This window comes from Agelaius phoeniceus, chromosome 2, assembly GCF_051311805.1.
Source record: "Agelaius phoeniceus isolate bAgePho1 chromosome 2, bAgePho1.hap1, whole genome shotgun sequence".
NCBI lineage: Eukaryota > Metazoa > Chordata > Aves > Passeriformes > Icteridae > Agelaius > Agelaius phoeniceus.
Window position 1 is genome coordinate 112,400,417 of NC_135266.1, and position 144,179 is coordinate 112,544,595.

General features: G+C 41.1%; 2 protein-coding genes across 5 annotated transcripts in view; one reads left to right on the plus strand and one right to left on the minus strand.

Annotated features, from left to right (window-relative positions):
* Positions 1-7,991: 7,991 nt before the first annotated feature.
* HTR1F (5-hydroxytryptamine receptor 1F) lies at positions 7,992-111,385 on the plus strand. 3 transcript variants are annotated; one of them, XM_077174545.1, is made up of 4 exons: positions 7,992-8,352; positions 56,520-56,620; positions 62,289-62,462; positions 107,392-111,385. In XM_077174545.1, exon 4 carries the CDS (start codon positions 107,430-107,432, stop codon positions 108,531-108,533), a length of 1,104 nt encoding a protein of 367 aa, XP_077030660.1. In that variant the 5' UTR covers positions 7,992-8,352; positions 56,520-56,620; positions 62,289-62,462; positions 107,392-107,429; the 3' UTR covers positions 108,534-111,385. The 3 variants fall into 3 exon arrangements, with proteins under 3 accessions (XP_077030660.1, XP_077030659.1, XP_077030658.1); XM_077174544.1 differs by lacking the exon at positions 62,289-62,462 and adding an exon at positions 100,294-100,431; XM_077174543.1 differs by lacking the exon at positions 62,289-62,462 and having other exon boundaries at positions 7,995-8,352.
* A 15,011-nt stretch (positions 111,386-126,396) lies between these two features.
* Positions 126,397-144,179, minus strand: part of LOC129117649 (cell surface glycoprotein CD200 receptor 2-like) — a 23,621-nt gene continuing 5,838 nt past the window's right edge. Inside the window, exons 4-11 of one of the 2 annotated variants that reach the window (XM_077174546.1) lie at positions 143,619-144,027; positions 142,947-143,055; positions 137,744-137,825; positions 136,693-137,001; positions 135,607-135,855; positions 134,485-134,580; positions 133,662-133,708; positions 126,397-132,406 (exon numbers count right to left, since the gene is read on the minus strand). In XM_077174546.1, coding sequence (XP_077030661.1) covers positions 132,272-132,406; positions 133,662-133,708; positions 134,485-134,580; positions 135,607-135,855; positions 136,693-137,001; positions 137,744-137,804 — 897 coding nt within the window. In that variant the 5' untranslated portion in view covers positions 137,805-137,825; positions 142,947-143,055; positions 143,619-144,027 and the 3' untranslated portion in view covers positions 126,397-132,271. Of the gene's footprint in view, positions 132,407-133,661; positions 133,709-134,484; positions 134,581-135,606; positions 135,856-136,692; positions 137,002-137,743; positions 137,826-142,946; positions 143,056-143,618; positions 144,036-144,179 lie in introns of those variants that run through there. The other variant, XM_077174547.1, reaches the window with a different exon arrangement.

The window sequence follows — 144,179 nt, forward strand, 5'->3', positions numbered from 1 at the left end:
GCCAGAAACTTCCTCAATCTTCTTGTGTTTGGTGAAAGGCAACTATCCCTAGAAGTTTTCCCTCCATTTTAAATAACTGGAATGCTGGATGTAGGGAATGACCATGAACTTTACCGCCTCAGATCTTGGGGTGGTCTCATCCAACATGCAGCCAATCAATATAAAGAAACTCATCTGAATTTCAAAATAATATGTTTTTCAGAGATGGAGGACAACATATAGATAGATGAATGGAGGAGGGTCCTAGAGTATGATTTACATTTTTACAAGTCAAGAAACTGAGGGGAAAAAACCCTGATCTTACAGATTTCAAGAGGTGTAGCTTGGTGGCAAAGCTGCTTTTTAGAAAACAGAGACTTTTAAAATCTCAAACACATTCATTCAATAGTCTTCACTCAAAGCAAATGCACCAAGCTTTTGCACAAAAGAAGATGAACAATCAGCCAGCTATACACTATTCACTAATGATGCAAGAAGCTATTTCAGAGAGTGAATCTTTAAAAGCAAACACTGTCATGGAAAGATGCATTTATTTAGAAGTCATTAGAATATTTGTCTCATCAATTCTTCCATTTTCTCACCTGAGCTCAGTCTGTTCAAGAGCAACACAGTCAAGCTGTTTAATAATGGAAAATTCAAAACCTTTGCAATAAATATGTCCCTAGGCTATTTATTTTTCAATGCAATTTTCAAAATATTAATCAAAGCAGCAGAAAACAAAAAAGACTCAGAGATACCTGAGCAAATCTAATAATTTTAACTTATATTAAATGTTTTCTCTCTGAGTGAGCTATTTATTTTTAGTCAATCAGAACCAACCATACACAAGGATGGTGCCCCCATGTTCAGTATATACATATAAATACACACACACACACACACTTATATATATTATATATATATATATATATCCTCTTTAAGAGAAGAAGTAGAAGCTATTTAATGCCAAACTGGGTTGGAAATTTTTTAATATCTTTCTAGGTGTGGTGGGGTGACACCAGGTCCCATGGAAGCTGGTCTATCATTCCTTTCTCAGCTGGAAAACAGAGAGAGGTCAATATAAGAAAAGGGAGAGATCACTCACCAGCAAAACTGATTTGACTTGGGGAAATGGCTTTATTACCCACCAAAGTCTTTTTTCTCAGGCTCAACTTCACTCACAATTTTCTCTCCCTCCTCCCCACCAGCAGCACAGGGGTAGAGGGAGAGGTGGCTGTGCTCAGTTCCCCACAGTCTTATCTCAGGCATCCACTAACAAAGTCACATTTAAATATCAGGCTCCACTGTGGGATCCTCCATGGGCTGCAGGGGAACCTCAGGGGCCCTTGTTTTCCACTGACCTGGGTGTCTGCAGGACTGTTTCTTCCCTTCTCACCTCTCTCTCCAGCCACAGGTTGTTGTGCAGGTTTTCCTCCTCCTCCTCAAATCCCAGAGGCTGTTCCACCATCCCTGAAGGGCTTGGCCTTGGCCAGCAGTGAGTCTGTCTTGGAGCCACCTGGCATGAGATCTGCTGGACACAGAGGCAGCTTCACACAGATGCCACCCCTGCAGACCCCCACCAGAAAAACCTGGTCATGCAAATGCAATATACTGAATCAAGAAAGGGAAGAGAAGGGGAGAAAAATTTTTTAAAATAAGAAGTCCTGAAGTCTTTGTGGCAGTCAGCACTTGGTTGAAGCAAACAGTGGCAAATACTGATCTAGCTGTGCAAAAAGTCATGTTGGTGTCATTCGGTTAAAATCATGACAAATGTCCATGAAAAGTGTAAAAAAAAAGGTTAGAGCAAGAGATGCTAGATTTGAAAGCACAGAAATAAATGCATGCACACCATTTAGCCATTAACCTTGGAAGGCTTGCTTTATTACTCCTCTGCTGTTTGGCTGTCTTTTTCTGAATCTTCTCCAGCATAGATCCGAAGTTCATTTTGAATAAGGTTATGTAGAAACCTCCTTTGTCATTCCTGATGACTGATATGGATGACTTTTTCTTTACTGAAAAAAACAGATCTAAGTACTCTTAACATTTGCATTGTTAGACCTGCTTTTTTTTACATCAGGTGGAGGCAGGTATTCCCTTCAGCAAGTTTTTATTAGTTTTAAAACTGTCTTGAATATGACAAAGATTCTCATTCTCAGTGAAAGTGACTGAGCCCCACAGACTTCAGTAAATCTTCAACAAATCTGAATCAGAACAAAATCAGCCCAGTAACTGGTCAGCACCCTGGGGCAGAGACCAGAGTGCTTCTTATCAAAATGATTCTGGTAACTCATTGGAGGGAATGAAGTTTGGGTTTTCTACACAGGAGTCTGAACAAAATGCTTCTAAACTATCCAAAGGGAAGGCGTGGAGTAACATCAGAATGTGTTAGGGGTTTTTTTACCTCTTCATCAAATCATAGAATTTTAATGGGCCTAATGATGTGCTGTAAGGGCACTATTACTGTAGCTGTCAGGATATTGTACACCGTTTTTCTCCGTAATTAGCAATTTTCCCTGTTGCTGGTCAAACTCCTCCTTTTCCAGTGGGATGTTGCCATGATACCAGGCTCTGTGTGTTTGTGTGTGTGTGTGTGTGTGTGTGTGCATGTGTGCAAACATGATCACAGCAGCTGACAGAACAGCAGTACCCAGCCAAGTGGAAAATACAATTTTCAGGAGACAAAAAACATGCATTCCCAGAGACAGCAATCTGTCTAAATAAGTCATCTGTTAAATATAGTTAGCCAGTAATGGAGCAGTGAAAATGATCAAGGTTTCTACTGGCTCCCATCTAAAGTTCTTCTATGTTCTTTGTTATAATTAAAAATAGATTTCATAAAATTATAGAATCATTAAGGATAGAAAAGACCTCTAAGGTCATTGAGTCCAACCTTGGACCAAACACCACCATGTCAACTCAGAGCTGTCATATCCACCTACCTCTTAAGCAGTTATCACTTTGGATATAAATTGTTTTTCATAGAATCTGAACTTTAGAAATATATGAAATATGGACAACATCCTCACTTTTGAAAGACTGAGGAAAGTACAGGGATTTTGGCAGCTTCTGTAGTTCTGTACATGAATATACACTCTGGTATATGCTGGCATGAAGAAAGCCACTGAAATCCCAGTGGAGAACTGGAATGGAAGATACTAAATCTAAGAAAGAGGTAATAAACTCCTTGCTGACATAATAAATTAGGATATAAGCATTCTTGTCCTCCCTCTCAGCTGAGTGTCAAATCCAGTTTCCACATTCTGAAAACTCAAATGAATTTTTCTGGTGACAGTAAGACCCATGCTTTTGTTCTGAGTGATTTCTCACTGCATTCTGCTTTTCCTGCCCATTGTGAGGCAACATTCATGCTTTTTAAAATTCCAGTCTTTTTCTTCAGTCTCCAGGTGCTGGGCATCTCCTTTCCCACCATCTGACATAATAGGTGTGGCATTTCCTTTTTTTTATTCCAAGAGGCAGCCTAAGCTTCTCCAGTTTTCTTCAAGAGTAACACACCATGCCTTGCCCCATAGCCCCTGCTAAATGTTCTGGAGGGCTCCCTTGAGCTTAATGCCTTGGCCCCTGTGATGAGAGCAGGTTTGAATACATGGAGTGTAAATGTTATTTACAGGGAACAAACATCTTCACGTTTTTCCCTCCTTAGGTGGATAGCAATGAGACACACACACACACACATTTCATTAAGCAGAAATGATCATCTGTTTTCCTAAGCAGCAATCTTCATTCTCGCTTCATAATCGGCCTTTAAGTGAACTAAGAGTGTTTTAATTAAAGGATGCAAACAAATGGTCTGACTTTGAGAGATGCTGAGCACCTGGTATTGCAAACTGCAGATGGTTTGTCCCTGCTCCCCTGACCTGCTCCTCTGACCCTCGTTATGGGCACACCACAGCACATGATGGCTGTGCAGAGTCAACTCTCACCTCTCTAGACATCATACTGTAAATAACAACATCATAACCCCTGTCATCTAACTGAAGCTAACCTGGCATCTGCATGGCACAGTTTATCCCAAATGTGTAGGTATTTATGGTAAAGTAGAAAAGGCAAAACTGTGAGGGATCAAGCTCTAGGTCATCCTGGGACTCGGCAACAGCTACAAAAGATGGCTCTGATGCAAAACTGTTCAGGCAGCTCCTTTTCATCTATCCTGTCCATGAAGCCATTGAGACCCCTCACACTGCTCTGAGGGGGGTTTGTCCTAGGGCTGAGGCTGCCCCAAATCTCTGTGTCACACTGATTTGGCCTCCCTTCACCCCAACATGAGCTACTCAGGATATGCACAACAGACAGATATGCTCTGAAAGGAAAGCAAAAGTGTAGAGGGATTTAAAAGCAGGGGGAAATGGTCAGCTAGATGTCTTCTAAGAGCACAGCAGTAAAAATCAAAAAAGGATGTGCATCCCCTGCAGTGCTGAGTTATTGCCCTAATAAATGCCGCTGCCAAGGAGGAGCTTCTTGCACAAGACAGTGTGGCCCCAGAGACTAAACAGCCACTTTTATACTTGCCTTTCATAAACCCAGTGGGAGGAAATTTTTCTGACAGCAGTATCTGCCACATTAATTTCTTTCATCAGTTCAAGCTGTTTTATCTTCTGTTTGGTGTCTTTGGTTGTATCCACACAAATGTGTTCAGGGCCTCTTCTCCACTCCCCAGAAAGCAAAAGCAACCAGGGGGCATCTGATGGTGTCACAACTGCAAAAACCTCACTAAAACTTTCCTTTGTCCCTCTGTCACAGCTGGTATTGGCAGAGGTAAGGAGGTAATATGAGAAGTAAAGAGGAAGAACAGGAGGGAAAAAACTCCAGCATCCCAATCAGATTAACCTCCAGAGCTGCAGTTACAACCCAAGAAGAGAGGAAAGGTGTCTGCAAGCAAACTTCAGCAACCTGATCCATGTCAGTGAATGGGAAAGGATGAAGAAGCAGAAGACAATCAAAGCTTCTTAACATTCCTGGAAAGAAACATCTCAGGAAGGAAAAGAGCCTGCAAAGGGATGCCATACAGGAAATACAAATTATCCACCTGATTTATTGCACAAAAGGAATTTAAATGTGATGGAAACCCCCAAAAGTTTCAGATGTATCAAGTCTACACTGTCAAGAAGGGAGGAGAGTTTACAAATGATGGTGCTTACAAAAAAGCTCTAGTCCTTCTTTTACTACATAACCATGTGAGGCAGGGTTTGAGAAAGAAGAAAGCAACCTGGGCTTTACAGCTGGATACTGGAATTTCAAACAAGGTGTTAAACTGAGGGTTTCCTGCCCTGCTCTTCTCCAATAGCAGCTTAGAGACCAACCACCATATAATTTTTAAATTTTATTTGTATTCATCATTCAAACAATCCACTATTACCATTTTAGTGTCATTGTGTCTTAGAGCCTGAGTCCAGGATCAAGACTTTAAGGCAGCAAAAAGGCAAAAAGGGCAAAAAACTGCCTCATAAAATAAAGGATGTGTGGACATTCTTATAAAACCTGAATGCAGCCGTTTTCAGTTCAATTACCCATTCTTTGTTTGGTTTTTGTTTTTTTTTTTCTTTTTAATTTCATGCAGGGGAGTAAATAACTTTATCTAAACTAACCCAAATATCACTTAAGCTAAGTAAAACTTTCCCACCACTTCTTGACTTTCAGTTTGACAAATTTTTTGAAAGAAGTTTAAAATAATCAAGTACTTTTCCCTAAGTCCCATGGCTATGTGTGCAGTAGAGTGCCTTGCTGGAGTGATGGAGTAGATACCAAAAGCAGAAATGTGCTCAAAAACCACCTGTAGACACTCTTTTAAAAGAGATCCCTCAAGGTGGTTAGATACAAAAGCATGGGAAGTATTTCAAACCTGCATTGCCTAAGTCTCAGCCAGATGAGAGGGTGTTCCAGGACAAGGATCTCCCTCTATTTGCCCAGGTCTTGTACTCTTTTCCTAAGTACCCACTGCCAGCCCTCCTCGGGGAGAAAACAACAGACTCAGAAAGAATTTCTGCCTGCCCCAGAATGACCATTCCTGTGTAAAAGACAATGACAAAAAAAAAAAGGCTCAGAAAAATAAGCTTTAAATTGCTACCTGATATGATCAGAACAGAAAAGCCCCTTGCTACCATCAAATCTGTTTCTGTGAGGCACAGCAGCTGAACAAGATGTCACCACATTGAGCAGGACTCAATCTGAGGATGAGCCACAGTTTGAAACCAAAACAACACACAAAATAACAATGAGCAAACTCTCAGCAAACGCCACAGGAAGCAAGATGTCCTAAGGAGATATTTGAAGGAGATGGAGAGACTACTTGCTCTCACTGTGAAGTCCAATGCCCTTGCATACTGTTTTGGGAATTACTAGAGAGTTTCTGCCACCATCAATGTCATTCAGGAAGTTTTCCCTAGGAGAAATGTATTTTAAAGGTTTACAGACACAGCAAAAAAAAATATATAATACACTAAATTGTCAGTTCCAGAGAGGCACTTTCACATTCCTGCTGGACTGAGTGTAATGGCATCAGTCTAACAGCAGATGCAGACTACAGTGCAGAGATTAATCATAAACGGTTGACTCTTACTGGTCAGCACCAATAGACAGAGCAGAAATGTTTTGCTATTATTTCTGCCATTTCTAAGGTCACTTGTGGTATAATACATTAATTCAAACAGTAGCCAGTGATGCATGCAGCTGAGAGAGGAGATTGTAGTCGCTATTGCCAAAACTTGCAAAAGGAAAAACAGTGTTCAGCTCATACAAAACTGGAACTTTAATAGTCTGCAGAAGACAGGTCCTAAGCAGCAAGTTCAGCACCTGGCAGGCACCAAATGATCCAGGGAAACTGCATCTAATTAGACTGATGAAGTTACAACGTGGCTGTGTGATGCAGGTAGTTTATAGATCTTCTGTCTTTAAAGGCTTTGCTTTTCTTAGTAAACAACATTAGAAATTACCCTCTAGTACTTAAAAATCTTTTAAGCTTTTGTGGAATAAATATTTGCAATGGGATGTAGGGGTTGGTTTCACTGAAACACATTTTGGGTTTGCTTCAGAAACAAAACCTCCTATAAATAGAGGTCCAAGCAAACAATAAACATCCTGAGCTAAAGGAAAGGGCACTGAATAGCACTCTGGATTACTTGGCACCAGGGTAAAACGTGCACTATGGAACGCAACTGCGAACCGCATGCAAAGGGGAGCTCAAAGCACTGCCTGCCAACAGGTTGTGTGTGTGGCACTAAGCCCTCGCCGACGTAGGGCTGGAAACAGCCACTGAGAGGTGCTGAGCGCCGAGCAGAGGGGGACAGAAGGCACCGAGTGGGTGTGCGAGCGCTGGTGGGTGCTGAAGGGCTGGGGCTCAGGTCACAACTCCCAGGCGTGTCTGAGCTCCTCGGCAAGCTATCGCCCACTCCAGGTCCTGCTGGTCCAAGTACACAACTCTGACAGCTGCGCTGTTTCTCTGCAGAAGAGCTGAGCACACGCTCGTCCACCTCTGCACCACTTCACACTCACCCTGGCACCCCTTCCTCACAGCCCGGCCGTAACATCTCGGAGCGGATGAACAGCCTCACCCACGAACCCGCACTTGCGAAGACCCCAAATCCTAAACAAGCCGGGTGCTTGAAACAGACCTCCCCTACATCCCCGCTCCAGGCAGCACCCTTTCCACCCAATTTAGGCTACACCACGGCCCCCCCACTCGGGAGGACTCGTGTGGCCCCTCCCAGCCCTGGAGCCGCGGAGGCGGCACAAGCGCGGGGTGCGCGGTCAGCATCGCACCGGGGATGCAGGTGGGCGCATCCCGGGAGCCGCGGGCGGAGCACGCCGGGCATCATCCCGCGGGGCATCATCCCGCCGGGCATCATCCCGCCGGGCATCATCCCGCCCGGCATCAATCCCGCCCGGCATCATCCCGCCGGGCATCATCCCGCCGGGCATCAATCCCGCCCGGCATCATCCCGCCCGGGCATCATCCCGCCGGGCATCAATCCCGCCCGGCATCATCCCGCCGGGCATCATCCCGCCGGGCATCATCCCGCCGGTTCAGCCCCGGCACCGCCCGCCCCCCGGCTCCCGCAAGTTGCGAGCAGCGCGGAGCCGCCGCGGCCGCAGCGCCGGGCAGGGAGCGCTCGGGGCGGCGCCGGAGCTTTTCCTGCCGGCCGCCGCTTCCCCGCCCCTCCCCGCCTTCTCTCGTTTCATTTTTGGCGGGGGCAGCGCCGGCTGCGGAGGGAAAGGATTCGCTCTCCGCGCTCCGGGACCGGCGCCTGCCGCGGTGCGGATGCGTATGGAGGAATCCTCGTGAAAACAGCGCCCGACGTTTCCCTCCCCCCCAAAAAAAACCCAAACCCAAACAAACCACCCACTTGGATAATTAAAACGGTAAATCTAGCTAACTTTTCATTATCTTGCTTGCTGTGTGCTTATATATGTAGATATTTGTTATTTATCTGGCTTCATTTCGTCATCCTTTGGTTTTTGTTAATTATCTGATCTTGTGCTGCTGGAGAACTTGAAATATTGGGGTTCAGAACAGAGGAGGACTCTGTTTCTGCTTTTTCCTAAAGTTGTACTGAGGAATGAAAACGTTCCTAGTTCATACTAGCCTTGTGAGTATGTTTACTTGCTTTACCAGCCTGAACATAGATGAGATTTCCTGTGGCAGCATCCTCTTGAGTTTGCTTTTCCTTTAATTTTTGCCAATAATACAGCAAAGATGTGTGTATGTTGCACACATGCAGTCCTGTAGGCTGATAGATTTTGTATGCTGGCATTCACAGCTGAGATTCCAGCTAGGCTTTGAATGTCTTTAGTTTATGATGTTAACAAGTGAACTGTCTTCTGTTTTCATCCTAATTCAACTTGTGGATTCTGCCAAGAGATCATTTGAACTGAATCAAGTCGTGTTTCTTAGCCTTTTAATTATTTAGTTGCCTTTTCAGAGATAGAAGCATGCTCTCGTTTGTACAGGTCACACAATTTGTACAGCTTCATAATCCACAGGGCTTTTGTTTGAGAGGATATTCATTTTATACAGTCCCTGTGTTGGTTGGATGCTTTATGAGACTGGGCAACCCCAGGCTTTCTGCACATTATGAAAACCAACTTTAGGAAATTAAATATCTTTGTTAGATATTATAATTCCATAGATGCTTATGCTTGCTACTATAAGCTATTCTTCTTTTTGGACTATTAATCCAGCAGATATTTACCTGAGGAAAATTAAAATTGAGAGGTTAGTTTAAAAAAAAAATCAATGTATACATGGAGAAAAGACTGTCTTACTCTAATCAAACATGAGAAAATGAGAGCATCAGTTGCATAGTTGATGAAAATTACTGACCTGAACTTTGCTGTAAAATTTGGGCTAAACTTCTAAGTCTGACTTGGGAAAAACTTAGCTCAGGGTAGACTCTGTTGCTCTTTATTGATTTTGTTTCTTTCCTTTCTGAGAAGTCAATCACATATTAATCTGCCTACCCATACATGCATGAGCATATTCACCTGCACAGGCAAACACCTGATACTGTCCAAGTGCAGGACTTGAGAGTTGAGGGTTTGAGCCACAGAAGACTACAAACAATGCAGGGGAAAGGAAAAAGGAAGGAGGGATTCACAATATTTGCTGTTGGGCACATATTTTAGGGACCTTGCCTTGGAAATGAGTCTCAGTAGTCAAAGAAGAGAGGCAGGACCTCACATGGACTTGGCACAGATTCTGCTCTGAACTGCTGCCTGCTGTGATTACATCTGTATTTAAATTAATCTTCTAAAAACTTGTGTTCATCCATCATTTATCTTGTTAGAGTTAAAAATGGGATAAAACATGCATTTGCTGTTAATTTGGTCTGCTAAATTCTAAGATCTGTTGACCCAAGAGACAAGTACTTTGCTTAGGGGTTGAAAAAATTATTTTTGTTTATGATCATACAACTTGCTGCGTGCTGATGCTGCATGCTCACTTCTTGCAGTGTTGCATGAAACAGGAATATGGAATTAGGAGTCATTTTTTTCTCAGATATAGGACTTCAAGGGGTTAAGTGATTGGTCAGAAGCAGTGCTCAGAGCATTAGGAACTCCAAGGATTATTACTTTCTGAACACTTGGAAAGGTACAGGTTGCTTTAAGGTACAGTAAGTAAACTGCTCTTGGTACCTCAGCCTCCTCACAGTTACCATTCACACCTTCTCTCTTTGGTGGAATTTCTGCAAAGTTCAGATTTCCACCAATCCTCTCATATATAGCCGTGAGTTTCTTCTTTTTGATTGTGGAGACTGAAGCACCTGAAATGTTAAAGGAGAGAAAAAGGTAATCAGCTCCAAGTTATTGTGAAAAGTTAATACAATATCTAAAACAGGATTTCTGACTTAGCTAAAAGTCTTCTTTTTTAAGAGGAGATTAATCAAGCCTTTGTTTTGGAGTATTATTATTATTATTATTATTATTATTATTATTATTATTATTATTATTGTTATTGTTATTGTTATTCCCAGAAGTTTTGGACTCTACAGCTGTCACAGTCCTCAGTGACCTCAGTGAAACCTGCAAATAAGCAAGTTTCCTTGTATACTTCCTCCTCCTTCCTTCCCTGAGAGCTCCAAATTGCCTGTTTTTTCATCCAGGCAGCAAATGAAAGAGCTGACAGAATTCAGTCAGGCAGGAGGCACCCACTGCATGCAGAATCTGACTCCTCAGTACTGAGATTCCTCTTGAGCTGGGGGTACAGGACAGCTCTCATGTCATTTTGTACTAATTCCACATTTGAGAGTGACAAACCACTATTCTAGTGTTTGAGAGAGCATAAGTGATTAAAATTCAGATATTTTTAATGACTTACTGATGCACAGCTGTTAAAAGCAACAAATGAATTTACTTGATCTGAGAGAATAACACCTTTTTGCCCCAGTTTTCTCTAAGGTATTTGCTGGGGAAAAGCCTTATATGCTGCCAGTTTCAGTGTTTGGCCCTGCTATTAACCCCTCTCCCAGAAACGGGGTAAAAAAGGCACAGCTTCAAAATGCATGAAAAACTCACTTTAAGACAGCTTTAGCAGTTGAAATCAGTTTTTATACCTTTGTCTTTTAAATGACTAATCTCTATCTGTGGGTGTCCATTTAACCTGTGATACAACTTTAGAAACTGCTGGAGGCAATTTGTACTATAGGATCTGAAGTGATTAACATTGGGTACACATATACATAAAGCATTTCAGTATTTGATGGGTTGCATCTCTTGGCTTTGGATGCCTTTCTCTTTTTTTTTTTTTTTGATGTCACATTCTCATCTACAGGGTAATTTATAAGCACAAGCAAAGGTTACAGACTCCCTAATTCAAGCTTCAACTGTTATGGCATTTTTATACAAATGCTCATTTTCTTTGTCATACCATTTAGTAAAAAGGATCAGTGTGCTCCATTATCCTGCAACTATTGCGTGAAAAAAAAAGTGGTTCTATCAAAATTGTGTCCCCTGGTTGTATTTTTTTTTTGTAAACTAATTATATATTTCAGACATAATGTTGCCCTCTGCTATTACATTCTGTTTCCAAATGTAATAAAGTTGGAGAAGTTTCAATGCATGAAAAAAACAAATATTTTTTCCATAGGCATTTGATGTCCATGGCTGGAGATCTGCTCCTGGCAGAGGAACAAGTCCTTCTGCCTGTACAATTCATATTTTAATTAAAACCAGTGCACATTTTAGAAAATATTGGGAATGTATATTATATATATTGAATTTAAAGTGTTATTTTCTTGATGATTCATGTTATAAATTAATGCTGGAGTAAGAGAATGGAATTGGAGGTCATTTCCTCCACATTCTCTTTAGGACCTCGGTTCTGCACTTACCAGAGAAAGAAAAGCACATGGGAGTACAGTGAAATATGCAGACCTAGACGTCCTAAGAATTGACTAAACACTTTTGAGTTTGCCTTGCCTGCAGTAGGAGTGTGTCACATGGTAATTTGGGAAGCTTGCTTGGAAATGGAAGAGTTATGAAACTGGGTTTGCCTCCTACAGGTGCACATCCCCGTGTGTGCATTTGCCACAGGGGAGAGGGCAAAAGCCCAAAATTAAAAGCAGGATGGCTAATTTTAAACTGCCTTGCTCTGCCATGAAGCATCAGCTGCTCAGCACTACAAAAAGTCCAACCTAAGGACTCCCACATCACTGGCTCCTCTGCAAAATGGGAGGATTGGAAAAGCTCTATCAGTATATGAGAAAAGTAGCCTTGTTGACTATGCTTAAGTATTGTTTCTTCGTGCCAAAATGCAAGATGAGCTTTGAGGTGCAAAGAGGAGCCAAGGTGATTTAGCTGCCTACTTGCATAAATAATTAGGTGTCTGTGCTTACATATGTACACAAACACACAGAACAGTTCCATGGATGCCAATACAAAACCCATGTAAATGAACAAAAGGTTGTGGTGAAATGTGAAGCAATATTGGGACGTTGACCTGCTGGAGCAATGGGAAAGGAAAGCAGAAATGAAAACTAGGAATCACAAGAAATATCTGATCCACTACATAGATTTTAGACATGGGTGAGAAGGCTTGGAACTGGCTAGCTCACCCAGAAATGTTTATGCAGTAATGAGAGGAGATTATAATTTGATGGAATTCTGCCAAAGGGTACTTTGTACCTATTGAAGTGTGGTTTCATTTGGCAGCTTCTCCTGACTTGGGGAGAACTTCCAAACTCTGCTGCTGTAAGTCACAGTCAAAAATATGACGATGTTAGAACACTTTGACCTTCAAAATAGAATTTGAGAGTATTCAATTACTGTACCTGTAACTTAGTCGTGTCTGCAATAACAATTACAGGCAAAACGACAAGAGTCAGCATCCCCTTCCCCCTTCTTCACAGTAGTGGAAATAAAAGTTCATTTTAGTCAAGTTATATTCCTTTTCCGTTCTTCCTAGAACTGTCTGTAGTTGGTTCCTACAGCAGCTCTGAGTGATCAGAGCAGGACAGTTGGCTTGGGTCTTCTCATGGACTGGAATGCCAAATGTTCCTGCTTATTGTTCCCTCCCTCTGACAGGGGACACGCTGTTCAGTGAATCACTCTTATGGCCAGCAGCAGAACATGACTTCAGCATCACCTTGCATCTTCTGTCCTCCCATTCCTGCTGTTTTGCTTGCCTCACAGCAATTAGGTGTCAGGCAGCCCATCCATCCTCATCCTCCACTGTTGAGTTTCCTGGGTTTTAACTTGCTGGAGTGCTGCTGATTGCACTCACGTGGAAGCACTGCCCTGCCTGGAAAACTTCTGTGTGGGCAGCAATAACTCTTTGGGTTGTTGTTTTTGCCTGAATCCAGACCCTGCTGTGCATGACACTTACTGGAGGGTGGCTGTAATACATCAAAACAAGCATTTTCCAGTTTTAAGTGCAGATGATTTATTTGTAATATAACCACATTAGCGAGTCTCTAGATGGCCATAATTTGGGCCATAATTGGATCTTTCACTGTATAAGAGTGATCCTTCCTCTAGGAGGAAAGAAACACATGAAACTCATTCTTTTTTTTTTTTTTTTTACCTAGCACTGTTGATTTGATAGCATTAAATCCATCCAGTTTATTTGTATTAAGCCTAAGATTACCTCTAAATTTAATAGGGAGGGTGGGGTGAAGTCGCTATCAATACTCATTTTCCTGTCCTTAGCTTTGTGCTAGATTATAAAAGATCAGCCTGGCTTGGAGAAACCACTGCAGTAGGCAGTGGTGGAGCCCACGGAGTACAAGTTTGTCACCTCACTGCGATGACTGTGGCTCACTGAGTCACTGATGAGAAGGGGGTGCTCTGAAACCAGCAGAGACAACTGAAACAGGGAGGTCTGTCATCAAAATATCATCCTTGAGAGAGATTTTAGGCCATGGTTTATTGGTAACTCGACCACTAAAGGATGTAGGCTAACTTGGACCTCATCAGTATCACTTAGAGATGCAGCCCAGTCAGTTTTCAGAGTCTCTTCCTCTAATTTGTGTTATAATAAATCCTGGTAAATACAGCACAAGCTTTTAACAGTGCCGCAGACACAAAGCAATAAGTGTGTGTTGGGTGAAAATACTAGGAGTATGTACCATTGTCTGGAAAGCTTTAATCAAAAATAGCTCATTATAATAACTATTGTCAAGTTATAAACCTTACACCACTTGTGATTGTTCAGGAGACTCTCCTGGGTACCCTGAAGTGTGTTAATTAATAGTTTAATAAAAAATAGTGTTTAATTATTCATTAACAGTTGAGCTGAGGGAATAACCTCTAAGGCTGGTAAGCGTGCAGGTGATGAAAGGTTGGGGAGGAACGCAAATGGATGGAACAACTGAGTTAGAATTAAAGGCTGTCTTAAAAATGCAGCTGAATAGAACCAGTATCAGGGATGCTCTTGGGCAGGAACAATCAAGAGTGCAAATTTAACAGGGGAAATGACAGGCTGGGCAGAGCTGACACTCCTGCAATATCACAGAGCTGATTCATGTCCTGATGATGTCACTGGTGACTCCTTTTAGAAAAACTGCTACATGGCTATCCACATCCTGAACCTGGGCATTTGGAGAACAGGGAGAGCAGGGCTGCTCTGCAAGGGGGACATGGGCTGGGAGCTCAGGTGACCCCAGCACAGGCACTCCTCACTGAGGGGACACAGCCAAGCACAGGCAGGCAGAGCCAGGTGCCCATAATGGGGCCAGTGACAACCCCAGATCAGTGGGGGAATAAACCAGGGGAGCAGCCAGGAGCAAAAAATGACAGACATTATTTAGTGACACAGAAAAAAATTCAAATGTACCAGAGAAAACAAGCAAATAATAAAATTATCCTCTCAAGAGGAAAGTCAAACTTTAGAAGTCTAATAGCATTTTGGTCTCTGTAAAAGATGCATTTAAGGCTGTTGATTTCCTTCCTAGGGAAATGACTTCCATTCTGTCCTAACACTTGTATCTACATAAACAATCTTCTGTATTGGGCTTGCCCAACATAATGGCATCATTACCATCTCTTCCACACAAAGAATTTTTACATTAGGGTCATAAATCAAGCTGCTTCTCACTCTGCCTTTTACTGAAGGCTTTTAATTTTTTTCATCCACTCTAGTCTTACTCTTCTCAAAGACTGTACTGCAGGTCTCATTATGAAATTACCTGAAGACTGACAGTTGCCAGTGGCAAAAAGGGCCCCTGCTGTTTTGTAAAAGGCAAAATGTGTTTCTTTGCATCTAGACCAAAGCCTTGTGTGATTACGGGGTTTTGACTTTTTTGTTTAATTAATATTTTAGGATGTTTACATCTAGAATAAACAACCATTTACTATAAATAATAAGGATCTGTGTCTACACTGTCACTTCTCTGATTTGCTGTTAAGTCCCTATCTCCTGATCATCAAAGCTGTATCAGTTTGAGTTTGTTTGGACCCTGTTATGCAGAAAACCAATCAGTTCCTTTCAAGACAAAAGCCAGATGTGGATTTAGAGGTGATTTGTTGAGAAGACCATTTCAAATAAGCACAATAGCCAAGACCATAACCAGATTGGGATCTTTCTGTGCTGCACAGTGTTTTCCAGCACACTTCCAGCAGTTCTACTCTCAAGGGCTCACAAACCTTCATGCCATGTCCAAGGGTGTGCAATTTATTCCCCTTTTGATATTAGGCTATCAAACTACCAATCCACTGATTGAGCCCTCATGTCACTTTAGGTTTTTTGAACCATAAAATCTCTGAAAAACCGTAATGATGTCTTTCAGCCACATGGCCCTATGTTAGAGGCCACAGAGTGTGGGTACAGCTGTTTGCTCACACTGCTCTAGATGGAGTTAACAGGAATATTGTGGGCACCAGCCCCACTTCAGCTAGGGAGCAGGCAACTCTCAGCAAGAGAGTCATCTTTTTCTGTTCGTTTCAGAGATTCGTAATTCAGGATTAGGTTTTTTGTTTGCATTTCAGATTTTGTCAATGGCCTAGAGACACCCTAAGATTTCTCCTTGGGAAAAGCAGATCAGGCTCTCCTCAGCCCAGGGCAAGGCAGTTTCCACTGGACAGATGACAAAATGAAACAGCAAGATGAGGAGCCCAGGATGCATCCTGGGCTTTTGGCACAAAAGTCAGTGGTGCTTTGAACTCTCTGTAAAGACAAATCTGACCTAGAAAATACCTGTATTTGGATGCAGCTGCCAAAGAAAGACAGGTAAAGAGGGCATTAAGTGAGAAGCCTGCCTGTGACTGTCTGTAGTGGCAGCCAGCCCCTGTAAGTGTTGGACCCTCCAGATCTCCTTGTAACAGCAAAGAATAGGAGCCTAACAAATGCTATCACTTTTCCAGAACACAATTTGCTCTTTGGTGAGGCAGCTACACAGTCTCTCTTGAACAACAGCCTGGGCTGTGTGTGTACAAGGTATTGGGACACAATGTGCTGTTCACGCTGGAATTCCAAATGCCCTGTAGTCACCCAAAAGCCAGGAGTGTCATCTGCACTTAGATATGTGATCTTTAATCAGCAACAACAGCACTGAGTGTATATCTTGTTTTTAAGATGACCTATGAAGCTGTCAGCTGTAGCTGCTTGACCTATAACAGATAATGCCATCAGGAGGAACAAGCACTAAAATGAAAAATAGCTTTCCTTGCTTTGCCTGACATTCATCTGACACTCCTAAGGGCTGGAGCTGGGCAGCACAACTGCACACAGAGTGCAAGTTCACTCTGAAGGTGCACCTTAATCACCTCTTTCTAGTGGGCTTATGTTTCTTCTCTCAATTCTCAGGTAAGCAGTCAAGTCTGCTGCTCATTAGTCCTATCCTTGATCTTGTGCTGAAATTATTTATTGGCTCCCCTGGTAGTTTCTTAGACTAATGGCACTGATTTCTTGTTATATACAGCTACACGTAAGAAATCAGCAAACCACGTTTTGTCATTTCAATCTACAAAATCTCCCAAACAGAACAAAGAAAAGAGATGCCTAGATGCACTGAAACGTCATCTGGGTTTTAGTATTAACAAGCTAAATTCAAAAAAGGTACCAGAAAAGTGTGAAAAGTATTATTTAGGAAAACCAGGCATTAGATTTACAGTGAGATTCTTTGGGGTTTTTTAGATATTATCCTTCAGAAGCAGCTGCTGTCTCAATGGCACACATCACTGGTTACATGAAAGATTTCTGTTGAAAGCATGACATCTAATTTCAGAAAAGCAGTCATTAATTTCTAGCTTCAAAAGTCTGTGAAGTGTGTCAATCACTAATGACAATTAACAAAAAAGCTCAATGTAGCAATAACTTAATCTCTAAAAAAGAAGGGAGGATAAAACATGTCTTGGACATTTGCAGATTTACTTGGTTAAACTAGAGAGTTTTTGTCAACACATTTTGCCTTCAGCTTCAAAATGTTTCTTGTCTTGTGTTATGAAGAGCTAAAGAACCACTGTAACTGGTAGAGGAAATAAGAATTTTAGTGGACCATATATCCACCAAGATAATGCCATTTAAAGAAGTAAATTTTTTGTAGGTACACTCAATTTTTTTTTTTTTTTTGCCAGAACAAACCTTAACCAAACATTGTTGAGCACAGCTTTAGGGTTTTTTTAACAATCCTGATACCAGCAGCAAAGGAAGATAGTTGCAACAGGATGGCAGTATTTCTGTCTCCCTAATAGTTCAGTAATTGGAAAGCACAGTCCAGACATAACTTCTTGCTCTTTGGGGGTTTTTCATCTTGCAACCCTTTTAACCTCACCAAGGACCACTGTCACAGTCTCCTGCTCCTTGTGCTCATTACAGGCTGTTCTCAAACAGGCTTGGAGCCACAGAGCAGCAGCAAGAAGAGCTCTCTAACCAGCTTTTATGGCAGTCCTGGAGACACAGATGCTCTGGTTCAAAGCCCTTTTATCTCCATTTAAGAGGAGGGCCTGAAATGGGCTGAAGTTAGTGCTGTGAGGGGCAGTGGGAAGCAAGCAGAGCTTTGTGTTCCAAGGTGTGCAGGTGCCCACACTTTGAACTGCTTTGTCCATCCCCAGCACAGGCAGAGCTGACCTCTGCTGGAATCAAAGAGTATAGAAAGGAATTCAAGGATTTGATTTATATCCACATGAAGAGAGAAACACATTTTTGGCAAAATCTTCATTCCTTTTCAATATGCTTTTGCAGAAAATCCCATGAAATTCTTCCTTGTCAAGGGCTGTTTGTGAAGGCTGGTGGGTGCAGCTCATGATAAATGGGAAAACAGCACCCCAGAAGCACGGGGTCTGTGTTGCATCCACTTGCAAGAATGGGCTGGGTCTGCTTGATTTGGACATATCCTGAGGCAAGGATGGAGAAGGAGGAGGATGGTTCCTGATTCTCTTTGGAAAATGCTTTCCACTGCAGACCCTCAGAAATGCTTCTTTAAAGCATCATGTGGTCTGCACTACTGCAGTATCACCTGGGTTTTACTGAATGCCCATCCCACTGCACTCTGGGAGGTTGGAAATGTGACAGTTCCTTCCATTTCACTGATTCAGAAGGAGAGGCAGACCCCTGCCCAAGGATGATATAGGGGATCAGGGAGTTGGCCTCTCATCTCCCCAGATAACATAGCAGAGATGCTGCCTGACTTCTTGGGTGTGTGGTGAGGATAAACTGGTGACCCTCTGCAGTTACCAGGGCCATTGCAACACACCCAATCAGCTCAGAACAGTCAAAACCTTTTTTAGAAATTGCTCATCTCTGCTCCATCAGAAAAGTTACATGACAAAGCTCTGTATGAAATACTGGAAAGACAGATTTGGCCTGAATTTATCTGCAAAGATATAGAATTAAAATGGACTTAAATGCAGAAAGATGACAAAGCAACCATTTTTCTGACCTGAAGGCACCAGTCTGCTGAAATCTGACTTCCATATATCAAAGAAGTATGTAACCAAGAAAGAAGGGAACAGTACATGTATCTTCACTTCTCTCATAAATCTGGGAGGTACCTTGGTGGAAGTGGCACAGAAATCTGGATTGAAATTCAATGCAACAGCATAGAACCAAAGTTAAAGTCTCAGACAGAGAGATGTGCCGAAAATACATATGGGATGAAGCACCATTTACATAGGAAAGAGCACTGGAAACTGCAGGAGCTGCTTGAATTCATCAGAACTTACTTCACATAGAAGTATAATTCTGACTTTTTTTATTGCCAGTTCTTTTCATAAAAGCTGCACTTTCTTTAGTTGTGACCAACTAGTTTCTTCCCTTAACTGTTACTGAGGGAGCTACTTATGCAATGACATAATTTAGTGATGCCTTTTCTGCATCTTAATGTGTAGTACACCTGTGACTAAATGATTTTTACTTTCTCATTTTTTATTGAGACAATATTGTGCAGACTTCTTTGGCAGGAACCTGACATAAAGCTCTGTCTGTGCAGCCCAAACACATTTACTTTCTGGAAACTCATCCATTTAATCTAGAGAAGCATAGATCATTTGAAGAATGATAAAATTACATGGTCAGCCTGAAAATTAAGCCATTTATATGAAGAAGTTTGCTCTTATGCAGCTGTAGATATGAGTCACTGACCTAAAAAGCTAAGGCATTGCAGAGATATTAAGAAAATAAAAATAAAGAATTCAATAAGTTGGTGAAGTAATAAAAGAAGACAGGAAATAAAAGACTTGTTTGTTCCAACTGAAACAAAAATCTTCTTTTTGTGGTAATGAGAACAAATCATACCCCTCATGTTTCCTGTTACAAATCTTCTGGCCCAACACCTGTCAAAGGCAATTGCTGGATGTTCTACCCTTTAAAGAGCTGTAGCAATCAATGATCAAGGAGTATTGCTCTTGCTTTCAGTAAAGAAGACTTCGTCACTCCTTTCTTCAGACTCTTCCTGCCTGCAATTGCTGCCAGCTCAGAAAGAGCTGAATTGGAACAAGGAGATATCCAGGAGGGGTAGAAAGGTCCTTGTGGGCAGAATTGTTCTCCTTCTCAGACACAGCCACCTCCCAGCCAGGAAAGAGAAAGGAGTATTGGTTGAGAGTAGAGAAGGGAAAAGAAAGGGTAAACAATACCTTTCTTTCTTTGCATCCTCATCTACCTCTAAAACCTATCCCGAAAGTGAGAATCACCCTTTCTTCTGTCTCTGTGGCGGAGGGAACTACAGGAATCAGTTCTCACCTCTCATTTGGTGCCTTTGAGAAAGAACTGTGACACTCTGAGCTCTCAGGCAAGAGCCTCATCTCCAGCATCTCCAGGGGAGCAGCTCATACATTGCAATAAACTGGCTTGGAGTCAATTCAATTTAGATCAAAATGATGATAACGCCTTAAAGGAGCTAAAGAGGAGATTGGAAAGATGTTTCTGCTTTCTGGAAGTTTATCCAGCTAGCTACTCTTATCCCTTAGGTTTGTTTGCAAATTTAGGTTCCAAGTTACTTCTAAGTGCCCCTTGCTCAAGTCACAATGTTTTTTGTGTGTGTAAGTGCTTGTCTCTTTTTTTACCCCTTTTTAGCTGAGTGATTGCAGAGGCCAGTGGCAAGTAGAAGGGTCCCTATCAGAGCAAAGGTAACAACTTCACAAATAAATTGTGAAGATAGAAATATTCCTAGTGCAGTCTCTGCTTTTCAGATTTAGATTCTCTGTGTCAGGGAGGAGGCTGTACCACAGACCGTGCCATGGGGCTCTGTGTCTGATTACAGAAGTAAATCCTTATTTAAACAGGTTTTTCTGCTGTCAGCTTGCTGCCTCTCAGACACAGGTACATCACCACCATCCCTTTATGCTCTTTGTCATAAAGGGACTTATGAATGTGCTCCATGCCAGCATCTGCAAGTGGCTGCAGGGTTCATGTTCCTTAGCAAGAGGCGGGAGCTGTGCTGGACTCGGGGTCTGTTCCTGCTTGTGTGGAGTAGGGATACAGGAAAGTCATTTCTGAGGCAGAGGAATTATTCCTGGATTGCAAAAGTCCAGCAAGTCTGAGCCAGGAATTCCAGTACAAGATGTAATCTGATTGCAAATATACATATTAATATACATAACAAATATGATCCTAAAGAAGCTGCTAAATCAAAATGCAATAGGATAAACACAGATGATGAGAAAAAGATGGAATAATTATAAGTCAGAGACTGAAATTTAAGTTCTGCTATATCATCTACCTGTTTTTCCCTCATACCACCCCAGCATTCTTGCTAGACCTTTCTGAATCACACTTGTGATATATTGTCAGTTCAGCAGCAGCAGCAGAGCTGGGAATAAGGCACCATCATTAAATCCTCACAGAGACTGTAACTGAATAAATCAAATTATGTAAGTAGTTAATTTTCATAATTTGAAATTACTTGTCTTTTATGCAGTCAGAATCAATCTAGGCTATTAGCACCTACTTTGGAGTATTTTTGGACATAGTTTATGAATGCTCTAAGGGAAGGCAGCAAGCCATTTTTGTAAGCAGGTTTGTAAAACCAAGTCTTGCACTGGGTTATACTCAAAAGTCATTTCAAAAGTGATGGCATAATGGTCAGTTCTGGGAAGCCTGATAGGCCAAAGCACAGTCAGAAAAGTGCAAGCAAGAATCAGAGAGCTGGTTTGAGAAGGGAAGAAGGGCAGAGAGCACATGGAAGAGCTTTCCACCCTGCAGAGAGCCCGAGGCTGCCCCTTCCCACAGCTCTCAGAGTCACTTCCAGCCCACAGCTCAGAGGGTTTGGGTTTAACTTCATCCTCTGCCAAATTGCGTGACCTTGGTGTCACCATTTAGTCTCCCTGCATCTCACTGTCCTGATTCATAAAGCAAGGTGAGGAGCATTCCCCTGATTACCAAAGAACTGGGAATAAAGTCTACATTGAACAGTAAAAGGCGTTTGAGCTCTGTGAGGATGTGCCATTGCTTACACTGACAGATCCTCCTGTGAGGAGCTTCCCTGCAGCTTCCAGTCAGGCTTACTCAGTCTGTTCTCTTGGTATGGGAACAGGCAGAATAGCTGCAAATAAGTTTTAAGCAGGACATGCAGTTCTGGAGGCCTCCACATGAAAGACATGCCTCTGATTTTCTCTATAGCCAGCCCTAAGTTTAAAGGATGAGAATTTGCAAATGGTGGTTTGGTCTTACAGCTCTCCCCTCCCACCAAGCTGACAGAAGGCTTTCACAGCTGGTTCTGCAGACCTTCACAAGACCTTTCTGTCTTCTCTGCAAGCAGCAATGGCAACTGAGCATTGATTTTCAATGGGGCTTTTCATCACTGAAATGCTGACACTTTAATTATCAGGAGGCCCTGCACAGTTTGGAATTAGAAAACAATTACAAGTACTTATACATGGAGCTTAGTACAGCAACTCCCAAAAAGTTATCTGAGCAGTGACTCTTTTAAAGCTTGCTTGCCGTAGTTTTTGTTCTCACAAAAGTTTTCAGTCCTTCTGTTCCCTCACACAGACTCTCTAATGTCTAATAATATATTGAACACATGCTGTGGCCTTTCCATTAACAGGGGCTTGCCTTGTATCTGCTTGTTTTCATCAAAGGCAAAGGGACTCTTGATCTCTCTGTAAGTTTAGTTGAAACTGGGCAATGAGTTCAAAAGGAGCTCATGGGGACTGACAATGGCACAATCTTGTAACTGTTATTTCCCAAGGAAACTGGATTAAAAGGAAGTATCTGACTAAGTGGTAGGCTAAGTCAAACCTTCCTTTCTGTCAGTTAAAAAAAAAAAAAAGTGAGAAAACATATTTTTACACAATGTTTACTAGCTGAGTTTCAGTCAGAGGGAAACTTAACTCCCCAAATGTTTGGGTTTTTTTCTCATAAGTGGGTTTAGAAGAAGGGCAGATTTATGTTTTTAGACATAAGTAGAAAAAATTACTCTTTTTAAGTTCCCTCTTTTATTAATTACAGGCAATTTGCTGTATCAGGGGTTTCCATGGCATGGTGTCTCCTTTGAAATAATTGCAAAATAATTCTCTCTTTAAGGTTGTTTTGAGCAACATGATGGAAGTCTCCCATAGCCTGGTTTCCTACTGGAATTTTTATCCTTCTTGATTATAGGCTGTGTTCCCATGACAATTCCTGACATGCATCCCAGAATTAGCTCCTAACACGTTCCAGCCTGATGGTACATTGAGCCCACTCAGTGCTCTGCAAACTACATGTACGCTCTAGGCTCTGAATATGTGGGGAGAGGAAGGTCTCTGATTTGGGTGTTAAGGCTATGGGATTTAAAGATGGGAGAAGGGATGGACAGAAGGTAGTGGAAGAAGTGCCCAGGTTTATTCCTCTTTTCCTTTTTTCTTTTTTTTTTAAATAGAAATGCCTCATGTCTGCAGGCTAAGAAGGGTATGTAAGAGTAGTAAGTATAAACTTTTGGTGAAATGGAACACTTGCTTGAAAATGACATCACTTTAACTTCAGAGTCAGCTGACAGGGAAAGCAGTTCTGTGTTTTGAGTTAACTTTCCTGCAGCTTTGCTTCACTGAGCCCTCAGTTTAGCTGCAAGCTCCCTGTTTCCATGGGGTGCCCCTGTGACACTCCCACTTTAAACACTGCAGCGTTCCAGCTGCAGAACTACACACCTTCCTGGAGATCTCCTCTTAGTCCAAACCTGAGGAATCCTAGTAAAGACCTTCTCAAAAGGAACAGCTCTGTGCTCATTCCTACCTGCCAGAGCAGTGCCAGCGCTGATGGTACCATCCAGCAGTGCCAAGAAGAGAACACTTGGATACTCCCCACTGCAAGAGAAGTCAAGGTCCCTTGACAAAAAAGGCTCCCAGTAGGTGCTGGTTTGGCTCCAAATGGCACTGATGGATGATTAGGAAGATCACCACTGCATTCCCATCTTTTGTGGACAGCATTAATGTTCCTCAGCCAAGGCACAAGGAATTCCAGCCAGGACTCCTGATGGATCTTCATGGACATCTAGCACTGCTACCAGGACACGTTCAACCACTACAGCTACTGAGAGAGCTGCTCACTGACTCTTTTCCACCAGCACTTACAGCTCACACATTAAAGCTGTTCTGAGGCTTTCTGGATGTTTTTGCCCCCAGCCTGTTCTCAAGAAGCTGTCCAGACTGGAGAAGCAAAACTCTTCAACATGTTTCCATCTGAGAACAGCCTACCATCTCACCATCTGTCGCAACAGCACTTTCTAACATTTTCTTCTCCCTCTTGGTTCTTCTTATGCCTCTTCAGAGTTTGCCCTCTGGCATTCTCCAAATGGCACAGCAGCATTCAGCAGTGTTGGGACACTTGCATTTGTGGAGTATCAAAAAGGCTCCTCCCTGCCAGATTTTTCTTGCTCGGTATGATGGTACCAGGAGGGTTAAAAAAAACCCCAAAGCTTATAATAATGCAAGCATGGTTACCAAGATATTAGGAATAGGAGAAAATTCAGTTGAGATTGTAATTTGCTTTACAGCTTGAATGATGCTCTGAGCCTTCAGCTGCCTTTAACTTCTACAAGATACATTACCCAAACTAAGATATGTAAAGATGCCTACAGATTTTAAGATACTCAGTTTGCATTAATCACAGTCTCACACTATTAATAATTTGAATTCAGAAAAAAATAGTGCAAAATTCTAATTTTTTGTTATGCAATTTGCTCAGACCTTCAGATGACCTAAACCCAAATTTCAAGGATAATACATTCAAATGCAAGAGTGTCTCTCTGAGGGGTCACCTAAAACAGTGACATTGACCTCTCATCCTCACAGAACCTCAGTGAGAAGCTCCCCACAGAATTATTGCTGTCTACTGCACCAGCTGCCATCGCCATCTCAACAAAACCCTTTCTGTTCCTTGGTGACAAACCTCCTGATCAGATCTGTCCCACACCTCAGGGGCAGCCCATAGAGTTGCACCAGGAGGTTACTACTGATTTCTTCAAATCTCATCCATTTTCCAACAAGTCAAAGCCATACAGGCACCCTCCCAGTCCCTGTGCCAGTGCTGGTCTCCAGGCTGAGCCCAGGAGGAGACATTGGAGGGGAATTCCAGGAGTGAGGGAAAAACATTGCATTAGTGTTGCTATGGAGATGAAAATTAGCACAATAACTATTGTGTTCTGTTTCAAAGCTTCCCAGTCTTCAGTTTTAACTCCTTCCCCTACTCTACCACTGTTTCAGTTCTGTCCCAGCAACATTCCAGCACACCTGACAGATTTCTGGGCCAGGAACTAGAAAGGGAATGGCAGAACACATAAGAACCTGAAGTCTGGACAGGGACCAGAAAAGAAGGAGAAAAAAAGTGAGAGAAGGCCTTGTAGAAGGAGAGAGAATAAAATAAAATCAGGGAAAAGAGAAAACAAATAAGAAAGGGAAAAAAAATGTAAGAGGCAGGGATATGGAAAAATTGCTTTTGAAGATAGTGCAGAAACAGAATTGGAAAATACTTTGGTACCATATGGTCACCCTCTACCATTCCATAATGAAGTCCTGCCCCTCACAGAGAGCAATGCACAGGCTGTGCACACTCAGCAGTGAATACTGAGATCTCTTCCTTTCAGGATGCAACAGCCTCTCATTTTTCTTCAGCACTGAGAGGAAAACCAAAGCTTCTAGGAAGGAAATATAACATCATGCTTTCTTCTCAGAGAAAGAGCAAAAGCTGGAATTAATTTGAAAATTTGAAAGTTTTCCACATCCACGTGGTTGCACTGAATGAGGTGGTTGTGCCATTTCTGATAGGGTTTATGTTTCAGTTCCCTAAAGCTTGCACTTCTTTTGGATGAGTTATTGTTGACCCAAGTTCAATCCTTTCCATAAAATCACTTGAGCTGTAAAAGTAATGCCCTGCCCTTCTTTAGAAACACTGGAAAAGCATTCAGGCAGGGTAATAAAGATTCAGTGGAGCTTGTAGATGAAAATTAGGAAGATGAGGCACTTATGATCAACTAGGCTTCACAACTACCCACGAGGGCACTAGAGGCAGCATCACCAGCCGTGTAAAGTGTCTCTGAACACACCTTTCACCCATGGAAAATGTTGTCTTCTTCCTGCCACAGCCCTTGTGCAAAACCCAGAGAACAAGCCTAGCTCTGTTACCTCTGGCTCTGCAGCAAGCACTGCCTTTGTACTTCCAGCCTTGCAAAATCTCATTCCTTTGCAGCCACTGAGGGTACAAGCTGGAAATTCTGCACAACCACCAAGAGACACCACAAACCAGTGGATGAGCAGAGGATAGAATGTGTCTCCCAGGAGAACAGCAGCATACCTGGTCCTTGCCAACCAAGGGGGTTGCAAAAAGGGTCCAAAACGTGGCTGATAGATATTCACACTCATACCATTGTTATATACCCTCATCCCACATCACATCCATTCCTAAAAATGAATACTAAGCCCAGAAACTGAGCTGGACTCAGTCCATTAGGTGCAGGCAGAGCTTACAAAAGCTACCCCTTAGACTTTATCCTCCTTTGTCCAGACTGACAAAGCCACTGATTGTTGTGGCCACCCATCTGTGCCGTGGCACACCCAGAGACAGCACAGGGATCTCACTGCACCACCTTCCTTCCCTGCTGGCAAACAACTGGAAAATGGGCATGGTTTGCAAAAGACACATGAATGATACAGAAGATTTTTGAGTTTATGTTGGTCTCCAGTCCCAGCATTCCCAGATCTTCTTATGTGGTTTCTCACCACCTTTTGAGGGGAAAAAAACACCCACAATAAATTTTTCCCAGCCCTTCAATAGGAGAGAGACTAACCAATCATGGGACTAACTTTTTTGGGGTGCTGTGGTGTCAAAGATGCACTGCAGCACAGATTTAAAAGGGTAGTGAGGAATGACCAATCTTGGCCATTAGTTGCTGTGCAAAAATTTTCAAATAAAACCATAATTTCTTGCCTTCAAAAGCAGGGAGATGAATGTTTTCCCTTCCAGAGTTTAAAGAGGAGGAAAAACCTTCACTAATTTATTGATTTATAAGGTATATTTTGGAAGCTCGACCAAGTCCAAAAGCAGAATAGGGATCAGTGAGACTCTCAGTCCAACTATAATTCTACTGTCACTATCTCATTTCTGTCTCCTTTCCCTCCTCCAGCCTTGCAAAGGAAATAGCTTCAGACTAAAAGTCCTAGATCTGTTACTTCTGAAGGCTCGTTCCCTTGCTTTCTTGTGAAGAGCTGTAGAAATGCCTTTCTGAGAAAACCTCAAACCAGACACCAAACAGAGACAGAAAAAACACTCTTTTAAGCTCAGAAAGTTAAGGAAAAAGCTGTTGTGAATCGAGACTTTCGATTAAAGTTTCTCCAGTCAACAAAACATCAGACTTCTTCTTCTTGAAAGATTATCTTATATAACAAATTATCAGTTTAAACTTGAAACTCACATGTAGTATAGAATGGCTGAAGTCTGAAAATACTGGAGGAATCGTGGAGCTGGGTGAGTATGCTACTAATTACCCCTTTCCCTGAAAGTAATTTCATTTTCTTTTTGTGAATATAATACATAAAACTGTGACAAATAACTAAGATCTTCCTAATTGAGGAAGTATCAGGAGAGGGAGAAGCAGCAGGGTATGGATTTTGTTCACATGCCAAAAGCATGGTATATGAAATGTCATTGTGAAGAGTCTTGCTTGGCAGCTGGTTAGTTGGGGGAGATATTTATCTGCTTAACTCTCTAGCAGTGCTGAAAGTTTTAAGTGCAATTCAAAATCATCTTTCTACCATGTTTCCCTCTCACACTTTTGCAAGACAGGGTGATGAAATCCTCTATTTTGTGAACTTTAAAGAAAGACAAGAGATTACCAAGAGATTTTTTTTTTAGCTTCTGTACCCTAATCTTCCTGGTTTTCTAAGAAGGTTTGTCTTTAGAATTATTTACTTATCTTTATCTCTGGAATTTTATCTACCACACAGAGAATGCAATTTTTTAACAGAGTACATGCTCATATTTCTATTCAGGTGTCACTTCATAGATAAAATACTTGTATGAATGCCTAAATTAATTATAAGTCACACTGAAATAACCCAAACACCCAAACTATAAACACAGTTTTGGAAAATGCTATCTTAGGCTGGGGCCATACGGTCTTAATCTAGATATTCCCATCCTGATGATGTTACTGAGAGAGGACTGGTTTTGCAAGGATGATTAATCTTGTTTTCCCTATAACATCAAGAATGCTACTAGCCAGTTTATCTAAGTTTGTGCAGTGTTGTTATTAGCATCATCTCACAAATAGAACTTAGCCTGACATATCAGTGACTTGGGCATCATCCATATTAACAAATCCTTCTTACACGAGATTTATTCTACAATTTCTATTTTTGAAGCCTTGAAAACAAGACGGTCAGTGTTAAGGTATGGGGAACTTTCCCACCTTTAGCGAGGGGCTGGACTGGATGAGTTGGAATGTCATGAAATAGCTCAGATGGGTCACAGTGATGGTCAGGTCCATGCAAAGCCATGCCTGGATCTTTGAACAATATCAGTGATATCTTTGCCCAGCATCTGGGAAGAATGATGAGGAGGACTCCATTGATATCAAAAGGCTAATTAATTACTTTATTATACTGTATTATTCTATACTATATTACACTACATCTGAACTGAATCTGCACAAGCACTCAACTGCCTAGAATCTTGTGACTGGTTGCTGACAGTCTGCACACACACTTGGCCCTGATAGGCCAAGGAAACAAAACCCCACCACTTCGGGTAAACAATCTCCATATTGCATTCTACTCTGGTACAAAACAGGAACAGCAAATAGATAAGAATTGTTATGATCATTCTTTTCTCTGCTTCTATCACTGCTTCTCGCAGGTTCAGAGAATGTGAATCCCACAGAAGAAATGCCTGGGTGAAAAGCAGTAGAGCTTCTCAGGGTGCTTCCATCCCACCTGTACCAGTGAATCCCACAGGAGACACACACTGCCTCCCTGGGCTCTGGTTCTAATGCCACCTGATGGTGTCTGAAAATGTCTCAGCTGATTTCAGAACAGGAATCCAGGCTGAGCTCTATCAGTTTGACTCCTGAATGGGCACAGTCGTGCCACATGGTCCAGCAGAGAGCTGCTGGATGGTGATGCTGCTCTCTCTCCTCCAAGGAGTGCAGTGCACTTGGGGGAAGCAGAGCTAAGCTTTGCTCTTTTTCACATAATGGCACGTGTTGGTGGGGCCTCTCCACTGCCATGTAAAAATCATGAATGTTGCACCGAGCTGTGCTTTGATTGCGGTGTTTTTCAAGCCCATTTTCGCTTTCCCTTATGCTCAGCCTTTCCAGCTTTGATCACAATGCAGCACAGCTGAAGGCACCTGAGAAACATTGCTAGGCAACAGATGCTGCAAAGGACAGCTTCCCCTCCCCTCACACCAAGGTGGCAAGAGACCCTACAGTGCTCCAAGTTGCCTATCACAAAATATTCAAGGCAAAAGCTGCTTAGTTTTATGAAGGCAGTCAGTTGAAGCAAGAAATTACTCCAAAAGTAGGAGCTGAAAACAAACTGCAGTAGGAAAAAAGAGGCAATTCAAGGAAATTCAAGAGAAACATGATGGGAGACAACAAAAGGCAACCTTAATAAGGAGTTATTAGATGTGTGGGAGCAGGTGGAGAATATGAGGAATGAAATTAGCTAAACACACGTACAAAACAGAGTTGAAAACTTCTGCGTTAGCATAAATATATCTAAGCCTAATGCACTGTTCTTGTTATAAAAGTTGATTTATTGCTGAAATTCTGGCTAGTGTTCATTTTACACCACCATATCAAAAAATATGTCTTTCTTGAGGAAACCAATACTACTGTTGTATTTTTCTTCTGAATAACCAGAGTACTTCATATTCATTTTTGCTCAGTCCATAAATGTCATCCATGGAGTAAATAGAAAAGTTTCATTTTGTCACCATTTAGGAGTGAATATAGAAGCTGCATAAAGCCACGTAAATCTTTATAGATCACAAATGAGTATTTCACCCAGAATATAGCTTGAAAGCCACATACAAACAGAAAATGGTACATACTAAGCAATGCTAAGTAAGCAAAGGGAATGTTGCATCTGTCTAATGAGAGTTTCCTTTAGGACAGCAAAAACAAGCTGCTAGAATAACCTGACCTGGAAGCTGTGAGGCACAGTGCAGTACCACATTTAGGAAATGTATTTTTCCATTGTTGGAATCTTTGATTGCTCTTTTAAATGTGTAAATAGGCTTGCCCAGTAGGATGAACAGTGGCAACAAAAACAGATGTTGGGTATGAAGAACCAACAAGAAAGTACTGAGCATCAAATTAAGCTGTGTGTTAGAAATTAACAAATGCAGACTTACAGTGAAAATTAGACTTTGCAAAGGATACTAAAGTAAACTGAGGGGAATGGAGTTACTATGCAGGAAGGACAGAGATTAAAGATAATCTGGGTACAACCCAAAAACTGGGTAAATACTCTGTGCCTCATTTCAATCAGAGGAAATGATGCTGAACATGGAACAAGAGGCAGAATGGCTAATAGGAATCAGGTTAGGAAAAAATCGCTAAGGAGCTTATTTGGTCTTTTGAGACCAAATAATCATCACAGCAGAATTCTGAAAGAACAGGATGAAAAATAGCAGGTAGAGCAAATACTTTGAATAATTCTGCTGTGTCAATCCATTCTTAAGTGACCATACAACTGCAAAGAGGTTGCTGAGTTTGCCAAAGTAACAGCCTTGGCAGATAAGCATTCTGTCAACAAACACATAGTTAAAGTAAAAATCAGAAAATGGAAAATAATATTTTAGCTGAAGGGTAATGTTGCTAAGAAAGCAAACACAACATGAAGTTAGAAGAACATATCCCACCTTCAGTGCAATTAGGTTGGGTTTGGGGAACGGTTTTCTAAGGGTAATTGGCACAGAAGTATTTCAAAATGGAGATTGATGAGTTTGGTTAATTAATTTAGAGATGAATTTGCCTGAGGTGGGTAGAAGACAGACCATTCCTAGACCAGAAACAAACAGGTCTTTTCTTTCTGTTCTCTCAGAAGGCAAAGGTTTCTGTTGAATGTGCTGGCATGGCACAGACTGAGTTCTTCCAGTTGTTCTTGGAGAGGAGGGAGGAAATGGAAAAATAAAGCCCTGCCTGCTGTAGCAGGAGTTGAAATCCCTGCATGGCTCACCCTCCACTCATGGAATTGACTCTACCCACACTGCCCAGATGAGAGACACACTTAGGGAAAAGCAACCAACTATTTTCCCTCCATCAATTACTTCTTAACTTTAACAGAGTTTATGTAGTTTGTAAATCCTAAACCAAATTATTGACTGTGTTGAAATATGAGAATAGAATGGAAGGCACAAGTATCTTTATATAATTACTGTTATGCTTTGCAAGTTTCAAGTAAATGGGATATTCCCTCCAAGGGCTTAACCAAACTTGGGTGTGTTTTGTTTGTGAACTCTTCAGCCAGGTCTCTCTGCCACTGACACATCACTTTGATAAGTCCCTTTTTATTTGCTTTGACACACCCAGTTAAAATATCTGACTCATTTCACAAATGCACTTTAAGGTTTCTTTTTAAAAAGCTTTGCAATAGTCCAAAAGAAAGAGGGTTCTGCAAATAAAGAATAAAGTTGACTATTCAATTTTTGGAAAACAGGAGCAGTGCTAATTAGCCTGCGGCAGTCTGATGGTGAAATTCCCCATGCCCTACCAGGCAAGGTCACTGGAGCTGTGCCTGCATGTTGGCACAACCTTTTAATGCATATACGCATTTAAAATAATTATTTTGCATGTCAAGCCGTATCTTCCTCTTCTAAGTTCATTTCCACTCTGTAATGGATGGCTTGAAATCCAATTTAATTCATTTTCTTGATGCAATTTTCTACCATGTCTACTATTTTCATTGCATATTACATCTTTACTACTTCTGAATGCATCTTATTAAGTAATAATTGCAAATATATATACATATACACACCACAAATTTCAATTCTATAATTTCTCCTTTCAGTCAACTCTAATGTTTGTCATTTCTGAAAGCTTAAAAAAAAAAATCTGTTGAATAAGTAGGCACTTCAATTGTTCTTCAGACTCACTGCACAAATACATTTCATAGCTAACTTGTATTTATTTATCCCTAAAACCAATTCCATTTTCTATTGAATCTTCTTAATGTGGGTTGGGGTTTTTTTGCCTTTATAACAATTGATACACAGTTACGGAATTCAATTGGATCACACTTTTTTTTCAAAGCTGGAAATGAAATTTTCCAGCATCTCTTTTCTCATCCTCAGAGCATCAATTTGATGTAGTTGAAACACTGCAACAAACCAGAGAATGAAACAAGAGAACAGGGTGCTGTGGGAAGGTCCAGAGAATCTGCTCTCCTTCTAGCCCTGAAGCATGAAGGGATCTGGAGGGATGCTGGGACATTGTTACCCTTGAATCCACATGGAGGAGGGTGCAGGATTTTAGGCAAGGGTGTGTTTTTAGTTTTGCAACCCTCATATGAAGTTCCCCCTGCTTATGCAAGACCACTTCTTTGAAAAGTTTCAACTTTAGGAAGAAAATTCAGCTTTTAAATAAAGCTAACAACAACAAAAATACCCCAGTCTGTCTTAAATCTGGCTACCTCACAGACACTACATTTCATAGACCCTTCCATTAAAGCTGGTTTTTTCTCCAATTTTGTTTCACAGAAGGGACAGGCTGTTTATCAACACCTTTTTCATGATGCATTTAAAGTTGTTCTGTACCCAGCTTTTCCATTCTAAACAGATTTAACTTGATCACAATGAAACCTTCAGGAGAGGGTGGTGGTGCTTTCTACTTCCATTTAAATGATGGTTCTGTCTGAAAAGTGGTCACACAAGCAGTAGGCAGGAACTTTATAAGTTGTTGTCTGTCAGTTATTTCCATGTAAAATATACATTATCTGCAAGTTAAATTTGGTTTGGTTTCCCCAATCTGTCAGTGCTACCAACTCAAGCTGACAATCAAGCAAAGTCCTTCTCATGCATAATTAGCTTTAATGAGGAATCCTCTGGCCCAGTTGTTTCACTGACACTTGAGCATTGTTTCTTGCCAGTATTTTTTTGCACAGGCAGCACAGACCAGAACTCCCAAACAATGCCAGTGACATACAAGAAAATGTTGAACCTGGTTTACTGTCAGCACATCTCCTGTGCTGGGCTTGCACACCAAAGAAAATAGTTAAAACATCAGTTTGAAAGGCAAGCAAGTAGCTGTGCCTTTGAATACACATAAATAACATACTGAGTGGGTGGAAATTTTACATCGAAGTGGGAGATGTTAGATAAAGTCTCTTCTCAGAGCAGCTTTTGAAATACCTGGGACTGAATGCTACTTTCACATTCATCTTGCTCTGCCCTTTGCTGAACACTTGTAGCACCTCCTCTTTACCCAACCCCGTGGAAGAAATTTCTAGGACAAGTAAGTTTTCAGAGTTGGAAAAAGACAGACAATTAATTTAGCTTTCTTCTTTGAGAAACAGTGTAAATTCTAGTGCTTAAACTTCTCACTTTTGCTTTCATCCGCTGTTGGCCTTAGAAGGTTTGAAAGTTCTATATGCATTGTGCAGAGGTAACAGCATGGCCTGAGCACAGGTAGAGTGTTCTTTATCTGACACAATAAGCAGTTATTTTAAACTGGAAGCAAGAAACTGATAATTGTTACCTAAAGAATGAAAACCGTGTTTCATAAAACACACTTTACCACACAATATTTGTCTTATCCAACCCAGCAGGCTAGATGTTGATTTTCACTTGGAACAAAGGTCAGGAATCCCTGCCAGTGAGAGGTCACTATTAAAGCCCTCATGAGCAGGAGTGAGGTGATCTCTCTATGCTTTTCCCTTGTTCATACAGGGTAACATACACTGGTTCCTGCTAACAGTATTTACTTTTATTGCTATCTGCTTTTCACAGTAATTTATGGAATCACATTGCACACCACTCCTCTAGTAGCTAGGAAACACCCATAAAGTCTGCTCTGACAAAAGACCACTGTGCCACACACAGTATCTGTGAGACATTTATGCTGTACCCACTCACATCCAGAAGTCAGCCAGTCCCTCATGCCTAAGTGATTTCAGTGGCAGATGAAACTGCCTTCCCTACTTCTCCAGATGCATGAATTTTTCAGCTTATTGCTTTTTTTGGAGGAAAGGGGATCAAAGTGAAGATGATGATAAATCTCTCTAATTCCATCCATATCAACATCTTCAGACATAAAGATGAAGAGCTTTAAGTATGTTTGCACAAAGATTCTTTCAGCATTATACTGATCTGCAAGAAGTGATATATGTACTGGTGTCAGTGCTGCAGAACTTTATAAATACACTCAAAGATGAAATTGTCAGTTAGGAGCAAATAATCCTAACATTTGCTGACACAGTCAACAGAGGACTGTTTAAAATGGACAGATTGTTATTTACAGCTGTGCCAAATGGGACAGTTTGAAATATATTTAACTGTTCTTTAGTTAACATTTAAAATATATTCCTCAACATCCTCAAATAATTTTAAGTTGCCAAGATTTTTATTTGAGTAAAATTTACCTGCAAATATTTTTACATTCCTGCTGTCAACTACAATTATATGTCCCTGTAAATAACAGACAAACTGTCTACAGAAAACTCTTACTGGAGCTCACAGAGTAGAAGCACTAAATATTAATAAATACATCAATTTCATACAAAATGAGTGAACTTTGTGGGAAACTTACGTGTTAATTTACAGTAACACATTATTTTAACATGACATTTATCCTGCACTTTGCATTGGTGGGGAATTAGTGCCATCTGTGTATCTAGCTCACAGATAAATGGTTAATAACTAAACCATTAGGGAAGGACCACTGAGGTGGTGCTGTTTTGATTCAGTGTTATTTTCATATTTTTGAGACCCTACATCTTTCTGCTCTTCCAGCCTTTTGCAATATCCTCTGAGGAATGTAAAATTGCTTTACCAAAAGATTTTAGCAGAGGGGCTGGAGTGATGGGGCAGAAACTATGGCCTGCAGTGCTGGACACAGCTTTGTGGCTTGAAACTAAAGGAAGTGTTAGCTTTTCTATAAAACCAGAAGTAATCAGTAAAATACAGTGGTAGCATTCTCATCAGACTCCAGTGAGGCATTACACAGCCAGTTCATGTCTGATCAGCAAGCTATACTGTTTTACAAGCTTTTAGAAATTTTGCTAACAGTGTTTGTGTACAGGACATGTACCTGCTGAATATACCTGGAATGTATCAGTGTGAGCCGCCTTTTTTTTTTTTTCCCTCCAAAATATGTATGTAGGCTAAAGCACCTGAACTCCACAATTACCTCCCATTGCTCCCTGGAAATGATGCATCTCAGATCTCCAGTAAGATCTCTGGGGACATCACAACTTCAGACTTTGGCTTGTCTGCTAAGACTTCTGGCAGCACTATCAATTATTTCAAGAGATGCAGCCCAGGATCCACTGAAACCCGGGAGAAGTTAATTTTACATACACTGAAACAGCCATTGTTAGCTTGGGCTGGATTTGGAGCATCAGCCTGAAGAAGCAGCTTTAACAATTCCCAATTCCCTAACAGCCCAGGGAAAAGAAGAAGAAAAAAAGGCACAGATAAAGGAGATAATACAGGAAATCAGTTTGCCTTCCCTCTGGTACTCCAAGGCGTAATTTTTTTGCAGTTTCAGAATGCCAAAATCATGTCAAGAGGGGGTTTGGGATATCATGCTGAGGGGTGGAACAAGGACAAAGGGTTTCTGGGGTGGTGCCTGGACTGCCTCAAGCACAGGGGCCAGACCCAGATCCAACCCCATCCTTTCTAACCCCACAAAACCACAAGACAACTCTCTTCCCTCTGGCAGGGTTTTCTTTGCTCCTCCTGGCCTCAAAGAGGAGAGAAAATGGTTTTTGTTTTTAGATGCACATAACGCTTCACTACCGTGCATCAATGTGCATAAATAGAAGCCTAAAGTTTTCATTTTGATGCACGCCAGTAGCTCATGTTTCTCTCATGGCATTGCCTCAAGCATGAATTTTAGCACAGGTGCCGAATAGAATCTTTGAATTTGCATTGGTATTTTAAGCACTATGTGTTCCCTTCAGAATTCTTATTGCATTTTGGATGCATGTCTAAGAAAACCCAGCGTGAACTTGATCTAACCTTTTATTTGTACAAGCGGTTTGGACAGTCACTATTTTATTAACTGTTAAATCATTTAGCCAGTGCATTGTTTCTGCTATTATGTACTTGAAACACAAATTACAAGATTCTTGTAAGGGTAAACTAATATTTATTCCCTTTTGGTTTACCACAGGGGTCAATGGGGGTGGCACAGTTACACACCTATGGCTACCAAAAGTGGTTCTGGTGGGTTTGCCTTTTAGGGTGGGGGTTTTTGCTTCTTTTTCTTAATATTGTGAAAATTAAAGTAGCCTCTATCACTCAGGAAAAATGTGGAATCAGAAAACCCAGTAGACCAGCTGGAGAAATTTAAGAAGAATATTTCTTTATTTTCCAGCTACAGTAGCTCTAATGGCAGTGGTTGAATTCATTCGGCTATTGAATCAATAGCCAAATGAAATCTACTGTTCTGGTCCTTTTTTCACTCTTCAATAGATGAGCAGGGAAAAGGAAGAATAGGGAACAAAAAGTTTAAAAAAGAACCCCTCAGAGACCTAAAATATGAGCTTAAGTTCTCTTGTTCTCATTTTAAAATTGAATTTGCAAGATGATTAATGCAGAGCTGTTTAGTTATGGCAATTTCAGATTTGGCACAGTCCTTTTGTGTACTGTTCACAGATCAGGAAAGGTCTACATCCAGTTTCCAAAATTCTCACTTGAGACATTAACTAAATAACATAGACTCTCTATTGTAGTTTAGCACACACCCTCAAAAGAGATGTACTATTAGGGAACAGATCTTTTCCGGGACTCTGGGAATTGCAGCCAGTAACAGCCAGGGCAGGGATCTAGGACAGTTACAGCCCCCCTAGAAAACTTCATTCATGGTGGCTCCTGCCTGTGGTGAGGAGCTGCTGCTGAGCACAGGGCTGTAGGCTCTGCTCAGAGCTCTGAACTGACCCAAAAGTAGAAAGAACCTCAGGTATTTGACTGCTGCAGGAGGTTTCAAAGTAGAGACTTGCAAAAAATATGAGCTACCTAGCATCTCCTCAGGCAGGTGGACTCTGGACTACATGTTTAAGTAGAAAAGAACTCCCTTGCCCCCATTTCCTCAGTAGAAAAAAAATCCTAGCTTAGTAGGAGAGATTTGCCAAGTGGTATTGCTGATGCACTTTAAAGCACACTGGATTTATCACAGCCAATTTTCAGTCCAGCCAGATATTCATACAAAAGATAGTCATGCAGCAACCATATATTTTCTATAAATCTATTTTTTTAATGAAGTTACATCAATTGGTGCCATTGAGACAAGATTTTCGTATGCAATTTAGAAACCTATCCAGGCAGGTCATCCCACACTCTCCTAATAAAGTGAAAAAGACAAAATCCTCTCATCTGTTTCAGACATTTTACTTTCAGATGTAAAGCACTGCCCCCTAGAAAGAGTATTGAACATTAAGAAAATGCAAAAAAAAACCCCAAAACCCTCGTAATTTATAGATCTTTGCATTACATGCATCCAAAGAAGAACAACAGAGCTGGAGAAGGCTTTAGGGCACAAGGGTTTTGAGGAGCAGCTGAGGGAGCTGGGGGTGTTTATCCTGGAGAACAGAAGGCTCAGGGGGAGCCTTATCACTCTCTGCAACTCCCTGAAAGGAGGGTGCAGCCAGGTGGGGGTTGGTCTTTTCTCCCAGGTAACAAGTGACAGGACAAGAGGAAGCAGCCTCAAGTTGTGCCAGGGGAGGCTTAGATTGGATATCGGGAAAAAATTTCTTAATGGAAAAAGTTGTCAAGCCCTGGAACAGGCTGCCCACAGAAGCGGTGGAGTCACCATCCCTGGAGGTGTTTAAAAGATGTGCAGATGTGGTGCTTAGGGACATAGTCTAGTGGGGAACAGGGCAATGCTGGGTTAATGCTTGGACTCAAGGGTCTTTTCAAGTCTAAATACTTCTATGTGTCTACATTTAAGGAAATTTCTGTCTTCCCTGAAAGTTTTAAGTCTGCTGGAGAACTAAATTTCCATTAAAAGAGGGAACCGCATCGCTTCTTTTAAATGGATGGATTAAGGTTATATAAAAATCATAAATGCTCCTCTCAGAATTGTGTCACTGGAATGCTGTGTTAATTTCCTCAAGTAAAGGGACTCTCTTACAGTAAAAATATTCTCAGTCACAGGCTGAGCTAGTTCAGTATACTTAAAGTAGAATCAGGATTTTATGAACATTTACTCCTCCTAAATAAAATTATTATAAAAATAATCAAGCCAAAAAGTTCATTTCATGGAAGCATAATACGAGAGAAGAACACTACACTGAGCATAAAGGATGTCTGGCTGATCTGAAAAACTTTTAATTTCACCACATATTCTCTTCCAGATGTAATGATACCTCACCCTTGCCACTGTCTGGAATTGTTTTAGCTTCTAGCATTACAAGATTAATTAGTTATTCATCAACTGAGATGGATATATGACACCCTTCAAGATTATATTGCCACTATTGTGGCTTTTAAATAAATTTCTGACATTTGATATTTGTTAGAACTCATCTCTTAATTGCTTAACTTCCTTGTTATAGCCCAAATTTTCTTTACTTACATTACTCCTTCAATAACTCCTACAAAACATTCTTGACACACCAAACCATCCTTGCACAGTATTTCTGCTCACTATAAGCATTTTATTTCAGCACTTAGTTATTAATTTTCTATGCAGCTATTTATTCTCTAGCTTTTCATGCATTGGAATTTGTAAAGCTCTGGTAAAACTCTTACATTTTCAGATAAACTTTCCTTCACAAGGAAGGAAAGTTTCCTACTCCTTGTCTAGTACAGAGAGCTGCCCACCTCCTTCTATTAGCAATGCATCTGAGTGCACATGCTCCAGTGGCAAAAAATGTTGTTTAGTTGGTGCTATTTTCAGCCATCAAAATACGTTGCAAACATTGTCTTTGGACACTGCAAGGATCAGATTTTGGAGTATCATTAGTGCCTTTAACTACAAGAAATACTGAAGAGAACAGATTTTCTGAAGGAGCACAAGGTTGTGATTAGAACACACTTCTCTCTGTCTTCAGGCTGTTTGAATCTCTTTTTTCCCTGACAAGCTGTGCTTTGGTGACACACATCAGACGTAGTAACAATCCTTTTCTAATGCATTTTGAAAATATGTAGGTACTGAAAACACGTTGGTGTAGAATGGGGCTGTTCAGCTTTTATGTGTCTCATCAGGGAGAGAAGAACATAATCTGCTCTTCCCTCCATCTTCCCATGCCTCCTCCATCCCACATTCTTTTCAGCATCCCTCACAGCTCAATATTCTCTGAGGAGTGACTTGTGTTTAGTCCCTACAAGCACATCAGATGTAGACTTGTGGGAGTCATGGAATATAATTTTTTGCAATCTGTCACTATTAGGGAATAGAACAGTGACTTTTTGATTTTTATAGTCCACTTTTCACATAGTGAATAACTTCAGACTTTTGCAATTAAATGTGCCTTTTTTGATCGTGCCATTTGTACGTTTACCTGCTTCTTCCCCATAACTGAACATTACCTGATAAATAGTCTGGTTACAGGCAGGAGATCAGAGCAAGGTCTGCAATGTTTCACTACAAAGCTGTAGGGAAAACTTCCAGATCATCCTCTAGTATGGCAGCTTGGAGTGGTGTTTTTAACACTGACTTCGTTTTTGAAAACACCTACTCTAAAGAAAAATCAGGGATGAAATTGTTTACACTATCAGAATCTCTTCACTTTACAGTATTTCTATTATATTCAAATTCTTGTTTGCTTTGGCTCTTGCACATACTAAATGCATAAAAGCTTCGTAAGTCTGAGTATTGTGTCCAACTTAATTATGTTTGTTCTGCCTTTTTATTTATGACTTTAATCCAAAAGAGTGGATTTGGCAACCAAACCCTTTTCAGGGTTTGTCTTGCTGTTGTAACCATGATCACCAACCTGCATGGGGCACATTTTAGGCTTTATATGAGTCTCAGGAAAGTTTGGAGGTTTTAGTTGATCAATGAGTGAGATTTATGCTTTTATCCTTAAATATGACCTTACAGAATGCTGCCCAACATGACTGGAGCTCTCGGGTTTCTATGCCAAGAGGCAATAGCTTATTCTCACAAAAAAAAAAAAAAAAAAAAAAAGAAAAAAAAAAAAAGGAAAATATTTTACAGCTTAGGAGACAGAATTGTTGTTTGATCCCTAATCACTCTTTGAATTTCCATAGAGATTATGTCAAAGAGATGGCTAAAAGGAGTGGAGTTGGTGTGATACAGGTGTGGAAGTTAATGACATCGGAAAACACTTTCGGCAAGCTAATTTTGGAAGAGAGACTGTTTTAAAAGATTTCACTGAAATACTATTTGGACTAGTTTTCTGGCAATTTACATTCTGTAAAAAGTAATGTTAGAATGGGTACAGAGGAAGAACAGAAAGATTATTAAAGGAATGGAAAAGTTACAAGAGCTTGGACAGTTTTGTCATGTCAAAGTTGAGAGGGGGCAAACAGGAAAATAAAATGTGTTTCAAAGACATCAGTAAAAATTCAAGTAAATATGAACTCGTAAAGCATCAGATAGGACTGGAAGCTGGGCAGGAAAATAAAAATGGCTTTCATGCTTATCAGCATGAAACTCTGGATCAATCTTCCAGACAAAGCAGTTGGGATGAGGAACTCTCTTTTAAAACATGGTTCAATCACGTTATGCAGGGATTTATAAACCTAAGAACTGCAGACTGAAAAACAAATCTGTACTACAGGCTCTTGAGTTATTGTTGCAGCAGTACGGCCAAAACAATTACTATTAAAAAAAAAAAAAATTACACCTATATTGTATTAGGCCTCTGCATCAGAATTTCTTTTGTTTACCTGCCAAGAGCAAGAAAATTCTTTCCATCTTTGACACATTATTTGTTTTCCAAGTTTTCTTTCTTCCTGCACCAAATCCTCTGAGATTAAGTCTAGGGTGTCTTTCAGCATTCAGCTTAACTGCCCCAAGGTTGGCCCCATTGACTGGCTGCAGCTCAAAACAGGCTGTGAGGAGCACGTGCCAGTTTCCCTGCCAAAATTCATTTCCCAGGTCTAGGGGCAGCAACTCCCCTGCACTTCCCTCAGGCTAAGCCAAATCATTTCAGCACCAGCTGAGAAAAGGAAAAAACTGAGCCAAAAAAAAATTTTTAAAAAAATTTTAAAAAACAGTTCACTACCTTTAACAAGAGAGAGAATCTTTTGGAGCTCTGGACAATTCTTGTATCATGTCACCCACTATTGCAAGTACTTAGGTTTTTACAATATTTTGTTTGTCCATGGCTGCTGCCATTTTACCACATATGGCCTGTCTTGCTAACAGCATTATCAAGCAATTTGCTCCTGGACTGTTTGCAAACATGCAAAGTAGATGTTTTGCAGACCTTCTAAATCAGACACCTGTGGTCAAACAGCCTGTGCATGCAGGAGGCTGGCACAGGTTTCCAAACCATTAATAGCATCTGAAAGAAACTTAATCCTGTACAACAAATAATTGTAGATGCGGAATGTATGTTTATGTAAGTGCTCTGAAACAGCAGTTGAGCTCTTCTGAAGTTGATAGTATTTACATCAGGCCAGGAGCACTTTTCAAGCTCTGTTTGAAACTAATTGGCAGCACGCCCTATATAACTTACTCTGAGAATTAGGTTGCTAAAACACAGTAATAAGCATCAATTTCCTAATACTCTTCCAGCTCAGCATCTAATTTTAACACCTCCCCCTTGACCAGCAGCTCTGGCTGCCAATAAATTCCTGAGACCTTTTCCTACTTATGAAAATGCATTCAAGTACTCACTGCACAGAGAGCTCAGCAAACTTCTTCCCCTCATTGATGGCTCTGACTGGCCTTGGCCTCTCCCCAGCTTCATTTTGAAACTTCATCTTCCCCAGGTGGCCTCCAAAAACCACCTGGCCCCAGCCAGTCCTGTGACCTCCCCTCCCAGCCTATTCCATGACCTTTCTCTGCCCTTACCCACAGGGCCCGGTTGGATTCAGCTGGGGCTGATCTGCCCCCACCACCCTCCTTACCTGAGTCAACCATGTAGAGCAGGAGGGAATGCACTCAGCAGACAATTTTATCATGCTGCTAATAATTGGAATTGTTTTAACTGAACAAAACATGCTGCAAAATGAGTAGGCAGTAATGGTAACTATTATCACTTGCACTATTCATGTGCAGTGACAAGGCAGTATGACCTAACTGCAGCTTTCCTGTAGTTCAGCTATTATAGACATCACAGCTGTGATTTCCAAGAATGGTCTTGGCAGTTTGGACACGCTGCTGCCAAAAATAATAAGTGAATTGCAAGTTCAGTGTCGCAGCCAGCTTTAAACATTAATTCATCCTCTGATTTTGTTTACTAAGATCTAAGATCTCTGCTTTACTTTTCTGTAATCACAGTCTTCACTAAAAGAGGATCTTGGGGATGTATGCAGGAGGATTCCTTCTCAAAATAGGGAGATCAAAAATTAAATCACTCTGCCATATAAATGGAGGAGCAAATTCTACATAAAAGCAGAATTAGTTTGCTGATTGAAGGCAAACAAAGAAAAAAAAAAGAAAACAGCTAAATCCCTTTTTTAATAATGGGTGTTCATTACAGCTTTCAAAAGTGTGATCTCCTCTAGCCACACATCATGGTTTAAAAAACGTGATGAAACTCCCCAGGTGTGGGAGTTACAATGTAGATTGTCAAGGAAAACAATATATAAACAGATACCAATCAAAACAGAGAAAGGGAATCTATTTAATCATTTACATAGGGCTGCAGTACCTTATGATTTTTCCCAAACATCATTCACTGTAATATCAGAGATTAGTTTTCTCCATAGAATAGTACTTTTAGAGGCAATCATCTACCAATTAGTATTAATTAAGATGATAAAAGATGAAGTATTGTATAGGAAGCAACTCTCTAGGGTGAGAAACATTAAAGCATCTGTCTGCTTAATGGGTTGAATCCTGTCTGAGCACTCAAGCCCACCCTTCTATCTTGCATCCTGCATTCAACCTGGTTCTTTTCCTGCTTCCCAGGAGTTTAGAAATGGAGACTGAAACACTCATTTCAGACACGACACTGCAAGAATTTGGACCATGTTGCACAATGGCTCTCCTATTTCCAAGTGTTGCAGTTTACTTTTAAATTAAAGATTGAAAAATATGTTCAAGCTAGGGAATCTGTGGGAAGTTGTGAGCTAGGTACATCTATTGATAGGTTCTTCAGGTCAGAAATGTTCTTTCCCCTTCCAGCAGCCCCATCCTGGAGATCAGGGTGGTCCCTGAACGCTGCAAGTGTGTCCTTGGTGCACTTGTTATCAGGGGAAAACAAAAAACGGAGGGAAACTGGAAAAAGAAACCAGAAAACCTACAGACTATAACTGATGATAACAATAGGGAAGGAGATTAAACAGGATCTTTGGTAGGGGAATTTGGGCCACCATCAGCCCTGGAGATAACATCCAGTAAGCAACAAAGAGCTGACAACAAATGTCACAGCCCTGAACCAGGGCAGCCAAGCCCCTCGAAGGGAGAGGTGACAGAGGGTGCTGATGCCCTCAGTGTGGAGAGAGAGGTCAGGGACAGGAGAGCAGGGTTCAGGAGAAAGGCACTTCTCATATATACATCTGCTGGAGGAATGGGGTGAAAAGATAGATCAGTTTATTTGTAGAAGATTCTAGTGTCAAACCCTCTAATTTGGATGGAGAACATCAGCCAGCAGGTTGGACTGCATGCTGGGCAGAAAGCAAGGAGGAAGATAAAAAGGGGAAAATAACAAAAAGAAGCAGCAGCTAATGGAATCAATTTCTGAAAACAAGCCTAAAGAGTTAGAGATGCATGTCCCTGCCATGCAGAGGTCTAAGTGTGTGTAGGAGGAGAGTGGGGGGTGGGAGTTCATGCAGGCAGAATCTGACATTCAGTACTGACTCTGTCTATTGTCTAAAGTTGCTGAAACCCCCTCCTAAAGAAAGCATGCTTTTACTGTTCTAACAATTTCTTCACTTCAAACACTGAACAAAAGAAATTCAGAAGAAACTTTTAAAAATCATGATGGAAGAAAACACACAATTAAAGGTGACTGTTAAAAGCAGGTATCACCTGAGCTTATTTTTGTTTTCTAAATCCAAGAAATAGTGTGAAGTCAGACTATAAAAGAGAGAAAGAGCTCGTTGCTAGAAGGTCATTTAAACAAGGAGCTTCTTAAGAGATGTGTACATAAAGTGTATTATGTAATAGCAGTCACTCAGCAGGGTGTCAGAGACCTACTCTCTTAACAGCTATCCCTCCAGACTCTACCAATACCTGAAACACTGCAAAACACTTATTTATGCTTTTGTATTTTATAGTGATCACAAAGAAAAGCCTTCCCTGGTTTCTAAGTGTTAGGAAACAAATCCTACCCAGTTTTGTGAGGCGATCTCTCCTGCAGATGCTGTTGTGAACCCGCAGAGCAGAGTCACAAATTCTGGCCTTTATTTGCAGCCATGTAATCTCGCTGCTCCCTGAAGAGAAAACAACACATGCAATGGAGATCAAAAACACTTAATGGCAGAGACCCAGATCCCTAGAGACAAACTAACAGCAGAATAAATGCTCTGAGTCATGAAATAGCCAAAAGGACAACTACTGACATGAGGTAAAGCTGAAGTCTGACAGAGTTTGGGCTTTTTGGCATTAGCAAAGAGGTTAAACAGTCAAAAGAAATCTTGTTAAACACCTGTTCCTTGCATTTCCTGCTGTTGCATCCAAATGTTATTTAAATTCTGTTCTTTCCTTAATTAGTTTTCAGGTTACAATATCGTGTCACCCTCACAGTCAGTATCCTGCTTCTCCCTTTATTCAACCCTTTTATTGAGATCCGGAGACTCTTGGTGTCTCAGTCCTTCACTCATATGCAAATATGTACATAGATATAGATACATCTAGTACCCTGTTAGGCATTTTCTTCATGATCTACAGTAGCTGATACTTTTTTAACATGCTATTCCTGTGCTTGAGAATGATGAAGACCAATATCCAGAAATTTTAAGACACACAATATAAAAATATTTACTTTAAATGCTCAGAACAAAAGTACTCTTAAAAAAAAAATCAGCTGTGTCCTGTTTTCTGCTAACAAGCAGGAGAAAAAGAGGTGAGAAAGGTGCACTGACCTCTGGATGCTGAAATGGGCCAGGTCACTTAATCAGGCATCAAATAATTTAGTGTGAACATACAGGAGAGCTGTAGCTTTCAGTTTTTCCTTCAGTTTTTGAGAGGGCACGGGTAAAGTCAGGGTGTACCCAGAAGATGAGGAGGAGGACAGGGATGAAGAGAGAAGCCTTTGGAAAATGCCTTTGGCTTTTGCCTCTTCCCTCCCCTTTCCTTCTTCCACTTACGTTTGTTCTCACTCTGAGCAGCCTCCCTTCAAACTCCACTCCTGCTGTCAGCATCCAGCATTCACCCTCCTTGGACCTACTCTCCTCTCAATCTTTCTGGCACATCTGGAGCCACCAGCTCCATATTATCCTTCCCTTAACCTGCCGAGCAAATATGTTAGGAAGGAAAAATAAACATAATTTTGAATTCTCATTGCCAAGCTCCTTAAATATAATCTTTGCCTGAAATGCAGCCTTCACCACAGTTCAGTAACACCTTCCTCTTTCAAAAGCATCCATATGCTAGTGGGTTTTGTCAGCAGAAGTCATCAAGGTCCTGCACTAACCAGCAGTAAATCTTAGTCTTCAGATCAGCATCAGCTGTAGGCATTCACTATGTACGCATTACAAATTGTATGCTCCAGGGCTGGAACCCTACATATTCCATTTGGCTGCCCCAGAAGTGCAGTCTCCATGTGCAGGGAGTCACTCTCCTCCTTCCTATTTCCCCTAAAACAGCCAGAGCAGCAAAGGTGACCTTTCTCCCCATTCTACCACTATCCTTCCCTCTGACTCACCTTCCCAAATCTTGGCCAGACCAGACCCTCATCCTTGGGATCAGAGATTTCAACTGTGGCTCCACCACTGGCACACCTTGACCACATTCTGTCTCAGCTGTTACGATCCCCACTATAAACCAGGTATTAATCACTGCAGAGACCTTTCCCACAGCAGAAATCCTATCTGCTCAACTAGCCACCTGGGTCCTGTGGTATTTAGGAGTAAATCCAATTGCTTAGGCTCTTTGAGCACAAATAATAAACCCAATACCAGCATTAACCACATCCATGCAGACCATGGCTAGTTATGAGCCATTTGCCTGATCTCCAGCATTGCTCATCCAGACTTTTCTTCTGTGGATCCTCCAGACCCTGAAGGTTATGGTTATGCTGAGGGCTAGCAAAACCCCCCTTTCTTGCCCAGCACTGTTCCATTGCTGTGCCCTCTTTCCTGTGTCTCTTGCCCTGGCAAAGTAGTTGAGAACAAGCCCAGTAAGGCAGAAGAGAATCTTGGCTCGAGTCACTCCTTCCCAGGCAAAGAAGAGCAGCCATGGGTGCATTTTTCCAAGCCTACTTTGTGTTGCAGCCCCAACAAGCAGATCAAATACTGCCAGAGATGGAGATGGCAGCAGTTGCTAGGAGCAGTTTTGAGGCAGTCAGTCTCCACAGGAGCCACCCTGGGGCAAGTGCCAGACCTCCTCTGCATCACATGAAGTGAGATACAACAGCGACTATCAGCTGACACATCTCTGTAAACACACAGCCAGGTGTTCTCTTGAGTCTTGACAGGTGCCACATTGGCTAAGAGAGGCTTCAAACAACCCTGGGATCTTTCCTGTTTCAGTCTCCTCACTTAGAAGATTTGATATTTTAAGACTATTTTCCTCCCAGCTAGCTGAGCTTGCAGCTCTGCCTTAACTCTCCAGTAAAGATAATGAGACATTTGGTTAGACCTCACCACTTCTGGCTGAGGTTGTACCTTGATTCCAACATTGGAAACTATTTTAAGAGGTGGGAGAAGGACTTTTAGGAAAGGGAAGCATTACTCATGATTGAAAAGTAAGCAGTTCTGTCTTCAGAAGCCAAGGGGGAGGATATGAGCCTGAGGTTTAGGACAGGAAAATAATGAGATGAGACACTTATCTGCCTTTTCATTATACATCCAGCTTTCTTAAAGATGTTTTTTTCTCTGAGGGAATCTGAATAGGAAACTCTGAGATGTTCTGCACATTTCCTCCTTTACATCATGGCTTCTGTCTGAATTTTTGCAGCATCAAATTTTGGCTTCAAACTCTTGAAGTGTCCATGAACAATAGTGGAAAATTTATGGTGGAGCAAGCACAATAGAATTCTCATAAGAATATAAAAGAAAATATTCTATTACTCCCCAAAAAAATGTTCTGTGTGCACTTCAATATTTTCAATATAAAACTGATTATCTAATCTTCTGTATGAACACTGTGCACTTAAAATCAATAGCACTTTCCATTTAAAACATTCGGATTTTGAAGACTGATCTTTCTTCTACCTGTACATTCCTGTCATTTGCAATGCAAAGGGATGCTGAGGACAAGGAAAAATTTGTCTTCTGTTTGCTGGCACGGAGTGAAAGATCCAGTTTCAAGAATGGTTAGTTACAGTAGCTTTGCCTACCTTTATCCACTCCACTGCACACCTCATTCCAGCCTCTTGTCCTTCTCTGACCTCTCCTTCCTTACTCTCTGTCCTTGCCCCTGGCAGGGGGGTTGGAACTCAATGGTCTTTGAGGGAACCCAAGCCATTCTAGGATTCTACTGAATGTCCTATTCATTAGTAGGACAGGCAGGAAATGTCATGCCATTGGTATTTGTCTGCTTTGAAGAACATCTACCACTCCTTGACAGATTGTGTGGATTTTTCCATTAAGAAAGGAATAGATTTACTCACTTCTTTAAAAAAGTGCTTTCACCTATTGTTGCTACCTACAGCTTCTTCAAGGCAGGTACTTAAATACTAAGAAGTTTTAGGTCCTAAAAGTTTCTAACAAGCTGAAAACACTTCTGCAGGTCTTGTACTCCGTATCTCCCCCGCTCCCTTCCCTTTCCCTATTGTTAGATGCTTGGTTTCTCAGAAGTGCTATACATGGTGAATAGATGAGCTGTATCTTGAAAATTCCCAACTTTTCTGTAATATACATCTTCTCCAGAGAACTGGCAAGCCTAAAAAGTTGAGCTGCAAGTACGTCAGCCTGAACCGAAGAGGCGCAGATTGAAGGCAGTGACTCACTAGCTCACGATGGAGTGGCTTTGTGCACTCAGCTTTTTCCCACATTAAACGGTTCTAGGAGAAAAAGTTGGGGGGCTGGAGGCTATTTTGGGGTTTTTGCTTATGTGTAGACTTCTGCTCCATTTTTGCCTCTGTTTTTGTACAAAATGAAGTAAACCTAGTAAACCTTTTTCACAAAAAAAACATATTTAATAAACTCCTTAGTCTGTCATCCATATTTACTTGGAATTTGCCAATATAGGCTCAAGTGTGCAAGATACCCCCACCAACTCCACGAAGGAAAAAAGAAAATTTCTGTAGAGAGAGTGATCTGACAAATGTGTGCATTTATTTAAGCCTGCAGAAACTGGATGAGGTACAAGTGACCATCCTTAACATTGAAAACTTATCTGGTTTCTGATCCATAGTGAAAGAGAGCACTGGCAAATTTCAAATCTTTCCACAGAGAATGGACAACAGATAGTGCAGCTATCTCAGCAACTGGAGCAAATGAAAAATAAAGTGGTTTCACTCACAGTAAAAGTCGAGCCATTAAGAATTTGCAGCCTGTAGCTGGAGAGGGGTGAATGAATGCTTTTGTCTCAGAATAAATAATAGCAGCAATGGTCTGTGACTTACACTGGAATACAGTAATTACCATGCTGGATCACAGGGTACCTCACCTTTAATCAAAAACAGGTGGAACACTAAACTGGCCACCCTGGGCTGGAAAAGGACAAGGAAGAGAAGGGCATTTTCTACATTTGGTACTAGAAACTGAACTCTCAGGTTTTGAGCCCTACACATCATTTTAAAGCTAAACCCTGCTGTGAAGCATGGGCACTTTTAATGCATAGAGAGATACAGTTTAGTACACAATTTGGCAAAAGATTTTGGAGAGCTTGTCCCTGAAAATGTTGTAGAAAAATCTAGAAATCTTTACCTAAATCTGTGGTCTCTCTACTTGATAATTTTTTTTATTCCAAATGTAAAAGAAAGCTGGCTGTTTCTCCCTCCACTGTCTTTTAAAGAGAAATGCAATTACTTTTGAGCAACTTTCAGGTACAAAGCCAAAATAAAGAGTGCACAGCCTTTTCAAAATTCCCTTATTTCTATGGCATTAAAAATTTATTTCTTCATAAAAGAAGTCCTACTTTTTTCTCATTTAATTACAAACCTCTCTACAATGTTCTCAAATACATCAACAGAAAACACTCTACGTGCAGAAAGTTAGAAGTGATTTATAACTACATATTAAAATGATTGCTTGAGATGTAATCTCAGCCAGGCTGCCAGTGAATTTTCCTAAACAGATCCAGCTTTTGGATATGGCTTAAAGATTGGAGTGCTGAAACAAAATGTAATTTAGCAGAATGGAGAGCAATTCTTTGACTGCACATTACCATTAAACACATCTGTTTCAAAAGGTACCTCTGGCAGCAGCATCCTTTGGAGCTGCATTCATCAGGGCCTCACAAACAAATATTGTGTAAAAGTTGAGATTCTTAAATTGAATTTAATTGAAAGCAGCAGTGAAGGATAATATAAACATTTATGTTAGCTCTACAGACCTTCTCTGGAAGAAAAATATAAACAAGTACCTTTAGCAGCCCCCTGCTGTATCCATCACCATTTCTGTGTTTCACAGCTCTTCTCCAAAAACTCTTCCAGCAGCAGCACCTGCATCAGGAAGAAAGGAGTTAGTCTCAACAAGTTTCTGTAAGCCATCATGATATCCAGAACCCCAAACTCTGAGTAAAGATGAAGCCACACCAAAGTTGTCTGTCTCCAAAGGGTTGCCAAGCCACTGATAAAGCTTATGGCAAGATTTCCTTTCATTTTCCAAGAACTTTGTCTCCCTTAAGTCTTGCATCACCAATAGTTATACTTTAAAAGAGAGTGACTGTTTCAGGAAAGTTTGAGCCATATGATAACTTTGCTAAAAGAATGTTAGACAGGACTGAGGGGCTGCCTGCTCTAGAGACGTGACCTTTTGGGATGTAAGACATTTGTCTGTGAAACAGACAGCACACAGCCTGTTGTACCAGTCCAGAAACAACATACACATTTTTTTAATCCCATACTTAGTCCTCTGTCTGTTAATCCCTGTTTTTCCTCACTAGAAGTGCTCTGATTGAGTGATTAAGTGACAAGAAAATGAGCCCATTTTAGCAACAGAGATTTTGCAAAAAGATACTGGTGAGCGTCATAAACTTAGATGATCAAGAACCAGCAGGTTACATCAACAAGTCTATTAATGCAGATAAAAATGTTATTTGCCTTTAATTCTGAGAAGACTGAGATATTTCATTATTTTCTTAAGTAAATCACAGATTGTTCTCCAAATCACTTTGTAAAAGACATTTTTAGTGCCAAAATGAGAGCCCAAAATTTGTCATGGGAGAGACAGAGATGTGGAATTGTGGTTATAACTATGTTGGCAGAGAAGGAGGTAGTTTTACTGCATATTTCTTTATTAATCAAAATAAACACTTTCTCCTTGAAAGTGAAGTTCAGGCTTTATTTTCAGTCTTAATCCAGAAATCATCCTTTTCAGATTCCTAATCTGTCAAAGCTTGACAGACAAGTCCTGAAAATTGTGACAAAACTCTGTGGTTTCTATTACAAGTCTGAAGATAATTCATATCACTCTGGCTCATCTTTACCACTTTTTGGAACTCTTGAGTCACTTTTGACCTTGTTGCAAGGCCTGAAGAATGTAGCATTTTTTTTTTAAGTAGAAGAAGGGGTATTTTCATTAAATTTCCTCTATTGACTCATTGAGGAATGATCCATACTGAAGGGTGTGAAGCAACTCTGACTACTTGGCCTTCCTTCTTGTGTCTTATCTCCTCAGACTTCAACCTTTCAAAGAATCCTAGGCCTAGAGTAAAATGTCCTTCCAAGTAGTTCACAGCCCTAGATGGGAATTTACAGGTTCTTTATGATCCATTTCCACAAGAAAAAGTTCTCTCGGTCATGGTTAATCAATGCCTGGGAGCCTAAATGGTTATAAATATTGTATCCATTACTTGGATTTATGTTTCATAATTGATTCATCCCCAAGCAAAAGAGAGGGGAACACATGCTGGCATAATTCTGTTGTAATTCCACTTAAGTTATGTAATTCTTTAACCTTATTAGCCAAACTGGTACTGGTTTGACATTAAGCAGTGGGAATGCTCACAGATGGTGAGGGCTTGCTTAGCCACTGCTACTTCCACACTTGTGTGATGTGTGTGAGGATACAGTGACTCAGTTTACAGTTTAATACAAACAACAAAAAAATCTGTTGAGGAGAAAGAAACAATCCCACAAGTGTAATCTGGCGCTTTTTTTTTTCCTTTTTTTTGAGTTAAAAGCGATTCCTCTTTGCAACTTCACATTCCCTTGTGCATTTTAAGCCAACTACATGTACTCCTCATGGCAGAAATGGGTCTTTAGGAGCAGTAAAGAAATCAGTCTTTCATCCTGTTCAACAACCAACAATTTTCCTTTTCCATAAGACGAGGGCAGATGTGGGAGGCAGGCTAAATTCCTGGAGCAGCAGAGGCAGGCACAGAACATCCACAGCCTAATCACAACAGGTCAGCCAATCTCATCTTTGTGCTTCTCCTGCCCAGCCCTCCTTTAAATCCTCATCTGCAATTAGTGATGACATGTTTCTAATCCTCTTCATACAAGCCATCAGAGAATTGTAACTTCATATGGGAAATATCAGGGGAAGAAAAATATCAGGGGAAGAACAAGAATCCTTCCTTCTTACAAAAGCATTCAATAGCGAAGAAGGAGGAACTAAAAATAAAAACCAGACAGACTGCAAGGGAAGTTTGTTTAGAACTAAATAACTCCAGAAAAACAACTGGGCTTTTGCCCAGCTTATTGCTGTTCCTTTGTGGGATTGAGATCTTGTTTGAGGGTGCAGTTTATATGCAAAATTTCATACTGAAGTAGTTGCACTTGTGAGTAGATATTATCCTCTTTAGGTAATAAAATAAATAATTATAACAATCAGATTTATTTCTAGAATTGAACAGTAGCTTAAAAACTGTCAACAAGGATTACTCACAAAACCAACCATCCTACATATTTAACTGTTTGGTTTGCTGCCACTTTCTAGATTGCAAAGTTCTTTTTAATTTTATGGCAATGGAAACTGGAAAGGGACAGTTTATACACAGATGATGTCATATAATGCTTCACCCTCAGCAATATTTATCATACTCAGATAAATGTTATTATCAGCATCACCACCATCATTCCTATACAGAGGAAATACATTTTGAACACATTTCTCTTTTTTCCCACTTGTGGCAGGGAGTTTTTGACATTTGAGCATCGACTCTTTCTTCTTATTTTATGCATTTGCCCTCTGGCCATTGTCAACCCCTGCAGTCTGAATAATGAATTCCTCTTTATTGCACTGTCAGTGTGCTGTCATTATTGCAGACTTCTCCTCCTCTGGAAGGCTGTTTTGTAAGTTATTTCTGAAAAGATATACTACATATGTGTTTGGGATTTATAGGACTGTACTGATCCATCCTTTTCTGGAACATCAGATGCAGCCACTGTAAATTTAAAGAAAAAGAGAATTCTCACCCAGCTATGGATGTCAAGCCATTCTAGGGAGTATTATCTGCTTCTAGCTCCTTGCCACTTTTGTACAGGAAACACAAACTCAGCTGATGATCACAGAGAGATTGCTGTTTGCCGTTGCAGTAAGATTGTAATTTTCTTTATGCCATCTTCACTTCCTGCTGCCTTTTGAGAAGACAAAAACTTGTGTGTGATCTTGAACTTAGATCTTCTGCATGATAGGAAATGATGCTGCCATCTGAGCCTTTAAAACAGCTGTTAGATTCACGGAAAGCTGTTTTTCTTCCATAATTGTCCTAGAAAAAGGTACCATTTTAAAAAGTCGTATTTAGCATCCTCCACACAGTAAGAAACTCACTTTTATTCTTCTCATGGAATTATTGCAGATGCTGTTTTTAACCACAAGAAAAGCTTTCCTTCCACACATTTCACGAGATTTTTCCCATTGTGTTTCACAAGACCAAAGGCCTCATAATATCAATGTCTTTGCCAAAGAAGGAGGGCTGGAATTGATCGTACTGGGTTTTGGTTACTGGCAGACTTCAACCTCCATAATAAATATTCAGACTTGGAGTAGGAGTATCCTGAAGTTTGAGAAGCAATGGAAACAATAAATGTGTTTCAGAGATGGAAGCAGGTCCGGAATTTCTTCTGCTGGACTACCTTCCTAGAGGAAGTTGCTGCCACACACAAACTGAGACTGCTGGGATTTTGAGCAGATGTGAAATGATTTTATATTGGGTAAAAAGAGGTTTGGGTTTTGTTCAGAAATATTAAATCCTCATATGTACAAAACAACTGCAAATCTTTTAAAGGCTTGGCTTCTGTTTAATAAACAAAACAGTTCATAGGACTTGGGGTAATTCCCCTTTTTTTTTTTTTTTGCTTATGTGGGGATGTTCTACCATAAAAATTACTCTAATTGTAAATTACCTATCAATAGTTCCAATAATTCTTATTTCTGCAGTTTTGTAATGTCTTCTTCTCTGTCTTCAGCTCCATTTAGCACTGCTCTAAACCCAGCCTCACTTAACTCATTGAACATTACCTGGATTTTTTCTGATGCATAAAAGAAAGCATAAATCCATATGAACATTGCTTTCCAGCTATGTAAAATTAATCTTGGAGATGTCTGTTCAGTTCCTGTGCTGATCCTCTAGGTCCAGGGTGCTTACATTTTAATTAAGCTAAAAATGATAAGGTAATGATAATGAAATTATAATGATAATGATAAATGAAGAGGTAAAACATCCATCCATACAGCTGTACCATCAACAAGGACCCCCACATCCTTCCCATTCAGACAAGGTCTTCACAAGAGCTTGTAGGCAGCTTGCAAATCTCCCTGCACAGGAGTGGCTGGCAGCACTCCAAACAACTCTAAATAACAGGGAGCAAATAGTGATCTAAGCAGCCAGGAGGCCTCCAGATCCCCTTCAGAGGTCACTTTCCCCATTCAGACAAGAATGAAGTCATTGAATGGCAGTGCCAACAATTAAATTCTTGACTGTAAGCACATGCATGTCAGAAATATTCCCTTTTGTTTTAGAGGACCAGGGGAGAAATAAAGAATGCAATTGGAGATGGCCTGAATGTAAAGAGCTGTGTTGAGATGAAGATGAAAATGTTGATGCAGAAGCTGAAAAATAACAGAATAGGAAAAGGATAGACTGCAGGGGTAAGGCATGCATGAAAAAGACCTTGAGCTTGTGAAGAAACAGAGACTTCTTTTTTGTTAAAAAAGCCAAATAAAACCTCTGAGGTGTTCTGGTGCTGCCTAGATGTTCTGATACTTAAAATTTCTTACCTGGGAACAAAGGTGCAAGATGTCAAACAAGAACTAAAGCCAGCTTCCATCTAAAGTGGCTCTCCATCCACCCCTTAAGATGGAAATCCTTCTGAGCATTTTAAGATAACCCTAAAATTATCCCAGCTCTTGTGCACTCCTGCAGTCTTATTCAGAAAAGAGTTTTGCTACATCTGAAGGAGAGTGTTGAGAGAAAAGGATGGAGGCAATGGTTACACCAACTTCCAAACAAAACCAGACCAAAGGGCCACTCTGCCTCTACCTCTATCAGTTACTGATGGTCACCTGGTGGATGCTCAACGAGATACAGCAAAGTGGATCATTATGTCCTGAGTGCTGCATATTCCCACAGCAGATCATGCTGGCCCCTCTGCCTTCTGTCCTTTCTGACCTTGCCTAGAGAGAGAGAAATCTGAATTACAAAGGAGAGCAGGGAAAAACAGCACAGGCACTCATTTTACTTTTTAAACTCTGTTATTACTGCCAATAAGTTACATTTTGAAGGTTAATGTTCTGTACTAAGCAGGAGACTTAATTTTTGAAAAATGTCTTACGTCTACCAGTGGAATGGGTACAAAAGTATAAAAGCCTTTACTTTTCCAAGTTTTTGCAAAACATGCAGCACTGATGTTGTAACTCAGGATTTGATGGGTGCTCTCACCCTTCCTTTAGCAATAATGAAACCAGAACTTCCCAAAGTTGCCCTGACAACCTCAAGAAGCCACATCACCTACTATCCTAGCCTAGCCCACACAACCATAGAATCAGTAAGGCTGGAAAAGAATTCAAGATCATCAAATCCAACCCTTGACCAAACATCACCTTTTCAACTAAACCACAGCACTAAGTGCCACATCCAGTCATTTCTTCAACACCCCCAGGGATATTAGCCATAATGCCAACAAACATGTCTGAAACCACCCTCAAAACCTGCCCCAGAACACTCTGAGCTGAAAGAACTCATCTGATAGCAAGTAACAGCCAAATGTTAGCATAATTATATTCTGGATAAATTACCATGTTATTTGATAATGTGTGAAAAATTATTAGGTTTTATCCTTTTTTTCCCAGGAAATCAATGATATTTCCTTCTTTCTTTTGTCACTTTGTCTTCTTTTTATTCATTTTTCTCACTGACTGCTATTCTCCTTTGAAACAAGAACTGCTTTTGTTATCTCATTTTCTACATTTTAAGCACATTAGCTATATAAAGATTTTATATTTAAAATTAAATCAGCCTACTCTTGGTAGAAGGATATATTTCTGCACTTCACAGTGCAGACTTTTCACAGTGCATATTCTTTTGCATTATGTTTCCAATTTAGGCAGTTGCTTGCCGTGAGACACTGCTAACTGGGAAAAAAAAATATATTAAAGTTGGGAGAATGCAAGAAACAATGCCTTGGAGTTCAAACATCACATACTCTGGCATGTTTATCTCTTCAGCTTAATAACAGCAGGTTAATACTGCACAAAGCCAAGTGCCCTGGGCTCCTGCTGCAGTCAGTGGGAGTTGACAATTAGCACCTGACAGATGCACCCGGGTGCTAAAAGCTTGAGACACACTAAAACTGCTGGTTTGGCTAAACTTCCTTCCCCTTTGCTTTAACAGGTCATTTATCTTCAGGAAAGTACAAGTCAGACCTTTCGATTTCTCCAGTTCCTCAAGTGGAGTCGATTCCTGGCGTGTCTAAGCCTGCAAGGCCCTTGCTGGTCATTAGCTCATTCCAAAGTATTTCTGTCATCACCAACTATGCTCTTGTGTGGACTCTGAGCAGGGGGAGCTCCTGGCACTGGTCTCTAAACTTTTAAACAATCCTTCCCAGCTATTTGGAGAGATCCTGAAAACTACAATTAGGCCTGAAGAATCTTTTCCTTCCCCTGAAGTAGACATCATTCATTGTCATTTACAGAGCCTATATTATGGTTTTTTGCTTTCTTGCAGGTTTTTGGCAGTATCCAGTTTTGCTAAGGCTGATTGAATTCCTACTACCAGTCCTATTCCCAAAGGCAGCTTTTCCAAGGTGATTCCTGACACAGGAGATGGTGAGTTGCTTTTTACCCTGACACACAGAGACTTTATACGTGTGTTTGTGATGTACCTGCTTCAGAGATCAAATTCATTTGGCTGGGTCTTCCACAGGGATTCTGCAAAGCAGGTTGAATACAGAGTTTTGCTGACCTCTGCCAGACTGACCTTTCCTTAAAGTAATACAGGAGGAGAGAAAAGTCTGGACTGCAAAAAGCCTCAAGTGGGAGCAGGGAAACCCAGCCAAGTGAGGGTTGACCTGTGGGGTTATTGAAGGCTTAATGGGGCAATCTGAGCACACTCAGTGCAGTGGAAAGCTGCAGACCAGCCAGGAAAAGATGTCAAAGAGGACAATCAGTTGAGAAAAGGAGAGCAGTGGCTGACAGAAGGATGACTGAATAAATGAAGAATGTCCAGCCCAGTCTGAGAAATTCAGGCACTGCAGAAGCAGCTTAGTCTGCAGTCCTAGATCTGAGCGACCTTCTCCACAGCCTTGGACATTTAAACACTCAACATCTACTTTAACTGAGGGGAAAGAAACAATGGTGCCAATATAATGCTTCATTGCACAGATATATTTTAAAGACTTAACCTTTCCAAGACATTTTGAAGATGGAAAGCCCAGCAGCACAAAGATATTTTGTGAGAAGACTTTTCTCAATTTTTGCATTAGCCACCGTATGCTTGATTTTATTTCTGGTTTTGCCTTGTGCAGTTTTACCAAGTGACTTTTTCCATAGCCTAATTGTAGATTTTTTTACAACAAAGATGAAATCCCAAAATCCTCGCTTCATCTTTCAAATACAACAGCTTAACATTGATAACATTTCAGAAAGGACACTTCATAGAGAAAAGGAAGACTTTTATACTGTATCTGGGAAGTTCAGCAGATTCAGGTGTGGGAAATACTTGGTTTGAAAGCTTCTCTTTCCTTTACTCTTGTCATTTTTAAAACCTATTTTCTCTCTTCTAGTTACTGGGTTTTTTATGTAATGAAAGAGAAATTTTGGCTGTTCCTTAATTCTACTATAATACCTGTGGTGACATTAGAGAGAGAAATTACCTGGTAGGAGAAAATGAAAGTGAAGTATAAACAGGGCTTCTGTTTCTGATGGAAATGGTTTTCCTGGCTGCATGCTGGTTTCCAAAAGACAATGACAGGCTGGCAGCTTGGAGAAAACAGGTCTTGACAGCACATGTTAGTGAGCTGAGCATTTTCTAACACCTCATGTCACACAAAGCACTTCCATACCATCTGTGCTCCAGCAGCCAAGGGTTGTTCTGTCCCAGGCAGAGCCTTTTGTCTCTGCATAGTCACGGCAAGTAGAGAGCAGGTTTACAGCACCTGTCTGAGGCTGGATGTGTGTCAGCTCCTCCTGCAAAGCCCCTGTGTGTTCCTGAGTGCCCACAGCCTGCCAGGAGCAGCAGCACAGCTCAGCAGACAGGCAGAGAGGAGTCAGATGGGAACTGGTTTTCTTGTTAAACGCTGCCTTGGCTGCCTGAAGATAAGAGATAAAGAGGGGAGGGAGAGGAAGAGGGAATGCAATTCAAAGGCAAGCATGTGCCTCATTAGTGCTCGCTATGCAAGTTCCTTTTAATCTCTATAATATTTTTCAGTACCTTTTCAAATATTTCTTTTTTAAAAAGGATTTTATAAGGACAATGCATTTCTAAGATAAATATAATATACAATTTGCAGCTTAAATAGAGACCAGGAGGGCAATTAGAAATCATATCTTGATTACAATAAATTACCTTCTTTGAGCAGCTTTGGTGTTTTGTCATTATTAAGCTGTAGGTTTCTCAGTGTTAGAAGAAGGGACATCATTAAAACTAACACTTACAGAAGTAGCATAAAGGATTATCCCTGATAGCACTATCAGGCACAGGTTTTGTGCTAGTAAACTCCCATATGCCTAAGGCAATTTAAAAGTAACTGAGTTGCCAAAATTTTATGTGATTTGTCAGAATTAAAAAAAAAAAAAAAGGCAAGATCTCTGGAAAGAGAAAACAGCCCCTCCCATGCAGTAAGTAAGCCCTAAATGCAGTCTCTCCTTTCAGTATTGTCATCTTTGAGGCTCAATATTTTTCTCATTATCATCCCTTTTCATGGATTTTTTTTCTTACTTTAATGAATTTCTCAGGCACATAGCTATTTTCCTTGGCTATCTTGCTTCATTATGCTGATGGAAGCAGCCTTTTAATTTAAGACATTATTATTAAAAGTGATGCATGAAAGGCTTATCTGAAAGATATATTGGGTTGGCAAGAGGTGCAAATCAAAATGCAACTGTCTAGGTACTCAATTATATATTTTAATGGAAGAATTTGAGTAAAGCTCAGGCAGGAAGGAAAAAAGTACTTATCAGCGTCTATCATTTAAATTACCAGCATATTGGTAGACTGTTCCTATATCTCATACCCTTCAATAAGGCTGAGACTGAAGCTGGGTCAGTGGACAGAAGTTGGCTGGTGAAGTCTCTGTACTTCTGCAGTTTTCCAGAAGCATGAGATATCCATGCATTTTCTTTCCCCCATGGATTAAGTACTTGCATCTTCCAACATCTGGTAGGCTACTTCATCTTTTGTAATCCCTGTAAACATTTACCACCTACTTGTCTTTGAATGGACTCCATAATTTTTTTCTTTGGTGTCTCAGGAGATACTCTCTGTGACTTAGGCTGAGGGTGCTCCACAGGAATGCACATCCCAATGGAGTGATACCTCCACTGGGGCACTCACCAGACATTCAGCTGTCCCAGCTGTATTTGGGTCAACTGACTGTCTCATGGGAGTTACTTTTAGGTTTCAAATTTGCAGGGCTTTCCTTCTCAGTTCAGTGCAACACAAGTGACTGAAGTTTATTGAAGAGGGCAGGGGCATCCTGCGGGCTCGTGCTGACCAAAAGCTCACACAACACAAGTCCTTCTGTACATGAGCAGAGAGGATGGCAGTGAGTTTAACCCCTTCAGTGCCCCATGGAACTCAGCTCTTTGGAGCTGGTATGTTCCTTACTGCTCAGCTACCTGGCAGCCACCTCAATCCAAGACCTTTGCAATGCAGCAGAGGTTGCAGGGATCTCTGTAATGCTGGGATCTGGGATAAGTAGAAGAGCAGAAAATAGGCACACAGTCTCTTCTAAAACATGAATGAAGACTCTCTGTAACTTACTCCTTTCCAAAGGGGAATGTAATGCAGATTTTAAGAGCCAGCCCTTAAGCTCACATATTGCTGTGCATGTAAGGAAAGCAAACGTGCTCTGAAAGAAACCTCAAGGTCATGAAGTACTTTGCTTCCCCACCTCCAACAGGAAAGAGAATGAGCTTGTCATCTCATTCTGTAATTGATTCATATCTAATACACAGCTTAATTTTATTCTTTTTCAGTTGCTGTCCATCTTTTTATTTTATAGCAGTCTGTCAGCTGAAAACTGGCTAGATGGTCAAACAAAACGTCACCACATAAATATTAATGTTTCTCTGTTTATAGTGGCTGAGCTTAAACAATTTCTGGAGTTTGTAGGCAGAAACAATGCCTAGTGGTGAGTTTTGCCTCAGCACTGAGCTAGAGTTCATCACAACTTTTGGATCATCTACTCTTATTTCTGCTCTCCATTACCTGTACTCTTTTAACATATGCACCAACCTAGACTTTTAACAGCAGCTTAACAAGAAGTCATCATGGCAGACAAAAGTTAGGATTTCAAATGGAAAGCTGAAATGAAGGGAAAGTTTGGATTGAAAATGGAAAACTGAAAAGAAGATAGGCCCTGCTTGCACAAGGGTTTCATTTTGGCATAGTTCCCATTAATAGAGAATAATTGCTTCAGCAAAGCTTTTTTGTTCAAATATTTAGGAATTTGCCTGACATTTACTCAAATCTTAGCAGGCTTAGCTACACTCAGAAGGACTGATAATTTAAAGATTGTTTTACTTGCATACAATAGAGTTAATTCAAAGAGTTTTATCAAAATTCTCACCTGTTAAATTTGACTTTGAGGTTATTTTAATTATACTGGAACCTTCTAACTTGTTAGAAAAGTCACAGAGATGCCCAACTTCAATCAGAAATTCAGGACAATTGGTACAGACACTGAGGCAGAAGAAGAGGACCTATCAGAAGACTGTACTTTATGAGATTTCCATGAGACATCTGAAAAGCTGACCTTGGCCGAGTGCTTCTTTTATCATGTATTGCCAGAAATATGTTACTTCTTTAGGTTATGTATCTGCAGCAGAGTCTATCAGCTAAAATCATGCAAGCTGTAATTCTGCTGAAGCCAGTGCACTCTGGGGAGGACAATTTTAGCTACAAATGAATAGGGTCATTTACAGTTAAGATAAGGGAAAGCAAGTTACTGCTACTTCAGTAAAATGCATACACTTATAATAATAGGGGGAAGAAATGTTCAGACTTTGAAAATGTGTTTTTAAAAATGATGGTAGCTACAATATATTTGATAAGTTTGTGTCTTGTTTTGAGCACAGTGTTATCACCTAAACATGTTTAGCTGAATTAAACAAAGCTCAGTTAGTGCAGATAGGGTGGGTACGGCAAAGCTCAGCAGATTCACTTTCTAAAAGCTCAGCAGATGAATGCTCAAATTTGGGATTTCAGTCGTGACCTAAGACACAGTACTAAAGGTCGTTTTCTCCTGCACTTTAATCTACTTCAGGGAAGAGACATCTTTTTCCCTTTCAAAAATGTGAGATTCTCAGGACACTAAACACCAGGACTCTGCTGTAGTAGGATCAATTAAAACCTATTAGAATCCATTCCTGCTGACTATCACAACACCTTTCCCACCAGAAAATTGCCAATTATTCCTTATTCTCAGTCAAACCTTAAACACTTAGTACCTGCAGATAAAGGTTAGAATTCAGCTGACCAAAGATAGACATCTTGAACCAATCACTCCAACTTTGGCTTTGCAGTAATAGAGAGAAGCAGACACTTGTGAGGTGCAAGGCATCTGGTGTAAATAGGTCAGCACAATCTCACCCCAGTATTTCCTTCACTCCTTCCCCAAAAACGGTGCCTAAAGTGCCAAAGAGTACCTGTCTAGCACAGATTGCTTTTAGCTTAGGCAGAGACATAAAAGGAGGTGAGAGGAATTCTACTAAAAGAAGCTGAAAAACTTAAGAAATGACAGTTTCATTTCCCTTTATATAAACAGGTACATGAAACTTTCTCACTCAGTAGGAGTTGGTGACTTCAGGAAGAGGAGTTTATCAGAAACATGGGAAAGAAAAAGTGGGGAAAAAAGATTTAATTCACAGGTTAGATTAACATAAGCAAATACCTTTTGCAACATCCCCAGTGCAGGGGAACAGGTAGCATGGTCTGTTGAAGAAACACTGGCAAATCTTTAGTGAGCAGCAAATTCCAGGGGTTCCTCTGGGTGATAGCTGTTGTGTGCTTTTAGTGTCCTTGCTGCAGAGTTTTTGACAAGGTCTGTGCTGTTTTGAGCCTTGTCTCCCATGACAGCTAAGGGCTATAATCCATAAAAATCAAAGCTTGCATGTAAATGTTGTCCTGAAAGAGTGTGTTGGGTTTTATCTGAGCCTGTCATTAGAAACTTTTTCCCTGGGGTCTTTCAGGTCCTTTCTTGGAAAGAAAGATCAATATTTCTGTAGAGAAAAATACAAGGCAGCCAAATGAAAATATAACTTATTCTAAATACAGGATTTCTTGATGTGCCTCTGACCCAGAGCAGCTTCCAAAGATTGAACTGATAACAAAGAGCTGTTTGACAAAAAAGGATCCTTTGGAATCAGCTGGAGATGATGGAGCACCTAAGAAACTGATGATAGCTTGGAGATGGAATGGAAATACAATGCATTGTGGTTTTCCTTTGAGGTAACAGACCTTAACAGTGGCATTTTTTGCAGAATTTATTTCTCAAAAGTCTGTGAAGTCTGTACTAAGCCTGTACACTTTGTGAGATTTTATTTTTCTGTTACTCAGATTTAATTGAGCTTCCACAAAGATGTCAAGGCCACCAGCAAGGTCATCCTATGTCAGATGTCAGGGTCATAAAAGACAGCTAGAATTTCTCAGCCAAGAAAAATATTCACAGAAATTTTACATTGACAAGAACAACTTAACTTTTCTCTGCCTGCCTCTGAAAAACATGACTGCTGGAAAATATTCTAACGTATATTTCCTAGAAACGTTTCTTTCTTCTTTTCCTACGCTGAGAAGAAAATAACCCAAGGCAGACAGAAATTTCAACCAGCTGCTTAAGGTTAGCTTAGAAAGTAGAGAACAGTAGAGAAATAGGGCTTTGGAATGGAAATTTTGAGACAGTGATCATCAGATCTTCACCTATGCCTGCACCAAGCTAGAAACTTAGATTTAATTCTATACTCCTTCAAGGAGTTGGTATTTACTTGGCCAGGCAAACAAAGGTCCATTTCTCTGAAGTCTGTTATGAGAATAGTATTTCCTTTACTTTGGAACAGGACTTGGTTTTAAATTATAAATATGTATACTGCTAAGCTGGACAAACACACACATCATGCCTTCAGCTGTATCTGAAAGAGTAGATAGGATAGCAAAAAAAACCCCAAAAAAAACCAGAAGATCACCTGCTTAAATATGATTATTATTAAGGCAAATTCCATCAGTAAGCAGTTTACATTTTGTTATTGCAGCTGACAGAAAGGCAATCCTAAAACAAAAAAATGCTCTGTTTGACCGGGAGGACACATTAAACCTGTGTTTGAACTTCATGTCTTCGATATCTTGGTCATTGCCTCCATAAAATTATTTCTAAAGTTTAGCAGTTATTGCACTCATTAATTATGTAAAATAACAAAGCAGCTGAGAAGCCTACTGTGGATTCAGGCTGGTACTTAAAATAATAGAAATGGACTATTTGCCAACAAATCTGATTGCCAGATGCTGAGCTGCTACTCAGAGAGATGGATTTTGAACTGACCCATAAGAAGAAAGGGCAAAAATTGACAATTTTGCTGCTCTTGCTCACCAGGACAAGGATATTTCTTGGTTTAGTCTTTTCTTTCCCATCTCTTTTCCTGCTTTAAGACCCATAAACATAAGACCCAACCTTCAAAACTTGCAATTTATGTTTCACAAAGATAATAAAACAGTTCCACTGGATCTTGGATGCTAGAGACATTTGTCATAAGTAGGCTCAGATTAGCTTAATTAATTGATGCACTGAGTAAGCTGTGAATGTATCTGAGGTACAAAAATGTGAATATGAAGGTCTGTGTGGAATTACCCTGGAGTGGTTATTTGCTTATAATTGTGTTAGTGCAGTAGTGCCTCAAAACCCAGGCACTCATACTGAACAAAAATACCATAATAAGTGGTCCATTTGCTAGAGAGCTTTCAGTATGAATAGGCAAAGTGAAGGCTTGGGGAAAAGTGGTTGTGAAAACACTTGTGCTCTTTCTTAACCAGATGAATTGTAACAATTTAACTAAAGCCCTTCAGAAGCTGAATTTATGCCAGAAAATTGAAGGCTACATAGGTTGGAATGTAATAGTTTACATTTGCTGCCCATCAAATACACCTTCAGTTGTAAACTTGCAGCCCTAAGAATGTTTCCACAGGCAGCTGTTTTATTCTATACCCAACACATGTATGTTCCCCTACCCAGCGGTCCTCAGGTATTGACCCAAAGCAGTTTAAACTGTGTTTTGGGCTCACAACCCTTCAGAAACAACACAACTATGAAAAAATTCTCTGTGGTATAAAAAGCAGGCAGGCCAGCAGAGCCCTCTCTGGGACTGCAAGCTGTGGTTCTAGATTTAATAACTTTTCCATCAAGCATGGCAGCTTTGTGCTTTCACCAGCTGCTGTCCTTATTGGAAAGCGGAGAGGAAAAAAAAACAAACAAACAAACCAATCTTTGCATGGGTTTGAAGGAACCTTGTGCTCTCCAATTTTTTTTTGCAAGCTCTGGAAGAAAGGAGCAAGGGAGAGTTTGAGGGTTTGGTGCCTTGCTGCTGCTGCTGCCAGTTTTGGGTGGCTGGGCTAAGGTCACTGGTGTTGCAAACACAGAGGGTGCAGCACAGCAGAAGCACAGGGAATCCTCATGCCTGTTTCAAACAAATCAGCCTTGTAATCTAAAGATATTGAAAGAACATTTCTTGGTATTTTAGATATTCTAGGGGTAGAAAGAGGTAGTGGCAAAATTTAACAGGTTATGCTACAGAAAGGAAAGTCATAATTTTGTGGAAAATAGGGAAGTATCCACTTTTCTGAGCCCATCTGAGGATCAAGCTAGGAAAAAATAAGGCAAATAGAAGAAAACCTAAGGAAGTCAAACTAACTAGAGGCCTTTTGTACTTTGAAGTGCTGGGCTAACTTGCCAACTCTTGTATCTCCCTCCCATTCCCTCATGAGCCTCAGACACAAAATGACTTGTGTTTAGCAACAGCTTTGACAGCTCAGTGTGCTACAAGCTCTGGTACAGCACAGCCCTTACTTATTCTCAGCTGAAGAAAGGCAGAGTTTACAGCAGCAGCCAAGGGAATGAGTCATTGTGCCAATGGAGGGGAGTGACTGAGCCCTCTGGCTCATCAGGGCCCAGAATCCATCACTAAAGAGGAAGCTGCTACTTTGCCACAGAAAGCTTTTCAGCCTGGCTCTCCAGGGCTAGAGGAATTCCTTCAGTCAATTAACAATCTGGTAAAAAACTTTCCAGCTTGCATGCAAGAACCCCAAGGCATTAAACAGATCATTGTCCCTGTTAAGTTCTTTATAATTCACTGCTATGAACCAATAAGATCTTCCATGTCACTACACAGGTGTTTTTCACTAAGACCCAAAAAACATTCACTTTGTGACTTTTCTAAATACAGCCCCACTGTAATAGTCCTGCTCAAAACATCTCAGGAGTTCCTGGAATGGAGGTTATTTGTAAAGTTCAAATAACCCATGAATTTGCTGTGATTTGTTTGCAATCTGTTTTTATTGTTGGCTGTTTCAGCATCCTGTGGTGATCAGTGCTGCAGTTTTAATAATTTCATAGCCAGGGTCTCATGAATTCAGTAGTAGGGGGTGTGTGTGTGTGCTATTATTAAAACCATGCTTGCAAGTACCTTCCCTGCTTCCACTGAAATGTCTCTGTAATTTGTCTTGCACAGCTAAAAGATAAATTTGCAGCTGTGAGCCTCAGAAGCTGAATATGCATTATAGTGAGTTGAAAACATACAGGAGAGACTTTTGCTTGCACACTTCATCTCTCAACAGCTCTAAATCACTTACCTTCAAATGACTTACCTTCAAATAATCACTTTGCTAGTGGAAGTTTAGGATTCTCCTCCCCAGTGGTGAGCATCCGAGAACAGCCAACATAGTTATACAGCCCTGAAAATTATACATAAATGCATATTTAACATTTTAAACAAGTCTGACACAACTGTATAAATTTTACTTAAGGTAATTTGGACTTTGAAAACTCTTGCTTGAACTGCCCTCACAAAGGCATTTTAACACTGAAAATAACCCCCCAATGTATTTGGTTATACTTTAAAAGTAGGAAAAAAGAGCTTTCTTAGAAATTTCTTAGAAATTTTAGGACCAGAACAGAAGACTAGCAGTTACATGAATTCATTATCTGCTTCAAAACAATTTATTCAGAAGCAATGGAACAGAAACAAATGAAAATGTCCCTTTAGATTTCACTCAGGAAATGTATTCTTTTATAGGTCTTTGACTCCAACCTTCTGACAGCTAAAATTAACTTTGCATTACTGAAACAGATAATGTGCTGTCCTTATTCTATTCAGAGATAATACAGTAAATACTGATTAGGTTTAACACATGATGTTTAGAGCAGAAATATTTCTTAATTTATATTAATTTGTATTTGTGAATGATGTCTGGCTGCCCATTAGGCTTCACTATTTCAAAACTTCATTTAAAATCAACATGTCAGCTTTAATATTTTTTTTTGTTGTTGTGGGGTAGTTTTTAGTGCTCCTGTGTATATGCATTTATACAAATATTACTTTAAGTCACTAAAACTTAATAATAAACATTCTCTTTATTTCCTGCTGCCTGCCAGACAGCTTGCTTGTACAGAAAAAAATAATACATCCTATTTTGGATTAAATCTGTTATGTATTTTCAGGGAATGTAATAATCTTCTTACAGTAGCAGAAAAATGATGACTTTATAGTGCCATAAAATGTGTCCTTTTCCCAGGATTTTAAGACTGCAATATGTAGGTTAATACAATCAAATCCCAACTACATAATGTGGTTCACAGTGATGAGAATGATGTAAAAGCACTGTGTCCATTATAGGTAAGGGTTTGGTGGCTTTTTTAAGCAATCCTGTCCCTTTTCACTTTTGGGAAGGCAGCTTGGTCAGTGCACAGATTTTTATGTCACACGTTGCACTTGTCCAACACCCCAGACAACCCCACTTATTCCAAAGGCTCTGATATATTTCTTAATTAAATCTTGACAGTGAAATTGTAGTTCATGAAAACAATCCATGGTGGTTTGCAAGCCAGTGTCTGTGCATATTAAACCAGCACTTGACCAGATTGGGATTTTTACAGTTCAGTCAGGTATGCCTTGAAAGCATTATCAGGGATAAGTGGTGGGTATTTGAACAATAAGCACTCTATGTCTGCCTCTGGGATGAAATGCAAAGCTCCTCAGGCAGTCTGCAGGGCTGTAAAGCTCAGTCAGAATGTTTGGTATTTTGTACTGCTGCAAGCAGCCACGGTTTACTTAGACACCAAGCTATTTTTCTGATCCTTTTTCCTTGGCAGCAGTGGTGCCTCATCAGCCCCATGTAGCCAGAGGTGTTATTATTCCCATTCTCTCTAACTCCCCTCTCTGACCTATATTCACTCATCTGTTTATTAGTCTTTCACTTATAAATAGACTTTAAATGTTACTGTGTGAATTCAAACTTATGTTATTAGGTAACACCACCCACTCCTACGAAATAGAAATACTATTTTTCACCATCTTACATGCTTAGAGCCATAATTAAGATAAATTTCAAGCATACTTAAAACATCTCAGTCCAAATGCATGCACATTTCAGAAGTGCTCTTATTAGTAACTTAGTGATAATTATTTTCTTCTTTCAGTTAGAGGTGAATTTTATTCCTGAAAAACAGAATTGCTTTTCAAAGGACAAAGTTAATCTCCCCATTTATTTGAAATCCTACTTTTCATTTGAAACAGTGACAGTTTTGACCTTGCTTGCTCTGTAGTGACTCCTTTACAAATACAAATGCACCAGTCAAGCCAATGTTCAGCAGCATGTAAGAAGCCAAAAGGGTTGGAAGTGTAATACCTCAGTTAAAAATTGTCACCAGAGGCCAAGGTGCAAATTAACATGGAAGACCAAGGGGAAACCAGGAATTCCCATTCCAGTTTAATATATTCCTACAGAGGTATATGTCGTTTTCTACACAGGAGAAGTAGATATCTAGAATTTAGTCTTCATTTAGAAAATGAAAACACTGAAATTGTAGAAAAGGCACCTGAAGCCACATGGAAATTGTCTCTGTGCAACACACCAGCAAAAAGAAACAGAGCCGCCAAACCAGCTGGTGTAGATGGTCTCAGGCTGCCCAGACCTGGCATCCTCTGGAGCAAACATAATTTGACAATAACTAATTTTTTGGAAAGAAAGTCATGGAAAATTTCTGCATGGCCAGGAGGTTCCTGAAATGCCAGGAGAAAATGAGGTGGACCAGAAAAGTTCCGGGGGGAAGTGCTGCCTGCACTGCATTTGTACATTTATCCATAGGTATTGGGACAATTTTCTGCCCTTTAGTTCTTATCACCCCTATTTGCAAGAGCCAAGAACAGAGATAAAGACTGTCAGGTGTGTGTGCTTAGAGGACAGCAGCTGGAATGAGATGATTCTCTAGGAAGGCACGATTCATCACAGCAACTCATTTTCCTCAGTTGCATGGTCAGCACAGGAAGCTGACCCCAAGTTTGAGCCCCAGAGCCATCTCCAGTGTGCTTCCAGAGCCAGACTTAGCACCTGCTGGGCCAGCCCCTTTGCCAGTTTTTTATGGTGGGAAATGCTGCAGCCATGACTCAGGGCCAAAGCAATGTTTGACTGGAGCCTGTAATCATCTCTCAGATATTCTCCCTCAGGCTGGTAGCTCTTATAGCACCAAAACATAATTATTATATATAATTCTTATCACATGCTTGGGTTTTTTTTCAGGTAAATCTAAAAAGATGAAAGACCTGGCAGAGTAACATTTTCACACCATGACACCTGAATTACATGGCTGTGCTGTGGCATGAGGGAGTCAGACTTTGGATACAAAGGATGTTCTGGGAGGGGGACAGATGTGTGTGACACAGCTGCCCTGTGTCATTACTGCTGCTCTGCAGCAGGCTCAGGCATAAAACCTGTAGGCTTTATGAATTCAAACTTTCAGGTTTGTCCTGTTAGAAACTGGCTTGTTCTCTAAGAGAGCCAATTTTAGTGCATGAACATTGTGGATGATAAAACAGGAGGCAAAAAGGCAACACAGCCAGGGTGCAAGGGCAGCATCTCCTCAGGAAAATGAGAGAAAGAGGGAAGAGAGCTGGAGTGAAACCATGACAAGATAGGATTTATGAGGCATAACAATATCCCACAGCTTTCCCCAGCCCTCCTAGGGGAGAGATGGAGGTTGCTTTTACATGTTGGGATCAAAATTTAGGAAGTCAAGCAGCCATCTATCTGGTCTGTGGGTAAGACAGAATTAACCAGGAAAATTGTGCATCTCAGCTAAATTTCTATAATTTAAAAACGGTACCCTGCTAGTTAAATAAAAATAATATATATTATTTTAGAATCTAATTCGTTTTTTCAGATTTTTCCAGGATTCTAAATAACATAACAGTAAAGCTCATAAAATGATATATTAATATTTATCTGTGTAAACTATAAGAAGAATTTTAAGAAACACATTTTCCATACAGTGCAGTCAAATTTAAACCATAAGTTTCCTTAAATAAGTGTATCTGTAAGAGATGGTATTCAAGGAGTTTAGACAAATTATCAGACTGATATTTCTAGATGCAAAATCATTAAAAATATCTTCAGAGTGATCTCCAGATTAAAAGTGACACACTGAAGGATGACTTAATTTATTCTCTGACATTGAGTAAAGCAGGTTTCTCTTGCCCAGAAATGTAAAATAAATAACTGCAAACACCCATGGTGAAAATTCTAAAGGAAAAAACAATCACATTGTAAAAACACAAAAGTTACATAAGCAATATTTTCAGATATATTTGGGAAGGCAATACTTTTACCCCACAAAGAGTTAGAAATGCCCATGGTGCTTTCCAGTGGTGTTCATCACTACAGATTTTTCCAAAATCCAGTGAGGTCCTCTGCCCCAACCCCCAAGGGCAGTGGCCTTAGGTTTTAGTATTGCACAGCCCTCTGGTTTTACTCTACACCTCCTGGATATCAGCTTTTCACATCACCTTATCACTCCTGCAAATCAGAGATGGGCTCTCAAGTCAAGCATTTGAGATTATACAGAGGGACAAGAGCCTTACTTAAGTGACTTTAGAGTTGGTAACTGCTATTAGAACAGAAAGAGGACTAAAGCTGATTTTAAGATCCAGAGGCAAGTGTCTAATCCTGAAGCCTTTAGTTTCTTTTCCCTTTCATTACCAATTCATCCTAAGGCACAAAATCAGCATGACAACTCTTTTTTGTTTGGTTTGAGGTTTTTTTGTTTTTTTGCAAAGCTGCAGGAAGTCAAAAATCACATTAAGAGTGGAAAATACGTGGATGGATTTAGGCATTGGCACCTGAATGAATTTCATGATGATTACGTTCCCCTCGAAGGTATGAAACAGCAATTCTATTTCCCTTTTCACTCTTCTCCAGCAAACCTGGAGATCCAATAATGTCATACAATATATTGCAATGTGACAGCAGAGTGCTGATATCTCCTATACAGGCATTTGTCATTTTAGGTGTGGGATGGTTTTTCAATACATTCAACAACACTTTAAAATATTTGCCTAAATTAGATTTCTTACCTTCTGTTGTGCAAATCTTGATTCTTTTAATCCATTCAGGAACATTCAAGCTAAAAGGAGCTGTTGCCAACACCAACAGAAATATTTTGTAGGAAGTAGAAATCCCTATGAAAACCAACAGGATGCAGAAGGAAGATACTATATTCTGTAGCATGCACAGTAATAGGGATGCCAGTTTGACCAGATCTTTATAATTAAGTAAGAAATAGCCAGACTACTACCAATATTGTAGTGCTACCTGTTCTGTTCAGAAATGTGCACATTCAGAACTAAAATACTCTGTTCATCCCTTCCTTTTGAACACAAGAATTAGCTAGTGGTACAGGTAAGAGAGCTGAAGGAATACCCTCCTCCCCAAAAAAAGGGTGTATAGGCTCATGTAAAAATTATCTTATATTTGGAAGGCAGTAGTCTGCAAGCCAGATAATACTGTTATTTTCATGTCTTGCTTCCAGTGCTTTTAACAATGCTCAGGACACATTTTGTAGAAATACTAATCTAGAATATTATGCATGCATCACTTTTCCCTGCCCAAAGCAGCTGGAATAACTGCAGTACTTCTATCATATTTCCAGGTTAGTTCTTACAAGTGACTTCATAGCTCAGGCATGAAAACAGCTGGTAGAGAGCCGGAATGATTCCAAAAGTAATTTTGGAAGTGAAGGAATTGAAGATTCTATTGTATATTTGTTAACTATGCTCATTAGCTAAGTCGGAATTTAGTAAAATCATCTACCAAACAAAGTTAAGTGCTTCCTTAACTTTTTGCATAGTTTACTTTTTGGTTTTTTCCTCAATGTGTTGCCATTAAACTTTGGTGTGGAAGTAGCCTAACTGTTTATACTTCATTTATTTGAAGTTGCCATGACTTGTAGAACTGAGAAAAGATACTACTTAAAGACACTAGGCAATGAACCTGACTTTTAAAACTATATACTCATTTTTTGCCCTAGAATACTCCTTTTTTTTCTTTTTTTTTTTTTCCATTTTTAACCTTCCCTGAAGGCCTATGGTATTACTATTTCCTGAGCTGCAAGTCCTCTTCTAGAACAACAGTTCAAGCACAATTACCTTTTTCTGGTAAAATGTGCCCTCAATTGTGGCACAGCTCTGACAACTCTGCCCTAAATCAAGCACCTCTGTGGGCAAACTGGAGGAAACAGCCTATTTAAAAAGAAACATTTGTCTCATTCATTGTCCATAGTGAATTTTAAAGCACTACACTGAGTTAGGAATAATCACCTGTACAAAGCAGGGCCGTGAGGGACTCTCTGCAGAGAAGGATTTGAGGGATCACAAACAATGCCATGGTATTGGAAAGGGGGGGGTAAAACCCACAAAATATTATAGTGTAATACATAAAACATCACCCCAGACTGCTCTGTTCATTTTTGACCACTTTAGGAGGGTCAGGGTCATACTGGAAAGCACACAGGAAAGAACAAGGAAAAAATTCAAATAAGTAGAAACTGTGGACCAAGAAGAAATATCAAAGAAATCAAGTTCTTTAGTCTAAACAAGGGAAGCACATTTGGAAGCCTAAAGGCTGTTGCAGTGAGGGAGGGACAAAAACAGGCTTCATGCCCACCCAGAGCCCAGCAAGCCTGGCAACAAGGGAGATTTAGCGCCAAATTCTGACTGTGTTGGGAAATGGTGCCGGGGAATTGTTTATTTCTGTTGCTGGAGTGCCTTAAACAAGAGAAACGTAAATATTTGTCAGATGCGACAGTAACACTGGCATGGTGAAACACTCAAGATTACTGTTCAAAACCAGTTTTCCTGCAGATTATATTTCTGTCTTGTATATACTATTTTCACAAAGTGAGTTTTGCCTTCGCAGAAGATTAAAATTGGGACTGGCATAACTGGGTGTTGGGCTAGTGTAAATAAAAGTCTTTAAGGGGTAATAACTCCTTGAATTTTATTTTTGTCAACAGCACAGAAACTCTGGCAAAACATCAAAATCCAAACTTGCAGTCCTTGGAAGTCTTTCATTCCTCATTTCTGGCAAACTCAACAACTACTCAGACTTTCATACAAGCTTTTATTCTAGCTTTTATGTCAAAAATACTTACCAAGCATACTTACATCCTTATTTGTGTTTTACCTACTTCATGTCTTCCTTTTGATCCCCTCTCTAACTCTTGACATTCAACACATTGTCTGGGGACAAAACATCCTCTGCAGTTTACCAAAGCTGAGGTACCTACATGTCAGAAGGATGCTCATGCAGGAGGCAGGGGATGTTTTACACTCAGGGCTGGGTATTGGGTTTCAGAGAACATAATTGCACACTTGGGAGGCAGTAGCTTCTTAATTACAGTCCTCTGGGGAGTGGGAGGAATCAAAGCGCTGTCATGTCTGAAAGGGACTTGACACAAGTAGCCAAAGTGGCCTAATCCCATCAGAGGAGAAAGCACTTGATCTGTGCTCCAGCAAGCGCCCAGCCGTCTTCAGGCACTCTATAATTAAGTATTTTAAAAGCTCCCCTCGGTGCACTTCTCTGCTTCTGCTCTTCTATCAGCCTCTTCCTGAAATCAGCAGCCTGGTTAACCAGCCCTGATTTCTGCTTCCTGCCCTGTGCACTCTCCAGTTCCAGTGGCTGGGGGTGGGATTGTGGCTAAGGCATGGGCTGGGGGTCAGCTCTCAGTTCCTGCCTGGCCCATATCACACACACTCTGGGTTTTGGGTGTCTATCATGAGGCACGTCAGCTAAATGCCCACAGGAATTCTGAATGCATGAAATTATCCTAGAAATTAGCACTTTTTTAAAAGTTAGGGCCTGGACATTGGAAAGAACTCATGCCTGAGAACAGTGTTGGAGCACATGCTAGCTTTATTTATTTCAAAGTATCACCCGAGTTTAAAAAGAACTAAAACACATTGCTGGATCAGGACATGTGACTGACTAAAAAAAGGGAATATCCACACCACTTCTAAAGTGTGTCATTTAAAAAGGAATGCAATTATTCATTCTTCAACCAGCAGCCAACCTGCAGCTCATGGCAGTTAGGAAGAAACACTTTCTCCAGGCATGATTCTTCCATGCATCCATTTCGGGCACTTTCCTGCTTATTGTTTAGCCCTAGTGCCAAACAAAATCAGGACCTTGGAGTTGAAAGAGAAGACACTGATGAAATCAAGGGTGGCTTCCCTTACAAAGCAGTGTGAAAGAGGCACTTATTTTAGCTGAGGAGCAGAGTGCTGCCCAGCCCTTCAACCACCACCAGTCCAGAGACCACTTTGTGAATTGATTCAGGTCATTTATCCTACAAACCCCACATTTCACAGTGGGAAAAAATGTAAGAAACTTTTAGGGTTATTATCTGTAAGTTCTCTTTCTGGGAATACAGCAAACCACCAAATTCATAAAAACTAGATATTATTAACACCACCAGAGATGTCCTCTGATGTGGGTAAACACATCCACAGCTAAAACGGGGTGGAAGACAATGAAATTGCAAGCACTAAGCATCTCTTTATATAAAATAGGTAATTTCTTAAAGCTATGACCAAGAATGGAAAAAACAAATGAAAAAATCTTTTTGTAAAAACTTATAACCTGCAGAAAACTGAACATTTTCAGACATTTTTACCAATCTTGAACTTTGGCACCAGAATGGCATACTCCACAGGGCTGGTGCCTCATTAATACAGCCACAGCACTGCAATCCATGAAGGAAGAAATGGGGGAGGAGGACTGTGCTAATTTAGCTCTGAGTTCCACAGAAGAGAATGTCACACTCACTCCCCCTCAGCAGTGGGCTTTTCATATGGCTGCATCCAGGATGGCTGGTGGCTGAAAAGAGAAATTGCTACTGCTGAGAGAGAGCAAGTCAGTCACTCATCAGCCCAGTGCCTTTTTCTGCTGTCCTTAACAACAGCACACCTCTTGCCCTGTTAAAATACTGCCCCTCTCACCTAGTCCAGGTCCAAGATGAGACAGAACAGAATGAGGCATGCTGATTTCATGTTGTAAGTTTTTGTTGAAAACATCGATCAAAGTGAAAGATCCTTGTGGTTTCTCAAAACCAGGTTTTGCTTATTAGCCCTTTATCCTTCAGTGAACAAAGGGAGTCAAATGTGTGTTTTGCTGTGAATCCTCTAGGCAATATCAGATATTTATTACATGTCCTCATCCCACGTGGCTTTCCCTACTGTAGGCTACAGCCAAGGATTATTCCTTTTCTATTTTCCCATCAGATAAAACAAAATGTTTGTTTTCATCTTGGGGTCTGTAAACCTTTATATGAACAGCTTCTAAGAGATCCACTCAAAACAATTAGGCAAAAACAAACCCACAACTCTACTAGTGCATGACATCAGTTATCACATGGGGACCTGCATTTCTACTGAAAGATTTTTAGTCATCTACACATTGGCTTAAAGCTTACAACTACTGCAGAAGCTAAATACGCCTAAATAATGTCTGCATGGTCAATAGCAGAAGGCAGATAACCCTTGAGAAGGACTACAAAAATGAAAAGAGAAGAATATGCACAGAAACATATCCATTGGGGTCTTATTGTCTAAAACAAAGTGTCTAAAATAAAATAAAAAGAAATCTGATGAAAACCCAAGAAAAATTGGGGTGTATCAGATGTGAACAGGAAGAGTAACAAGGAAACCCCACCATGGGTTAACTGGCCACAGGCTAGTTTATTTGTAAGGTTTCTTAAGGTTCTATTATTTGTAAATAATAGAACCTCAAGAGAAGAGACTAGGCAGGAAGGCAAGCCAACATTTTATACCAAACAATTATTAATGCACTGACAGTCTGAACATTAAGTTAAGGTTCTATAATGAGGCTAACAGTCTGTGAAGATGGTTCAGTCATAAGACTGTTCTCAGCTTAATGGGTGCCATAACCATTAAAGATGAAACACAATACTTGGAAGGCAGAATAGATACAAAGCAGAACATCACAGCAAACAAAATAAAAAAGCTCTTGCTCCATTCCATTCAGACTTGGCACGGCACAGCAGGATGAAAAGAAAACACAATACCAGTTTCTCTGTTGTTTCACTGTTCTCACTTCTGGAGACTAAAGCTGAAGACTCTCAAAAGCCAACCATAGCTCAGGCAATAAGTCTTCCGTGGTTCCCTCTATAGTTAATGGATACAGAAATCTCCCCCAAAAGAATAAATCAGAGCAGAAACTTGCCTGTGATTTTTTGTATCCTCTAGGGTAATAGATTAGAAGTTTCTGACATGACAAAAGACAGACACAAAGGGAGCTGGCCATAAATTTGAGGACTGAGCAAACAAACATCATGAAGTTCAACACAGCCAAAGTGCAAAGCTATGCACTCAGGGAAGAAAAACCCCAGGCACCTGCAAGGGCAGGAAATCAAGTGGGCTGAAATTAGCCCTGCCAAAAAGGTCCTGAGGTTACCATGGGTGCCAGATTAATATAAACCAACACTGCACTCGTGTCAGAAACAAAGCAAATGACCTCATTAAAATAAGCATATCCAGCAGGTCAAGAGGTCACTATCCCAATCCAGTCAGCACTGATCAGGCCAGACTTGCAGTACTTCAGCCTCTTCTGCAAAGAAGGGGGAGATCAAGATGGATGTGGAGAAAATGGAGAAAGTCCAGTCTATGAGATGATCAGGGCTCAGGGCACATGGCTTGTGAGAGAGGGTGAAGAACAGGAGTTGCTCCCTCCTCAAATAAGGGGTGATCTATCAGTCTAAAAAGAGGATGATCTAGTGCAAATACTGTTAGGGAGGCTAAAGACCATGAAACCAAACTGGTTTTGAGAGTGGCAGGCAAGATAATGAAAAATGACAACATTCAATACAAACATTGTCTTGATAGGTTCAGGCTGGACACTAGGAAAAACTTCCTCACTGGCAGGACAGGGCAGTTGCCCAAAGAGCTTGTAAGGTCTAATTATTGAGGATTTTCAAAACTCCTCCATACAAAGCCATGGCTGACCTGGTCTCTAATGTCAGCAAGTCCCCAGCTACAAAGAGGAGGCTGGGTGAGGTAACTTGCACCTGCCCCATCCAACCAAGACCCCTGTGATTCTCACAAAGCCTCACTTTTAATGGGTTTAGGAAGAGAAGTGTCCCCATACAGAATCAAGCAGCGTGAATGAACGTCTCTGAACTTGCAAGGGCAAACAAAGCTTCAGATTTCTTCAGCCTTTCTATGGATTGTGTAAGTTAGAAAGAAAAGCTTGCTGCTGTCTTTCCTGTTTCACCAAATTAATATTACAAACAGTGCTTCAAAGTGAGAATCTGTGGGATCAGCCTCACACCTTGCAAGAAGAAAAAGAAAGCCTTTGAAAACAATGTGGCACAGAACACAGGTATTCATCAGCTACATTAGGAGTCTCTAGATAATAAGCAAGTTAATGGCAGCAGTAAATCTCAAGTTGGTTATTGCAGGCTGGGGAACAAACTAAGCATGGGGGATGGTTAGCAAAATAGACCTAGACATCATGTGGCTGGTAACTGTTGGTCTCAAATCTTAGGCAGTATTTTTTAATTTTTTTTTTTGATAGTGGAGTACCAAATTTAAATTAGATTGGATTTTAACCGGCTCTGCATGTCCACTATGGGAGCTGGAAAATTCATATTTAGTAGGAAAATAATCTGAATATATGCCCAGAATCTAAAAAAAAAAAAAAAAAAGAGTGGGGGGGAATTGTTTGAGGGTTTTTTGAATACAGTCTGAGGTTTATTTGGTAGAATCCTTACAGTCCTCTCCCATATTTGTGGTGGTTTTTTTGTATTTTTGCATTTCTTGGATAATACAAGATCCAGGAATGTTGCAAAACAGTAAGAGAAGGTATTTCAGGCTATTAGACTTAGCTTAAAGTATGAACTACAAGATTTGACATCCCAAAGAGAGCTTTGAAAGCTCAGAAAGTTTCAGAAGTTCAAGCGATTTACCCAGTATTCATTGTGTAAGCATCCAAAACTGCCAAGGCTCACCTTGGCACAAGGCTTTGTGACTAACACAACACTGAGCACCCATGTCATATCTAGAGACTGACTAAAGCATGGTGCAAACCAGAGATTAAATAACACATATCTGTCTCCTTGGTTCTATGTCTCTCTTGGGACTAGTGTGGTATGAAGGTTTTATCTGCAATACTGCAATAGCTTCAGAGGCAAAGAAAGGAATGAGCTATAAAGGCCATTCCATACAAACACTGCTGAAGCTCCTTGTTAGCATCTCCAAAATGATCAGCCCTCATTTCTGAAATCCAGAGCCCCCTTCTCCCCAAAAATTCACCCAGTTCTCCTAGGGTGGATCTCAGTAGTAGAGCTCCTGTTTTTAAGCACTGCAAGGTAGAATAGCATTTCTGAATAACCTCTCAAGAGATCACAGCAGGGTAATTCCTGCCCTCTGTTTCTGATCTGTACAACTGTGAGGAGTAAATGAAGGGGCAATTGGTTGCTTCTTGGATGTGCCAGCATGGGCAGTGATATGGGGATAAAATTGCTCTGTACTGACCAAATTAGAAATGAGTAGCTGAACCTACTCGAATTTATGCCAGTAGTCTCAGTAAGGTATGGCAGAAACTGAGCAGTGACTTATGAGATCTGCCATCATCACCCAAGAGCTTGTTTTATAAATAATAGTTGATTGGCAGCAATTCAAAGAGTAAAAGACAGAAAGATTAATCCCCAGTTAAAGGACTTAGCAGCCTTGCTCCTTGTGGAAGAAAGGATAAATTACAAGTGACGAGGTGCCTCTGCAAGACGCTGCTGTGGTTGTGCATGCTCTGGAGAGGAAAGGTCTCCGGGGTGACAAAGGCAGCTCATACATTTTTACAGGACAGGCTAGGAGAGGGAAGTGAGGAGGCTGTTCAGCCAGAGGCACAGGAAGCAGCACACAAACCCAGAAGGACTTTCTGCTGAGCCAACATCAGAGTTTGTCACACTATCAGTGCAGACAAGCACTATAAACAGTGAAGAAATGCCCACAAAATACATACACTGCAGTTCTGGCTTACACACAATAACATACAGGACAACATGCACCTTTCTAAATAATTTCTAAATAATTTCATGAGGGTCATCCAGAGCTGTAGCAAAATCCTGATCTTTTATGGGAAGACCACTGTAGGGAGAAAGAACCAAAAGGCCTGTGCAGAGAAGTTTCTAGGGACTATGAAGTAAGCTTTTCAAAAGAAAGAAATCAGATTTCTCCATCTGTTTTACCTAGTACACAGGAAACATGTTCTTGGGTAATGCACTGAAAGATCAGGAAAAATAACTTGACTGTTCTTCCAAGTCCTATGGCTGTCAGAGACAAAAATACTAATTTTGCCTTCACTAAATAAATCAGCACCTCAAATAATTCAATCAATTAACGAGACAAGCCTGTAGCTAAAGATATCACCATGAACAAAGGGTAGTAAAAATTGGGAAAATACTCTTTTCTTCCCTCTGTAAATGTCAGGTGGGAGGCATTATTGTATTTTATGCAAATAGCTTTTCTCACTTCAAAAATGTGCTGGTACAGATAATCAAATTCTAGCTACGACCAACCCACTTCCACACAGACAGAAAGTCTCCCACAACAGGATCCCTCCATATAAATTTTTATATCCTGTGATGAACAGCAATGCTTTATATCCAGAGATCCCACACTCGATCTATCAGCATAACTACTGGGGTTATTTCTGAAAGGCCTAACTGGCCTTTATGAAATTACAAGGCTGCATTTCTGCTTAGCAGTGATGAACTACCAAGGGCATTGCAAAGACCTAAGTCTTAATAAAGTTCTACAGTCTGCCTACTGATTTAGTGAGCACACAGGATCCCCAAGCAGCAGACAGATGTTGCTTGATGATAATTTTGAAGAAATCTGGCCTCTGCACAAGAGCAGAAGCTCAGCAATAGTTTAGCAAAGCATGCACAGCACGAAACCAGTGCAGGATAGATAAACCACTGAGCTACCAGGCCATCTGCTGCCCAAGAAGCCAAACTAACAATCTTAAAATCACAAAAAGTTCTGTTTTCTTTTTGTCATACCCTAAGGCAGAATTCAGCATTCACCTTGCCCTGCTCACAAACTCAGGTCAGCTCTCTTTTCCCTTATTTTGACTTTTCTACCTGTAAAATTAATAAGCCATAAACCATAGACAGTCTGGGCTCCAGAACTTGTAGCAGATAGATGAACCCCTACCTAGATGAAGCTAGAAACACTTTCCGTGCTGGAAACCTCTCATAATCATTTTTCTACCAAAACTACAAGAAAGAGTTGTTTTGACACCAAAGGAGAAAGAAGACAATTTTCCAAGTTATATGCCTGCTTATCATTTCAGTTTTGTAGCCTTTCAGGCTTTGTCACAACTTTGCCATTACTCTCTACAACTTTCTGGAATTGCCATAAAAAAAGTCAAAAGTTGCTGCTTTAAAAGAGTATTCAAGATTGAAGCAATATTCTAGAGCAAGACACTGCACCCTATAGTTTGTTTTTAGATGCCTGCAATCACCACTGACTCAGTTTAAGGAGATGGTAAACTGGGGCTGAGTGGTCAGATGGCCTTTTACTCCGAGAGCTGCACTTGAAAGCAAAAAGGTACAGAAGTGCTGCACATCTACCTGTGCTTTTCCTTTTCTTCCAGTTCATTGAAATGTAGCCCCTTGGGGCTTGCCCTTTGCAAGGCAGATTGTAAATCCATGCAGCAAGTAGCTACACTATGCCTCTTTTGGTAAAGGACAAATAATCACTCATTATCACAAGTTTCATTAATTTCATTAATAACATTAAACCCTTTATCTGTGGACTAACAGATTAACAGAGATTTCAAGCAACCTCCTCTTCTGTTACTTTCTGGTATTTAAGAGTAAAGGATCTCTAACTCAATTCTGTTAGAGTCTCCCACTCAGTATTCCCTTAAGTCAGGGTCAATCCTCATAGGAACTTTTAGCCAGAGCAAAAGTATTCTTTGAAGAGAATAGGTAATCCAGAAAGAGATGGAGATTTCCTCCATGGAAACACAAAGGGAAGAAACTGTGAAGTTATTTTGTGAAAGCAGTTTGTTTCATTTGTATTGAACATGAAATTAAATGCTCCAAGCAGCACTGAAAACAGTAATTATCTTCACGTAATATCAGTGACATTTTTCACCACAGCATGCATGGTGTTGGGTCTTGAGCTACAGCAAAATAAAAAGCAGACAGTGTTCTGGCTAAGAGGGAAAGGGGAGATGTTTGATTTGGTTGGGTTTGCTGGGGTTTGTTTTTTTAATAAATAAAAATTTCAAACCTCATCACCTATCAGGTATTCTTGGACAGGAATTAATCTTTCTTGATGCATTCTGCTATGACTCAAGCAATTTAATTCAGAATGCTGATGCTCTTGCTGTAGCCAGGCTGGTAGCAGAGCCTTCCAAACCCATCACCAAGACATTAGAGTGATAACGCATCTGCTTCCCACCTGAGGTTTTTGAGACACCACCCACTCCAGCTGGAGTATCAGTCTCTTTAAATTCAGACCTAGACACATCCACTTCAGGGACTGTGCCCTGCACTCTGCACAGTCTGTGGCATTCCCAAAGGAGGAATTTCTTACTGGAGGCATAGGCTGTCAGAGAACAAAACAACATTTAATGAGTTGGGAGTAAGAAATCGTGCAACATTATGTAAGTATTGTTTAGGATATTTTTCATTCCAGTGACTTAGAGAGATAAAGGTAACTGATTTACTTTAAAAAGTTTAAAAATCTACCAGACTTTCTAGAACACAGAAATTGGGCAACTTTTTCCCTCTTTATCCTTCATTTCCAAAGGTTTTACAAGCCAAAAGACCTTCTCCTCTCTAAGAGAAGACAGCTGGGTGCTCTACAAGACTCAATAGATTAGCCTGCCATGTTTTCTAGGAGATCACAGTGGTTCCAGTGTATCAGGCTGTCCTCAGCTGCCAGAAAGCCATAAATCTTCTGTAGATTTACTGCCTCTCCCTCCAGGGAGGGGAGAAATCACCACAAGAAGAAAAGGTTCAAGCACATAAAGAGGGAAATTTGTCCAAGCAGGTTCAAGTTTCAATATTCAGGACAGCATGGGAAGGGAGGGGTCCCTCTGGAGCTCCATCTCATAGCACAGGCTGTGGATTGCAGGAAGGACATGCTTGCAGCAGAAATCCTTGTTATTTCTAGTGGTTTGGTTCCCATGGGCAGTGGTATAAATTAGACAGCCTTGTGCTGTGGTACACTTTCAAGAGAGGCTGCATTTATTTTGTCCACGAGTGGACAGTACTGCTGCCACATCCACACACCCAGTGGCAGAAGATTTCTACATTTCAACAGAATGGAAGAAAACATATGTTTTTAAAGGTGAAAAAAGTCACACACAATGTGGCTAAAATCAGTCCGGTTTCTGGTTGTGAAAGCAGAGAAATAGAAAGAAGGTGCAGGATTGTTGATAATAGATTGCCATTCATCAAAGCATGAATGTTTACAAACTGAAATAAATACTTTCAAAATGCTAGCAGCATCATGTAAATTAAGCTGCAGCTCTAAGAGCCCTCAAATTTGAAGCCTCACAGTAGGCCATTTCAGGATACACAATATGGTTATTTCAAGCAATTGAATCCTGCCAAGATGAACGATATTCAACAAATCAGAGATGGAAAAGAAAGAGCAGGATCAGTACCAATGCTGAGAAAATAGGTTTGCAAATTCTTATACAACAACAAATAAAAGAACTGCTCCAAGAACAAAGCTGTCTGTAAGTCTAATGCTGAACAAGTACATAATGCTCTCTTAGCAGACAGCACATGTTTGTTTACAGTAGCTGTAGGAAACAGAGTACTAAACCTCAGTGTGACTTCAGGCTTCTGGCAGTCAGTAGTGCCAAATTAAGTTTGCCCTATAATGAACAAGAACTTGGCAAGTTCCCCAAGACACAAAATGCTGAGCAATCGTGTCCCTCCAGCAGGGATGACCACAGCTCTCAATCAGAGATCTCCCCTTGGATCCCAGTCATTTTGGGACCCCTTTGTTCCCCAGGTTCCCAGTACAGCATCTGTAGCCCACAGAGTGATGTTCAGTCAGTTCTAGCACAGAGGATCATTAACTATTCTCCTTGCCCCCCTACGACTTGAGCAGGCTCTCCTTGCACCTTTGCTGGACAGAGAGAATTAATAACAAGCAGAGCAGAGCCAGAAACCCTGCCAGCAGGACCTGGGGAGGCACTGAGTCTGAGATGAAGGTTGTGATGCTCACCTGCTGGATCCACAGAGGCCTTGGAGCAAGACAGGTGCCAGATCACTGTGCCCTAAGGGGGATTGGGTGCTGCCTTGCTGCTAAACTCTTTCTTCCCCACCAGAGTAGCTGTGAATATTTTGGCAATTTACAGTGTTGGACAGATTCCATGGAAAGGAAAAGGGAGCACTAAATCTCTGACCTACACGCTCACATAGACTCAAGTCTTCCCATTAATTAATAAATTAGCCTGCAGCTATCCTACTGTCAATTTTTAGGACGTGATGGGCCAGAGAGGTCTCTTTAGACTGGAAGGGCAGTGCAGGAGAAGCAAAGTAGCAATCCTCCAGCTGCAGTTTTCAGTAAGCACTCTGTCTGTAGGTTACATAACACATTCACCTGGACAGATAAATTTTACAGGTAATTACTACAGGCATGTCTTTTTGCATACCCAAATTTAACTATCAGAAAAGGAAAGCAGCAAGTCTCTTGAAAAAAGTTAAGTCAGTCTCAGTTTTTAAATGACTATAGGGCTGTTTAAGGATGCTGTTCCAGTCCAGCAAGCTCTGGGGAAAAGAAAATGAACAGGCCCTTTCTTCATTTGTAACAGTCTAGTCTTCCATAAAGGGATTTGCTTACATAAAATAATATAATTTTCATCTTTCTCATCTCATAATAAAAGAAACAAGTTCTTACAAGCATAACGCCTGACCACCAAAATTTTGTAAATAGCATGAGCTACTAAATGTATCCATGAATTGCCTCTTTCATCTGCAAACCACTTTTAGAGCCTTCATTTTCTTACTCATTGTTTCCATTGGCTGTTTGGTACAGCTCATTCTTCCTCTCCTGAGGCAGCTCAACTTTGACTGCTCTGATGAGTAACTTCTGCCCAAAGGAGTTTGCTTTCAACTGAGGCCTGCAGAACAAGTTGATAACCCAAAAAAGTAGACCAGAAGCTCATACTGCATGCCCATGCTCTGCACTGCTGTTACCTCCTGCAGTATCTGAGCACACAACTGGGATAAGGAACCTTGGCCACAAAAACAACTAAGAAGCCTCTTCCTTGCTAAATGACCTTTCATAATACACTTACTAGTTGTATTCATAATAGTTTGGATATCTAAGCTATTTACAGCTGAAAACTGTTCCTTACTGAGCACTTTATTCTTATGGAGGATATTGTTTCAAACTGCCAAAATTGTCTTCTGAAACAAATTAATTTGTGTAGCTTTATAGTCTGGTTGTGTAAGTCAAGATAGTTGCAAGTTCTGGTCTATCAAAACAAGCTTAAGGGATGCAAGTTAATTTCTTTCTGGAAAACATATGCTGTTCTTTGTTTACAGCAAAACCAAACTGCAGTTACATTCACTTTGCAGACCATGTGTAACAGCTGATGCTCTGCTCAGTCATATTCCCCTAAGTAAAATCAAAACTTACAGCATCTGATCTATAAGGAAACACAAGGACTTATTTCCCTTTACATTACTCTAGATATTTAAATTCATGGAAAGCTGTTTGTGACAGCTGTCAATGGCTTCCTGGAACTGGCACCCATTGTATTGAGCAGAGAACAGCATTTCTATGGCAACTGTCTCATCACATTTCAAAAAAAGGACGCACAAGAAGCATTCATCACCTTCTACATTTCCCATTTTCTCAGCAGCACCTTGTCTTTCCATTCTCACAATTCTTCAGGGCCAAGATAGGAAGAGAGCACTCTTCAGTCAAGCTCTATAGAAGTTTCTGGCTGCTTGGACACCTGGTCATTAAAGCTCTGAGCTGATGGTTCCAAGAGATCTGTGTTATTATTCCTGCCTGTCCTACTGACCCACAGCAAGGCACACGCAGCTAGAACTTTAAATATTCCTATTGTCCTAGGATATGAGGCTGCCAAGGATGACCAGTTTATCTCTGCCAGAGGTAAACACAGTGAGTGCACCCTGGGCTGGCTGCTACCACCAGCTGCATGGAGGATGGAAGGCTGTGGTTCATCAGCTTTTTTCCCCCAGAGGCCTCCAGAAAGGCATCACTCGTGTTTGTTCTGCTTTTCTAAACACTCGTCTGAAATGCAGCTCGTGTAACACTGAAGAAATTGCTGTGTGAGAAGTGCAGGCTGACAAGCAGGAGGGGCTGGGGAGGAAATAGGGGACAGCAGCATCCCCAGGGAGACTGGCCTTTGTGCTGCATATTTGCACCTGTGCTTGCTGAGACTGCAGTGATCTGAATGCAAGGCAAAGCTGTTCAGATTTTAGAGTTTCTGAGGAAAAAATGTAATGCTTATTTTTAACAAGTGCTTCTCTGAAGTCGGAGGAGACCTAGACTTCTATTTTTTTTCTGTTTCTTCCCAAAATGGCCACTTCAGTATCCCCAGAGAGAGAGAGAGAGAGAGAGAGAGATAGTTAAAGCATTACGTGCATATACTCCATTCCCCTTTGAAAAGGACTATAAACAGCTACATCTCGTTCTGCAGCTCAAGCTGGCTATCATGGAAAAGACAGGCAAACAGCATGATTCAACCATCCTTACTTTGAAAGTCTTTTTTGAAAGATGTTCAAACTTTTACCATTTTCAAGACTGAAACCTGTCAGTCACAACCTCCACACTTCTTTGTGCTCTGTTCAAAGCACAAGATATGTGATTTCTTCTGTTAAGGAACTTCTGCAAATTTTTTCAAAGAATGAGTGAGTTCTGTCTTATTTCACTCTTTTGTTCTAGTTCTGAATAGTATCAATGTGCTCAGATTTAGAATCACTGCACTGACCTGCTCTAAACATAGACATGCATGGGATGGAGTTTGGGTTTCCAAACTTGCTGTGTACCACATGAACTCTATTAACATACTCTCTTTGCATACTGTATTTGTACTTGACTTATTTGGCTTACTACTGAAAACATCATTTAAAATAGTTGGTTTAAACATTTCCATTAGATAACTAATGAATCGCCTAAACCATTAGTCCAGCCAATTAAAAAAAATCATCAAGCCAGCAAAACATGCTTCCTTAGCAAATTTCTCTCCTTATTTGTCCTTAAGGATCACTTACTTTGTATAGAAGCACACAAAATCTTTCAAATAACCTCACTTTCTCCAATCATTTAGCATTATCTGTATGCAAGGTTATATTCATTATATCAATGAAATCATTCATCCTTTAGTAATTCCCACAAAAATTAAAGCAATAAGTCTTGCAATTGTTGCTTTAAAAATAGCTAGGTATTTATCACCAAAAAAAGGCATTACTAAGAAAATGCATAGCACATTTATTGTTGTGCTGTTACAGCTTCACGCTGCAGCATTGTGCTAATCAGCTTTCCTGTACAAATGAGTTTTATGGGATTTGAAATAGAGAGAATAAGATAATTAGAGAATTGATATTCTATTAATGAACCAATTCCATTATTGCAGAACTAACATGATTATTGCAGAAACTGTTATTCATCTGCGCTGCACTGTAGTATCCCAGATGGGATTCTAGAGAACTGGACTATTCTCTATGGAAAAGAATGTCTGGAGAGGGCCTTCATCATGCCATAATTCTCAAGATCAGCAGGGAATTCACAGAAAGTTCATCTGACAAGATTTCATACATATATATATTCCTATAGTTGGAAAATTAACATCAATAGTCCAGTGTTGGTTGAGAGCACACACTTAATTGTTGGCTCCTGAGGGCAGACAATTCTGGGGGAGTTTTGGAGGAACTAACCAGTTTGAGGAAGGCCAAGCAGAGTCTGCTGCTCAGGTACAGCAAGGTGGGCAGGGTTACTGTGAAATGTGAAACTTCTTCTGTTTCTGGGTGCACAGGTCTTAGAAATCCCTGCCAGCCATCCATTCTATCCACAAAATAACTGCACAGTAACTCCCAAAGTTCTCCTTCTCCATAATACAAAGTTGTCATTGCAATGCAGCAACTTGAGAAGGTATGGAGCAGCAATTTGAGGACTCTTATCAGAGAGAAACATTCATTGCATTATTTGATAATGAAGAAAAGTCCTCTGTTTATCAATATTATCAAAAGTGCTATGATGCAGGAAATATTTCTATCTCTCCTACTAAACCAATGCTTCCTACTAGCCTAGTACTTATAACCTTTAAATCCCAAACTCTAGGTCAAAGAAATGAGCAGAAAATTGCAGTAAATTGTCAGGCAACACAACTGAATGAACAAGACAACAAAGTAATCTGATGATGAGGGAGTAAAAATTTGATAAGCCTTTCAGAACAGATGTTTCTTCAACAATCCCCTGTTCTGCTGGTAAAAGAGTTAATGTAATTTTGAACCTGGCAAGAAGTTTTAACAACTCAATTGGACATTTCCTGCAGAGGAGTTTATAAAATACTTCTGTCTGAACTGAAGAAAAAACTCATACAGGACATTGCTTGACTTAACAAATTTTACATTGAGTTAAGAAAATCAATATTAAGCGGTCTGAAACTACCAGGAAGACAGTCTAGCGGCCTACATTACCAAAAGTATCTTTCCTTAATTGTTCAATTACAAAAAATGCTAGGGACAAACATGACTTCAAACACAGATTAAGTATCAAAGTCCCTTGAAGCCCATTGCAAGCACCAGCATATTGGATGAGCTGGGTCATAAAGAGAGTGCAAGACACTGTGTACCAGCCTCCCACAGCAGCATCACTCACAGCTGCCAGTTTAAAATAATGGCCCAAAGGAGCTTTTCCAAGTTATTCATGGATCACTTAGGAGGAAGGACGTGAGAGTTACTGGAAATTACTCCCCGTGGTATTGGTGTGGGAAGAGTGAGGTAACCAAAACCCACATGGGGAGGATGGCTCTGAGCCTGCCCCATTAGACTTCCCCAAAATGCTGTGGGCACAGCAGGTGAGGGCAGCAGTGCAGAGGGAGCAGGCACCTCCTGGCCACACCTCACCTGGCCCAGGGCAGGCTGGAATCCAGGGGCTGGCAACACCAAGCCATGGTGTCCAAGAGGACCACGGAACAGCTGCTGGAAGGGGATTCCCCACTCCCCTCCATCCCTGACAGCTTTTGCTTTGTCAAGGACCTATGGCATGCGCTAAGCTCTCAAAAGCCTCACCACAGCAATGAAGGAGGCAGGAAAGGGTGATTTTATGCAGGATTCCCAGCCCTGGGAATCAGGGGTCCCATCTTTGGCTCCAGTTATCCCTTTCAGGCTGTGCTGCTTCCTCACAAACCCCTACAACAACTTCTGCTACCACCTCTCCTCCCACCCACTAGTGCTACTCAGAAAGATGCCTATTCCTGTATTTCGAGGGGGCTGTTTTGGGATTTTTTAGTGGGTATAAAAACCCCTATATATCTATGTGTTTATAGACATTTTTCAATGTTATGCACACACAGTGTTTGCACACAGACACATTCTTCAAAACTACTGAGCAAACTCTTCACAGTTCAAGTTCTCTTCAAATGCCAAGGTCTCCCCAGTGATCCCAAATACTCACACGTCTGCTGCAATTTCCTTTGAGAGACATTTCTTTCATCCTAGAGGAAATTTATTAAAACGCTGACTTTTCATTTAGGACACTTTCTAATTAAGTACCAATCTTTAAAGCTGCTGCCTTCTAAGACTTATTGTTCTTTGCACAAGATGAGAAGGCAGTCACAATTCATTGTCTTTATAGAGACACATATTGGTTCAAAAAAATATATATATTTAGCAGCTTGCAGTTCCACGTCCTTGAAGTTAGAAGTGCTTTTATAGTTTAATATAGGGAAATAGCCAACTTTTGCTGTTCTAGACACAGGCCCTCAACACATCCCTATGTCGATGGTACATTTTTAAAATGCGTGAATTTAGACGTAATACATTGTTGAAGACTCACTGAAAGTTCTTTAGTTCCATAAATTGCGCCATTACCTCACATCTCATACTCCCATATTCTCATTTATGAGAAACTGATTATTGCCAAGATAAAATCCAAGTGGCACCATACACAATTTTCCAGGTAGAAGAGAAAGGGAAAAGGAGAATTTTAATAACAGAAGTATTACAGGAAAGCAGCTATTTTCTAAGAGTAATACAAACAGGCTGAAATGAGATAAAATTCTAAGTTCTCTTGCTTTTCCTCTGAGTTTCCTTTTACAAGGGTGCAAAGACAGCTGGTGAACCCCAATGATATAAATTCCCCAACAGAGGTCATCTCAATGTTGATATTACTACAAACATCCTAAAAAATATGCTCCTTGCATGCCCTGCTCTGTTGGTTATCTTCACTGATGAACCACTGCAGCTCTGAAATTTTCATGCCATGTGTTCTCTGGCCACTGTGTAACACCACAATGGACATGACAAATGCTCTGCTTGGAAATCTTAATCTTTAGATTTTCTACTATTGATCTCCTGGGCAGGGTTCATCTCCCTTAGCTCTAGAGGGCCACACTGCGCACTTCTGTATGTGAGTCAGTGTTCCCAGGCTCCCTTTACATCAGTGGGGAGAAATAAGCACCTCCAGGCATAATTCACCTGACTCAACTGAGACAGCTACTTCAGGCTGAGAACAACTCTGCCCTGGAGATGACTGCTTCCCTGTGTAGGGTGACAATTAAGGATTAGATGTTTGCATTTAGTCATTTAAATTCCTCCATTTATGGTTTAAAATGTTATTTTCCCCCAATGTTCCCAGTGTGGAGCATGACACATGGGTAGGGAAATCTCACACAGTCATAAGTGGAGCCTGTACACAATAACCTGCTGGAGAGTTTTCCCTCTAAAGAGGGATTTTCTTTTGAGAGTACAGACTCAACATTTCCCAGCAGAAGAAAATCATCAGTTTGCTCTAATTAATGTGGCTGAACATGTGTACTAAAATGGACTTCCTCCATTTTTCACCCTCATGTTCAATGATTTGACAGAATACTTCACGCTCTTAGGTGCCTATTTCAATCCAAAACACTCTCTAAATAGCACTTGTAGCTAATTGATTTGTCATAATTTACTTCCACCTTGCTCTCTAATGCTCCAGCATGGTACTTTTTAAATTCTGAACACAGGAGAAGGCCCTCCTGGGAGAAAAGCTTCTCTGAGCTCCCTCGTGGGGTTTTCAAGCTGCAGTTCACAGATGAAGGAGCAATGGGAAGACAAACACCACCTCCAGCCATGCTAGAGGTGCATGAGGCAGCTGTCACTCCCACACAATTCCTGAGTGACTGCATTTCATCCTTTTGACCAGCACTGACAAGGAGACAGGGTGCTCCCTGAAGCTTGTCCCTTTTGGATTTATAATAGGGGTGGCTGCTAGGATCATTGCTCTCCAGCTTATAGATGGCAGCTTCCCAGAGGGAACAGAGAGGTCACTTTGGGAGCTATCTGACTTTCCCAGTCCCCAGGTCCAGTGTCATCAGTGCAAAGACAGACACAGACAGGTTTCGTTTTGTCCATACACTCAAGCAAGGTACCACAGTGTCAGAATAAAAATCAGCTGTGGATCTTTCTCCACTACCAGGAGCTTAGGCCAAGGGATACCTTTCTCCAACAGAAAAAAATATGCTATTACTTTTAATCCTTCATGTAGCTTCTGCTAAGAAACACAAGATCACTCACTGTTAAGGCATGGAGGAAAAGCTCAGCCTAAGAGAGGAAGCTGACAATGTAAAATGTGCTTGAAGAAAGCTTACCAACTACACAGATTACTCCAACTTTCCTTCCTGAGCTTTGCTGCTTGCTTTGCTTCTTGAGGTACCAAGTACACTAAGGATAATGCCAGATCCCTTTGTGGCAAGGATATTCTACCCTAGACAGAACAACACTGGTGATGTCTTGTCTGGAGCTGGGTCATCTGCCATCATTGGCAGAAAAGTGTCTTTTCTGGTCCTACTGCTTCCAAACAACAGCTCTTGCCAACAGCTGTGGAATCAAATATGTGCCACAGTTTAACCCCAGCCATGTGAAATGCAAAAGGGATCAACTTATCAACTTTCAAGTTAAGTAACAAGTTAATTTGAAAAGGAGGAGACTGTTGCCCTTTGAAGCACTGTTGTTATTATTATTATGCCAGAGTTCCTTTCAGCCACACTTGTTTTCTTGGGAAAAAAGTATTTTCTTACTAGAGAATATAAGACTTGGAAAGAAATATTACAAAAATTGTCTTTCATGGATACATCCTTGAGCTACACCATTTTATGTAAGAAATCTTCCACCTGTAGCTCTGCCTTGGCTAGAAGAAAGCCCAAGAGCCTCCTTCTGTCTTGTTATGCTCAAGCACACCAGAAAGTACTTTGTCAAAGAATTTTGGCTTTACTTGGAGAGAAGTTTACAGCAGTTGACCAGCTAAATTGTCTTTAAGTTATTTATACTCAGCTCTCTCTCACTAGCAACTAAGAAAATGACTGCATCCTTATGCAAGTCATGGTGAACATGTTGATTTGCCATGTCTGAATCCCTGCTTTAAATCTTTAAGGCACTTGGATGGCTTCTCCTGGAAGGAGGCACTTTTGGCAGGGGTATTGTGATGGATCAATTAACAGGATCAATCAGCATTTGATTTCAGCTCACCCTGTGCACCCATCAAGGCTCCCAATGATGGTGCAAAGTGCTTGCATCCTGGAACTCCAGCTTGCACCTTCAAAAACCCTCCCACACTACCACACCTGGGTGAAACCATAATTGCTTCAAGGCAAAAAACCTTATAAACACAAATGCTGCTGAAACCAGTATGTCATCCTTAATGGTAGGCTCCTGGTCTCAGACAGCTTTTCAGCATCCTAGACACCCATTACACTTCCAAATGGCTCTCCAAGCTTAATAAATCACCCTGAGAAGTTCAAGCAAGAGCTCACAAAGTCCTCTGTAACCTTTCAGTGTGCTTAGGCTGGATTTCTACCTGACGGATCAGAAGCAGTGGACCCAAGAAGCAAATCTGCTCCCCAGGAGATGCATCAGGAAGGATTTGCTGCTGGGTTCTCTGCTGCAGAACTAATGGACAGTGCTCATGGCTCAGACTACTTGCAGAATGTGCAGAGATTGGCAGGGAAAATGTGACCAACTCGCTGCTGCCAAGGGGTATGGAATGGGAAAGGCAGCCAAACGGGAGCATTCAGTCAAATTGCACGGAAAAATATTCTAAAAGCTCTATGAAACAGGGGACTGAGCTCAGCTTTACTTCAAGACATTTTTGCCACTAGAGCAAAAGGAAAGTACTTATTCAACCCCTCCTGGGGCACTAAGTTGCCAATTTTGTGCATTTCTTTGCAGCTAAAGCAAAAAGGTAAAAATCTTATCTTTAACTTTACTAGTGTCTGTGTTTCTAGTAGATGAGGAAGGAAAAGGGAGCCAGGAAATATTCAACTTCTCTCCCTACTCATAGACACTCTACTTCTTACATTATCAGACACCTAAATGATTAATAAAATAAAGAAACCCAAAAACAAATTTTAGTGCCATGTGTTGTTGGCAATCCAGATGTCCAAAGACAAAAAATGGGTAATTAAATTTATATGTATGTAAATTTTCTATTGCCAGTCATTATTATTGTCATAATTCTATCTGCTGAAGGAAGGGTTACATCTCCTTGATAGAGAAGGTTTATTTCATTAACTCCTTATGTACAAGTAGGAAAATTGCAGAAGAGCCTAGAGGAACAGGTGAACCATTAAGCCTAAATATTAAAAATACAATTAAACAAATACAGTCCCTGACATACTGCTTGCAATATAGGAGAATAGGGAAATACTACGTAACCACATTTAATTCCTTTAAATCACTTCAATTTTAGATACTTAGCTGTAGTATTTCCTATAGGTTGAGAGACATTTGATTTAAATATCAATGCAAGATGAAGTGTTCTTTAAAGATGTGCAGGAAGTCACCTAGATGTTAAAAGAGCATCTCAAGAAATTGATGCATGAGGTTTTTTTACCCAGTTTTATGGAAAACAGGAGATCTTTATGAGCTTTTTCTGGTCATAAACAGAGCTTCAGGAAAAGCAAGCAGCTGAATCTATGTCTTTTGGCTAAAGTCAATAAACATAGGCAGTATGGTTGTTGTCTTTTCAAAAACTCTCCTATATATGACTACAGCATTAGCACTAAAAACTTCTTTATAGCCAATATAATGTAATTTCTAACCACACAAAACCTCTAGAAGGAGGAATGTAGACTCCTCACTCCCTGAATTGTTAGTTCTCTAGAATCTGTAGCATCATATAGGAATAAAAAAAAAAATCTCCTGATTGAACAGGACACAGAACTTGAGCAAGACTTTAATGTTCTGATCAAACTGCAGTAGAATTTTAAATGAAAAGCAAAGGCTTGAAACGGCAAGAACTGCTCAGACTGACATTTTTACTCTTGTCAGAAGAAAGTTCCTGTGCTCATCAGTCTCTTGTTTTGATAGATAAATGGTCCAAATAGTGCTCTCCCAGCAGTCCCAAGCAGCATTTGTGATGTTCTTAAAGGCAGTTACTTTTCAGACTACCTGCTCTGAGACCACACAGATAAATACTTAATAACACAGCTTATGAAAACTTTTCAAAGTCAATTGCCTTTCCTCTGACACACCTTTTGCTGATGTTACATAACTGCTTTTAAAAGTGCAAATGCAGTAAACGTCATCCATGGTGAAGTGAGAATATAAAAAGACCTATTCCCACATATAAGCCACTGCAATCTATAACACCACTTTTATTAGCAACCTACAATGCAGCCAACACATGGAGATGAAGAAGCCTGAAGTAACTGCTGTTGTTATTAATATTGTTCTTATGAATCTCTCATACAGTAGCAGTAAAAAATCCAAATACTTCCTTCAATTCCAGACTGGAAAATAACTTTGTCATGCCACAGAGTCAAGCAAATGAAGAGCCCCCTGCCACCAATTTCCTAAACGGATGTCTCAGCAATTATTCTGCAGACTTCTGTTAGCACAATGCTGTCACTGACGCAGCCCAGCTTCCTTCTCAGGAATACTTCTCACCCACACAAAAGCTCTAGAAAGCACACTCCCAGCAGTTGAAAAAAAGGTCAAAAGCACCTCTTCCCTTCAAAAGCACCTACTCTTACATGTGAGCAAAAGAAGAGCCACAATGACACCAACTTGTAATTCGAAGACAGCTCAATATCCTCCTTCTGGGTATTCTGTAACAACTATCATGGCAGTAAAAGAGTTTTAATCATATTAGGCTGGAAAAATACATTATTTAGTAATTAAGTAACAATCAAACAATTCTTATCTTAAAGCCTATTAAGACTTACAGGCCCTAAGCCTTGATCTGGCAATTGTTCAGCTCGACATAGAAAAACGTGTATGAGACCATCAGTGGCATGGGGCAAGGACCCCAGGCTAGAATGCATTTATTTTTTCCAGGTGTAAAGGAATTACTGGGGGAAAAGGACTGATAAATAATTGCCTTGTGTTCAAAGCATCTGATAAGCAAACCCCCTTTTTGCTGCATTTCATTATGAAAACAGGAGGGGATGAGAGAAGAAGAAAGGAGGACCTGCTGTGCCCCCGAACACAGCGCTGCTGATAGCAGCTCCCTGAGGCTTCAGCCATTCACTCTTTCAGAAACCCAAACTTCTCATCATCACTTGTCTTTGAAAAGGTTACCTTGAGCAATGTGCAACCATTTGACCATGCTGACACCTGTAGATACTGAGCTTTGTTATTTTCAAGTGGTTCTGCAGTATAACTTTCTGGGGGTCATGACTGGCACTACACACCACAGCATCCAAGCAAGCTTGGATGAAATTAAATAGATGTGATTAAAGTATCCTGCACTCAGGCTGAAGGAAGAACAACTGGAAGCTGTAACAGATTATTTGAGCTGGATACTTTCTAGCCTAAATGCATTTTACACCTTAATTCAATCTTTCCATCGCAGGACTCTCTGCAGAGCTGACAGTGTTCAATATATTTACAAAGCACAAGTGCTGGATTGTCCATTTTACACACTGAAGTCATTCACTCACCAAGCTCCCCCAGTGCATCCTGAAGCATGATTTCCTAGCAGTCACAAAGCAACAGCAGGGATCCCACCACCCTGCTCGGCACCAGCTGCTGGACACTGCAGGGCTTGTGGGATCCTGGGCGTGCAGGGTGGAGGCCAAGGTGGCAAAGAGGTGCCCTGGTACAGAAGAGATAAATCAGTTCAGGGAGGCAGGAAGGGGCAGGAACAGTTGCTTGATTTGTATTGTCCCGCTCTGACATCCAACAGGGACCTTTCCAAAACAGTTTTGGCACCGATATCAACTTCTCCCAACTGAATAGCAACCTCTAGCATTTAAACTGATTCATCTGTTTCACAGGCCTGAAGAGGCACATTTTGACACAGTTCTCTAAATCGGGCCGAGGCAAACCAAAAAGGGCAGCCAAGTTCTCTGAGTTGAGCAGATGCAGCTGCTTTTATTCAGGATTACCCACATGGACACTGGCTACACCGTTCCTGCTGCAACATCCACACAAAAAACATAATTCCTTCTTGCCACCTAAATTCAGCACTGCTCACTACAGGAAAAGTAATTATCTGTTAATCATCACAGAAGTCAGAAGCCAACATAAAAGCAGCAGTTATATAAAAAAGAAAACCCACAACAACAGACCATGTCAGGTACCTGTTTATCTAAATTAAAATCTTTATCCATTTCAATGTAATAAGGAGCATAAACCTACTGATCCCATTAAATACAGCTGAAAAACATCTTACAGCAATGCTTTTCATCATAACAAAAGGTTAATCTAATGATCCTCTGCCATATTTGATGATTATAAGACATAGTCAAATTTTATTTTTGGGGGTTGGTTTGTTGTTTTTGTTGTTTTCTATTTCATTATTTTTTTCTTAGGCTTGGGGGGGGCAGTTTTGCTTCTTTCTACAGTGTTCTTCTGCACCTACTTCTCACAAAATATCTCCAACTGAGATAAGAGAAACATTCATGGTATTAGAAGGTCAGCAGCATTTTTTCCACTACTAACTGAAAATATTAGGGAACCAAGGACTTTAGTGCACTGCATTTTTACCTTGAACAACACTACCTCAAATCACAAATTTTCTGAAAGCTCCTATTCTGTTTGTTATAGGGTTTTTTTCCAAATTAATATTTGAATTTTGACTTAGAATAGTTGATGAATTAATGGTCATGTCTTTGCAGTTTTCTTTCATGCAGTTCTGCCTATTATCTAGTGAATAGAGAATACTGACAGTCAATATTATGGTCAAACCAGGTCAAAGTGCAGTAATCAAAAGAAAATGTGTAACATAATACAATGTTATTTCCCACACAACTGATTCTAAGATTTTAGATAAAGTCTGCTGCATGGCCTAAATTAGTGCCTAATGATTTTTTTTTTTCATTAGGAGGCATTAACAGAAACAGAGAGAACAAAGAAACTCAAACTCTTTGCAGGTAGAAAATACTGTGACTGCTTGCCTGGGTCTAAAACAATCCATTTGAATTTTCAGAAAGGATAATAACCTTGCAGTAGAGGTCAAGTAAGAGCAGAGCCAGGAACTGCAGTTAATGGTGTTGGAACTTTTCAACCTCAATTCCCAGAGCTAAGCAAGTACAAACAGATGGAGCTTCCATGTAAAAATACATATAATTTCTTCAGATGCTGGCAACCACAACCATTTTCTCTGTTCTAAATGCTGGTGATCCAGCTATTTCTCTTCAGTCTTACTTGAAGCCTTAGATACTCAGGTCAACTGATTAGAGAGAGCATCCCCCTGATTTATGCATATATAACCCCCCTGTGTCTTTTTTTGAAAGCCTCTAACGCTCGGGACTAGGAGGGGGAATAATTGCTATATATGAACAAGTCACATCCTAAAGATTGTGAATAAAGAAACAAAGAGGAAAAATAATCACAGAATGCAATGTCAGCATTTAGTGGCTGAAAATGGGAAAACTTGGAATGAGGAAAAAATCCCGAAGGTATTTTACAGAAGTGGGCACTTCCCTGAATCTGTTCATTGCTCCTTTCCAGAAGAGTTAACATTATAAAGTTCTTCAGCTTCAAAGAGCAAAGAGGCATTTTGAACACTAAGGAAATGTAGTTTTCAATGATGACTTCTTAAAATAGAAAACACAGAAATAATGGGGTAAAATAAGATGCAATATACACATGTGTACCTACACAAGGGCAAACAATGTCAGAACTCATACTACAGGTCTCATTGCTTATCAACAGTACATTGATGTTAAAATGTTAAAAGCCTTTTTCCATAAATTTCTGTAGCTTCAGAGGTTAAAATTGAAAGAAGCATTTTTGAGCAGACAGCTTTGAAGTTATAATTTGATCTTTTCCAATCTCCTAGTAGAAAAATAGTTTTTCATGCTCTAGTCCATAGAGAAATTCTCCAGCTTCCCAATGTGACAGTTGGGCTGTAAGCAACCCAGGGAAAGGAATTCAGCATTTCCAGCAGTGCTAAGCATGATGTTGCTGTTCCCATACATAACAAACAAGCCAGATCATGCTGAAGCAAGGGCTCACCTTTGATTTTTCCAGGCCTCTTCCAGTCTCTGAAGATCAGCACTTTAACCATTTGCCTCTGTCCTTTACTCTTGCTTTTTACCATGTTATTATGTGAAAGCACATCTTACAATCCTGATCTCTCTCAGAAACGACAGGGGCCACAGAAACCCTGCAATTGCTGAGAATCAGCTGGAGGTTTTCTGAGCTCTCCTGCAGCAGTTCAGAGCACTGATGTGCCTTCTGTGGATTTGGGCAATTAGACCCAGTCTGTTTAATGCTTCTTTTCACAATCAAACTAATATTTCATGTTATCATGTGCAAGTACAGTCAAACAGGTTTTTTTTTAACAGTCATTGTGAAATATATTGAAATACATTGCAAGAGTGCACCAGGTTTTCAAAGTAACATTCTTATCATATAAAAACACAAATTTCATTTTCTCAGCATACAACTTAAGGAGAAATAAGGTGCTAAAATTATTTCCTCTTCATGTTATGATTACAATCTAAATCTAAAAGTTAGATTTGCACAACCCTCTTTTGAAACTGCATAGGTTTTTCTTACTCAGGAAACCAAGAGCTAAAGTGAATCCCTAGGACAAAGTTGTACCTAAACTTCTGTAGAATGCTGAAGGCTTTCATAGTCACAAAGTTATGTTTTAAAAGATCTTAGAAAGTCAACACCGATATATTCTCAATGGAAAAAAAATATCAACAACAGGAAAACCAAAAACTTTTCAATACTTCCGTAGTCTATCATTCAAGATTCTTTAGCTGCTTTATCAATGAGAAATTTTGGGGGTCAGCTGGAGCTGTGTGATCTTCTTAGACAATGATCATCTGTATTGATTTCCTAGGACAACTATAAGGTTGGTTTTCATAATTAATTCTGAATCATCTGTTTAAATTTTAAGGAGCCATTCACTGTCATCTGTGCTGTGTGTCAAGTGTCACAACTACATCTGAATTATGCAAAGGAAAAAAGTTGTGTGTGACAGTCTGTTATTTTCCTATCAGAAATGAAAATGAGTTCACAAAGCATTAGAGAGCTTAAGCGCTGATTTAGTATTCACAACATCTACTACAAGAGACCTGGCACATCCAGGGAGCTTCCTAAGGAAGATAAATCCTTGTTTCTGTGTTTGGACAGTTTGAGACTGTCCTGCTGAACAGTGTTGTACCCCTAAAAATACACCCAAGGCTGAATGTTTCCAGGAATTCTTCAGCAAGCTTTGATGGCAGCTGACCTCAGAGAGAGCCATTCTCTGCCAAAATAGGATCTTGGGAGATTTTGCTGGGCTCCCAGTCCTGACAACACACAAGTCATTTCCAGATCAGCTGCCAGTCTGAGCTGGTGGCAGCTGCTCCAGTCTGCTTTCCTCTCATCCTTGCTGCTGCAGACACACACTGAGCCAAGGAAACCCGCCAGAAATCTCAGAAAACCCAAATGCTGACCTCCACAGCACCGTGTGGAAGTGCTGTTTGATGCATCTTAGCTCTGCAAGGAAGTTGCTGTATTTTATCATTTCCATGCAGTTCAGCACCAGTGGGGGATAGAGCCACAGGCAAACACTAAGCAGGGGTTGGTTTCTCCAGCACCCTCCTTCCCAGCCGTTCCACTTCCTCAAGTGCTCCTCACAACTCTTGCACGCGATGTACTCTCCCCTATCTCCACAGCTCTCCTCACCACACACTTGATTTCATGCAGGCTGTCCTGGGACTTATTCTGCCTAAATGCTGCTGCTTTTAAAGAGAATCACATTGCAGTGCAGTAAGAAACTGCAGTAAAGAGAAAGGCATGCTCAAGAGCTGCAGAGTAGTTGGAAATGTGAAAAGGAGGAAAGCTAAGGCCCATCTGCACTTGAGAAGTTTTGCCAGCATAGCTGCATCCCAGATCTCAAGACACAGATGGTTTAAATAGCCCTGGAACTAATGGGGTTTCTGCCATTAGCATTTATGCCAGTTCACTGTGTGAACGTAATTCTTCTGGCTAAGATTTTCAGTTGTGTCAATGCTAGGATTTAAATCCCTAAAAAAATATAATTAAAACCAAACAAACAAACAGAAAAAAAAAACCAACAACAAAAACTCCACACAAAAGGAAAAGCACATGAAAGAAGCAAATGAGGACTTTCTGGTTATCCTGTGGTGCTCGTGGAAAGTCTGATCAGTTACTTGCCCACATTAATGCTCTGTGTCCATGCAGGGGAAAGCAGGTACAAGAACAGTTCTCTGTATTGTATCACCAGCACTGTGGCACCCCATGCAGAGTATAGCAAAAAATCATGTCCTGGTTAGTATATATCTAAGTTTGAAGGCACAGGATCTGAATTTTAGAAAGACAGCCCCAACCTAAGTGTGCAAGTAATCAAGGGGTAAGGCAGCCTGGCACCCTCTGGCAGAAAAGCATTGTCTGAAAGAAAAAAAACCAAACATTCCTCCACAACAAAATCCTGTGCCATGGATGCATCATTTTAAGAAAGCTTTCCACAAATTCTTCCTGCTTTTCTGGCAGCTTTCCTCCCTGTCTTTCCCATGGAGACAGGACAAAAATAAAAATCTTGAATTCTACTTCCTATAAAAGGTTGATTCTCTTAATATCCTTCCCTATTCCAAAATCATTGGCTTTAAGGACTGTTTTGTTTGTTTTGCTTGAAGTACTTCTTGGCCAGGACTACGGGGCCAAGAAGTACTTCAGGTAGTACGTCATTTAGGGGAAATAGCCTGAATTGTCTCAGTTAGTCCTGATAAAGGAAATGTTAGAGAAGTGCTGTTTAGGGCAAACCCAGTGCAGAGTTTGCATCTGATAGGATTATGCCATGCCATATGGATAATAAGATCAAGGGGAAACGACCTTCAGTCTCCAAGATGATCAGATGAGGACTAGAACAAAGACAAATGACACAGTGAGAAGAAGTACAGAGAAAGACACTGGGAAATATGCAGTGAGACAAATACTATCTAAAACAGCATCAGTCTCCAAAAACTGGTCAGAGATGAGATTAAACATTAAGTGAATTTTGCCATCTCTCCTAACCGTAAGTGATCAGCCACAGACTTGTGCTGTTCTTGTGTCACACAGAATCCTGCTGCAGATGAGGAGCACAGGGATGTGTCACCTTCACTCCTCTTCCAGCAAACTCTTCTGAGACCAATTCTCCCTCAAAGCTGTCCTGGTGATCACACAGCAGAAAAATAATTCCCCAACTGTTGGACCAGGGTACAGTCTGAAAATTATGTTTTCTTATGTTATAGCTTGAAATGAAGATCTTTTCTAGGAACACATTTGAAAATATTGATTGTTTTATTACTGAACCTCCTTCTTGTAAAAGAGTTTCAGAGGGAGGTCTGTCAGTGAAGGAGGTTTGGGACTTGCAGCTGCACACACAAGTGTTTTCAGAGGGCTGTCAAAGAACACATGGCCTCAAAGCATAAGGATGAGTGGGAAGTGGGAGAAACAAGGCTGCATTTTATGACTGTTCAAGCAAACTAAAACTGCCTCTCAACCTCCTTGCTCCAGCACTGCCTTGTGATTCCTACAGGGTTCAAGCCCTTACCTGAAAAGGCAGTGTTTTTGGAACACAAGCAAAGCCATTCTGCATTTTCAGCCCCCTGTACAAATTTAGTTGATACAAATGAAAACAAGCCACTCCTGCCTAGTAAGAAACTAGTTGTACAAATCAGATAAAAAAATGGGTGATTAGTCACTTCTTTGATTCACTACCAATCAAAAAAAAAAAAAAAAGAAAAAAAAAAACTTAAAGTAAAAACAAGCAGGAACCTTGCTTTTTCTTCACCAGGACTAAAGTAAAAATTTTAAACTTTTTCTAATACAGAAATTTTTTGGTTGAATGGGGCATTTCAGGCACATTAGATCCAAATTAAACAGAGGAATGCCAAAGAGTAGGGATGGGAAGAGAGTGGCCCCTTAACTTATGTTATGGAGGCATCAAGTTCAGATCCCAGCCCCCTCTAAGGACAGGGTGGTGGCCGCAGGGTTACATGGGATCATCATGGATGTGCTATTCTGCTCAGTGTTGAGCTCACACTGATGGGGGGCTCAAACACCATTTCTCACATTTATTTATTTATTTATTTAAAGAGCTTTGAGCATCAGCAGCAGAGAAGATGGCAGGAAGCAGCTCCCATGGGAACTATTGTCCAGGACCTGATCCTCTGGGACTCTTCCACAACATATACAACACAACAGAAATTAGCCAGGCCTTTATCCTGAGAGATCTGGACTGGGGGTTCAGATCAAATAAGGGAGGAAACCAAATCCCTTCACCTAACAAAGAAACAAATCACTGTCATCTCTTCTGGAGAACTATGAATAGAAGAATGAAATCTTCTCTTTCTCCAGCCAAAAATGATCAAATCATAACAGGTTCACTCTGTGACCACCCAAGTAACTGAAGCTGGATTTGGGAGTCGTGTTATATAAGCAAGTCCATCATCCTGTGTTCTTGCTGCTCCTCCTTCCCTCTCCCCACACCCCTCAGCTAGATTAAAACAGATGGCAGAGGGACATGAAATAAAGAGCAAACACAGGCAAGTGACTAATTTTCCAAAAGGAGACAGAAAGCCAAACCCTTAACTTCAACGTTAGCAGCAGCAAGGAATGCATAATTACCCTCTGAACATCACATTCCTCAACATAAGCAGATGCAGTGGTTGCTACAGATAAGATGACAACAAGCAGGGGAGGGATCCTCCAGGCAGGCTTGACAGGCAGTCTGGGACTGCACCGCAGTCCTGGACACACAAGCAGAGAACCTGGCAAAGGAATCACAGTGGGAATTGTGAAGGTGAGTTAATCACACCAAGGAGATGGGGACAGAGCTATTCCAGTGCTTCCCTTTTACCAGAGAGCACTGTCTTCATTCCTGTCCTGCTGGAGTTGGTTCTTGCATCTCTCCTGTCAGCATCCAATGGCAGAGGGGAAATTCCCTTTCCCTGGCAGCTCAAGGAAGGCTTCAGACTTTGTGTTTCAGCTGCTTCAGTGGAAGCACTGCCTATCTCTGTTGCAATAACATGACAAAGTAGACACTTGGGGTGCTAATTTTCAGGGCTAAGTCTATCAGACTTTGTCATTTTAGCCATTTGGAATTATTTCTGCTGGCAGAATGAATTTAAAGAGACATCCAGAAAATCTAAAGCTAGCATAATCTTTGCTGTGCCTGACACAAAGCATACTGCAGCACATCATTTTGCCAACAGAAGGACTTTTAAGAGTGTTACACAGCTAAGAAAAGCACCAAATCCAGGTTCAAGGCACAGAAAGGGACTTTGCCATTCTGTAAGAAATCAGAGCACCTGTGCTCAGACATGGAGATACCTATTCTCCAGGACTCAGATTTGTTTCCTTCCTGTGTTATGTTGGTATTCAGGGCATGCTGCAAAGCCTATTTATTTGCCCCTGCTTCTCCTGAGGCGTGCATGGGAGACAGAATTCCACATTATCTTTAGTTGATATTAGTTCAATTGATTTACCTGTAATTTTGCTGTGATTTGTTGTCTGTGCTTCTAGGTCTGTTGTGACCTTTTACAAGTGGAAATTATAAATAACTCCAGTTTTTGGAGACTCATACAGCAAAAACTAAACAGCTTTTAAGATATTCCTCCAGTTGCCAGTACATTTGAGGTCCAAACTGTTCTCAGTCCCATACACTGGATAGCATTACCCAAACAGGGAATCTTAAGCATTACTTGAGCATGAATATACAAATATTTTCTGACAGATTAAGAACTGGAAATAACTCTACCTCTGAGTTAAGTGGCAGATATGGGGGGGAAAAAAAAGAAAAAATAAGGTTTTAAGCATGAAGACATGCAGACTGGGTAAGGAGAGTTGGCAACCTTGTAATTTCTGCTTCGCACTTCAATCTGCTGACAGACATCTACTTTGCATTCCAGGAAAGGCAGGCTTGCTGCAGCAGCCTTCAGCTGGCAAGGAACTTCCCTCACAAACCTTGGCCCAGGGATGCACTGTGGCTTTAGGAGCCTTAGGAAGAGTTATTGGCAGGAAAGAATTTAAGGACACCAAGAATCAGGTGAAAGTGTCCCTCTGCCCTTCCTCCTCTGTTGGGACATGGGAGTTCAAGCTCAAAGTACACATCCCCTATCAGATCCAAGTACAAGCTCCTCTTTCTAAAATGGGATTTTTTTAATCCAAAGCAGCCATATTTCCCTCTACTCACACTTAATATGATGGATGAAGCTAATTGTCATTAGTACATCACTTGGTCAGTTTCTAAAGACACGCATTAGGAAGTCACATTAGGAGGGATTTGTACAAATTTATAAAGCTTCATAAAAACAATTTAAATCCAACTGGCTTCAGGTCAGAATGGCCAACAGAGCAAGGGACACCTGCTGCTGGCAAGTGAAGTGTTTCATTTCAAAGCCAGCTGAAGCCTGGTGGAAGGTGGAAAAGTAGGAGCTTTCCCTGCCCTGGCACAACTTTGTGTTTACTTAGAGTACAAAGGCTGCTATTGCTGCCTGTAGCAATGTAAACGCCCTAAATTCAATCCCTGGCTTATTTTGCTGTCTGATTACTATTACTGTTTTTAATTAAGACACATTTTGCTAATGAACCCACCCAGAAATAAACACCTTCTCCCACCCCTCCCAGTTCTCTCCAAAAACCTGTATTCGAAAGCAGTAAACACTAAATCAGCAAGTTTTCTCTCCACAAATGCTTAAAGTAATATTAAAAAAAGAAAAAAGAGGCCCAAAAATCAAGAGCTGTACATTTCTAGCCCTTAAATCTACATTCAGAACCCCAAACAACAGACTGATGGTGCCTTTCCCAAAGGTATTCCCAGTCAGGTTTCTCCAGCATTAGGGATTTTTATTTATTTTTCATGCTTTCAAAGGCAGAGTAGTACTGTTTTCCAAACCTGAAAGGGCAGACTAAGGCTGTTGAACAAGATCAATTACATTGTTATTTTGTAAATCTTAGCCACAAATGGTGGGTTATGGGCTTAATAACACACACACATGCTCAAGAAAAGCTGAAATACCAGCAACATCCGTTTTTCTTGAGTGGCCACTAGACAAACTCAATGCTTACTTTTGTGATAAGGCTGCACAGACATTTTCATCCATGCCTTCTAAACATGATCAGTAATATGATAAATGTGTGTGTTTACAGACAAGGAAGTATTTACATTCAGGTCACCTTAATATGCCAGATCTAGAAGGGAAGGAAAAAAGATTTGTAGAAGTGGCTAATTCCTCCAAAATAATAATATTCCTGTGTCCAAGATAAGAGGCATGCTATCTTAGGTGAACAGCAGCTTCCTTTGTTTACAGAGCTCTTATTCCACAATCATAAATAATAATAAAAAAATAATGAATAAAGTACAAGGCACCATTTTCACCAGTCTTAAATTCAGGACAGTGTAATGCAATCAACATTTCAAGTCTTTCCAGAGTTTTGGAACAACAGTTGAGTATTGAAAAGGTAATAATAAAAAACAACACTTCCATCTGCAGCAAGAGTAGGTGCCATGGAATTTGAGTTATCAGTGATAAGCTGATAGAGTGATATCAGAGATAGCTGATAGAGACATATCAGTGATAAGCTCTACAAGAGGGGCACTGAGCTGCCAACTCCACAAAAGTAGCCTTACAAATATCTGGACTGCAGCAACTCTTCTGAAAATAGCTGCATGCTTGAAATAGTCACTGCCAAACTTATTCCACAAGAGATAAATCATGCTACTAAGAGAAAGCAATAAAAATAAACAAACTAAGGTTCCAGGGAATTCCTCTTGTTTTACAGTGAATTAGCAGAAGCACTGTAATGAATTTGCTCAAAATTGACAAGGAAAGGCTAAAGCAGAGGGGCAGAGGCCAGCTCTCCTGCATTCTAATCCAGTGCACTGTCTACAGGATCATCCTTCATACTCCTGAGAATGGCTTGGTTGCTTGCTGAGGGCAGAAACCAGCCATACCAAGTGACTGAACTGAGTTCCACTTAAGAAAAAATCCAGAATTAGGTCACGTCTGGCCATTATCAAAAGAGAAAGAAGCAGCAGTCCTTAAATACTGCCAATACTTCAACTCCCCATATTTATAAAACAATCTTTTTAGTTAATGATCACCCAGTAAAGCTGCACCAGTTAGAAATGGATCCCCACCTCACTCCACCAGGAAAGCCACCAAATTTTGTGACTGGCAGCCCTGAGCAGCACAGCCCTCATGGCTCTGCCTCCACACAGAGAGGCATAATCACTGCACAGAAATGGGCACATTTCTGCCACTGTGCTTCCATAAAGAGCCTCCAAATCACAGCAGCACTAAGGAAACTGCTTATTCCTACACGCCACTTTTGCACATCTACCCAGAGTGTCTTCCTTACTCCACAATCTCAAACTGAAGAATCTTTCAAAAATTATTAATCAGCTTTCATTAGCTCTAAATTGCTTTTTCCTTGCTTGCAATTAAGGACTAATATCCAAAGAGTTAGAAATTTATAAGGTGATTAACCATAACGAGTGATTAACCATAGTATGATCAATTGCTGAATATCACAGATATCTTAGTTTTTCCCAATAAACTTTTTTCCCCTATGTATTTGCACAAGCTTGAAAAGGAAGATTTATTTAGCAGAGGTTGAGCATTCAGCAGATAGTCTGTTCTTTCCCTAGAAGGCAGCTAGCTGTAGACAAAAATATCTGCAAAACAGAAATTAGCGTGGATTCAGAAGGATTTAAGGTGACACTGACATGATGAAAGATCTGTTTTTACATGTGTAAAGTATATTTCAAGTTCAGAGAAAGGAACACAGAAAGCACACACATGTTGTGATCAGCTCATGTACAGGACAAGTATCTGCTAGGCCTGTGCAAATATCACTACATAAAATATATTTCCTTTCCTTGTGCTTCCATTCAATTAAATGTTGGTCAATCAGTGCTAAAAACATTCCTGAGCAGTCAGTAGCATATTAAGCACTGCCTGGGTTAAAATCTCAAAGCAAGTGAGTGAGTTGGGTCCAAGGTTATAAACAGTAAACAAGATTCTTTTTCAGCCACTCCAGCATCATATCAAAAAGCTTTAGTTATGTTAACGAAACCAAATTTCTGAAATAAAAAATATTCACTAATTTCACACATTTCCCTACTTGTGGCATCCAATGTAACCAAAGTGCAACTCACTCACTACACTCAAAAATCTGTGAAAGATAACCCCACTTAGGTGTTCATCAAGTAGATCTTACACAAGAAATTGCAGGTCAGCGCTCACTAGAGGATGAAACCTGATCTTTAGAGCAGAGCTTGTCACTCACAGTAAAAGCTGGAATCTCCAATTCAGCTGCACTCTTCAGGGTACTCAGAAACCCTTCTTGATAAGAACGTATCCCCAGAACACAACCCAGAACTTATTTCATCAGTATTTCTCTGCATTTTCCTTCCTGCAGAGCCATAGGAGTTAGGCTATTTCCATAGAAAGAGTCATTGTCAGAACAAGTAGTACCCAAGTTTTCTTTGGCAGAAATCAGAGAACAGCAAAACTTGAGGAAAAGTAAAGATGTTCTCAGGGCTCTAATGTACATCTAATATTTCACTTAGCCAATAAGTGAACCATTTGAAGCTTTAAAACCTATTAAGATGCTTCATTTTAGAGATGTATAAGAGGAAGACATAATACAACACTTTCCTCACACCATTTTTTCCTTCTCCTGTTTGTATGGTGTCACCCAAGGGCATATGGCAATGTTTCACATTTCTATTTTCTTTTCAAAGCTATGTCCCAGTTAAGAAATCCCATGTTTAGCTAATATATGAGGAATGAGTCACTTATTGATGGGGAAAATGAGTTTATATGGGGAAAATAAGCATTATGCCTGCTGCATTAATGTTTTCAACAGTCATTACATTGCTTAGTGGAGCAGACAGCACAAGCCTAAAAGTAGTATTAGTGCTTACTTTTGGATGAGGTTGTTCACATTAAACCAGTTTCAGGACTCCTCTACAAAGCATTCAGAATAAGTGCTTCTAGCTGGAAGGGAAGTAAGTATTTTTAGCCACTCGAGGAACCAGGCTGGAGTCTGGAGTCAGAATAATTTCTAATGCTAAGGCTGAACTTCTTGTAAGCTTAGGGTCCACAGTCTTTTAAGACAACAAAAAATCAAGGGTGCGTCATCTGAATGTTTTTACTTTTCCAACAGGTAACTGCTACGGGTAAAGATCATCTTTAAAAGGGAACATGGATTTAATAAACTCAACTGAACAGAACAGTACATCAGAAGAACCTTTCAAATGGGCGACATCCAAGATTCTCATTTCCATTACCCTGTCTGTGCTGGCTCTAATGACAACGGCCATCAATTCCCTCGTGATGACTGCAATAATTGTGACAAGAAAGCTCCACCACCCCGCCAACTATCTAATCTGCTCTCTTGCAGTGACTGACTTCCTTGTGGCAGTCCTGGTGATGCCCTTCAGCATTGTCTACATCGTGAAGGAGACCTGGATCATGGGGCAGGTGGTGTGTGACATTTGGCTGAGCGTGGACATCACGTGCTGCACTTGTTCCATCCTGCACCTCTCCGCCATTGCTTTGGACCGGTACCGAGCGATCACGGATGCCGTGGAATACGCCCGGAAAAGGACACCTAAGCACGCTGGCATCATGATAGCAGTTGTATGGATCATATCCATTTTTATCTCCATGCCACCTTTGTTTTGGAGGCACCAGACAACCAGCAGGGAGGACGAATGCATCATCAAACACGACCACATTGTTTTCACCATTTACTCCACGTTTGGCGCCTTCTACATCCCGCTGGCCTTGATCCTGATCCTTTACTACAAGATCTACAAAGCAGCAAAGACATTTCACAGGAGAAGCGTCAGCCGGATCGTGAGGGAGGAGGGGGTGAATGGACAAGTCCTTTTGGACGCAGGTGAAAGAAGCACCAAGTCAGCTTCAATGCCCAGCACAACAGAGAAGACCTCAGATCCCCTGGTGAGCTCTGATAAAATCAACATCACCCTACGAAGTCCCAGGTCTGAATCCAAGCACGAGAAGTCCTGGAAAAAACAGAGAATCTCCAGCACAAGAGAGAGAAAGGCAGCAACGACGCTGGGTTTGATCTTGGGGGCATTTGTGATCTGCTGGCTCCCATTTTTTGTAAAAGAAGTAGTTGTTAATACCTGTGAAACATGTCACATCTCAGAGGACATGTCTAATTTCCTAGCATGGCTGGGATATATAAACTCCCTTATTAACCCTTTAATCTACACAATCTTTAATGAGGATTTCAAGAAAGCCTTCCAGAAGCTTGTACGGTGCGGGCAATACCTTTAAGAGTTTTTGTTCATATAAGGAGAACACATTCATTGTTTTTTAACCTGTATAAATTTATATAACTGAGATGGCATTTGTTGTATTTAAGGCAAAGCACCAGGACTCTGCATTTACATGATAATGACTTTTTTTTTGTAGAGGTAATATTGGGAGCATTAATTGCCCAAGTTTTAAAGAGATGGATCATCTGGGATTGGTTTTGCTCTAGAAAAAGAGGTAGCTCTGATCCAGTTGGGATTTGCACAGCTGCCTAGCTTGAAGCATAAGGTATTACCTTAAATATGAAGGAAAAATGCACTTGAAGTAGATGAAGAAACAAAACTTTTTTAAAAGTAACCCTCAGTCATTGATGAAATGTTAAGTAAAACAACACACACATTTTAAACCCTACTGATATAAGATAGAAAATACACCATGGAATGACAACATGATTTTAACAGTCTGGCACAGGCCTGCAGCATAGAGCCAAGCCATTCACAGCCAAGGGTAGTAGCTTTAAATATATCTACCATCATGCTAAGTCAGTGAGCTGCAGAGCGAGCTGCAGCCCTGCCTTGCCCCCTAGGTGGACTTCCCTGTGTTACACAGCATCCCAGCAGCAGGCAAGGGGCTCTGATGGCTTACCAGTTTCATAGCAAGCCAGTGTTGGGAGCCCTCTGCCATTGCACACCCACAGCAGATGCGAGCATAACCCCAAGAGAAACAGCCAAACATCTGGAGCACCTCCAGTGAGCAGGGTGCACAGAGTGCCTGGTGCTCTGCGCACTGCTTGCATGGGAAAGGGAAGGTTCAAAGAGCAGCTGGTTCTCCTTGTGCAGATATTAGAAGAGAGAGAAGCTGGAGACAAGGAGACACTCCTTTCTCTATGTCCTCATACCTGGCCAGGCACAGAGCCTGTGACCTGCAGCACCAAACCAGCCACAGCTCATACCAGGGCTGAGCACTGCTGACAGAGGGTGGCTCAGTAAGGTTTGAAGGACTGGGGCTGACAGCTCCAGCTCAGCATGTTCAGCCCTCCATCCTCAGAAGCCTGATGCCCCTGAGCCTCTTCTCAACTGCCCCAAGCACCAGGGCTGTGCTGCCTTTCCAAGCAAGTGAGAAAGCACCACAGTGCTGGCAGCATGGGTCTCTGGAAAAGGCTGTGCAGCACCTTCTGCAGCAGGGGAAGAGGGAGTGACCTCAGTATGCACTGCACACCTGGGCAGGGGATCCTGTGGGATGCTCACTGAGAAGCGCACCTCTAAAACCCCTCCTTCCCCCAGAGCATACATCCATATCCCCATTCCCAGCAGAGTTAACAAAAACATGAACTCCAGCCCACCCTAACTTACTTAGTCAAAGATGACCTCTATGAACAAATCCCTTCCAAGGCCTGAAAGATGGCAGCTTGGCCAATCCTGACCAACATGCTCTGGATGCCAAGCCATGAAGCTGTTAGAGCCACACCAAAGCCCAGGTCTTGCACTTTTCAGGACAAACAGATTCAGGCTGTGTCACTAAGAGCCCAGATTCAAATTCTTTGTCAGACATTCAGTGCTGCCTCACAGGAACAGAGACTTGAAGCTCCTTACAGGGATCACAAACCACACTGTCAGCAGCAGCAACCTCCTGCAAAGGTTCTCCAGTTTGGCACTTGGGCCACCAGCCTAGGAACACCACAAAGGAACTGAGAAATAACAGCACCATTGTCACCTTTAGTTGGGGAAAGGTGTCACTGGCCTTGCAATTGTTCTTCCAAGAGACTTTCAGTGGTTTGTATTACACAAAAAAAGTCAACACTGCCATTTGTCTCTCCCCCTCTCCCTCCTCTGTATTACAAACTCTGGAGTTGGTAATAATTTTTGTATTTTCCCTGCTGGCTACCAGCTGACACAACAGCTGTCAAAAGGATTTCCTGCAAGATGACGAGGTTTGAAACTTGAGATACTGAACTAATTTGTTTCTGTCACTTACAACTTACTGTATTCTGCTTTCACATCGAGGTCCAAATGAAATGCTATTCAGAATTAGCAGAAACAGTGCATTTGCTGTTGATTTTAACACAGCCAGGAATCTAATGGAAAGCTCACTTGTCATACCATGGAGCCCTAGCACAGCAGTGGCTCAGCTAAATTTTGAAGATACTGGGATGTGACAGAGTGGAATTGGCTCATGCTCAGTGCAAGCCAGCATGCTTTATTACCATTGCAGTCAGAGCACAGCCTCTGCAGCCCCCGTGACCTCAGCACTGGCTGCATTATGCTGAGAGAAAAAATTGCTCTCAGCATCAGCTGTGCTCTGCTGTCTCCAGAAAGAGCCATGAATTTTAGCTTTCCAAAAGGATTAGCAGATTAGCAGGAGGCAGCACAGAAAACCCCACAAAATCATTCACTCTTGAAGACCTCTGTTTCCCAGATTTCCTGAGTTGTAACCCTGGGTGTCTTGGGGGAATCCATTCCTCTCCCCCTGCCTCTCCCTTTATGGCTGCTGGAGTACAGACTATATTGTTTATCCTCTTACTAGTAAGATGTTTGACAATATCTTGTGAAATCAAATTGGACAGAAAAATAGGGGCTGCTTTTCAGGAGAAAAGATACTTAAAATACTCATTTAAATAACAATGGGTGAAGCTCAAAGAAGGAACCATATGTAGATAAACAGAAAATATCTGTCATTTATGCACTGTTAACAGTATTATACTCTGAAACTAATTAAGCTGCTAAACATTTCTCAAGATGCAGGGTGGTTTCTTTTGTATCGTTCTCACTGAGCTGTATCTGCTCACCCTTCAGCACAGTGGTGGGAGAGGCAACTACAAGAAATCTGATCAAACAAGTGGGAAGTTATTCCATTAAAAGCACTTGCGGCTTGTGGACCATCATTTCTTGGTGTCTGACTGCGACTCATCACTCGTTCCCTTACTGAGCCCACTGTGCCAAACACTTCCCCACACAGCACCACACAGTATCATTTCATCTCTAGCATTTACCCATGCATGTGATGTATCCAGAAAAAAATACATGAATTCCCCTTTCAAAATGGATAGACATTAAGATGTCTGCAGGATGCTGCTTTCCCTCCCCTTGAAGCACAGAGGCTTCCACTGGACCTTAGCACTAGGGTGAAGGAGCACAATTTTATGCACTGGAGCTAAGATTTTTTGCAAGTAGCTCTGTGCCCTGTGAGAGTTCAGTCTCAGCAAAGAGAAAAAAAAAAAATAAGTGTCTGGTTTCCCACCTCCACCAGAAGACTCTGTGTGTGTATTTCAGGGAAAGGGTTTAACATGTACTCCAGAGTTTGCACAAAGCTTCCTGAGTCCCTATCACTCCTGCAGCTGCCTCCCCATTGCTGTTTGCTGCCCACCTATCAGTTTAGATTTCTTCCAATACCCAGAGAACTGGATTTGGAGCAGCTGACCCACTCCCACTTCAGCTTTCACAGAGAATTGTTCCTGAAGCAGCTGTGAACATGATATCCAGCTCAGGTGGATGGTTTTTACGAACAACAAGCAGTCAGATGCACCTCGTTGTGCTGCACTCATTTCTTTACCTTTCCTCCCTGCCAGATGCTTTACTGGTGTCCTTTCCTCCTGAGGATGGCACACCCCTACAGAGAGCTTGGGGACTCAAAAATACATTTGTTTTAGTGATGCAGTCACACTTGTTAACACATGACTGTACCACCCAGAAACACCCACCTCATCCAAATGCGCTTTTGGCAGTCGCTGTCTTCAGCTGGCGCCTGATTGTTCTCGGTGCTGGGGAGGTGCACGGAAATAGCTCCGTGCCAAATTATTTTCTCCAGCAGTTACAAACTCAGCACGTTATTTCTAGGCAAGTACACATTACTACTCGACCTTTGCACGTCAGATTCCCCTCGCAGAAGAGAAACAGAAAATCGCTGCTGTAGCTGCTGCTGGGAAAAAAAAAAATAGAACAAAAAAAGGGCTCTTTGTAACTCCGCACACCAAAGAGTAAATCCTGCAAGAAAGTGAGAGGAAACCCTTGTAGTAGCCCTGTAAAGATTAAGAAGAATCCTAACACATGTCAGTCCTACTACAGGGACACTACTACCAATAGCAGAACTGCTAAAAATTAACAGCAAGATGTTGACATCTCCTTCCCCTGTGAAATCCTGAAATTAAACCAATTTTTTTTTCAGATTTTTCATTGTCTTCTGGAGAACCAGGATCAAATTTCTTACTTCACTTCTCAAGCAGAAAAGCTAAACCTCTAAAAGAAGCAAAAATGGTTTTGTGATTTAGTGTTTCTAGCCATCATAAAGTAACTCCAAAAAATTAAATCTTTGATGATACTGATCTTGGCTAAGAGGAAAGATTACAGAGAACAGAACAAACAGAAGTCAGCAGCAAGGGCTCTCAACAGCCAAGGTTACCAGCCAAATTCAAAACAGACTTTCTGGTGTCAAATCTCCCACACAATGAACACCAGCAACTGAAAGCAACTTTATACTCTCACTTTCTATCCTAACTTACCAAAGTATGAGTTTCATAAATTTCATTTTTTACTTCACATTCAAGTGAGTTACTTAAGTAAGAACTCTGCAACTCAGGAAAATTTCAGAAGGGAATATTTTCAGGCAAGGAAAAAGTACTGTGTTTCATTAGTCAAAGTACATCAGTACAATTATGAATTTCGAATCCTGGTTGGGGCTGTGTAAAGTCAAAGATGCTGCTTATCCAATGCTATTGCTCTTAACCCATTAATAGCTCAAACCAATTGTATCTACTCTTGTGTATAATATAATACTATTATATATATAATATAGGCCTAAGATTATTTTAAATATTCTGAAGTTCTGAAGGTATTCATTGCTATGCACCAGATGGGCAGCACTAATAAAAATATGCCTCTCTTTCCACTTTAAAGCAAGATACCTCCTATACATGGATGATATTTTCCCCTCACTAAATTAAGACTTTTCCCTTCTTCCTGTACACCCATTTATCTGAAATCCAGAGCTGTATTTCATGGTTTGGGTTTAAAGATGAAAAACATGTTTAACACCACAAAAAGTGCTAACTGCTAAGGTAATGCTAGAAGAGGGATTAATCTTCTCACTTTCAGTTTAGATCATGACTGGTGGTAGACATTTAATGCAATAGCTGGTTCTGTGCTCTGGCAGCGCTCCAAGATGCAAAAGCTGTGGTTAATTTGTATGACAGCAAGCGTCTGCTAAGCAACTCGCTCTTGGCTAAGCCTGGTTTCCTATCTTTCACAGCACAAAGCTGCATGAAACAGTCCACAGCCACAAAATAAGGAATCAGCCAGTTTACACTCCAGATGTTTCTAGTCTGGCAGTCACTGGAAGATCGTTGCCCCACAAACACACACCAGTAACCAATAGCAGCAAAGCTGTGCCTGCATCCACAGGGAAAAAAAATGAATCTTTCACATTCATGTACTACTCTGGAGGCAGGCTGAACTGACTCATGGCCAGGTGGGCTCAACACAGAGCAGCACTGCTCCCAGCCAGACACAAAAAGAGATCCCTTCAAGGAGAACGTCAGTAATTAGCAAAACAGCGTTGAATCACCTCAACAGCTCTGGTCAACACACTGCTTGCATTTTCTGTCATCAAAAAGTTCACCTCTGAAGCTTGAGGTGATCCACCAGCTTAAATATATGCAAAAATACTGGAATTTAAGATAAGAAAAATTCAAGCTACATGTTTTCATGGGGATTTGTCTTCCAAATCTAACAGCCAGTAAACTGCAATCATTTGGAACCCAAACCGTTTTCCAAGCAAGATACAGCCATAACAGCTAAGCAGGACTTCATTTTTCACACATATAAATATAAGATATGTTACTATTGGACTGTTTCAAACCTCTTTCATTGATGGTCTCCTCCATTTTGACAAGTATTTCTTTCATTTGGTTTTCAAAGTGTGGAAGGAATGCTAATTAATTAATTATCTCCGGTCTTATCTCATTTTTATAGTCAGAAGACCAAAAGCTAAGGGAAGAAGGAGCAGACAGCACCTCATCCTGAGGTCCTGGGGTGGAGGAGAGGTGAAAGGTGGGGAAGGGGAGAACAGGAAGGCCTTTCTTAACTGCACAAGGAATCACACACTACTGTCAGAGGGATGAAAATGAGACCTGTGGAGCAAATCAGGGAAAGGGAAGGAGGAGGAGAACAGGGAGAGAGAAAGACTGAGCAGTTTTCTCCTTATAGGGCTTGGCAGCCTTGAAGTAAACTTGCTTGAACTCATCACAGCTCAGATCCAGCGAACAGAAGTGCCAGTTCACTTCAGAGCTGCCTGGCACCTCCTGGAGCTGAGAGAGGGAGAGGAGGTGGTTTTGCCACCTCCATCCCACGCAGGGTCAGTGCAGCGCTGCACAGCCCAGCACACGTGATCCTTCTCCAAAACTGCTGTGACAACTCTGGTCAGCACCAGCCGTGCTCAGCCAGTGAGGCTGGGGAGCTGCAAGTACTGAGATCTTGAGAGGTACAAACAGCAGAGAAAAAAAAAATAGTAGTAAGAAAGAATATCTTAAAATCTTATCTACATTCCAATGCCCTCCCAGCTTCTCAAAAGCACCTGGAGAACTGAATGGAGACTTCGTCCCTTGCTTTAGACATGGCAGGGATAGATGCTCAGCTTGCTTTATATTTCAGAAGTACAACTTACACAGTCAAACCACTACCACGTTTCCTGCTCTTCTTAGTGAAATACCCCAGTGGATGGCAATCCTCCCCAGCCCTGCCAGCCTGGCCCTCGCTTGTGTCTCCGGCTCACTGAACATGGAGCTAAAGCACTCCATAACAATTTACTCCAGCACGCCTCTCTTTCACTTGACTGGAGAAGAATAACAAAAAGCAACTGAAACACCCTCCAAGCTCTAAACCTGCAAATAGGGCATAAAATAGAAATAGAAGGAAGCAGCCTAGATTTAAGAAAAAATTAATCAAGTGACACTCCTCTGAACCACCCTTTCTATTCACCCCATTTCACACTCTCTTCTCACCTACAACACACTGTGAGGGAAGGGGAAAACTTATTCCAGTAGCAGGTTTGACTTATTTTGTATAGTTGGGCTAAAGAGTTCTCGTTTAAAGATCCTTCAGGGGAACGAGGAAGGCTGTGAAATGATAACCTGCTTTGCCTTCTCTCATCCTCAGCTGTACGAAGAAAACCAAAGAGGAACGAGGGATTATTGGCTCAGGTGCAGACAGGGAAAGAGACGAATGGGGAGGAGGAAGGAGACGTTCCCACTGAGGGCTGGGTTTTCACGGGACAGAGCAGCTTTGCCTCAGCCCCCGGACACTTCCTGAGAGGGCAACCCCAGCCCCCCTCCGCGGGCTAGAAACCAGAAATTCACAGCCGGGGTGGGAACAGGAGGCGATTTGGGGCTGTTCTCGCCGTGCCAGGCCCCGGAGCTGCTGGAGGCTCGCTGCAGGGCCGGGGATGTGCCGGGGGATGCGCCGGGCCGCGAAGCCTTTTCCCGGGCGGGCGGGTCCCTCTAGCGGCACCTGAGCCCGGCAGCGGCCCCGGCCGAGCTGCCAGTCCCTGCCCGCGGGTCACAGCCCCGGCTGCCGGTCCCTGCCCGCGGGTCACAGCCCCGGCTGCCGTCCCACACACCCTCCCGGCCGGGCTGGGCCCGGCTGGCAGCCAAGCCCCGCTCCCCGAGTGCCCAGCGCGGCACCCCCGGCCGCCCGGTCACCGGCAGCCCTGGCCGGGGAGCAAACGTGCCAATAAAGTGAGGAAGCCATCAGCATGGTTTCTCCTTTGCCAGCAAGAATTTCAGAACCCCCATGTCTGCCTGCACGCCCGCTCAGTAGGTTTATCAGAGAATCATACAATACCCCGAGTTGTAAAGGAACCACGAGGATCATCGAGTCCAACCATCGAGTCCCTGGCCCCACACATCCCAACAATCCCATCATGTTCCCAAGAGCTTTACCCAAGCACTTCTTGAACTCTGGCAGGCTTGGATCTGAGACCAGTTCCCCGTAGAGCCTGTTCCACAGGGTGAGGAACCTTTCCCTGATATCCAGGCCACTTTCTCCTCTTCAACACAACCCCATGCCGTTCCCTCAGGGCTGGGTGCCAGAGAGAGGAGAGCTGTGTCAGCCGCTCTGCTTCCCCTCATGAGGGTGTTGAAGACCACAATGAGGTCTCCCCTCAGCCTCCTCCAGGCTGAACAGACCAAGAAAACTCAGCCATTCCTCATAAGGCTTGCCCTCCAGTCCTTTCACCATCCTCATGGCTCTCCTTTGGACATTCTCCAATGGCTCCATGTCTTTTTTATATCATGGCACACAAAAATGCCCTCAGGGCCCGAGGTAAGGCCACACCAGTGCAGACCAGAGCAGAACAATCACCTCCCTCGACCGGCCAGTGCTGCTGTGCTTGATGCACCACAGCGCCTGCTCATTTAGAGACTTTTTGCACCACACACGCAAAAGGAAGAAAAATTTCAGTGAAAGGTTGATTTCCTAAGGAATCATCACTGGGAGGAGCCACTGAGCATGGAGCAGGTTGAAGGCTGGGCTGGTGAACAAGGGAGCTGCAATAGAGCTTTCCTCTGGGTTAAAACTCCCGTAGCACGAGGTTCCTGGGACAACCAGGTGCCAGAGGCAATGGAGGTTTCCCAGAAAGAGAACATGGCATTTGCTCCCTCTCATGGCTGCTTCAAGACTGAGGTAGCAAGTAACATTTTGTGAGCTGAATGGAACTCCAGAGCATTCCAATTAAAGTTGGCAAGTCTGGGGAGTTCAGCAGTGTGTGCACGACCTCTCAAACAAAGGTCAGAAAATACTGTCATTTGAAATGGTGTGCAGAAACACCTATGCAGTTGAAAAATGTACATAGGGGAGAAAAATTACGAATCATCAGAGATCAGGGGAGCTGATAAAACAATAATAAAGGCCTCAGTGACAGGTAGAAGCTTCTAAGGCAGTTTCTAGAGAAGCCGATTCTTTCTGATGTGTTATTTGGTTTTTTTCAGGATTTAATTCTACGTACTCATGAACAATAGCAAGTACTACAGGAATAGCCACTTAGCTCTCTATTTAAAGTAATGACATTATTTATAATAACTATTTTTGATTTGGACTTGTTTGTGGTTACTGGACTCGAACTAGCAACTGTTCACAGTTGCTCTTTACCACTTTTTGATATTACACAGTACTGTGCAAAGTGGTCGAAACTTGCTCAGGTTTCCAAAATCTGTAGCCCCTCTCATACTGCACAAGGACAAAGCAAAGCACAGGGCAGTGGGGAGTTATGCTCTGGAATTATAAGGTGGTCAATCACTGGAATTTCATTCTTGGAAATAAAAATCATGCTGCAGTGTGAATAACTGAAGCCTTACTGTCTTCATACATTTTCTGTGAAATTCTACCAACAACATGTCTGAATATGGTGGAATACTGGACAGCAGTAAATCCATGCATATTCTGGGTACTGAGGAGAGGAGCTTTGAAGCCTCAGCTGAGACCAGGACACGTACACAAAGAAACACATATAGACCACACAAATATTTGTACGTGAACACAGAGCTACAGTGCCACAAACAATCCTTTTCAGAGTTAGAAATTACCAAACATAAGGGATTCATGACAGCAGATTTTTTCTGAGCAAGAGAAGACCTCAGGAACTAATCTAGAAAGGGCTCTTTCCAATTCCACTGTCATTTTTCATGTTAAGAAATTCTCTCTCATGCATTGCCTAACCATTGATTTATACCCAAGCACTTCAGCTGGTTCTTGTCAGCTGTCCAATTCTATTCCTGTTTCTCGAAAAGTAAATCTAGAATTGTTTATGCAATTCACTTGCAGTTTGAATTTGCTTTTTCTTCTTTTTTTAAATATAGGCAGCACAAAAGCCACAGAAATACTTGAGCTGCTTTGCAAAGCTAAGAAAGAAAAATTATGACAGATTTTTTGACTCCTGTGCTTCTGTCAACATATCTTTTTTTTCTGTCCTATATCCTTTCTTCACTGTCATACAGACACAAAACAAAGAAATAAACAAAACAAAACAAACAAAAAAAGCCACACAAACAACTTTGCCAGACCTGGAAATTTCTTTCCAAGTTTTGTTGGATTCTAAGAGAGATGGGAAAATAAAATCAAATGAAGGATCAAAAGAAATCAATTCAAATCTTTCATCACAACTGTGAGGCCAGTTACAGTTATACATGCTGCATTTCCAAGGGAATACACAGTGGCAGTATGATCCCATCTCATTTCCTTCTGCTGTGGAATATATTGCTAATATTGGTGGTAATTACAGATATTCAGACGCCCTCAAGCCAAGCTAGTTTTAAATAGCAGAAAATTCAAATGTTCAGGTTGTTTGGAGAAGTGTACAAACAGTAACCCTGCATTCAGCACCATCATGATGTGGTGCAAACCACATCCTCCCATTCAATTGCCCAGAAACACGTGGGTAGGATCTCTTGCCAGATAGTGCTCTTTAAAATATTCAACATTTGTTTGATGCAAAAATATCACAGGGACTCTTTTTCTACCTAGTTCACCATATAATAAGCAAGTGTGGAGTAAACTCCTTCCCTTATCGCCCTCCCTCAATTTATTTCTTTCTGTCACTACATAACATCCAGACAAATGTTCTGGCATGGGAGATCTCCTTGCTCAAATGCATCTCCTGGGAGTTTCATTACTGTAGCAGGGAAGTTCAAAACATTGTCACCAACACACCTCAGGAGATCACAGATGAGTGAGTGATCATCTCTGCATCACACAAGGCACCTGTCAAAGGCCCCAGGGTAAAATGAAGCAAGCTGATCTGAAACAAATAAGGATAGGAGCTTCCCCAGGCCATGGTAAGGAAAAGGAAGATTGATGGTGAGCCAGGGTTCTGAGAGTGACTTAGAGCACAACCAGAATGAGTGAAATCCACAATCCAGCCCCCAGGGAGAGCACCCTGCCAAGAGTCTCTCAGTGTTCAGCTGAGCTGGTGTCCCAGCAGCAGCTGCACAAGGACAGTGTGGGACATGCTGGCTCACAGGTCCACAGGGCTGGGGTCATTGCAGTCAGGGAAAAACCAGCCCAAACACACAGCCAAGGAAGATGACAGCCCCGTGTCCCTTTAGTCCTTCCACTGAAATACAACCACTACTTGCTAGACAGTCTGCTGTCATTAAGGTATGGCCACTCCTGAGCCTTTTGAGGGCCTTTTTCATACAAGGAAGTCCCCTGCTGACCAATTAGTCCAGCTTGCCCTTTGCTTGGCATCAGCTGTGGAAGCAATGCAGACCATGAATATGCTCCAGATAACTCTGGCCTTTGATGCCAGAATGGAATGAGGAGTATCACTGCCCTCAGCAATGCACGTTCTGATCTGACCATCTATAAAGTACGGGTTAGTAACCCAAAATACAAAATCATTATTTTTTAATGCAGCAAAAGACTGACATGTGCTACCATTTCCTCCCTGGTCTTTAGAGGTGTATTTCTATTTCCTTCTTTCGCACATCCCCCACACTGCGGTCATTTCCTTGCTCTAACCCCATCACCATGAGCTCCTCCTGCTTCAGTACAACCCACTTCTTCACAGGTAGCCCACTGCTCAGAGAGGCTTCACAGACCACAGGGCAGCCACAGTCTGATACATAGCTTCTACATGCAGAATTACTGCCCACACATTCATGGGTTTTTCCATTTGCACATTTCCAAGTGTGTCAAAAGAGCAAAGTCAAGCACCTGGATTTTTTTTCTAGTACAGAAATACAGATATTACCTTGACCCAAAAAGGCTAAAGAGTGCTCTCCAAGCAAGCAGGGATTAAAAAAAAGAAAAAGGCAATAAACCAGACATTCATCTGAATGACAGCACTATCAGCCAGCAGTTTGTCCTGTCAGGTGGCTGTTTTGTCTAGATGTTGCAAGGAAAATCCTTCCTTCCAGGCTGTTCTGCCTGAAGTTCATCAAATCCAAAGGTATCAGCCAGCACCATTTGTGGACAGTCTTGAGAGAGATCTCTATGGGAGATCAATGTGATGTGCCATTTCCTTGCTGATCTACTCATCTCCTTTTCAAAGTTGTTAATAAGCCCAAGCTGTAACCATCTAGGCACAAAACTCAAGTGGGACAAGAGGAATCCATTAAGTACCTTATTTTCTATTTTAGTAACAATGTCAACCAAAAAAAAAAGCCACCAAAAAGAAAAAGTCATTTCATTCTACACTTCCATTTCACAGATGGATGTGTTTTCTACAGTCTTTTTCAACATCAGAGATTAACAATTGCAAAGATATTTGTAAAGTGAGACCAAGGTTTGAGTTGGCAGCAGAGGTTGGATCTCTAACCCCTAAGGTGCAGATGTTATTGGTGCCCTCACTTCCCATCTTCACAAAGGGCACAACAAATTGATAGAGATATTAAACAATCCAGACTTAAGTCAGAAGCCTCAGAGTGGCTTTGGGTTTTTTCCCCTCTCTTGTATTTAACACAATCCCCTTGCTTTACTGTCTGAGCTCTTCGTCGTCTTTTATAGCAAGTAAAAGAATGCATCTCCAGGAGAAACAAGAAAGTTTCCCTTGTTCTCTGCCCTCAGTTAGAGATAAAAAATCATACCAGAGAGAGAGAGACAGAGAAGGAGAAACTATTGCCCAAGATCACAGAAGAAAACAGCTACAAAGAACTAAACCCAATTCTCCTCACCTATTTGATTCTCTCCATAGGCTTCATTATGTAATTTTTAAAAGTCTGTAAAATGTTAAAGGAAGCAAGCAAGGGACCTCCTTTGACATAAAAGTGCAGGGTCTAGAGTAGAGATTTGATTAAAGACTATAGAAATTTATTATTTTTGGCTAGTCTCTTTATTGTTAACCTTTACTGTTTGAAGTCATAGCTGGGGCTTCAGAAAATAGTACAACTGAGATTTGCTTAATTTGCCATTAACAGCTGTGGTGTCAGATCCTCTTGGTTTTCAATAATTTTAAAATCCAGGAACACAAAGTAACCAAACACCGAAACTGGGACTCAGACAAGTGGGATTTTAAGGTAAAACAAAGCAAAAACTGCATCAGAGACTCTCTGAGTAATCAGTGAAAACAAACAAGGCCATAGTCAGCTTGTGTTTTCAGAGATAGTGGAAAGTGAAAAATTATTTCACATGAGGAAATTTTGTACAAAACCAGTAGGAAAAATGTTAAGCAGGTTTCTGTGGAAGGCCACAATCAAGTTTTCACTCTGTCCATTCAACATCCCACTAAGATGGCTCCTCAGGCTGCCACATGGTACCCTGAGGAAGGCTTCCAAACACCAAGCAGATATCAAACTCTTACCATATCCAGCAGTTTTCTGATCCAGATACAACCACTATAGGATTTGAGGAGGGGCACGTCCTCCTTAGGCAGGTGGTGATTTTTGGTGTATCTATTTATCCCCACACACCCCCAAAGAATGGACACAAAAAATGTGTGGGGGTCATACTGAATGTGTACCTTGCATCAACACAGATTCATTTCCATCTCTGCCCAAACAGCTGCTGAATCCTCTGATGTGAAGCCATCACACATCAAATTAGTGATGAGACTGACAATTAAAATTTCCTAACACTTTGCAGAGAAAGACTTCATTTGTACCACTTCTCAAGGCTTTTCACTGCTCAGACCGACCACCTTCTGCCTCAAATCACAGGAGTGTCTGGGCTAACACAGAACCCTGGCCCAGCCCACCTTGCTAGGTACCAAAAGCAAATTTGGACCAAAATGCTCCACTCATTACAGAAAAACTCCAAATGTTTCTCTGCAGCAGTTCTTACCCCCCACACCCCCTTTTTCTACTTACAGAGCACTGGCTGTCCATGACTCCAGACACCAACTCCAAACACCAACTCCACAAGATCCTCTGGCTCTCCCAAAGTGCAGGGGTGCAATGAGAACTTTAGGGCTCAGAGCTGCTCTCACCACAACTTTTATTGCCCAAAACCTAGCAAGCCCCCTGCTTAGCAATTAAAGGTATTTTGCAAGACCAGCTGTGCAATTGCACGGGTGTTAGCAATTCCCTGAGATTCTTGATCCTTAGGCCTTTTTGCAGGGCAATCATATTTCCCCATCCTTTCAGGGTTTCCCCATGTTCCTAATGTCCATTTTAATTAAATTTTCCCTTATTTCCAGAGCTGGCTGGGCTGATATTTCCTTTGGTTTAGAAGAGAAGTCTCCAACATCTCTACATCTTTAACAAAAAGAAATTCCCAGTTTCATTTAAAATGAAATCTTGAGCTTTTTAGTCCGTTCTTCACCATTTAGTTCCCCCTAGTTATGCATGATTTTCCCTTTTTAAACTAGGATCACATACCCATGTTCCAGGTCACATCAACTAAATCAACCTCACTTGCTCACTCAAGGGTTTTTCTACATCTCCTCTAAGTTATTAATGTTTAGTCTCAGAAACAAAATTTTAAGTCGTATCAGTCCCTGGTTCATTGACTGTGGAGTTAAATAGATCTTCTGTTGTCATTCCCATGGCGTGTGATTGCTAATGGTGTTCAGTAGGATGACTAAGAAAATTTCCTGTGACACAAATCTCTGGAGTATTTCACTCTCTAAAAGCATTCAGTAATGCTTTATTTGCATCCAAATTCAACTCCCCAATCTATCCCAGGAGGGCTTCCTTTGACATCTTTTCCTGGAATAATTCTGATGGAAACTAATCTACGTTATCCATATTACCCTTTTTTTCTTAACATCTTTAAAGTATGTTTCTACTCCTCCAATACCTTTAAAATCATTATTCTATCCTTTCTGTACAGCCCATTTCCAACATGATTGCTCCTGTCATGTAATAATCACTGCTTCTTTTCCACCTCAATGTAATTGATTAAGTTGATGAGGATATTCAGTTTCCTGCTCCAACAACATCTGCAATAAACACTTGCTTGGTGTGAACACCATATCTGTTGTCTCCTGACCATACTTTCTAGGCATATAAAAGTAAATACTTTGACATTGCCCACTTAACTACAGTTAGCAGCAGTTTTACTCCCTTTTCCCCTTCTCCTTGTATTATAAAAATAGCTCTAAGGACTTCACTACTTTTCCAAACAATTTTATTAATTTCTTTATTTAGATTTCTTTTCACAAGCCTTGTTAAGTGTGATCCCAGGAAGCTGTGTCTTCAGCATTATCCACCCTCCCATGGGAGATGCCCCTTTGCATGGCTTTTCCTTCTAACCACACTCCTTGCACTGACTGCAGTGATCTGGAGGAAATTTTCTGTCCTTCCTTTCAAAGTATTTTACCAAATTTCACCTAAACCAAGTCTTTGGTGATATCACTTTCACGCTTTCACACAGTTTTTTGGGTTTTTTTTTGTCCTTTGGGCACTGACAGTTTTTTTAACAGGGAAAAATCCACTATTGATTCTTCCTATGACCTTCAGAATCCTTTTCAGCCTCAACACTCTGTCCTAGTCCTTCCTTAGGGATGTAGTTCACGAGTCTCCCATTCACCAGTGAAAACCTGACCAATTTTTCCTTAGCCAGGGTTGTTTACACTCCTGGATGTGCCCTTTGGGGGCAGTTGGGAATCTTTGAGGTCCTCTCCCTGCTATTCTTCTTCCTAACTCTTGCCTCTCTTTTGGAGTGAGGTGCTTTGCTCCTCTTCTTTGCCACTACTGTTTCTTTTGCTATTTGTTGATTGTTTTCTTCAGCTTCACCACAGTAATGCTTCCTCTTCTCAGCATTTAACTACAAAGAAGTGGGTTTGAATCACCAGCAAAAATATTCTTTCCCAGAACATAATTAAATTTGTGGAACTCATTGCTGGATCTTATATTATAGATTAAAAACATAAAAAAGGTTAAAAGACATTGAAATAATTATGGAGGGCAGGTTTATCAGTGGCTGTTAAGAGATGATTCAAACACAACCTCCATCTCACAAAGTCCTAAACCCTTGACTGTAAGAAGCTGAGCAAGGTTTTCAAAGGGCCAGATAGCCATGGTTTTCTATGGTCTTTTCTCTTCTGGCCATTCTGGACCATCCTGTAAAATATTACACAAAGTTAAAACAGTCTCAAGCCATCCTCAGAATGTTCCTCTGAGCTGCTGAAAAAGAGATGTGTTTCACAATGTCTGGGCTTGTTTCATAGCCAGCTCCTCATTCAAATCATAGAATCATGGAATGGTTTGGGTTGGAAGGGGACCACAAAGTTCTTGTGGTTCCAGCTCCCCCAGCCATGGGCAGGGCATAAGTCACCACAGAGGCATTCAGGTACTGATTCAGACCCAATTCCATCAAACTCTACCAGGCTGAGCTCTCCATCGATGGCACTAAAACTGGAAGGGCAGAAGAATTGCCTGCCCATCAGGTAGTGTCTGTATCTAAAATGTTTGCTGAGGGTCAGCTCCAGATATGGGACTGACTCTGACATTACATCTAGTAGATGTATGCCAAGAATTTGGCTTTTTACATATTTTTTTTCCACACACATACCCTCCTTTTTTTTACAGATATGCTAATTCTCCATTGGCAGTTAAGCACAATGACCTTTCAAATGCAAGCTGTTGTGCAATAACAGTAGAAATTCTATGCCAGTTTATATATATATAACTACTGAATAAGGGAAATAGGACTAATGCATTTGCAAATCACTGTGCAGATTGATCTTAAATCATTCTTTGTGGTATTTCAGCATTTGTGAAGAAAACATGAGGCTTAGCCAGCAATAATGCCTGCATGAAGCCACGTCTGCTATGTTTTCTTGCCAAGCAATCCAGTTTTAGCAGGTGAAGAATCAGTCCCCAGTGCTTTTTGCTAGACTGAGAATCAGAGGAGCACACTCAATAGTTGGCCTCATCTTTTCCACATACATCCTTTGTGTGATCAAAAAAGATCTTCAATACATGAGCACTGCAAATTGGTAATTTTCAGTGCCTCTTGGAGCTGATGCTGAAGTTATTTCTTGCATACAAAACAGATTAAAAAGAAAAATCACACTGCAGGAAGGGCTTGTTTAACAAAAGCTAAGTTTATCTCATCAGCTGCGTAGCTCAGCAGGAGTGATTTGACAGAGCACAGCACGAGCTGGGGGATTTTATTTTGGGCTAGCTCTGGTCTGATCCTGTGAGCTGAACACCCATGAGCAGCTGGGGAGCTTTAGGTGAAGCCCAGGGGTGCTGCAGAAAAGATGCAGCGTTTGCTGTGTGCTGCAAGGCTGCTGGACAATACCAACCCCGCACAGTGAGCACGGGAGCTCCTTTTCAAAAGCACATTCCTGACCCAGGCTAACACCATGTGCATGCATCTGCCAACAGATGACTGCAGAGAACAGCAGTTACAGGAGAGTCCCAAGGACAGAACGTGATCCAGCCTCTCCATCCCAGAGCTCAAATCTCTTTTTGCTCATTTGACAGGCTCTATTTGAAATGTGTTTTTCTAAGAATGTGCTATAGAGGGATGATGACAGCTGCAAGCTGAGAGCTAAAGAATGTTTTGTGTTTAGCCAAACATTTCCTCTGTGCCTTAGCATCTTCTATGTGTTTCTTATTCTCTCCTTTATAGCCTACCCCAAGCTGTCTCCTGCACCAAAATTAGGTCCAATTAATATAATCAGTTCAAAACTGCTGCACCTGGTCAGATGTGGGCTGTACTGACCAACAATTTTTTCTGCCTTACACCAGACTGATACCAAGACAAGAGAAAGGCTTAAAATACTCACAGGAGAGGAAAAAAAAATTCCATTAGTCTGAGATGCACTTTACAGTCACTGTCAAAATGGCATTTCCATTTGTGTATCAGAAATTCAGATTCTTTCTAAAAGAGGGAAATGATATGCAAACAATATTCTAATAGAAGACAAAGACTGGGATTTTGAGTGCACAGAAGAAAGATTTATTTCAGGTTATGGTTTCCACAGCAACTTTTCATTTTATCCCTCATGTGTCTATCTGTCTTATAAGGTCTTTCACAACATTTATATATAATGAGATGTTCTGTTGATGGGAAATTATTAAGAAATTAATTTCTCAGGGGAAAAAACCCTGTAACTTTTCCTGTGTATATTCACAGCTTCACACACACACAGCAATGTAACTATGAATCAAGATATTTGCATATAGGTGTACATTTTTATTTTTGCTATCTATAGCAGCATGAAATTGGCAGCCACTGTTGATTACACAAGAATAACAATGATGAAGGGTTTGATACTAAGTGTAGCTGGTAGATATTCAGACCTGGAGGCAGGCAGTGCTCCTGAAGGTATCAGAGCTTTGCAGGCACTAACTTGCCTGATTAAGGAGGCAGCCCTAACAATACACTGACTGGTGGTGTTGGATTCCAGTCTTCCTGATTTGAATATTTCAAGCAAGTTGCACAAAAAGATGAGCAGCCAGACCAGAGCTTTTCAGTAGTTGGCTCGTTTGTCTGTTTATTCCACACAACACTCCTCTCACACGAGATGGAGTGAATTACAAGACATTCATGTACTAAGCACGTTGTTCTGCAGCATGTGGCCACATGTTTTGCACAGAAGAGGGGGTTGCACTCTTCCAAGATGATAAATCTAGCACGGAAACGATTTCGGGAGGCTGCCCATGTTTTCTTTTTCAGATGCACACATGGAAATCTAAAATATAAGCACAGCTAGATACGAGCATTATGATATGACAATATAAGCACTGTTGGACTGTGGCAGAAGTGAGACAAAAATCAATCCCAAAAGCACTTAGCCTTGTTTGCTCAGCAGTACTTATTGACAGCTGAGAGAATAGAATGAGTGGAAATGAAATTTTCAGAGCTCAGTACACAGTGATGAGATTAAAGTCAGAAGACCTAGAGAGGGACCATCGGCATAAAAATGCCTTAATAATGTAGAATGCGATGTTTACAGCATCCTCTTTCCTATTATAGCTCTGCTGGTGACTAAGCCTTGCCTGGTGCATTGACCTTGGCTGGCTGCCACCTGACAGTGCCCAGCCAGACACTCTCTCACTCCCCCTCCTCAGCACAACAGGGGGAGAAAATATGATGGAAAAGTTCATGGGTCAAGATAAGAACAGGAAGATCACTGGTCAGTGTCATGGGCAAAGCAGACTTGACTTGGGGACGTTAATTTCTTTTATTAGCAATTAATAACAGAGTAGGATAATGACGAATAAACAAAATTGAAAACACCTTTGCTCTCACTCCCTCTTCTTCACAGATGTGCCTCATATTCCCCAGCCCCAGGAGTGCAGCGGGGTGGGGAATGGGGTTTGGGGGTCAGTTCACACCTCTTCACCTCCACCACTCCTCCTTCACACAGTTCCTCTGTTCCAGCAAGTTCCTTACCATGGGATAGAGTCCTTCAGGAACTGCTCCAGTGTGGGTCCTTTCCATGGGATGCAGTCCTCCAGGAACAGACTGCTTCAGTGTGATTTCTGCCAGAAAACCCATTCCTGCATGGATCTCTCTCCAGGGTCACAGCTCCTGCCAGAAGTGTGCTCCAGGATGGGATCCCCACAAGCTGCAGGTGGAAATCTGCTGCTCCATGGACCCCCATGGGCTGCTGGGGCACAGCTGCCTCACCATGGCCTCACCAGAAGCTGCAAGGGAATCCCAGCTTTGGTACCTGGAGCACCTCCTGCCCTCCTTCTCCACTGACCTTGGTGTCTGCAGGGCTCTTCCTCTCACATTTTTCTCACTCCTCTTCCTCACGGGTGCTGCAGAGTGTATTAAATATTCAGAAAAGTTTATTCACTGAGATGCTGGTCAGGCATTTAACAGGCTGCCCAGGGAGCTGGTAAAATCACCATCCTTGGATGTGTTCAAAAACGTGTAAATCTGTCACAGAGGAGCACAGTTTAGTTGTGACCACCATGGTGCTGGGTTAATGGTTGGACTTGATGATCTCAGAAGATATTTCCAACCTTAACAATTCTATGATTCTGTTAGACAGATGTCAACCAAGAACAAATAAAAATGCTGCATATAATGCATTGGTGGATTTGGTAAGTGAGCTTAGATTCACAGAAGTCTAAGAACAGAACATTTTTCTCATCAAGAGTGATTAATTTCCTATTATGCATTGGGACAAAAAAATGAAGGAGACCTGGAGTAAGTATGTCCCTATGGAGAAGTTCAGTGAAAAGCACTAAAAAATTCCAAAACAAGTCACTATTTGAAACCTCTTGTTACACACATACAAAAGGCAACAAAAGAATGAAGAATAAAATTGTACTTGATGCCAGAAAGAGAAAGACATAAAACTAGGTAATAAAATACTTGGAGAACATAAAAATCGATAAGCTGAGAAACCTAGTGCATGAAAAGATTGCGGAGGAAAAAGAGAAAAGAAGGTACTTGCTTAAAGAAGCATCATTAAGGGCAAAATACAGCAGGACAGAGAAGTGTTAGGAAACGTAGAAAAAGTCCCACTTGGTTAATTCCTGAGCTCTTCACTGCCTCCAGCACATGACAGGTGTATACAGACTGTGGACACAAAATCAAGGAACTGACAAGTTATCATTAACAGCAAAGACTTCACAAAGTCAGAAAGAGTAGGTCACAAAGACATCACAGGTGTTACAGTTACCAGAAAAGAACCAAGGAAAGCATTATTTTCTCATCAGAGAGTAAAAGTTGTGACAAATTGATGCCAGGAAGGTTAGACAAAACTTATAGCTGCAACTTCAAATTTAGGAAAATCGAGCTCTTCACTGAACTGGCAAATACCCTTTGGACATCTGCTCCATTTCCAAAATCTGCAGAAAAATTGTTTACCTTCTTCATTTCAATCCTGGTGTTGAAATTTGTGATTTTAAACAAATATTGTTCATAATCTGAAGTCACATTCTAATTTATGAGGCTCAAAACATAATGCTTTGTCACCATTTTTTTCCATATTCAGTGAAGAGAAAGAGGCATCACAACACCTGCTATTTCCAGAAGACAAATTGTTCATAGATTAATCAGAAAGCAGACATCATCATTATTACAAAGAGTGTCCTATGAACAATGTGAGTGAAAATCCACACAATAAACAGGAGCATTTTCATCTATAATCACATCTGGTGCTAAAAAGCTCAAGTGACATTCGGTCAACTGTGCATTTGACTAAATAGTCGATCTGAAACAGCAGTGTCACGCTCCCAGGCTTTTTTAAAAATTTTTTTCTTGTGACAATGTGCAAATAGTTGACTCCAATTCCCATCACTTTTTAGTAGCTCTCTCACAATGATTATTCAACAAACAGTCAGCATTTTCCTACACATTTTGGCAGTCTAAAATACCTGCCTTGATTAAATTTTCTTTCAGTGCAAATAAAAAGAGTAGAGGGTCACCAAAAATGTACTCATAATTAAGAGGGGGAAAAATCATGATAAATATACTCATAAAAACATTTCAAGTTGCTTATTTTTGGGACCAAATTGTTATAAGACACCAAACACACATTTTGAGCTGTTCTTTGAGTTACACCAAGCTGCCTATCCCATACATAAGCAGCATAACAGAAAATATCTAAGTGATTTATTTCTCATTCTCAAGTACTCAACAGACCAGCTCATCAGCCCAAGAAGCATGGCACACATGGCTCTGGTCACGGCAGGCAGAGAGGAAGCCATCAAAGCCCACACAAGGAACTTCACATGTAACAAAACCCTGCCCTTTACCAGGCATAACCAACAGTGAAAGTACCTATAAAGGCTTTACTGATGTCCCAGCCTTTCTTACAAGCACCCTCATAGCCACATTATTCTCTTTGGCCTGAAAACTTCTATTAATCATACACAACAAGCCTAAAAAGCATAAGGGCCAATTTTATTCCAGGATAGCCCATGCCATTGTCAGAGCACCTCGTTTCAGCACTAAGTCTGCTCAGAATTTCTACGTTAACAAAAGTGCTGACACATTGCAGGTGACTGGGCCAATTCCACCAAATGCAAATTAAAGGTGAAAATAAAGATATGAGTGTGAAAACCATAGTTTTCAGCCAGGACAAATTATCACAGATAGCTTCAGAGAGCTTTCTCCCCACACACCATCATCTCCCTGTCTAGGTTCTATCTTTTCTGTCTCTATGAGATCTCACCCTTCAACATCTCACTTGGGCCAAAGGAATTAAGGAAAAATTACATTACACCCTAATGATCACAGTACACATGCACTGTGATTCCCAGAACCAGGCTGCTCCACAGCCTCTCTTAATTTTAACAGCCCTGTCATCCTTGGGTGTGGCTGCAATGATCCAGCTTCTGAAAAAGGCACAGATTGCTGTAGCTGTCCACAAAAACAATCCATGCTCATTTACCACACTGAGAAAACACCAGGTTTAAACCTGACTGGGCAGTTCCTTAAGCAAGAAGAGATCTTCCCTCTATTTCAGAAGCTTCAAGTCACAAATGACCCCTCGACAGCACCTTGGATTGAGGCACTGCTGTGAATTTTACTGGAGCTACAAGACACTTTTCCTATCTAGCATCATTTCAAACCTATTTGCACTACTTCCAAGTTGTCACTTATTTCTCCCAGAGGTTTTAGACATGAAAAGGGCCTCTCCCTTCCTACAGAAGGCATGATAATGCTGCACACCAGAGTGAGATCAACCCATCACTGACATTCAACACCACAGGAAAGGCTTCACTTGTCCACCAAGCCTGGAAACCAGCATGGCCTCTGTAGGTCCTTTTCCTTAAGGCAGAGAGTCATTCTTCATGCCTTTCTGACTAAAATGAAAGGCTGGAGTGATGTCAGCTGACATCCACGTCTATTTAGAAGTGATCAAGTGCAAGGCACTGGGAGATGCATGCCTAAGAATGCATATGGAGCAGAGATGACCCTGCAGAAACAAATGGGAAAAGGCTCTTCAAAACATACATTTCAGTTTAGTTACTGCTGCATTAGTGTTTGGAAGCTCTGACAGACCTGACCAATGAAAACTGAAATTAACAACCACTCTGTGGAGGTATTTTTTAGCTTGGGGACATAAGATGAGAAGAAATAAATGGTGCGGTTAGGGTTGTCTTTTTTTCCTTTGTTTTAAACAAGCACACCACCTGCACTTTATACAACTTAACACTTCTGTTCTCAGTAAAACCATGATGTGACCTCAGCTTCTCAGAAAGTGGTTAAAAAACATTTTCCCAAATAACCACAAAAATCCTTCCAGTAAATATTTGCATGTTTACATTAAAGAGTGTCCAAAAATTGTCCATTGCTGTTTCTTATTTCCATATCCAGTATAATATCAAATTGGTTTTATTTTCCATCAATTATCAACGCAAACAGAAAGATTAATTGAAAAAGAAATATGTTAAAAATACAAAGATGTCAAATATGAGATCATCATCTGTCATTGCAACCAGAAAACAAAACAAAACAACCAAAATTCCTAAAACTCTCTTATTTCTGCATTTCTGTCAGATACATTGCTTTGACCTTCTGTGTTTTGAGGTCTCCCATGCCACTTTCAAGTTTCCAACACAGAACTTTACAGAGAATCCAGTTGTCAAAATTGAAAGAAAAGTGCTACATTTTCACCAGCAGTCTTTTACTCTGGCACAGAAATATGTCCATTATTGTTTTGAGGAAAGTCAGCACATACATCAGAGTCCATTTTCTAACAAAATTAAGGTATTTCCCTGATTCAATCTTTAAGATTTCCAACTTTCTCTAGAGCTGTACTGATATTTAGAGAAAGAGAAAAAAACTTACTTAAACAAGCCTTTCTGCCCCACCATCGTCAGGTCAGGAAAGACAAAGGCTTTTGGGGGTAAGGTCTGAGGCTTAAGAGTTGAAGTACAAGTTTGAGGAGCTGAGTATCATTAACAGCTGAGCTGGCTACTTGTGCCTACACTCTTCTAAGTATAGATAAATAGATCTTGGTTTGTAATTCACATAGATGCTCTCTGGAAAGTCAGGAGGCTCAACTGCTGCTCTTGTTGCATGTGAAGGTGGGAACTTCGAGGCTCTAGTCTGCAACAGGAAGAAAAACATATACTATTTATTACATGGTAGAATACTGTGGGACTGCCATTCCTATAGATCCCAAACTAAAAGCAAAGAGCAGAAGAGACCTGGTAGGTAACATTACTGCTGCAAAAGAAATGTGATTTCTCTGAGCTCTCTGAGCCAAAGGGTAGAGCAAAGAGGGTGAAACATGAACTGGCAGACAAATGCAAGAACAGCCTTCACAAAGCCTCAACAGGACAGCCTCTGACATTGTTTTCTTAATATTGTTTTTTTTAATATTGTCTTTTCAGAAACAAATTTTGAAATGTTGGTATCTACAGCAAAATAGATGAAAATGAACAATGATAGCTTCTCTGAAAACAAAACAGACAGACCACAAACAATCCAATTTAGGCACCTAAAATCACTGGAAGCCTTTGATCTCTGCAACTCCCCCTCTCATCAATGAAATTGTCCTGAATGCCACACAAGAACATATCAGGAAATGAATCATTTTAACTTCAGAGCACTCTGACTGGTTTGCAACCAACAGGGCACACGACCATTAATTAAATCATGAGCAGAAAACAAAATAGGAAATAATTGGTCTTTCCATGTGCATTAAGTGAGGCAGAAGCCCTGAGGAAAAGGAGCACATTTTCATTTTGTTAAATATATACCACAACACACTGGAATTAGAGAGTGAGTAAAAGTTGTGGTGGCAGATTTATCCCTGGTGTATCCTGGCTTACAAGTATATGAACTGCCACATAAAAATAAAAGTTTCATAGCTGTGTTTGTCTCCAATATAGCAAAACAAAGTGGACCTTTTTCCCCTCATTGTAAAAGGCCTGTCTACTTCCATCCAATCTTTAATCAGGCAGGCTTCTGCCATTAAGAATACACATTCTTAAATAAAACATCTGAGTAAAGACTACTCTGTGAAGCAGAAATATGAAAATATTACATTTTGGGAGAGTTAAAATGAGCACTGTAAATGTGACTTATAGATAGGAAATGCACCACACCCCTCTATATCCAGTGCTTAAACACTGCTCAAATTAAAATTAAAATTGCTCAAATACTCTGATTATACATGAAGCTAGGGCCATCCAAACAACAGACATTCTCACAGATGATGTGTTCCTCATCCCCCCCTCCAAGTGCTCCCAGAGGTGCATGGGAGGTTTGTCAGAGCAGACACATTGCAAAGAAATTCCAAGTTTCAGTGAAGAAAACACCAAAACCTGCAAAGCACACACACACAAATCCCACTTACTGTAAAGTGTTCTGCTGGGCCCTGTGCCCGTCCACGTAACCAGCAAGCTGAAAGTAGGATGTCAGGAAGTTAGAGTGGTTTGATGGTGCAGGGTACACAGCTGGTATAGCTGGGGTTCTCCTCTAGCTACCCCCAGCTCTTGAAAGACTTTCTTCAAAATACAGTTACCCTCACATGTTAAGTTTTTGGGGTTTTCTACATCCTGCACTTTGACACGCTCTTGTTTTATTTTTCCCTTCATTGAAACTTTTGGTCATGCTGGGTGCCCCGGTTTCTACTGGGGTAGAGTTGATTTTCTTCTTAGTAGCTGTGTTTTGCATTTATTATGAGAAATTAAACAAATTAGCTATCTAATATGCTCAATACACAATCATCATCAAACTATTTGGCCTATTCTTACACTTGCTCAAGGGAAAAATTATCACTGCTCATGGAAACAAAGATAGTTTGTGTTTAGTCATTAGTTTATGAACTGTCATTATTAAGTACAGTATTCTGTGCTGGTAAATGCAGAACAAACAAAATAATTCTAAAAACTCAAAGCCTGCCCTATTCTCAGAGAGAACCCTTTTCATCCTGAATGAATCTCTGACATGTCTGTAATGCATTAAAACCACAATACCTGTGGCTCTTTCAAAACTCCAGACATATTTTAAATTGCTACCCCTTATTTTATTATGACTTCTCCAAAAGGACAGTGCATATATGAACATTTTCCTCAACCCTTGCCTCCCACCTCAGTCTCAGCAATAAAGTGCATGTCCTTGTACCTGCACATGGTCAGCAATGGGATTGCAATATATTTCAGATTCAAAAGACTCACCTCTGCATATGAATGTCAAGCATAAAGTCAGACCAGTGACAGCAATGGCACCTGCAGCTGCTCCTGTCAGGATGTAGAGAAGCGTAGGGGAGGTGGCTGAGCAATGAGAAAAGAGAGCAAGTTACAAGAGAGCTAGATGTCAGTATTTGTGACATAACTGCCTACCTTATCTGCAAGAAAAAGCTAATCCTCTGCTTCCAAACAAAGCAGAGAGAAACAGATGAGATGTCTGGATGCTGACCAGCAATGAGAAGCTGCCTCACACTCCCAGTCATTTGTGTGCATAAACACATTTTCATTTTCAACTCATCTGCCTTTACATTCTCATTTTCTTCAAGTACTGCTAGCCCTTTACAACTGAGCAGCCATCCCTGCAAAATGCTTTTATTAATGACTAGTTTATGCTGATTTCTGTTTTTCATGCCTTTACTAGTAGAGATACTTTGGTGGTGTGAGCACATCTTTAGCTGTTCTTACAAATCCTATTGCGATAGACTTCCAACAGGTCCAGCACAGCCACAGAAGCTGAATTTTAGCCTTTACTACCTTTGGAACACTTGCCAGTCACAGACAGACAGGCTCCAAGGAAATTTTCTCCAGACCATCACTACTGTGGAAAAGCTGGACAAAATGTCGTGGGGAAGGCGCTTTTAGATTCTCTTTTTTCTCGCTATCCTCCTCTGATTTGAGTGGCAAGAAATTACTTTCTCTCAAGTCCCTTTTGCCTGTGACAGCAATTGGTGAATGATCTCTCCCTGTGTTCACTTTGACCCACGAGCTGGCCATTGTATTTTTCTCCCTGTCTTGTTGAAGAGGAGGGAGCAATAGAGCAGCTTGGAGAGCACCTGGCAGCCAGCCAAGGTGAACCCACTGAAAGCAGAATAAGGAATTCTTGTAAAACAGAACAGGAATTTTGAAAGAAAAACACACTGAAAGCTTCTCCATAGAGTACCACAAAGCATTTGGTTTCAAAATCATTAATTTATCTCTCAACATGCACTGGGACTTATAACCACGCTAACCTAGCTCCAGAGCCCTGGCATTTAGTGGGAACAGCTGCACAGAACAGCAGAGAGGAGCCCAAGACATGATGAAAAGCAATCACAAAACAACATTATTTACATCTCAGGTCCATGACCAGAGTCTGGTTCATGGCTGCGTGGGTGACCAGGCAGGTGACAGAGGGAAATGAGCTGTTGGCCCAGCCAAAGTAGCTCACTCTGGTCACTGTTCCACTGGGGTGATGGAATTCTTCCTCAGAGCTGTGATTGCTTGCAGGGATCCAGGAGATGTCAGCAGCTGGCTTTCCTGCAGATGCCTGGCACACAGCCACCCTGCTCTTGTCGTGGGTCAGAGTCACCGTAGGAGGGACTGCAGAAGAAATTTTGAAAAGACACAACCATTATTTCTATTCCAATTTTTTTATTTCTATTTCATTTTTTAGTATAAAATCACCAGCTGAGAAACTGAAAAACAGGTGGGGTTTTTTTTAGATTGTATGACCAATTTGTGAGATTTTAAAATAATTTGAAATATTAGCACATCTTAAAGGAAAAACAATACATCAAAAAGTCCAAGGTGGACACTTCAAAAACTAGCTGTCTGCATCTAAAGTACTGCTTCCTCCTGTTTGCCAAAAGGTGATGACAGATTAACAGGAGATGGGATGACAGAGAGGGGTGGATTCAATAAAGATTTACAACTTGACTGATGCAAAGGCAGATTGCTGAAGCTTCAGGTACAATATTTAGGAGTTTGCATATATAGAATCAAAAATCTGATAGCAGGGAAATAAAAGAGGAATTGGGCAAAACTGTTCTGCTTGAAGTCCAACAACTCATATTCTGCATTTGGCAAAACAGGGAAAGACTCACACAACACCTAAACATTTATCAGAAAGGCACAATTCTGCAGGAAAGAACCAAAAATACTCCAAAACCCAAATCCAAAACAAATTAATGACAAAAAAATAGCAATTATAGAGTTGCAAAATTAATTTCTTATAATTTTTAGTTATATTGAGATGGCTTAACTAATATAGCCAGAACCAAAAATCTCTCCCTTTTTTTTATGGAAACCTAGATATAGTTTACCTCACTATATGAAAAAGATGATTTGATGTATTCATTATGCTTCCTAATATTCTTTTGTTCCTGCCTATGTTGCAAATAGACTAATTTAATTTTTACTTTAGTGATGCAGTCTTACCTATCACAGTCAGAGAAGAGACAAACTGAAAATTCCCTTCAGTGTTGGCAAGTTCACAGGTGTAAATTCCCTCATCCCTGAGGTGCACAGGGTAAATACGGAGTGCAGGGTCACTGCCAGGTGAATATTTCAAGGTGATACTCTTACTGCAGTTCAGACTGCTTGTCTTATTGTGATCCTTTCTATAGGATAAAAAGCAGCAACTTGTGCAATTCCTCTTCCACATCACCAGCAGTGAAGGCACCTTGAAGATTTTGGGGCAACTCAGCACCGCTTCCGAGCCAGCCTCCACAGTCACCCTGTTGTGAGCTTCATAAGATGACAAAAAGACATTAAAAATATGCTACAACCATTGTGAAAGCACAGGAAACTCTTGGCTCCATCACCCTTAAAAATATACTTCCTGACTGTACTGGCAGCTTTGGGGCACTTATTAGTATTCAACTTCCAGATCCACCTTCCTGAAGTTTGGAAGTGCAGTGGAGATGATGCCTTTTTGCTGTGCACAGTGATGCTGACAAGCTGCAAGTCCTCCGCCTTTATTTTAGGCAATAAATTTCTATCACTTTAATATAGGGTTTGAAAAATTGATGGGGAGGGCAAAATTCGTTCTTAAGGGAAAGGAAACTACTTTCAAATATTTATTGTGCTCCTGAATTAGATGGCCTGCTTGAAGTGCCAGTAAAACTCAGTATAGCTGTGGAACACACACCTGTGGCACGGTCAAACCAACATCCCTTGGAGCAGAAGTTTAGTAAGAGACATATGTGGATCCCTTTTATTACAGAAATCATCGCTCTCCTGCCATTGTCCCAGCTGAACAGGTGTATCTTTAGATGAGCAGTTTTGGATTCCTGTCAGATTTTTCATTCTCTGCCACTCTGCAAGGCACTCAATTAATTTGCCAGCCAAGGAGACATTACTCTTTCCATTCCCACAAAACAATAGGAAAAATTTGCTCGGGTGCGCTATGAACTTTCAATGTCCTGGCAAGCTGGAAATACAGAGTATCAAACAGTGCTACATGCAGTTTTGGATCTTTCTCACTTACCTTCAACCAGATTGATTGGCAAGAAAAGGAGCACAGCCAGAACTGCCCATTTCTGAGCCATCTTTAGCAGAAGGAATCAGCACTGCAGAAAATGAAGGCAAAGAAAATGGCATGTAGTCACAAATGCTTGTGCTCATCCCTTCAAAGAGAACATGTAGAAAACCCATTTCCTTTGAAAGCAGGAGTTCTAAACAAGACCCCATATCAAGTGCCACTCGTACAGTGAAGAAGTACAGCAAAAACAGGCTTGAAAATAAAAAAAAATTAAAAATAAAATAAAGACAAAAATAACCCCAAAAACAAACCAAACCAACAAAAAACAAGCTACAGTTTGCAAACAGTTTTTTAAAATCCTGGATCTCTGGTACCACTCAGGATCTAGACTTCATCAACTATTTGGCAAAGAAATTATTCCTAGCTTTTGGATGCTTTTAATTTCTTGAAGAGTAACTCCCTTTAGGAGCAGAACAAAAAGAGCAGCCCTCCTATTGCAAGGGATCAAAACTGTATGAGTTTGTTTCTTGCTTTCATAGGCAGGGTGAACTAAAGAGGCATCTAGTAACTCCTGCTATTCTACAACTATCTAAACCTTTTAACAAACCATGTCTTATAAATGCTGCCATTTCTATCTCTTTAATATTTTACTTTCTGAATCAGGCACCCACAGCTAGAGATGATTGGAAAATTCTGTTCCCATCCCACAGGAAATACTGACATGATGATGTTTTCATTCCCAAGTCAAAGATTTCATTTTAAATGTGAAACAAACCACGAGAGGATGCCTGGTGTAGAGGAGAGAAGCCACAACGCTGCCACACGTGAGGCACAAGAAGAACAAAAGCTGCCACAGGCACGAGCCAAATGCAAGAGATGGTGTTTGCCTTAACAGGGTGGTACAAGTGCATGTTCAAGTCACTGAATCACAGAATGGTTTGGGTTGGGAGGGACCTTAAAGATCTTCCAGTTCCAAACCCCTGCCATGGACACTTCCACCAGACCAGGTTGCTCAGAGCTCCATCCAGCCTGACCCTGAACACTTCCAGGGATGGGGCGTCCACAGCTTCTCTGGGCAACCTGTTCCAGTGCCTCACCACCCTCAATAGAATTGTTTTCCTCAAAGGATTGTTTTGCTCACAACCCTAACAAAGAATTGTCATGCATCTGGATGAAAATCTTTCGTTTCCACCTGGTAAAAACGCCAACACAACCACATTGATCTATATTCTGCTACTAATGTGTAACAAGCAATGTAATTCTACATTAAAAACATCTCAAATTTCACTTTCATTCACATAAAATCTCTGCCATAAAGGAAATGTTTTGTTTTGTTGCATTTTATTCAGCACTGTCAGAAGTTTTGGGATTTTTTTTTCTTTGCAATTTGGATGCATTATGCGTGCAAAAGTTGCTTTCAATCAAAACAGTTTGAATCTTTAAAAACTGATTTTTTTTAACCAAAAAAATTTAAAATATATATTTTGACCAGACTTATGTACTGAACTTGACCTAATTTGCAAAGAATTTATCCGTCTCTTTCAAAAGGAAAGTAAAAGAAAAAACAACAGACCTTCCACAATTTCTATCAGCAAATTCAGTATTCACCAATTTTGATGAGTCCATAAATATTCATAACAGAATATTTTCATATTGGAACTTGTCCCAGAGAAGTATCTTTTTTTTAAAATGCATTGAAATCTCATATATGCGGTTTATTTGCTCAAAAGAACAGGCATTAATGATTAAAAATGGGACCTTACAGAAAGGAGAGAGTATATGACTCTCTTTAAATATTCATGGGTGAAACACAGAATTTAATCTCCAATTTTTAAAATTCACAGCCCTTGAACAGTTGTGCCTCTGAGCGAGAAGGAACTCTCAAAATCCATAAAGGAACAACCAAGCAGAGATGAATCAAACCCATTTAAAAGTAGCAAACGAATACTTGGTGGCTCGCCTTGTGTTATTGCCTTTGATGGAATTAAAATGCCTCAACAGCTGCATTAAAATAAATTAAATTTTTTACTCAGCCTCGGTGGCGGTGGCTGGCACAAGACCTTGCGATACGTGTGCCACTCTTCCTGCTCGGATTCATCCCAAGGAGAGCTGAGCCTGGGGGAGATTCACTCCCTTTAGGGGCTCAAGAGGAGCCCTCCTCACCCCAGAGCCTGGAGGGGGAGCAGCAGCAGCTCCAGCGTGACCTGGTCTTCCAATTCTCCTCCTGAAGGGGATCCCAGTCCTGAGGGCTGATTCCAAGGCAGCTCCTGCGCACCAGGGAACTGCAGGGATGTACCTGGAGCTCCCCTCCCTCTCTGTCCCCACCAAGGGCCCAGATGTAAGTGCAAAGTGGGAACTATCTCAGTTTAGGAGATTCCATCCCTGCGTTCAGCTGTATGGCTCATTAGTTTCTTTTTGTTGTTGCTTCTGAGACCTTAACATGCAGCTGATTTTTCTTACAGACAGATAAAGCCTCCACCCCCTCCCCCCTTGAAAGAGATGAGTCAAAAAAACCCTCTGGTGGTACATTGCCCTGAAGAGGATGTGGCAGAGTTAAATTGAGAGAAACAAACTGCTTTGTGACATGGAAAACAAGTCACAACCTTAGCTGTCTGTTGTTACACATCACACACCAGCCACAAGCCTTGAGCTATGCAAAGCATCAACCTAAAATCAGGCAAGTACATGCAATGTCCAACATGATTTAAATATCTGCTAACACAGCCTGAAAAAGGAAAAGGTCAGGTATCTATCAGTGCATCAGTTGCCACCGCAACTTTTTAAAGGATAACCCGTCTGTCACAGAGCCATTCCTGTGTTTACCTCAGCAAAATATGGTTCTGTTTTGAAGTGAAAGCACATTTTAAAGGGTACAAAAGACTGTCTTAGAAGGCTCTCTGTTCTGCGTAAGATGGGAAAGGAAGGGCAGGAAGGGATGGCAACAAGAGAAAGCAGTGGCACACATCTGTATCAACTCTCTTATAAGGATAAGGTAAGTGCTCTGCAAATCAAGGCTGCATTATTTAAAATCCAAATCCACAATTTTGGCAGTCAGAGTAGCAGCAGCATCTTCTATGCAGTATTTGATGTTTCTACCTCATCACCAAGACCACACAGCACCCAACTCAAAAGCCTGCAGCTTTTCTGAAGTGAGAGATGCTGGTTATGCTGTATTTTCAACATCCCCAGGTCAGCCTCTTCTGCTCCCATTTCTCCCTACCAATGGTTCCTCTGCTGGGAATTCCTCAAGTCCCTCCACTGAAAATGAAACAACAAAATATAGCAAGACTTTGAATGCCCTCTGGGGAAGACAAAACATATCCAAAGGGGCAGCAGGTAGATACTCCCAAAGCTGAAACTGGAAAGCTCTGTGGGGAGAGGAGAGGCTGTGCTCTTTCTCTGTTCTCAGCCATCTGTGGCTGGCCCCTGACAGTGCTGCTGGGTAATGGACCTCTGCCTTGACCTCAGAGCCTCCTGGTATTTTTATTCTCTTTAAGATATCCTGACCCTGAAAACTGCCCTCTGTACTCCTGTACTAGCACAGCAGAACACTGTTAGCTCTGCCAGGGACTGATGGATCAGAGCCTCCATGGTGCATTTTCTTCTCAGACTCCCTGTTTGTCTCACAGTTGCTGGCATCAGTTGGAGCCAGAGATGGTTTGAAATTTAGTCCATCCAGTTTGTGAGCTAGTTTCATTCACTTCCAAACTACAAAGCTTTCTCTGCAAAATGGGAAATAGAGGGTGGATGGCTTTCTGAAAGAGAGAATTAGCCTAATAGAATCAGCTCTCAAAACAATCACAAGCAAGTTATACAAAACAACTGTGAAATTACAGTGTTTAGGTAAATATACCTAAAGGTAAATAGTTTTGAAATTTCCTCCACAGCAAGACAGAGATTTGTGCCATCTATTGAATTCATCAAGATAGCAGTATTTAGAGTAATACTAACATTACAAAGTGTGGATTTTTCCCCAGGGGAAAAAAATTTGTCATACATAGTAGCTGTAAATGCAGGAAGCAGTTGGGCATCTCCCCTCTTCTCAGATGTATTTCCCTTTTTATCACTAGCTCATCTGGAAAATGGTTTAGTCCCATGAAGTTATAGCACAAGCCAAGGCATATTCCTCACACCTGCAGCTGCCTTGCAGCCAGACCCTCAGGGAGTAATCCAGTGTTGGGAAGGGGCAGTAGGAGCAAAGGATGAATGTGAACAACACCACCCCGGTAGCTCATTCTCTTCCTTCCAGAAAGAGACAAGACAATTGCTTTATTGCTTTACATTTTCCATTTTATGCAGGGAAAAAAAAAAAAAACCAAAAAACCAGTTCTTGTACCTAACACCTTGACTTTCCCAGGTATAAACCATCTGTGGCTCTCACCAATGTCAGCAAACAGACGGGGAAAAGCCCTGCTGGTAATGCAGCCTGTAAAACCTGACACTTCCATGTTAAAATATCCAGAGGCAATTATATCACAATTTGCAGAGATCAAGGAAATGTATTTCTTTTTTAGCTGTAGCTGATTGCACTGGGCCAGCAGGGCCATGCTCAGCAACTTCTACTCCTGGCCCTAGAGAATCCCCTTATCACTTGTAGGTCTTAAACCTCAGGAGCTTCTCTCTTGATCCCAGTACTGCAGCAGACAAATCTACCTACCACACATATGTTCATGATCTTAACTGCTTTAACTCCTGCCCCTTGTGGGCCTACTGCTTTTTGCTGCTGATTTCCCAGAAAAAAAACCTGGGAATTAGCAACCCACAAGTGTAATTACTGCTGTCAGGGCTGTGCATAACCAGAGGAAAAGTCTTCCATACAAGTATACAGAGATGAACAGAGAGGACAAGTATACAGAGATGGTTTATAGCTTGATGTTTAACTCCTTTAGTAAGCATCAGGATGTATCTCAGGCTCCCCAGAGGAAGGTTTCCTCCCCATCTTTCATTCAGAGGTACCAGCCTCCCACTCCACAGCCAAACATGGAGTTTGGAATGATGGAATTCACATGATGGAATTGCACCACACATCCTGAACTGCACATAAAGAAGCTAAAAACCTCAAGTAATTCCTGCTTTAAAAAGAACAGAAATAGCAGAAGGCCTGGTGTACAGCAGAAATAAAACCCCAGGTAGTCCTTCCTCACCTGTCAGTCAGTCCTGTGTGTACCATCACCAACCATGGTTTAGGAAGTTCTAAGCAGGGACTTACCCGACCTCTCTCCTTCAGCTCTTCACTGCTCCTTCCCCGTCACACTTCAGAGAACTTCATTTTCTCTGAAATCTACAGCTTCCCCATTCCATGGACAGCTGTGAAGATCCTGCAAGAAGCCCCAGGAAGCCCCATCAGCTGGGAGACAGCCTCTCCAGCCTCAAGGAGCTGAATTCTCCTCCCTCATTGGAGTCATTGCATAGATATGCATTTACTTATTTATGTATTTAAGGAAGGGAAAAAATTTTTCCCTGTGTTTATAAAGCAGCTAGATCAGCACTTATAAATATGAAATACATACTTCTCTTGTATGAGAAAGGAGGAATAGTTTTCTTTCATTTTCCTTTCTGTGTTTTTTTTTTTAAAGTGAGATAAACTTGTTGTGTAACAAAACATACCTAAAATAGTAACCCACATCTATATTTGAAAAAACTACACATCCTACCTCTCAAATACCAAGTGAAGTCATGACATCAGGATCAGGATGCCATTTATCACTGCCTACACTCTTTTGGTGTGGTGAAATATCCCCACAGGGGATACTTGTCCTTTTCCCTTCCTCACCATATCAGTTTCTTTGCTGTCACAGACTCCCTTTCTCAGAAGCCAGGTAGCTCTGTGTCAGTGGTGCAGAAAAATTCTCTGGTGGTGGTTTCCAGTGAAACTTCTCACCTCATTTCTTTTCTGGTTACCAGCACTCCTGGCAGATTTTAAGCTCTGTTTGAGGGAGGAGGATGCAGGAGAGTGGAGTAGCTGGGAGGAGTCCTACAACATGTCCTTATCCAGGTTTCTGCTAAGCAAACTTCCCCCCATATTTTGTAGTCCAGTGGTCTGCAGGTGAAAAACACAGAATAAGTTCAGGTCATATCTCACAGATGTTAATGCTGTCATGGGACTGTGGGTATTGCTGATAAAAGATCTTCATTTTCTCATCTTCCCAGAGTGGCTTACAGTACAGCCCAGAGGGGAAGCTCCTGAGGACAGAGTGGCAGGGCTTCTCCAGGCTGGGAGAACATGCACATCATTGTCTCCTGACTCAGTGTCCAAAGGCTCTGGGTGAAAAGTTGAGGCACAGCACTCACTACGACACAAAAGAGAGAAAGGGAAGTAAGATGCAAAAAACCAACCAAAGAAAAAAGTCAACTAGCAAACAGAATGCAGAAGTGTCAGACAGAGAGTCAGGAAGCCTCTAGCTCCCCACCACAAGGACTCTGCTGAATGCATTCATGCCAC

Bases quoted from the DNA above. Each gene is read 5' to 3' on its own strand.
- HTR1F (XM_077174545.1), top strand. From the start codon at position 107,430: ATGGATTTAATAAACTCAACTGAACAGAACAGTACATCAGAAGAACCT.